This window comes from Cryptomeria japonica, chromosome 6, assembly GCF_030272615.1.
Source record: "Cryptomeria japonica chromosome 6, Sugi_1.0, whole genome shotgun sequence".
Classification (NCBI taxonomy): Eukaryota; Viridiplantae; Streptophyta; class Pinopsida; order Cupressales; family Cupressaceae; genus Cryptomeria; species Cryptomeria japonica.
In genome coordinates this window covers 138,455,276-138,599,454 of record NC_081410.1, presented here as the reverse complement: position 1 = coordinate 138,599,454, position 144,179 = coordinate 138,455,276, and the positions used below count along the sequence as shown (strand labels likewise).

Here is a 144,179-nt window from a genome sequence, read left to right as displayed (position 1 = left end):
GCATTGGAAAATCATACATTTGAGTTTCTTTAGCATAAGTGCGGGGTTATCGTCCCTCCTTCATCTGACTAGGTGCATTATGAGGGTTCATCTTTCCAGGGGAGCTTTCATGACTATTCTTTTCCTGGATTGATGTTGTGGTTGTCTCAAGAGGAGCAATGGAGTGTGTGTTGATGTTGTGGTTGCATTTAGGGTGAGTAGTGGAGTGTGTATTGGTGTTGTGGCATATTGGAATCAAATATCCAAGGAACACTGAGAGGGGGGGGGGGGGGGTGAATCAGAATTTTGCAATTTTAACTTAGTTATCCAAATCTATAAACCATTTAATGCAAATTAAGAAAAGTAAAATGCAGAAACTCAAAGCAAGGAACAACAACACCATAACAACACTATTTTTACATGGGAAATTGGTTAAGGGAAAAACCACAGTGGGATTCAAACCCACAATATTAGTATACTCTATTAGAAGTATAAAAATATTATAGAAGGGAATGCATGTGCATTTAGGCACATTGCCTAGAGCTCACTACTCAGATGTTTACAATAAGGGCTACAACCTGGAAGGCTCACTACTTTACAAAGGAGTTACAAAGGTAACATACATAAAGATGAACTATGAAATAGCATCTGCAAATGCCTGGAATAGTTTTGATTAAGCACAAAACAAATTCTTACTCAATTCTGAAACACTTCTCTGATCTGATATTCTATGTCAATCTGGAGCACAATTCTAACACCTACGCATGTGGAACTACACACAAACACTCATAAACACTTCCCACACTACCACCACACACAAAAATACCCATTACAATTGATCTTATATATATGCATCACAAATTAAGAACCATTTCATGTCGGCTTTAATAACAAGCCACAAAAGATGAAATGTGTAAATGAGTCGACTCAAATCCACCTTTAAATTATATGTGGACCAAAAAATAATGTCTACACACTTCCCAGATGACATCTCATCAATCTTGAATATGCAAATAATCACCAAAATCAATCCATAAGATTCACAAAAGTGAATCACTACAAGCTATGATTGTTATACACTATTCATACCCAAAACATGATTACCAGATCTTCTAACTTGCACGAAAATCATCACCAGAGGCCAAAATCTAGGAATTAGGCATATTACATGACCACAAACCTTCTCTAAAATCTGCATATAAAAATATACAACCACAATAATCCGCCAACCAAAATACTGTACATTCTATCAGATATCTTGCTTTGCTAACCGAACCTCACTGGACTCAAACAATCTTCACTCAATCTATCAGAATGATAAAAACATGAAGTGTGGATACCAAAACTAATCTGAGTTTCCATCAATGACAACATCACAACATACCTGTAGTGTCTCTTGCCAACAATGGCCTGTGTTGGACATTGTTGTTGCTAAGATATATTGTTGTCATTGATGTCAACATATTCGTGCTCCAATGACTACATATTGGTTTATTGGGATTATGGTTTGGTGTATGGAGTATCTTTAGTATCATGATATTCTTCTATGTTGGTTTTGGTGAACTGAGAAACCTAATTGATCATATCATATGATCCAGTTTTGCAATTTGTTTATCTGATCAGTGCTTTGCAGGGTTCAGTATTTCCTTCAATATATTATGGTGTCATCAAATCTTGAACTGATGTTTTGGGAGATTATTTGGGATGGTCTCATTTATCTTCACTGCAGATGGTTCATGATTTGGTGCTCTGCAAGTTATCTTTTCTCCATGACAGTTGTTGTTGTTTGAGTGTTCTTGAGGTTCAGATGTTGATCGATGAAGATTTGATACGTAAAGTTGTTGCAGCTATTGTTGATGATTCTAACACCCTTTCTGGTGTTTCCTATTTGTTTTGGTGATCCACATTGATCTTTGTGCGAGTTCTTGGTGATTTTGTTAAACTGGTGATATTCTTCATGTTATGCAGTTTTCCTGGTGGTGTAGTGTGTTGTGGTTGATCTTGGCATGATTTTTGGTGGTGATGCACATTTGGGTATTTGGTTTAGGACCATGTTATGTCATTTATATCATTATATTAGTCTGGTGGTCAATATTTGTGATGGTGTAATGAAAGAATAAGTATTCGATCAACTACTAAAAGGGGAGTGAATCACTAGATAGAAAAATTGATAATAACTTCACCAATCCCAAAAATCAATCTCTCAAAGTAAACTTAGAACTATCAATGTAATACCACTATCAAGATAAAAACTCATAAGATAAACCATTTGAATGTTACAAAAATTAACAGTAAACAGCTTCAAACTCATAAACATCCAAATGCTTTTTCATATGTCAACAGACTTGATTTCTCAATGCTTTTGGTTATCATAACTTATTAAAGTGGTTAAGTAAATAAGTAAATCAACCATCAGAACATAACCACAAAAACATTCACCAATTGACACAAATATTTTTGACGTGGAAACCCAAATGGGAAAAACCATGGTGAGATGAGACTCACAAGATAACTATCTGAACTCTTCTGAAGTTCACCCTATTAGGAGCCTAGCTTGTTAAAGCTTTACAAAAGTCCTGTTAAGAACCACTCGGTTAAGGGATTGACTATAATTCCTTGTTAGAAGCAATCCCTTGTAAGGAGTAACCTTGGTAGAGGATTTGAAAATCCAAGCTAATGGATCACCTTGTTAGAGGATTTGAATAATACCAAGCTTGTTAGAGTTTACCTGGTTAGGGGATTTCAATTATGCTATAATTGTTAGAAAACAATAGGAGTTTGTTGATCTGTCTGAATAGCACTACACTTGCTTGATCAAATACTTTTCATGCTCCTATTTGCCTTTACTCAAACTGCAGATACATCATCCAGTTCGGCAACCACACACTCAATTGATCTTTGTTAACTCTTTGCCAACTCTTTTACTAAACAACTTCATCGACCTTATAAACAAATCAATTAGGTTGGTAACACAACAAAAACCTAGATCTCATAGAGATTACAAACAAGTCGGTTCAAGTATGACTGTTGGATTACATAGCAATCTATGCATATCAATCAAGAAAACCTTGATCACTCCTTGATCACCACTTCATCGAACTTAGTAACTCATCACGTGCTTTGCATTATATACAATATACTTTCTCATTCCCTAGACAAAAATCGTTACAACAGTTTGCCAAAATCACTTGAAATTGTCTTCATACAATAATCATGTGTGTCATAGTCATTGTCGCTCATCGTCAGATCATAAACCAATATAACCAATTCGCCAAACTTAATCGGTTAGGGTTTATAAAAAACAACAGGTAGGGTTTACCAGTTACCGATTCAACTCTCCAATATATAGCAATATCGGTTCACTCCACAAATTCTTCCTATCGGTTACAAAAAAATATTACAACAATATCAACAATATCATTACCGATTAATTGATATCAATGACAACATAACATATCATTAATGCAATCTTCATGCAAATGCCAACAATGTCCCCCTTTGGCATTGATGGCAATACAAATATCAATACCATTGATTATTGTTGTGATTGTGAATAGGAATCCTAGTTTACATTACCAAGTATTCACCATGCTCTCCATGTCTTCATCTTGTCACTGGTTCTTCTTCCCATAATCACATAATTGTTCTCCCCCTTTAAAAGCAATGCCAAATTGAAAGAAAAACATGTAATGTCAAATTTCACTGTGCAACATCAACAACTTGATTCTCCCCCTATGGAATAAATCTACTTCTACACAAATCCTTCTATAAAATTCTGCAAGTAGCTCCGGGACTGATGTAATCTACATCATGCTTAACTGACCTCATGAAGGGGTAAAACCCCTAGCTATCATCTAAGATACTCAAAATTAGTCTTAGGCAGAGGTTTAGTAAAGATATTTGCAAGCTAGTCCTTGGTAGAAATATGCTCCAAGATCACATCTTTACTCTGTACTTTTTCCCTCAAGAAATGATACTTCAATTCAATATGCTTGGTTCATGCGTGCAAAATAGGGTTCTTGGAAATATTTATGGCACTTGTTGTTGGCAATTGAAACTCATTGGATTCATTTTGTTCTCATTGATGGAAACAAGATCTAATGGAAGTCACTGTTAGGTCCCGGGAAGGACAACTGAGAGGGGGGATGAATTAGTTGTCAACCAGTTTTCAATAAATTGTAATCCAAATGCAAGTTATTCCAATTTAAACTTAATGTCGATAAACCAAACTCAAAAGTTGGTAAAACAAATTAACAAATATAGCAGCACCGGTTTAACTTAATAGATGAAACAGAAACAAAAATAGCATCCACAACACATAACACAAAGATTTTGACGTGGAAACCCAATAAGGGAAAAACCACAGTGGGAAACCTTACCCACAATCAGATGATACTATTGCAAATAGTATGTGTATACAAATGGGGTCTGCACATGCAAAAAGGCCAACTGCCTAGAGCTCACTGCTCAATCACAAAATAGGAGTCACACTAACTACACAATTGGATGGTTAAATCCAATGATAATGTACTGCTCAAAATAGCATCTCAAATTTTGGATTCAGTACCGGTTAAGCTCTGAACATGACTATCAAAACACCTTCATAACCTTCCTTCAACCTTTGATTAATGTCTGTGTGATTCGCACAAGGATCTACTTATTTTCGCTCTTCAATATCCGAACACACTCGTACCATATCCATATTTCCAATCTTCAATAAGATCTTACAATCATTTATACAAAACCTAAGACCAAATGAATAGGTCAGTGTTGGCATTATGTTAACCGGTATAAGGACATAATGACATTGTATATTGTCATTGATGTCAATATGTTGAAGAACTTAGAACCGGTAGAACATTGTGAACTGACATTTGTGCCAAAGTGAAGTGGTGTGTTTGTTCATGATGAACTGACATATAGTTATGAGAACCAGCACATGGAAGTATTGTATGACTATCGGTTGGTAGTCTCAACTTCAGGGTTTCCAGTTTAAGTTCTTCAAGCCTGTGTGGCTCAATCGGTGACTTTGTGTGCTGAGTTAGCATGGTAACAAAGAACAAATCGTGTTGCCACATAAACCTTGTGTGCATGAAGGAGATTGTCCCTATCTACCTCAGGAATGTGAGAAGTCTATAAAATAGTGATAACGTGTGATGGGTTATCAGCCGCCATAAAATCGGTGGAAATGGACGATGGAGAATGTCTTGAGATTGAATCAAGAACTATTGCATTTAATGTAGTGTGCTCAATGGTCAAGATTGAACCATTTGAATTCCTTAACCTAACAGGTTTAGGGTTTAGGGTTTATGCTACCGACCTATCTATTTTCCTATAAGGTCGATGTTGTGTCTCTTTCTGAGGTTGTTGGAAAAAGTTGTGTGTGTGTATCCAAGAGAAGGGATACATGATTCTTGCCAGACCAAAAGGAGAGAAGTAATACCTGTAGAGTGTAAGTGTAGAAGGTGAAGAGGAGCTTGAGTGGATCTACATTGAGATTGAGTGTTGTTACTAGATCATTGTAATACCTATTGATCTCTAACCACCTCAACAGTTGGAAAAATCCTTAACAGGGTAGCCTTAACTGACTTGCTGTAAATCCTTTAACAGGGTAATTCAAAGCTATTGAGTTCTTGAAATCCTCTAAAAAGGTAACCTTTCATAGGATTTAACCCTTAACCGAGTATTATAGCCATCCCTTAACCAGGTGATCCCTAACAGGATCGGTTCCTAGCAAAACCTATTGTAATGTCTCTAACCGGACAAGGCTCCTAACAGAGCGGACTTCTAAAGAGTTAAAAAATAGCTTGTGGGTATTCATCCCCACCGTGGTTTTTCCCAGTTGGGTTTCCACGTGAAAAATATGTGTGTCATGTGTGATGCTTTTATCTTGTGATGCTTTTCTATTGTCTATCAAGCATATGATGGTTCTATTTTTTATGCCTATCAATAAAACATGTTGAACTAGCTATTATTATGATTTGATGATAGATTAACTATTTATGCATAAGGGTGAAATGGTAGTGAAGTCTTGAGTTAAGTGAAAAGCTAAGTGATTAACCAGTTAATGCTTGTCTCAGTCATTCTTAGCTTTACTGGTTGCACTCTGTTTCAATCCAGTGTCACTGTTTGCCAGTCATTTGAAGTGTCTGTTGTCAAACTAGTTTAGGACTGTATTTTTGTTTGTATTGATTCACCCCCCCCCTCTCAGTACCGGGTTAGTACTATCCATTCATCATTGAGTTATCAATTGGTATCAGAGCATCCTCCAGGTCCTCTGCGCCATAAGTTTAACCGCTTGAGGTAAAGATCTCAGTCTAATAATGAAGAGGGAAGGTCCAAAGTTTAACAAAGAAAATTTCAGTATATGGAAAGACAGAATGAAGATATACATTAGAAGCATGGGTGTTCAACACTGGAGCTATGTTGAGACTGCCTATGTTGCTCCTATCGGTACTCTCACCAATGACCAAAAGAGAGAGATGCAGGAGAATGGGCAAGTTATGGAAGCCCTAATTAGTAGTTTATCTAACATTGAGTTTATTGATGTTCAGGATAAGGTAAATCCCAAAAAGGTATGGGATACTCTTGAAAATATCTATGATGGTGATGAGCATGTAAAACAGGCTAAGGAAGAAAGCCTTAGAGGGAAGTTTGAAGATATGCGGATGGTTGAAGGTGAGACCATTCAATAGTATGGAATAAGAATCAAAACCATTTTTGGAAATATCAAGAGTGTAGGTGGTAAATAGAAGATTCCACTATGGTAAGCAAAGTCCTGAGATCCCTATTGCCGGTCTATGCAATAAGGGTTGCTACTATTCAGGAGCTAAGATCAATAGACAAGACTAAGGTATCCCTAGAATCCATCATTGCAAAGTTGACAGCCTATGAGCTAAATAGTTTCAATGGCAGTGTTCAAAAGATTGAATCAACTTTTAAAGCTTCTGTAGTACCATCCAGAAAAGGAAAAGAAGCTAGCACTAGTGGTGAACCAAGACAGGGCAGAGAAATGGATGATGAGGAGATTCTAATGGCATTTGAAGCTCTCCTTTCCAGGAAACTTCCTAAAGGAACCAACAAATACAGAGGTAAGCTACCTTTGAAATGCTTTTCTTGTAACCGGATAGGACATATTGTTTTAAACTCTCCTAATGGCAAAAACAAGGACAAACTAGAAAGGTTCAAGAAATTCAAAGGAGGAAACCAGAGAAACTATTTTGTGGCAGTTGATGAATGTGTCACAGATGAAGAATCAGAGGATGAAGAAAATGAAGATATTGTGTTTGTTGTTGTCGAGGAAGATGTGTCAAACAAGAAGGCTCTTGTCTCTTGGTTTGATAATTCCAATGAGTGGATCATTGACAGTGGCTGTTCTCACCATATGACTGGTGACTAGATCAATTTTCTATCCTTGGAGGAGTATGATGGTGGTGTGGTTCGCTTTGGCAATGATGCACCATGCATGGTCAAAGGCAGAGGGTCTATCTCCCTAAATGGAAAGAGTAGTGCGGACAATGTGTATTGGGTTGATGATCTTAGACACAACCTTCTGAGTGTTGCCCAGTTGAATGACATTGGCCTCACTCTAGAATTCAAGAATGGAGTTTGTAGAATCAAAGAAAAGAATGGTGAATTGGTGGCCATCGGCATGTAGACCAAAGGTAACCTATTTCAGCTGAATGCAAATATAAGTACATGTCTTATGGCTAAATTTGATGATAGCTAGATATGGCATAGGAGACTCTGCCATGTAAACTTTGATAACATTGTGAAGGCTAGTAAGATCAAGACAGTTAGAGGGTTGTCGGTGCTAAGAAAACTGGATAATACCATGTGCAGAGAGTGTCAATTGGGGAAAATTTCTTCCTCTGCCTTTAAAGGTAATTCTTTCACTGCTGACAACTTGCTTGACCTTGTACATACTGATTTGTGTGGTCCTATGAAAACTAGAAGTGTGCAGGGTGATATGTACTTCATGATTCTCACTAATGACTGCTCAAGAATGATGTGGGTCACATTCTTGAAAGACAAGTATGAAGCCTTTGTAAAGTTTAAAGCTTTCAAAGCATTAGTGGAGAAGGAAAGCAGTAAAAGGATCAAGTGCCTGAGAACTAATCAAGGAGGGGAATTCACTTCCGGTGAATTCAACAAGTATTGTGAATAACATGGCATCAAGAGGCAATTTTGTGCCCCCCAAACTCCATGGCAGAATGGCCTAGTAGAGAGGAATAACCGGACTATGGTTGAAGCAGCTAGAACTATGTTGATTCAAGGAAAGGTAGCTCACAACTTTTGGAGAGAAGCGGTGACCATCGCAGTCTACACAATGAACCGGGTACTCATAAAGAAAGGTAACGATAAAAATCCTTATGAGTATTGGACTGGTAAGACACTTGTGGTTAGCTACTTTAGAGTGTTTGGTAGAAAATGTTACATCAAGAGGAGTGAACACTAGAGTAAATTTGATGCAAAATGTGATGAGGGAATATTCTTAGGATATTCTGCCAAGAGCAAAGCTCTCAAGTGTTTCAACAATAGGACTCAGAGAATTATGGAAAGCATCAATGTAAGAGTTGATGAAACCTTTGAGAGAACTGAGGAAACCGGTTGCAACCTTTTGGGAACCGGTTGACAGCCAACCGAGTACCAGTAACAATGTTCCTACACCGGCAAATGTAGATGTGGATACTGATGGAGATGAGGATGAAGAAGAAAAGCAAGAGGAATCTATCAAGACCACTTCTTGGTATGTCAAGCTGAATCATGATCCTAAGCAGATCATAGGAGATAAGGATGCAGGAATCCTTACAAGAAGAAAGGTCAGAGAAAACTCATGTATGATCTCTGAATTTGAGCCTAAATCATTCAAAGAGGTGCATAAGGATAAAGACTGGATAAAGGCAATGGAAGAGGAACTTGACCAGATAGAGAAAAATGGTACATGGCCTTTGGTACCCAGACTGGAGCACAAAAATGTCATTGGTACTAAATGGGTTTTCAGAAATAAGCTGAATGAGGATGGCATAGTGATTAGGAACAAAGCCATATTAGTGTGCAAAGGATATGCTCAAGAAGAAGGAGAAGACTATGGAGAAACCTTTGCTCCCGTAGCCAGATTGGAAGGAGTTCGTATGCTTCCTGCATATGCAGCTTTTAAAGGTTTCAAAGTATATCAAATGGATGTAAAATCTGCATTTCTAAATGGTGTACTTGAAGAGGAGGTGTATATTGAGCAACCAGATGGGTTTTCCCTATCTGAAGACAATGACATGGTATGTAGGCTACATAAAACCTTATATGGACTAAAGCAGGCACCTAGAGCATGGTATGAATGCCTGCATTCCCATCTTGTGAAGATTGGATTTGAGAGAACAAGTGAAGATAGTAATATCTACTTGAAGTCTGAAGGAGATCAGATCCTAATCTGTGAGGTATTTGTTGATGACATTATCTTTGGTGGAGATGACAAGATGAGTCATGAGTTTGCAGATAAGATGAAGAAAGAGTTTGAAATGTCACTCATAGGGGAGATTAAATTCTTCATTGGATTGCAGATCTAGCAGATGAAGGATGGAATCTTTATCACTCAGTCCAAGTATGTCAAAGAGGTGTTGAAGACCTTTGGCATGGAAGATAGCAAACCAGTTGGTACTCCGATGGTTACCGGTTGTAAACTATCTAAAGAAGATAACTCAGAATTGGTTGATGAGAAGGAATACCAATCAATGATTGGTAAGTTGCATTATGTAGTGCATAGCAGACCGGATATTGCACATGTAGTTGGTATTACTGCAAGATTCTAGAAAAGCCCAAGAGAATCTCACTTGATTGCAGTCAAGCGGATTCTTAGGTATCTAAAGGGAATTGTTGACTATGGATTGTGGTATCCTTATAGCAAGGATTTCAACTTGAAAGTATACACAGATGTTGATTGGGCAGGCAATATAGATGATCGGAAAAGCACAACCGGTGGTGCATTCTTTCTTTGTGGTAGATTGGTCTCATGGATGAGTAAGAAGCAGAGTTGTATCTCTCAGTCTATAGTGGAAGCAGAGTATGTTGCAGCTTTCATGAACTGTACTCAGACAACCTAGATGAAGCATGTATTAAATGGCTTAAAAGTTCTTGTATCTGAACCGGTAAGTATATTTTGTGATAACACAAGTGCTATCAATATCTCAAAGAATCCAGCTTTACACTCTAGAACCAAGAATTTTGAACTTAAGTATCATTCCCTGAGGGAAAAGTTTCAGAACAAAGAGATTGCACTGGAACATGTTTCCAGTCAAGAGCAATTAGCAGATATATTCACCAAGCCTCTCCCAAAGGCTACATTTATGTACTTAAGAGGTGAATTAGGGGTGTTGCCCCTTCAGGAGGTAAACTAAAGATATATTCTCCACATCAGTCAGGTATTGCATAGTCAAATTTTTCTTCAGGATTGATGTGTTGAAGGATGCTACTCCTCAGAGGGAGAAGCATAATGGAATAGGGAAGCTTGTGCCTCCACTTTGGCATTATTGTCAAAGGGGGAGAAGATGTGAAGCGGAGAAGATATCTGCAGAAAATGGGGAGAAGATGTGAAGCAGAGAAAATATCTTTGTTTATTGCCATCAATGCTAAAGGGGGAGATTGTTGGCATTATGTGAACCAGTATGAGGACATCATGACATTGTATGTTGTCATTGATGTCAATATGATGAAGAAGTGAGAACCATCATATGAGAGAACTGGTAGAACACTGTGAACCAACATTTGTGCCAAAGTGAAGCGGTGTGTTTGTTCATGATGAACCGGCATATAGTTATGAGAACCGGCACATGGAAGTATTGTATGACTACCGGTTGGTAGTCTCAACTTCAAGGTTTCCAGTTTAAGTGCTTCAAGCCTGTGTGGCTCAACCGGTGACTTTGTGTGATGAGTTAGCATGGTAACAAAGAATAGATCGTGTTGTCATGTAAGCCTTGTGCGTGTGAAGGATCTTGCATGAAGGAGATTGTTCCTATCTACCTTGGAAATGTGAGAAGTTTGTAAAACGGTGATAACATGTGATGGGTTATCAGCCGCCATAAAATTGGTGGAAATGGATGATGGAGAATGTCTTGAGATTGAATCAAGAACTGCTGCATTTAATGCAGTGTGCTCAATGGTCAGGATTGAACCATTTGAATTACTTAACCTAACAGGTTTAGGGTTTAGGGTTTATGCTACCGACCTATCTATTTTCCTATAAGGTTGATGTTGTGTCTCTTTCTGAGGTTGTTGGCAAAACTTGTGTGTGTGTATCCAAGAGAAAGGATACGTGATTCTTGCCAGACCAAAAGGAGAGAAGTAATACCTGCAGAGTGTAAGTGCAGAAGGTGAAGAGGAGCTTGAGCTAATCTGTATTGGCTTTGAGTGTTATTACCAGATCATTGTAATACCTGTTGATCTCTAACCACCTCAACAGTTGGAAAATCCCTTAACAAGGTAGCCTTAACTGGCTTGTTGTAAATCCTTTAATAGGGTAATTCAAATCTATTGAGTTCGAAATCCTTTAGCTATTGAGTTCTTGAAATCCTCTAACAAGGTAACCTTTAACAGGGTTTAACCCTTAACCAGGTATTCTAGCCATCCCTTAACTGGGTGCTCCCTAACAGGATCGGTTCCTAGCAGAACCTATTGTAATGTCTCTAACCGGACAAGGCTCCTAATAGAGTGGACTTCTAAAGAGTTCAAAAACAGCTTGTGGGTATTCATCCCCACCATGGTTTTTCCCAGTTGGGTTTCCACATGAAAAATATTTGTGTCATGTGTGATGCTTTTATCTTGTGATGCTTTGCTATTGTCTGTCAAGCATATGATGGTTCTATTTTTTATGCATGTCAATAAAACATGTTGAACTAGCTGTTATTATGATCTGATGATAGATTACCTATTTATGCATAAAGGTGAAATGATAGTGTAGTCTTGAGTTAAGTGAAAAGCTAAGTGAGTAACCAGTTAATGCTTGTCTCATTCATTCTTAGCTTTACCGGTTGCACTCTGTTTCAAACCGGTGTCACTATTTGCCAGTCATTTGAAGTGTCTGCTATCAAACTTGTTTAGGACTATATTTTTGTCTGTACTGATTCGCCCCCCCTCCTCTCAATATCGGGTTAGTACTATCCATTTATCATTGAGTTATCAATCAGTTCACTAAGGATATTACATTTAAATCAATTACAAATAAGTCTTGATACGATACAACATGTCGACTCAATACATTTTACCAGTCAACAACCAATCAATAAACAATCTCTATAATGTGTGGTGCTGATCTGGAATAGATAATATGTATCGGGCCATAACCTAGACTTATCTACCAGTAAAGGCAAATCCGTCAACCCGATTAGAGTAATAAGAAAAACACCAAATCCAAACTTCCAATCCATGTCTTTGACATAACCAAATGATATCCATGTTATCATCGTTGCCGGTGAACAATATAACCTGGTTGTGAACACATACTAGTGACTGTGCATAAGCCACTAACCATACCTGTGAACATAATATAAACCTCCAAGAAGACAAGTGTTGACATCAATGACAAAACCAATGCAACACATGACAAAGTCATCCATAATACCAAGTCACAAACCGATAGTAGGAGGCATATACCGGCAGATGCCGACATTGGAAGCATTCAGGCCTACACTGGCACCAACACCGGCATCAATACTTCAAGGAAGCCGACATCAAGGAAGATTTATTTAGTAAATCATTTTAAAATTATTGTCGAGGCTAACATTGAATATCTTTTGTAAATGCATTGTAAGCCGACATAAGGCATATCATGTGCAATACATATATAAGTCAGTCTGCTAGGTCAATTTAATATGAGGGTATTGTGATGGAATAGATGATAGACATACATAGGTATAGAAGAACTGTGAGATGCAAAATATATGTATGGATATCATTTTTGTATGCGAACATTATATCATGCAATGATTTACAAATAGCTTGGAAAGCAGTCTTGGAGGAGAAGTAATACCGGTAATGGTTCAAGTTTGTGAACCAATACAGAGAAGAACTAGAACCAAAACTCTATCTATCATAGCAGATGCACTCTTGAATTCATTTTTCAGTAATTTACTTTGGCAGAAAGTTTGTAGTCAATGAGGCTCTTTAGTGATGAGCAATATACTCTAGGTAGTATGCCTTCTTGCAAGTTTAGGCCCCTGTTTTATGTAATATCTTTTCATATGACTAGTGAACTGATATTGTAGGTCACAAATCCCACCATGGTTTTTCCTCATTGAGGTTTTCCACGTATAAATTATGTGTGTTATGGTGTTCATTTATGTGGATGGTTTATTTTCTTCTTGTTATATGCTTATTTGTTTACCGGTACATACATGCATGGTTTAGAAAGTTAAAAACTGTTCATTTTGGTAGAACATTGATTCACCCCCCCTCTCAGTGTTATCAGATCCCAACGCTTGTATTATCACATAAGATCTTTATAGGTTCTGAAATCTTCATCTTAAAACCCTCCAAAATGTGCCTCATCCAAATAGCCTGAGTATAATTCATGTAAGCTACAACATACTCAACTTCAGTAGTAGATTGTGAAGTACAACTCTACTTCTTACTACTCCATGAAACAAGTCTTCCTCCAAGAAAAAATCCTCTACTGGTTGTGCTTTTTCAGTCATCAACATTTCTTGCCCAATCTGCATCTGTGTACACCTTCAAGTCAAAATTTGCTCCATATGGATACCATAATCCATAGTCAACAGTACCTTTCAAATATCTAAAAATCCTCTTGGTTGCTATCAGATGTGTTTCCTTAGGATTCTTCTGGAATCTAGCAACTATGCCAACTACATGAGCTATATTCGGTCTATTGTGAATAACAGTACAATTTTCCAATCATTGACATGTATTCCTTCTCATCAATAGATGTGGATTCATCTTCCTTAGACAACTTACAACCTATAACCATTGGTGTCCCAACTAGTTTACAGTCACTCATGCCAAATTTCTTCAAGACCTCTTTCACATACTTAGACTGTGTGATGAAAATGCCATTCTTCATTTTTTGTATTTGCAAGCCTATGAAAAATTTTATTTCTCCCATTAAAGACATTTCAAACTCATTTTTCATTTCATCTGCAAAACTATTGTTCATGTCATCATTACCTCCAAATATGATATTATCTACAAATACTTCGCTGACCAGTATTTTATCTCCTTTAGATTTAAGATATATGTTACTATTATGACTAGTTCTTAGATATCCTATCTTCATTAGATGTGTATGAAACCTTTCATACCATGCTCTCAGTGCCTGCTTTAATCCATATAAAGCCTTATGCAATCTGCATACCATGTCTTTCTCATTAGTCAAAGTATAACCATCTGGTTGCTCAATGTATACTTCTTCTTCTAGTGTCCCATTCAAAAATATTGACTTAACATCCATCTGGTATACCTTGAATTTCTTATGTGTTGTAAATGCAAATAAAGTTCTGACACCTTCCAGTCTTGCCACTGGTACAAAATTCTCACCATAATCTTCTCCTTCCTCTTGTGCATAACCTTTTCAAACCAACCTAGCTTTGTTGCGAACTACAACACCATGTTAATTCAATTTGTTCCTAAATACCCACTTAGTACCTATCATATTTTTATTTACTAGTCGGGGTACTATGATCCATGTGTTGTTCTTCTCAATTTTATCCAGATCCTCCTCCATAGCTTTAACCCAATGATCATCACCAAATGCTTCCTTAGCAGTTCTTGGTTCAATAGTGGAGATCATGCAAGAATTCTCTCTGATTCTTCTTCTGGTTAGTACTCCAGCATCCTTATCCCCAATAATCTGTTAAGGATTGTGATTCAGTCTCACATATATTGGAATAACATGATCATTATCTTCAGGTTCAACTTCTTCATTATCATCATCTTCTTCTGAATTTATCTGTTCTAGTTGAACTGGTACATCAGTATTTGCTTTGCCAGTTTCAGATTTTACAGTTTCTGGTTCCAAAAACAAAATGCAAGGATCTTCATCCTTTTTCTCCAAACTAATTTCCTCTGAGACTTCAAGATATTCTCCACTTGAACATCAACACTCTCAATAATTCTCTATGTCCGGTTGTTAAAACACTTGTAGGCCTTACTCTTGGTGGAATAGCCAAGAAATATACCTTCATCACTTTTAGCTTCAAATTTGCTAATATAATCACCTCTCTTAATAAAACATTTGCTTCCATATATCTCGAAATAACTAATATCAGGTCATCTTCCATACAAATATTCATAAGGAGTCTTGTCCTTGCCTCTTTTTACTAGAATCCGGTTCATAGTGTAAACAGATGTGCTAACAACTTTTCTCTAGAAATTTTCTGCTATACCTCCTTGTATCAACATTGTCCTAATAGCTTCAATGACTAACCGATTGTTTCTTTGTACGATACCATTCTGTTTTGGTGTCCTCGGTGTAGAAAGTTGCGGTTTGATACCCTTTTCTTCACAATATCTAGTGAATTCCTCATAAGTAAATTCACCGCCTTGATCTGTCCTCAGACACTTTATCTTTTTACCGCTCTCCTTCTCAGCTAAGGCCTTGAATGCCTTGAACTTACTAAAAGCTTCAGTCTTATCCTTCCAGAATGTGACCCACATCATCCTTGAGCAATCATCAGTGAAGATCATAAAATATCTATCACCTTGAATACTTTTTGTCCTTATTGGTCCACAAAGATCTATATGAACCAAATCTAACAAATGTTCCGCTGACAAATATTTTTTCTTGAAAGTTGAGGATTTCATCTTTCCCAACTAACATTATTTACATAGAGCATTAACTGGTTTTTCCAACTGAGGCAAACCCCTCACTGTCTTGGACTTACTCACTTTAACAATGTTATCAAAGTTTATATGACAAAATCTCCTATGCCAAAGTCAACTATCATCTATCTTTGCAATTAAACAGTTGATGATTTTAGGATTAAGTTGAAACAAGTTAACTTTAGTTTTCTTCCCGATTGCAATCAGTTCACCTTTATTGTCATAGATTTTGCAGATACCATTCTTAAACTCCAATGGGTATCCTCTGTCATTGAGTTGTGCCACACTCAAAAGATTGTGCTTTAAACCTTCAACCCATTAGACATCATTTGCACTGCTCTTTCTATTAAGAAAAATGGTTCCCTTACCTTTAACCATGCAAGGTGAGTCATTACCGAATCTTACAACTCCGCCATCAAATTCCTTTAAAGAAATAAATTTTCTCCGATCACCGATCATGTGATGTGAACAACCACTATCAATGATCCAACCATCAAAGTTATCCATCTTGGATACTAATTTCTTATGGTCTGATATCTCTTCTTTAATGGCTACAAACACAATGTATTCGTTAGCATCACCATCAGATTCTTCATCAATGATACCACCATCAACAACAATAAGACAATCTCTTTTGCCTTTACCCTTATACTTCTTGAATCTCTCTTGTTTGTGCTCATTATCACCATTAGGACAACTAGAAGCTATGTGTCCAATCTTGTTGCATGCAAAACATTTCAAAGGTAATTTACCTCTATATTTACCTATACCTCTAGGAAATCGCTTGGCCAACAATGCTTCAAGCTCAACTAAACTTTCTTCATCAACAACTTCTCTGCTAGATCTGGATTCATAACTATGAGTGGCATCTCTACTTTTTCTCACAGATGGGTTAGAAACATAAGCTCTAAATGCAGACTCAATTTTTTGTACACTACCATCATAGTCATTTAATTCAAAAGTAGTAAGCTTGCCAATGATGGAGTCAAGAGTTACCTTATTTTTGTCAATGGACTTTAGCTCCTGAATGGCTGCAACTCGGATAGCATAGACCAGTAGAAGGGTTCTCAGTACCTTATTGATCATTGTGGCATCTTCCACTTTACCTCTTGCACTCTTAATTTCACTGACTATCTCCTTCGTCCTTTGACCATACTACTGGATATTCTCACCTTCAGCCATCCACATGTCATCAAACTTTCTTCTTAGACTCTCTTCTTTAGCAATCTTAACATGTTCATAACCGCTATAAATCTCTTCAAGTTTTTTCCATACCTCATATGCAGTCTCTAGACCATGAACATCTACATACTCTGCATCAGAAAAAGAACTAATAATGGCCTCTAATGCTTGATGATTTTCTTGTTTCTCTTTCTTTTGATCATCAGTCAACATCCCAGTAGGTGCAACATATTTAGTATTGACATGTTCCCAATATTGGCTTCCCAGACTCTTGATATAAATTTTGATTCTGTCACTCCATATCCTATAGTTCTCTCTATTAAACTTCAAACCTTCCTTCTTCATCACGATCTACAAGATCTTTACCTCAAGCTGTTAGGATTAGACCTTAGAGGACCTGATATGCTCTAATACCAATTGACAGTATGATGAAAGAATAAATATCTGGTCAACTACTGAGAGGGGGGTGTGAATCAGTAGACAAAAAAACTGATAATAACTTCACCAATCTCAAAAATCAATCTCTCAAAGTAAACTTAGGACTATCAATGTAATACCATTGTTAAGATAAAAACTCATAAGATAAATCGGTTGACTGTTACAACAAATTAACAGTAAACAACTTCAAACTCATAAACATCCAAATTCTTTTTCATGTGTCAATAGACTTCATTTCTCAATGCTTCTGGTTATCATAAATTGTCAAAGTAATTAAGTAGTTAATTAAATAAACCATAAGAGCATAACCACAAAAACATTCACCACATGACACAATTTTTTTTGACGTGGAAATCCAAATGGAAAAACCCACGATGAGATGAGACTCACAAGATAACTATCTGAACTCTTCTGAAGTTCGCCCTGTTAGGAGCCTAGCTTGTTAAAGATTTACAAGAGTCCTTTTAAGAACTGATCCTGTTAGGAACCACCCAGTTAAGGGATTGACTACAATGCCTTGTTAGAAGCAATACCCTATAAGGAGTAACCTCGATAGAGGATTTAAAAATCCAAGCTAATGGATCACCTTGTTAGAGGATTTGAATAGTACCAAGCTTGTTAGAGCTTACCTGGTTAGGGGATTTCAATTCTACTGTAATTCTTACAAAACAACAAGAGTTTGTTGATCTATCTAAATAGCACTAAACTTGCTTGATCAGATCCTTTTCATGCTCCTATCTGCCTTTACTCAAACTACAGATACATCATCCGATTCGGCAACCACACACTCAACTGATCTTTTCCAACTCTTTGCCAACTCTTTTACTAAACAACTTCATCGACCTTATAAACAAATCAATTAGGTCAGTCAAACAACAAAAACCTAGTTCTCATAGAGATTACAAACAAGTCAGTTAAAATATGACCGTTGGATTACATAGCAATCTCTGCACATCAATCAAGAAAACCTTGATCGCTCCTTGATCACTGCTTCATCGAACTTAGTAACTCATCACGCACTTTGCATTATATGCAATATACTTGCTCATTCCATAGACAAAAACCATTACAACAGTTTGCCAAAATCACTTGAAATTGTCTTCATACAATAATCATACGTGTCATAGTCATTGCCGCTCATTATTAGATCATAAACCAATATAACCAATTCACCAAAATTAATCAGTTAGGTTTTATCAAAAACAATGGGTAGGGTTTACCGGTTACCAGTTCAACTCTCCAATATATAGAAATACCGATCCACTCCCCAAATTCTTCCTACCGGTTACAAAACAATATTAAAACAATATCAACAATATCATTATCGGTTAGTTGACATCAATGACAACATAACATATCATTGATTCAATCTTCATGCAAATGCCAATACTTTGTATCATGTGATGTAATTTTGTAATTGTGAGTTGAGGGTTTAGCTGACCTTGTTGTCAAGGTTGATGAATTGAATAAATAGGTGACATTATCATGTAATTCAGATATAGAGGTGATATCTATATTATCAGAGAGTGGTGTAGGTGCTAACAAGGGATTCATCTTTCAATATTCTAATTTATCAGAGATTAGTATTGCAGAGCAAACACTATGCTTAACTAGAACTGTAATCAGGCATTTGGAGATGCTATTATTTCAATTCATTCCTTTGTTGGCAATTGACACTCATCTGGTGGTTTTTGGTAGTTTCTGGTGGCTGATTATTTTCTTAGGATTGTCATTGATGGCAACTCTTCATAGAGATTCATTCCAGTGGTTGTAATTCTTCTTATCTGGAAGCAAGTGTTAATCGGTAGCCTGTTAACAAGTATTTCAAGAAGAACAGAGCATTTTTTGTCTGGAAGCTTTTTGGTGATTGCGGTGTATTGAACCATGTTTGAATGTATTGGGATGACATAGACACATCATTTTGGCAATCCGTATTTATCCTCTAGGATCTAGTCAGAGCCAACATGAGACTACATGTTACTCTAGCAAGCCAACATAGCAACTGACCCATTTTGTGGTTGTCGGTATATAAGTGTGGTGTGGATGATATTTTTGGTTAATGATGTGATTGTATGCAAGCGAGTGGTGATCCAAAATCATTTGTAGTGTAGTTTCACGTGTGTATTCTTGATCCGGTAGCTGACTAAGACCATGAATAGGGCAAAACAAAGAGGTAATCCAATTGGGTATATCTAGCACTTAACCAAAACTCATCCAATAATTGTAGATGCTATCTCAGAGTTCATTCACTTTAATTGATCATTGTAACTAATTTGTAAGGCGGTGAGCCTTCCCTGAGGGTTGTATGCTTTTGGGTTATTGTAATTGAGTAGTTAGATCTAGGTAGTGTGCTTGAATGCCTATGCATTCCCATATTGTAATATTGTTTACTACTTGCCATAGTGGAATAATATTGTAGGTTCAAATCCCACCATGGTTTTTCCCATTTGGGTTTCCATGTAAAAATACAGTGTTATGCTTTTGTGGTTGATTGTTTTATGTTTCTGCATTTCAGTTTCAAGTGTTTTCTTCTGGTGGTTTAAAGATAAGCTTGAAAATTTGATAACCGATAGATCACTGATTCATCCCCCCCCCCCCCCCCCTGTCAGTGATCCTTGAGTTCAAAAATTGGTATCAAAGCAAGGTTCCTCTAAGGAAGCTTAACCACTTGAGGAAGGTCTGAGAGATTGAGTCAATGGATTCTGATTTTCAGAGACAACTCAGTGTGGTACTTGAGGATCTTGATGTAGCTAGAAATGAGATTTGTACCTTGAAGAAGAACCTGAATGTTTGATGATTTCATTAAGGAATTGAAGGATCAAGTGAACACTTCAAGAGACAAGAGGAAAGAAATAATAGACAAGCTAAAGGAGAAAGAAGATCAGATCATGGAATATCAGGTTAAAGCTGATGAAGTTAACAAGATTGAAAGAGAGAATGTTGCCTTGAAGAATGAGATGCAATCCATTATGATGAGGCTAACTAAGGAGATTGAGGACCAGAAGAAAAATGAAGAGAATCTATCACAATCATTGAAGGAAAGAGTTGATGAATGCCTCAAGCTTACTTATGAGAATGACTAGTTGAAGCTTGAGTTGACGCAGTCAATGAATAATGGTCAAGAACTTGAAAGATGGATTGCTACCTTAAGAGATGAACTTGCTACTTCTAATGACTACAAAGACAAATTCAAAGTTAGCTCAACAAGGATTGATGAGATGTTGGAAATTCAGAGACATGGAAAGGACATGTGAGGACTTGGATTTGAGAAAGGTGAATCCTTCAGATCTGGACAAGGCAATGCAAAATCTGATCAGAAGAAGAGAAAGAATTCTCCGGTAAGACAACCTAATGCTCATAAATTCAATAGTAGATGCTTTACTTACAATAAATTCGATCATATGGCCTATCAATGTAGAAGTAGGATGAATAATGTTCCTACCTTTACCGGTTAGTGTTTCATATGCAATAATTTTGGACACAAGTCAAATATGTGTAGAGCAGCAATGAATAACTTCTAAAACAAGAGGTTCTATGCTTGTGGGATGTTTGGACATATCTCTAACCAGTGCAGGACGAGACCAAATCAAATGAAATTCAAACCTATGTAGAGGAATGTTGTTTGTCATGCATGCAACAAAATCAATCACATTGTAAAGTACTGCAGAAGCAAGAACAATGTTCCGATAGACAAGAGAAAATTAGATGAAAAGGGGAAGGTGAAGGTAGAAGAGCTTAGACACAAGCATGAGAAGATGTGGGTTAAAAAAGATGAATCTAAAGCATAAAATGGATCTACACTCAAATCCAATGCGGGATCTTCATTCGGTAACTAGGGCTTTATGCCTTAGGGGGAACTTTTCATGAAAATTATAAGAACCCCCTCTTCTATGATCTGCAATCGATTGTGGAAGGTTGCAAAAGGCTTAGATCAGATATGCAGATGCTATCCAAAAGTTTCAGAGAAGATTTGATGCTCCGGTAAGAGACTCTATGAAAATCATGGTAACCAGTTGCAACATTTATTACACTAAAGAATTAGGTTTTTGAAGGATAAAAGTGTTAGTAATCCCACAGATATTGAGAGGGGGGGTGAATCAGTATCTAACCAGTAATTAGAATTTCTTAACTTAAAACATGCAGAACATATTATAATAGAGTACCGGTATGCAAGAAATAATGCAATAAACAAAATCAAGAACATCCACATGAAAAGCACACCATAACACAAGGATTTAACAAGGAAACCCAGTCTGGGAAAAACCTCAGTGAGATTTATGACCCACAATATTCACTCACTAGCCAATAAGAGAATAATACTTACAATAGGGGCCTGCACATGCAGGAAGGCCAACTGCCTGGAGCTCACTCCTCAATGGGAAGTCTCACTGACTTACAATGTGGATTATACAAATCCAATATCTTGTACTGCTTTACAATAGCATCTACAATGCCAGATCCAGTACCAGTTGCTGCTCTGCTTCTTACATAAACCTTTTAGCCTATATTTCACATAATAGGTTTGCCTTATATTTTTCTTTTTCTTCACTTCAATTACTTACAAAATGTCTACAATGATCTCTTTTATATATAAGAGTCATTTTACAATTTGCTAAGTCGACTTACAAAGTTTTTATAATAATGAACAAAATATAACAAAATCTTGTCGGCCTTTGTGCCGGTATACTTCCTTTCTTTGTGTCGGTGCCGGTGTCCTGAGTGTCAGTGTAGAGTGTGATCTGTTGATGCCGGTGCACTATCTTGTCTGTGTAATGCCTTGCCAGTGCCATCGGATTGCAAGGTTGCCATCAATGACAAAACCTTCAATCACCTACAATGTCTCATCGGAGTGTGCATATGCCAACAATCTCCCCCTTTGGCATTGATGGCAACACTCATGAGAAATTTCAAAAGTGTATCCAAAAATTATCAAAAAATGTGAAGTCCAAAAATGTTACCAAAAATGTGTGTGCTCCCCCTAAGCATGTGATTCCTGTGATGTTGAATTTTCTCATCTCACTACTCCCCCTTTGGCATCAATGACAAAGGTTGTCAAGATGTCAGTAGAGTTTGTGGTTTCAACCTTGTACCTGGGTAGTTACAATTTGAAATAGATCCGCCAAAATCAAGTTTATACTCTCCATAAACTTTTTACTATCTCTTATTGTTGTCTCTGTTCTCTTAACTATACCGGTGAGATGCTGCAAGTGCTCTGCTGGTGTTTTTTGTCCCTGAATTAGTGCCTCAGATACTTCCTTCCGTAGTGATGCTAGATAGTCCAATCTTGGACTCAATTTTAATCTCAGATGCCTTGCCTTATTCACTATTCTTTCTTTCTCTCTTTCCAATTTAAGTAAATCTTCTTCAAAATTTGTTATCTTCTCCTCAAAAACTAATAGTGTATCAGGTGAGTTAACAAAATTATCTACAAGTTTATTGATCTCATCTTGTACCTTGCTCATCTTCTTGTCTATATCTACAGTCAAAAGGTTCGTCTTACAGGTGTCTTTGTACAGAGTTTTGTACTCTTATAATAAATTACACAATTCTGGTAGAAGTGTGTCAAAATCTTTGTTACACTTCTTTATTTGCTCATCAAAGAATTTCTTCTTTTCAATTTCTACTTTATCTTTCAATGTCTCTTCCTTTATTTTCTCAATGTTTTCTGTGATATATTTACACAAGGTATCAAGTTGCCCTAAAGAATCTTTATTGTCTATATTACAAATAGGAGCAAATACCTTCAAAATTGGTATGGTGTCATCAATTGCCTTATAAGCTTGTGAGCTGCAATCTGTTATCTTTTTAATTGAGTCTAATAGTACCTCAGTTACATTAGTTGATGTGTAGCCTGATGATGAACCAGCATTCTGAATACTGTTAGTGGAAGTAACCAAGATTGTATTGACCTCTGGTAGGTATGTTTGTGTCTGCATTTCCTTAAGCAATGGTTTTTCTACTTCTCCAGTTGCCGGTGGCACTGTTTTCTTATGAACCTGTTCCTATTTTTGTTCCTATTGTTGTTCTGGAGCCTTTTGCTCTGTTTGTTTCTCTGTTTGTTGCATTGTCTCGGTCTGGGTCTGAGTCTCTATCTTTTTCTCTTTGTCTTCAGCTAGTCTCTCCTATGAGTTGTCAGTTAGCTCAGCTACCGGAGGCTCACTAGCCATGTCAGTCTTATCAGTTGTATCTTTGTCTACCATAATGTTGATCTTTTGAGTATCAACATCCACAATATATAAGACTTCAGGATTAGGATTACCATCCTCTACATCCATACTTTCAGCTGCCGGTTGATCTTTTGTAGCTATTATTTTTACCGGTGGAGTAATCAAAGGAGGTGGGGGTAAGTTGTCTTTAACCTTGATGCTAGGTGGTCCACCAACTTTAACTTTACCCTTGTCTCTTTCTTTCTGATAAACTTTTATAGGTTTGGGGTTCCTATATTCTTCTTATTTTTCTTTTTCCACAAGGAAAATGTCCCATGCATTTTTTGTCTCCTCAGTCACCTCATTAACTCTTCCAACCATTAAAGCAATGTGCCAGTGTGCAGTAGAAAATACTGACCGGTTGGCTTGAGCAATTAAGTCATTGATTTCTTTGGGTGAATTCAGCAGATATACAGCAAGTAGCTTTTCAATCTTTATTTTCTTGTCCAGTTCTATTATTGCTTGTCTTCTTGCTTTCAGTCTCTTAAATAGTTCATCTGGAATTTCATTTACTACTTCCATCAAAAATTTCTTATATGTATCCATATGCAATATAACACTATTTTCAACTTGTTCTTTTTCATCAGTTGTTAGAGTGTCATATATTTTTCAGTTTTCCTTCCTATGTTATTTGATTCAACAGTATGTCAAGAGGGGCCAGGTCCTTATTTATCCTCTTCTTCTTTTTGGGTGTCAGTTTCTTCTTCTTTGGTGTAGCCTTTCTTACCGAAGATCTCACTGCTTGTTGTTTTTGTCTTGTCCTCCTGGATGAGGGTGTGGTTGCCGGTGAGGGATCTCTTTTCCTTACAACTCTCTTGAAAGTTGCAGGCATGTCACTTTCCGAAGAAGTACCTACCGGTGATAGGTGAGTTTGAGGTTGTGCAGCTGTTAACTCATCCTTTGTTATACTGGTTTTCTTTAACACATCTTATTTAATGGCCTTTGTTTGTCTAGAACCTTTTCTTACAACTACCTCAACCTTTTTCACTCTTTTCTTTGATTGTATTTGGCTTTCAATAGTTTCTGCACTACCAAATATTTCTTCTTTAGGCTCTCTAGGGGCTTCCAGAAGTGCTTTAGCATAAGTTTCAATTATATGATCATCTATTTCGTAGCCCATCTCTATTACCCAAATAGTCCTGGGGATGACTGCTTCCATCCAGATCTCATCCTTCTTGATTACAAAGCATATTTCACCCTTATATTTGTCAACAATCTTTTGTGATAACCTGATTCTTTTCTTCATTTTGACTTTGAGCGCTTGAAAGAAATCATGAATATTGTTTTCCTTATCTTCTCCCATATTATTGAATAGTTCGGTTAACTGTTTGTCTACCGGTATATCATATCCAAGTTCTTTGTAGCCTATACCAGGAACCTGCTTGGTTATATGTAGCATCAGACATACTAGTAGATTTCCAAACCTGAAGGTTCCTTTCTTGTCCTTCTTAATCTTTCCAAGGTTGTCAATTAATTCATCATTTAACCACTCACATACATCAATCTTTTCATTATTAGTGACCATATCATAAGCACTCTTAATTCATAAACTTGAAACTGAATTAAGTCTATTTGCACAAGTAGCTTTATACCCTAATATCATGTTGATAAATCTCACATTAATGTCTATTACATCATTTACTTAGGGACCTTTTGTTGAATGTGGTACCAGTTAGGTTTGTAACTAGGTCATTGGATACCTTCTTAGTTTTGTCTGGTCTTTTACTGGTGGTCGGTAACCCTGTGATAGCTTTCACAGCTTCCTTAGTGATTTTTTGGATTGCATCTAGCCAGAAAAATTCACCATGTACCCTACTTAAGACTATCCTAATCACATCCTTGGGAAATTTAGGAAAGCTAAGGATCTCTATAAATCCTAGGGTCTCAATGATCTTGTGTTCATCTTTTATATTGCCAGATTCATCACATATCACATTTTTAAACATGGTTTTAATCTCTTCATCTCCTAATTCCTCAATGTTGGAGTGGATGTAAATTCTGGGGTCTTCAGCATAAACAACTCCCTTAGGAATTTGAGAAAAAGCGCCTAAGGTATCATCCTTCTTTTCTACCTCGAGAAATAATTGAAATACAGGCCTAGGTCTTTTTATCACTTCGACAATAGTAGGGTTTTCTATATATTCAATTGCAGAGGTGGATGCCATGATAAAATACCTTTTACTGCCCTTGGGATAGATGATTGCTTGAAGTGTTCTTGCCTCTTGCTCGAAAATGCCTTAACTCAGAATCTTCGCACTCTTCATAGGTTTGAAATCTCGGTGAAACGAAATGGAGCCAAAACCTCAAATTTATAGTATCTTTTTGCCATCTACCACATTAAATGCATTCCGATTAAGTATTCACTTAACATTGTCTGTCGGTAACAAGTAATTTCCAACTTCTTATCTCTAGCCGAGGGAATAATAGCACATGTGTCATTAGATTGCCAAACCCTCAAGGAAAATTTCTTCAATTTGATGAAGAACTTCCTGCCAGTGGAGCATTGCTCTGTCTTGCCAGTGAAGCATCACTTTGTCCTGCCGATGAAGCATTGATTGGTTCTACTAGTGGAGGAGTATTCCCAATATTTAGATCAGCTTTTCTAATCCATTGTTTTGAGAATTCTTGCTTAACCTCTTCAACTTTTTCTTTGCCTTTCAAGCTAAAACTTTTGTTGTCTACCGGTGATCCTTTACTTCTATAGAATTTTGCAATATGCCCAATCTTGTTACATGCATAACAAGTTACATTATTCTTCTGGATAGCTTTCCCATAACCTGTGCTAGTTTGTGTTCTACACTAATTAGATAAATGTCCAAATCTTCCACAAACATAACATCTCACATTCATTCTGCAATTTTCAGAGTTGTGACCAACTTTGTTGCATTTTGAACATTGACCGGTGGGTGTGTTGATACTCTGATAATTTCTAGATCTACATTCATTTGCTCTATGACCATACTTATTACAGTTAAAGCATTTTCCATTGAATTTATAAGCATTAGGTTGTCTTACCGGTTTGTTGTGATCTTGAGTATTTGTTGTACCAGAGCTTTCACCAACTTCAAAGCCAATTCTAGAAGTGTCACCTTTAGGTTTTTGATTCTTCAGCAAGGTGCCAAGTTCCTCTGAGCTTTTCTTGAATTTTTCTTTCTGTTGATTTGCAGTTTCTAGTTCTCTTTCTAATACCTCTTTGTGTCTCATTAGTTCATTTGAGTCATTTTGAGTATGCATCAGATATGTCTTCAACATGTCATTTTCATAGCTAAGTCTCGTATTCTCATTTGCTGCATCACTTAGTCTTCTGGTTAATTCTTCTTCATTCTTCTTCCTATCCTCAATCTCTTTACAACATCTCATAGTCATATCCTGCATCTCATTCTTTGTTGTCATGTTCTCTTATTTCAGCTTGCTTATCTGATCATTAAGTGATTCATTTTTATCATTCTCATTTTGCAACTTTTCACAAAGTTCTCTTCTCTTATTTCTTGCAACAGTAAGATTCTCTTGAAGTGCCTAAATGATATCCTGAGCTACCCTTAAATCATCTTCTAGTTTGATATTTTTCAATTTCTCTGCATCATAGTCTGAAAGAGCTCCTTCCAGTTTCTTCATCAAATTTTCCATCTTTACTGGTGTCAAGATCTTCCTCAAGTTGTTAGGCTTCTGAAAATAGAGGACCAAGCTCTGATATCAATTGTTAGGAATCCCATAGATACTGAGAGGGGGGGGGGTGAATAAGTATCTAACCGGTAATTAGAATTTCTTAATTTAAAACATGCAGAACATATTATAACAAAGTACCGGTATGCAATAAATAATGCAATAAACAGAATCAAGAACATCCACATGAAAAGCACACCATAACACAAGGATTTAACAAGGAAACCCGGTGTGGGAAAAACCTTGGTGGGATTTGTGACCCACAATATTCACTCACTGGCCAATAAGAGAATAATACTTACAATAGGGGCTTGCACATGCAAGAAGGTCAACTGCCTAGAGCTCACTACTCAATGGGAAGTCTCACTGACTTACAATGTGGATTATACAAATCCAATATCTTGTATTGCTTTACAATAGCATCTATAATGCCAAATCTAGTACTGGTTGCTGCTTTGCTTCTTACATAAACCTTTTAGCCTATATTTCGCATAATAGGTCTGCCTTATATTTTTCTTTTTCTTTGCTTCAATTACTTACAAAATGTCTACAATGATCTCTTTTATATATAAGAGTCATTTTACAATTTTCTAAGTCATCTTACAAATTTTTTATAATAATGAACAAAATATAACAAAATATTGTCAGCCTCTGTGTCGGTATACTTCCTTTCTTTGTGTCGGTGTCGGTGTCCTTAGTGTCGGTGTAGAGTGTGATCTATTGATGTCGGTGCACTATCTTGTCGGTGTAATGCCTTGCCGGTGCCATAGGATTGCAAGGTTGCCATCAATGACAAAACCTTCAATCACCTACAATGTCTCATTGGAGTGTGCATATGCCAACAATAAGGGCATTTGACAGCTTTATTTGTCACAATGTGATCAAGAGAATAGCGGAGAGAAGAATAGTGAAGTGATTTGGCAACTTCCTCAGCAATTTTAGTGATCCTAAAGAAAATTCCAGTGCCCGGTTGCAAATCAAGGTATTTATCTATTCAAACTATCTATTTCTGCAAACCCTAAATTTGAAATGGCTTCAACTTCTGCTATTGCTACCCCTTTGGTTGTTGGGATTAAGGATAGAGCCAAACCTATATTCAACAAAAACCCTTTCAAGTCTATTGAAGATGATCCAGAAAGTGCATTTTCATCGATACCCTATGATGTGCTTCATAATGAAGATATTAGGGCATACATCCACTGTGATCTCAAGGGGCTTGGTAACGTAGATATGTTGGACCTATATAACAAACACTTGGCGAACAGTTTGGGAAATCTCAAACCCGAGTATGAAGTTCTTTAGGACAAGCGTTTTTCATAGTTCATCCATTTTTCATTGTTTGACAAAGCATAGTGGAACTGGTACATTCTCAGTTGAGCTCATGAGGAGTTTATCTGGCTTGATAGGCCTCACAAGATTACCAAATAGGTGATCCAAGCCGTGACATGCCTCAACAAAACCGATGATGCTCCTAACCAAAGGAAAGTGTCGAATGAAATGGTGATAGCCACCACTGGTTCCAAATTCGACAACAGAGCAATGACTCAGTGATATTCTGGAGAATGATGTGAAGTTTGCATCGATGGTAGTCAGTTACAAAGTTTACCAGTCAAACAGGTACAACTCTATTTCCGGAACTGCCATATACTCAACCCATCGAATGTTGAAATATGACAAGAGGTATGACCTGTGCACAGTTCTCCTGAATGAGTTATTAAGCAATTTGAAGAAAATTAAGCAAGATAAGAACCACACCTTCAAATATGAAACTCTTATTATTTTCTTGGCCTTATACTTCTTGAATGAGATACTAGGTGTGAAAGGAAATCTTCAATGGGCCTATGATAGATTGGTGGTGATGCAGATTAAAGAGGGATTGTGGGGAATTGGAGATTCTACAATGAGAATATCTGCTCTCTGGGGATACTTCAAAACTTTCCAAGCAACAATGAAAAGTAAATAGAGAATCCCTCAAGAAATTGTAGAGAAGTATGAGCAAACCAGTTTCTTCATGGTTGACAAAGATTAATGTCTGATGAAAGATGTGGAGCCTAGAATAGTATGGATCATTCCCATAGGGTATGAAGCTGACTCCATAACACTTGAGGCATATGCTCAACATTTATTGAGTCAACTAGTGGATCCTAAGGAAGGCATATTTGGAAAATTCAAGGAGAAGGATCTTAGTTTGCACATGCAATTCACTGCACCTACCTAACTATGGAAAGTTACAAAGATGGTTGAGGAGGTGGTAGCTCAGATGGGATTCACCTGGGAGGAGGTGAAGAAAGAAAGAGAGAGACATGCACAAAAAGAGGCCAAAGAGGAAACCAAGAAGCCTAAGGTTGATCTGGTTCCCTCCAAGGTCAAACCTAAAGAAACCAAGTCTACTCCTGCTTCAATGGAACAATCTATAGGACCTAGCCCATCCAAGAAAAGTGTATTGAAGCAGAAGGAGAAGCCCAAGAGGACTTATGTTGATGTGTCTTTGGTGGCTTCTAAAATAAAATCTGATGAGGAAGTAGGAAAGGCAAAGAAGAAAGGTGAATTTGTCAGAGTGGTGAGGAAGTCGCAACCCGATGGATCCCAGTAACACAAGAAAACTAAATAAGAACCTACCCCTATTGGTAGACCCAAAAGAGGAAGATAGGTTAGAAGCCAATTTGACAAAGACCTTGGGTCTAGTGACCTGCAAGGTAAGTACACAATTGTTCCTCCATTGTCAAAAGACCAACTGATAAATGAAATAATTGTTGATGGGAACTTGAAGAATCTTGGAGCCTATTATGAACATCTAGATGAGGGAGATCGGAGAAAGGTTGAAGAAGCTATAGTTTTATACTTGCATAACTTTAGCAAGACTTTGATTGAATTAGGGTATAGTATACCTAAGGATCTGTATAACATTATTGATGCAAGGAGGATGATAGCTAGCAAGATTGACAGAGAAATGAAAGAAAGAGAGTTAATAAATGTTTACACTTGTGTTACTCGTGATGAAGTCAAAAATTTTATTGAAGAATCCAACAAGAAAGAGTTCAGAAGCAAAAATAGGGTAAACAAATTAATGATTGGCCAAGTGGAAGAATTAAGAAAGGAGATAGAGGACATATGGAGAAAAATAATTGTAAATGATCCCTTATACAAAGATGCATTTTAGTCTTCTCAGTCACAAGAAAAGCAAGGTGTTTCTGATGGTCAGAAGGATGAAACTTGGATTGAGGAACATCCGGAAGGTCAAGGTAACACATCACTTTATGTTGAGACTAGTGATAACCCTCTGTTGATGGATAGCTCAGCAACCCCTAAGATACAAAAGGATGATACTGCACCAAGTGGCAACATCAATGCAAAAAATAAAGGGGATGAGGTAGAGAAAAAGGATGTTGAGAGTGTAGAGGCAAAGGTTGCAGAGTTCGATAAAGGGAAAGGAGTAGTTGATCCGACAATTGTCACTTCTCTGGTTACAGCGACCCCACCTTAGATCCTGATAAATCTAAATTGTAATAACCCACTCCACTCAACCCAAAAAAATTTCGTCTATTTTTTTTAAATCACTTATACTTAATAGTGTTTGATTCAATCGCATACTCAGGTACATCTATCCAAATGAGATAGGCATCCATCCAATCAGGATGAGAATCTAACCATATGGGTTAGGCATCTAACCATAGAGGTTAGATACGGGTTAGGTATCTAACCATATAGGTTAGGCATCTGTCCATATGGGACAAGAGGTTTCATCTATCCAATCTGGATAGGTATCTACCCAAACGGGGTAGGCATCTATTCATAAGAATAGGATATGTTCTGGCTAGAGACTTTAGACTCATCGGGACCATCTGGGTCCTGAGCCACTCTTTAAATACTACACTTCCCTACTAGGAGTGCACTAAGGTCATTATCCTTAGGAGTATAAAGATAATTACATAAACAAGCTTGAGTTCCACCTCGGAATTCGGCCTAAAGCCTTGGGAAGTCTAGCAAATCCATATGGGATTCCTTCTGAGTATGCATTGAATTAATTTTAACCTTTTAATTAGTATTTGCACAATTTGGTTAAAATACCAAGGAGCTTTGAGAACCAACTACCCACCCAAAACCTAATCCCCATCCCCGAACACCTGAGTAAAAGGGATAACTCTATCCCTAGACTACCTACATACCCATTTCGTTATGAGATCAAGGCATAAAGTATGTAGTTCTGGTTTCTAACTATGGTTTAATTTAAATTGTTTGGTGGGTACGCAACCCTTTCTAGGGTCAATTCCCAGACAGTTTCTCTACGGCCGCTACCCACGATGGTAGCTCTATAGCAAAAAGGCTCAAAGTGGCCTCATTCTTGTGGCCTAAAACAACCAGGTCCTATTTCCTATTAAATATGCCACCCTTAACCCATTATCATCTGCCAAAATTCATCAAGATTCTAAAATGTCACACACAACCAACCCCAATGAGTTTTTCTAAGGTCTAACTGAGTGGATGTAAGTTCTTTTAAAATTTAACCTTTAAAAATGATCATTACACTCGAAAGGTACTAAATTGCTTGAAAGAAAATTAAATGATTAAATAGAAAGACTGGGGAAAATAATTTAACATTTACTTGTTGAAGGGAAAAGCTATTTAGTTATAAGCTTGAGAATAACCACAACTAATTCTTCCATTTTAATTATTTTCTACAAATGATAACCCCACTTAAATATGAATCCTAATACTTGAAAGGAAATCAAATTATCAAATAATAATACTTTGGAAATGAATTTAATTCTTGCTTGAAGGGAAAACTAGTCAACAATAAGCTTCAAATAACCACTTTATTATTATTATTATTTTATTACTAATTTTTTGAAAAGAGATTAGGAAAGAGACTAAACACTTGCTAGTTGACCAAGAAAAATAATGAACTTTAATCAATTTATTTCTAGTTGAGCTCTTATCTATTCCTTCCTGTTAACTTTATCTTTAGGTATCTATCCTTATCGTTTTCAAATTCTTAGAATAGAGCTAATGTTTCCTCCTAAAATTTACTTCAACTAAAATTATTATTTAATTCTTTAGGTGATCATGGGATAGGTTTTCTTGAACTCATTTGCTTGATAAGGATAAGGATCCAATACTCTAGAACAACGAAATTCTACTTTATTTCACCTTCAAAACTAAGTTTCCTTACAACAAAAGATGAGTACTTGATTGAGATTTGCAAGATAAGTCAAGTCTAATAATCTTATGTAAGAATATTTCAGATTTTGTTTCGTCTCCATTTGGTAAAACACTTGAATATCAAGACGTATACACAACCTTGTGGCTAATTTCTTTTAATATTCATTATGATCACACTACACTACTACCCATCAACTCAAGGACTTACATGGACATATTTTAGTGATATGATAGGAGAGGTGGATACTATACACAACAACCAAAGATTTAACTACATACATGAATGGCACACATCTTACAAGTAGTGACAAGCTTGCTTTCATTGTCTCTCCTACAATCTTCTCATTTTATTTAATAAATTATTGGACTATATTACTATATGGTTAACTATGAAATTCACATTGCTAATGCACCATTTGTATAAATATTAAAAAGTGCTTCTTATAAGTTTCGTCACTTAATTGACTCTTAGCTTCAAGTTCACTATTTTCTTTCTTTTGCATAATCCCATCTAATAAGAATGGATAATTTGTCAATCTTTTCTAAGAAGAAAATCGAAGATGAAACAAGATGGAGTAACTCATTCTAAAATAAATATTCTTATCTCTGCACAGATATGTTTGTGAAGTGGAGCAAACATATATGAGCGTTGATCCTACTTGCACAACTTGACCCTATGAGCATGTTGGAAATACCTCATTTGCAACCAAGGTGGCTGAATTCATAGATTTAAATACAATTTACACTTGCATTATCTTAACCTTTCTTCATTAATAAAATCTAATTCCTAACACAATCCCCCACATTGATGAAGTCATAATTCACATGAAAAGTATTCATAGCTCACTTATAACATTCAACCATCACCTAACATAAGATGTTTTCATTCACTTCATACATCACAAGTAGAAGTACTATGATTTATCCTTTTAAGTATTCGTTTATTTAAGGTTAATATTGCATTTCAAAAAAAAATATATTACATTCCAAATCTTCCTTTAAGAATACAATATTGTCAACACAAAACAATCCTACATGGATAATATAGTCATACTTAAGATTTAACTATAAAACAATCTCTTTACCATCACACTCAAGTACAACATTTCATGGTAGCATTAGAGTATAAACATAGATATGCCCATTTATAGATGGGCTTCACATTTACTCACAAATTGTTGACTTCTCAAGTGAGTATATAAAATGGATTTTGTATAAATACATAGATATATTCACAACTTAAATCAACTTCTCTACTAATCATAAGTACTCTAAATGGTAGTGCTCTAATAAATATACAACCCAATGTATCATATGTAATAAAAATGCAACCGTGAGTTATATTATTTCCTAAAGGCATAGTATCGATGACAATTAAATTAAGTCATATAATGCTAGCAGTTAGTATTAAAGATGGAATGATTAGCTAATTTGAAATCAAACAATAATAGCCACGTAGGTATAAATCAATATTACACACTATCAGTTTACTTATTAAGAGCCCTATACCTCATGCTAATAAATTTTAAGAGAGATGTAACAAAAGTAGCTAAGGAAGTATCAATATGCTGCATCAATGGTAAATTTTGAAACAATCTCAATAGGCAGATTTCGCACAGTACGTCTCAGTACTACTACTAATATAAACAAGCAAATTGATGCCTAAACTATTATAAAGAAATGAGCATTTGAAGGCACTAATAGACTCTACCCCCAAAATCTAACAGGCATGTAGAAGAAGTCTCATACATATGAGAGATCATCAAAACATTTACAAGTCGCACTGAAAGGGAAGGCATAAAATAAAAAATATAGTAATTTAATTATGTAAACCCTTAAGCTATTTAAAGCCGTAGTTATAATATAGTAAGATTTTGCATTACAGTAATAGAATAGAGTGATCTTATGTTGGAAGAATATTATTTAACATAGTAACAATATAAAATCAAACTATTAAGTATTGGCTTATTTAACAAAGGAAGGATCTATTTAAACTTACACAAATAATAACAATAACTAAAATTCTGAAAAAGAAGTTAGATTCCTACATACCTGATTGATCACAAACTACTCATTACCTTGCCCTAATGGCTGCAAAAATAACTACTTGAAGCTGATTGATCATAGCCAACTCGTTGTAAAACCCTTTAACCACGAACCAAGAATTTCATTGCATGTTTGGATAATCAGTTGGGACATCAACTGTAAGCATCTTCTACCCAATGACACAACACTCCAATGCAAATGCAAAGATCAGTCTCTACCAGAAACCCTCTTCTGTCTAATGATAAGACACTCCAATGCAAATGGAGTTCCCAATCCCACTGCCAATCCCTGTGACATATCCTCCTGCCCTCATTTTATTTGCCCCTTCTTTTCCCTTCAGTTGGAGGCTTCCCAAAAAGTATGAATCTCCCAATTGCCTCTAATTATCGCTCTTTGAATGGATCCTTCCCGTAAGATGTGTGTGAATCTCCCAGCAGCTAGCCTAGTTGGCATCAACGTTCATGCTCCAAGCTCTGTGAAACGAGGCAGTTCATATTTGTGTAGGTCGGGCGTTCCATGTCGAGCAAATGGCGGCAATGTCATAGATGGCTTCATTGTCCAAAAGCATAGAGACATCAATGTGTTCCACAAGTGAGTGTGTAGAAAGTACACTATTGTAAGGCTCAACCATAGATGTGGACACCTGCGGCGAAGGATACATAGTGAAGCCTAGCTTGGATTTTTTTCCATAATCCATAGAAAGGGGCTCCAAAAGAAGTGAATCGAGTCCAGATCCAGTCCCTCCGCCCATTGCATTGAAAACCAGAGAACCCTGTAGACTTGTGCAGTTATTTGCAAGCTTCCTGATATGGTCCAGGCAAAGATCCATGATCTCTTTGCCAATGGTGTAATGGCCACGAGCAAAGTTATTAGCCGCATCTTCTTTGTCGCTGATAAGCTGCTCCGGGTGAAAGAGATGACGGTAGATGCCAGTGCGAACCTCCCCTATAACAGTGGGTTCCAGATCTACAAATACAGCCCCAGGAACATGTTTCCCCGCACCAGTCTCGCTGAAAAAATGTATTGAAAGCGTTGTCTCTGCTTCCGATGGTCTTATCGCTGGGCATCTGGCCATCAGGTTGAATGTCATGCTCCAGGCAGTAGAGCTCCCAGCATGCATTTCTGACCTGGATTCCGACATGCCCCATGTGGATCCAAATGCCCTCCCTTATAACGGCTTTGACCTATTCTATACCCCCTATCACTAGTGCCATTCTATTCCACCAACTCACCTTGTGTTAATCATTTATTCATTTTCTTTACTACTATCACCTCTACTTAATTGGTAGGCAGGTATGGTCGCTTTATTTCATTAGCTATATTTAGCTTCAAGATGGTAAATGGATTATTTCATTCAACAATAGATATTTATAATAATAATAATACTAATATTAGTAATTAATGTGTCTTATCAATATTTGGAAATGGAGGGTTATGACATAGATGGTCCACTGAACCTTGGACAAATGTCTCATGCAGAAAATCTCATGCTCACAGCTGTTGTGCAATCTTAAGCTAGTCGGGATCTGGTGAAGTCTAAATCTAAAGATAAGAAGCTCATTTTGATGTCAGTTGACGTTTTGTAGAAGGTGGCTCCAAATGTACAGTTACATTCTAATAAAAGCCCCTCCAGTAAATTGTTGCAATTGATTAACAGTGTAAATAAAATTTTGATTCTTTAGAGAAGTCTGCTACTCAGAAATTTTTGGATAAATTTAAGGATGTTAGGATGCAGGCATTTTGGCAGATGATTTTGGATGATAGAGTGAGACTAAATAAGAAACTGCATATTATTTCTGATGCATTGTTAGAAGGTGGTAAATTGTACAAGTCTTGTCTATTTTTTCCTAAATTCACCATAGATATAGACAAGTAGATAGGTGTTTGCTAGGGCAAGCTTGCTACTATTTTACAATCATTTGACCCAAATGTAGCTCCAACAAGCAGTGTTAAAGGGAAGATTATAGCTCTAAATGATCAGATCTCAAGCCTCCAAGTGGACAAGGACAAAATTTTAAGAAAAGTTGATGAACTTCGAAACTTGATTGTTCCCTGGGTGGACACCATGTTGAGTAATAAGGTAGATTGTATGAAGAAAATGGTCTGGCCTGTGCCATCTGATCTAAAGGAATTAGAATTCATTCCACTATATTTAGTGCATTTATCACAGTTTTGGATAACTTGAAGAGTGGGTGGGATACTCACCTAGGATTCTGGAAGACTATTTATGCTGACATCTTCAAGTATTTGTAAATTATTCGACAAATATCTTTGTATATGAGTTTTGGACAGCACCCCATCTTTGGCATTGTTTCCAAAGGGGAAGAGACAAGGTGAAAAATGTATAGTATAAAAAAGTGGAATTCTTTCTCTAAGGGGGAGCCTTAGAAATTATTTTGATTCTTTTGAACCAGTGTACAGTGCACAACACTTAGTCATTTTTCACGAGTGTTACCATCAATGCCAAAGAGGGAGATTGTTGGTAATTGACACTCATTTGGTGGTTTCTAGTAGTTTTTTGTGGTTGATTATTAGTTTAGGGTTGTCATTGATGGAAAATCTTCATAGAGATTCAATCTGGTGGTCATGATTCTTCTTATCCAGAAGTAAGTGTTAATCAATAGCCTATTAACTGATATTTTAGGAAGAACATACCATTTTTGGTCTGAAAGCTTTTTGGTGATTATGTTGCATTGAATCATGTTTGGATTTATTGGGCCGACATAGTCACATCATTTCAGTGATTCACATTTATCCTCTGGGATCCGATCAGAGCTGACATGAGACTATATGTTACTCTAGCAGGCCAACATAGAAAATGACCTATTTTGTGGTTGTCGGTATATAAGTTTTGTGTGGATAATATTTTTGGTGAATGATGCAATTGTATGCGAGCGAGTGGTGATTGAAAATCCTTTATAGCGTAGTTTCACATGTGCATTATTGATCCGGTAGCTGACTGAGACCATGAACAAGGTAGAATAGAGAATAACAGAGAGGTAATCTAGTCGATATACCTAGTACTTAACCGGAACTCATCCAAGAATTGTAGATGCTATCTCAGAGTTCATTCATTGTAACTAATTTTTAAGGCAATGAGCCTTCTCCGAGGGTTGTAACCTTCCAGGTTATTGTAATTGAACAATGTACCTAGATGCATGTGCATTCCCATATTGTAATATTATTTTTCTACTAGCCATAGTGGAATAATATTGTGGGTTCAAATCCCACCATGGTTTTTCCCATTTGTGTTTCCACATAAAAATCTGGTGTTATGCTTTTGTGGTTGATTGTTTAATGTTTTGGCATTTTAGTTTCAAGTGTTTGTTTCTAGTGGTTTAAATATAAGATTGAAAAAATGATAAGTGGTAGATCATTGATTCACCCCCCTCTCAATGATCCCTGATTTCAACATCCTTTTGGATTGTAGTCTGAATCTTGTTGTAAGTCAGTGGGACTTCACTGAGGGTTGTATCCTTTCAGGTCATTATCTTTTGAGCAATGATCTCTAGGCAGTGTGCCTAGATGCATGTGCATTCTCCGTTGTAATATTTTCACATACTACTGCAAAGTATCATCTTATTGTGGGTGGGTTCTCGTTGTGGTTTTTCCCTTAATCGGGTTTTCCACGTCAAAATCTTGGTGTTGTGTCTTGTGCTTTCAATTTGATTATATTAATTTTTGTTGTAATTTATCAAATCTATATTTGTGATTAAGTTTATAGATTAGTCAAAATTGATTCACCCCCCCCCATCTCAGTTTTCCTTCATTGTTGTTGCCAACAATTGGTATCAGAGCTAGATCCTCCAGAAGAATCTTAACCACTTGAGGAGATCCAGGATGGAAACTGGAAGTGGAAGTGTTATCTTTAAGAAGGAGACTCTGAGATTTGATGGTAGTAAATATGATATATGGAAGAACTGGATGGAGGTGCACTTGAGATGTCTTGGAGAAGATTACTGGAAGATTACAAAGAATGTCTATGTTGTTAGACAACTTAGATAACCGGTGAACAACTGAGAAGGGGGGTGAATCAGTTGTTAACAGATTATGGAACTTTAAGCATTAAAACCTTATTACCAAAATACATAAGCCAAATACTAGAATAGCAAATATAATAGTTAAGCACAAATATAATCCATAGAACATTTACCAGTCATCCACAAAAGATAACACCAAGATTTGTACATGGAAAAACCAGTAAAGGGAAAAACCACGGTGGGATGCCTACCCACAGTCAGATAATAATTCTACAGTAAGTATGTGATTACATAAAGAGGGTCATGCACATGTAGGAAGGCCAACCTATATCACACTGCTCATCACAAAAGGAGCCTCACTGACTGCAAAATATATCCAGATTACAATCCAAAAAGAAGAGTGAACTACAAGAATATCATTTCCTATGAGTGAATATAGTTCCAGTTAAGCTCAATACCAGAGGTCTTAAACCTCTTACACAAACCCAATTCGATCACCTTTGATCGACCAAAACCTCTACATATGATTACAACCTTATTCCCACACACATAAGCCTATATCCCAAAAACCCAAATACCATGATCTACAAAGAGATCTTACTATTAGACAGTTCAAATGACCAAAAGAAAATTGAGAGAGTGGGGGGGGTTGAATCAGTTGTCATAGATTAAAGTAACCTTTAGCAATTTAAACTTTAATACTAGAACCCAAAATATTAATACCAAAATAACAGATAAACTAATTAAGCATAAACAATTATCATAGAGTAAAAGCCATCCACATAACACCAAGATTTGTACTTGGAAAACTCGGTAAAGGGAAAAACCATGGTGGGAAGCCTACCCATAGTCAGATAATACTTATGAAATAAGTATGTGAATTACAATGAAGGGGCCTACACTTTCAAGAAGGCCAACAGCCTAGAGCGCACTTCTCATCATAAAAGGAGCCTCACTAACTACATATAAATCCAGACTACAATCTGGAGAAGTGTTGAACTACAAAAGATAGCATCTCCTATGCCTGAGTACAGTTCTGGTTAACCTCAATACTGGAGGACTAAATCCTCTTACATAAACCCAATTTGATCTCCAATGCTCAACCAACTCCTCTACCTAAATGATATTACATTATTCACACATTACATTCCTTGACCATGGCGTCTTACATTAACCATGATGATCTACAATGAGATCTTACATCTATTTATACAAAACCCTAGACCATAAACAATCAGGTTGGCCACCAGATAATAAACCGATTACATATTTACAAACCATGTTGGCCTTAGACCAAACAAATAATATCAACACATAAGACATTCTGAAAATACATCAATAGGTCCTATTCACATGTTACATTAAAGTCGCTCCATAACCTAGATCAACCGGGACCAAGTATAGGTCCATATGCTACAACAATGATCTCCAACCACCAAGTCTCAAACATGATCACCAACAACATCCTGAAACTCCATCAAAAGCTACACCAACACCACTTATGCAATTCATCAAAGATCTCCATCAAAATATCTGTCGGTGAAACCCTCGCCGGAACCAAAAGTCGATCTTTTAACCAAGCAGGATAGCATCCGATCTCCAAACCAAGACCAACTGACCAAATATGAGTATAAGTATCATGAACAAGCCAATTCCATCACCGGACTATACCAGAGCCTACCAGATCATGCGAGATCCAAGCTAATCAGAAACCACTTAACCTACCGGGACTAGAAGGGTGTTGGTAATATATCCAAACAGCTAGGGTTGGCATCAATGACAAAACATCAATGCAACACATAATCAATTCCACCAAATGGCCAACACTTATATCATATTTATACCAATCCGAGACCTAAACAATTAGGTCATCCACCTAAAAGATAATACAATAAATTCATAACATAAACCCACAATCCAATGATCAACCAAGTCGTCCTAATACTGAAACAACATAATCCAATCAATAGATCCAACCGGAAATACATCGGGAGCATCCACCAACACGTTATATAAACTAGTCCATAACCTAGCTGAATAAGATAGCATTAGGTCCAAACCCAAATCCAACACCACTGATCAACAGGAACACAAACAAGATAACCAACAACATCCTGAAAGCCATCTAGAAGTCGCGCCAACACCACTCATCACGTGCATCAAAAGATCTTCAACAAAGCTATGTTAGTAGAACCCTTATCGGTGACCAAAAGGATTACTAGAAAAAATGATAGCTCCTGAGTCATCAAATCTTGAACCAACTAATCATGATACACATTTGAATAGCATCAATGACAGATCCAAACCAAAGCATACTAGAACATACTGGATCAATATCATAATTCAATCGCTCTACCGGAAACCGGTAAACAACCAAAATAGCTGGTGTTGCCATCAATGACAAAACATCAATGCAACACATAATCAATTCCCATTGCCAACATATGTTTTTCCTCATAATGGACCAGTTACTACTGATGAGATCAAGGAAGCTGAAAATAATATTAGAGCGAAGGGAGCATTGTTGATTTCCCTGACTGGTTCAGAGATGACAAATGTAATGGGACTTTAGATCGTACATGAGATCTGGGAGAAGCTTGAGACCCTATATGAAGGCGATAAACAAGTGAAAGTTGCTAAGTTGCAGAGATTAAAAGGGAAATATGAGATGTTGAAAATGGGAGAAGATGAGAGCATAAATACCTTTATGGCTAAGGTGAATGATCTTTTCCTAGGTATCAGATGTGTTAGTGGAACCCTTGAAGAAGATAAAATTGTTGCTAAGGTGCTGAGATCTTTGCCTCCTACTTATAAACATAAGGTAGCTACTATTGATGAGATCTGGGGTGTGACTACAGTGACAAGAGATATGCTGGCTGGAAAGATTTCTACATTTGAGTGGAGAAAATTTGGTGAATCACATGGAAAGTTTGAGACAACTTTTAGAGAATCTATATTCGGAAAGAAGAAGTATGAACCTGAAGTCTGTAGAATATCCAGATATGAAAGAGATAGGAGAGAGATGGAAGAGAAAGAAAGAGAGTTGGATGAGCTTGAAGTGTTGATTTTCTGGAGATTGCTTAAAGGAGTCGGTAAGTATGATGGAAAATTACCTCTAAAATGTTTCTCTTGCAATAAGGTAGGACATTTTGCTTCTAGATTCCCAGAGAGAATGACTAAATATGATAGGCATGATAAATTTGATAAGCATGATAGATATGAGAAGCATGAGAAGTATGATGAGCCTTACAAGACTAATCAGAAGTATAAGCATGTGAATAATTGCTACTATGTTGTTGATGAAGGTGTTCCAGATAAAGAATCAGAAGGAGATGAAATTGTGTTTCTTGCCACTAAGGAAGATGGACCGATACCTGTTGATTCCACTAGTTGTATTGTTGAGGAGAAAGCTTTAGCTACTAAAGTTGAAGAGAAGGATGAATGGGTGATTGAGAGTTGTTGTTCACATCATATGACCAGTGATAAAAGAAAATTTGTGAGTATGGAAAGGTATGATGGTGGAATAGTGAGATTTGAAGATGACAAAACCTGTGTGATCCGAGGTAGAGGTTATATTTCCTTTCATGGTAAGCATAATATTGATGATGTTTTGTATGTTGAAGGTTTGAAGCATAATATTTTGAGTGTTGGATAGATGGTTGACAAAGGTTGCAATTCAAGAATGGTAAATGCAAAATCCTAAATGCCTCTGGTATGGAGATTTCATCTAGAACCAAGACTGAAGGTAATATTTTTCATTTGAATGTTGGTGAGAAAAGTTGCTTGATTGCTCAGATTCATGAAAGTTGGTTATGGCATAGAAGAATGTGTCATGTTAATTTTGATTCTATTATTAAGATCAATTCTATTCAATTTGTTAGATTGTTCCTTGCATATGCTGCTTATAAAGATTTTAAAGTGTATCAGATGGATGTCAAATCTGCCTTTTTGAATGGTGATCTTGAGGAAGAAGTCTGCAATGAGCAACCTGGTGGATTTTCATTATCAGATGATGGAGATATGGGTTGTAAACTGAAGAAATCTCTTTATGGATTAAAACAAGCCCCTAGAGCCTGGTATGCTAGATTGGATAAGTATTTGCTGAAATTGTGATTTAATAAAGGGCTTGTTGATAGTAATTTGTACTTTAAGATTGAAAATGATAACATCTTGATTTTTGAAGTCTTTGTTGATGATATTATCTTTGGCGGTGACGATAAATTGAGCATGAAATTTGTTGGTGATATGCAGAAAAAATTTGAGATGTCTATGATAGGTGAGATGAAATTTTTCTTAGGTTTGCATATTTCACAGACTGAAAAAGGTATTTTTATATCTCAAACTAAATATGTGAAGGAATTGCTGAAGAAGTTTGGGTTAGAAGACTCCAAACTGGTTGGAACTCCTATGGTGACTGGCTGCAAATTATTTAAGAATGATGATTCTCCGAAAGCTAATCAAAGCTTGTACAAGTCTATGGTTGGTGGACATCTATACTAGGTCGGACATTATGCATGTTGTGTGCAATGCTGCTAGATATCAAGCTGATCTGAAAGAGAGTCATGTCACTATTGTGAAGAGAATATTTAGATACTTGAATGGAACTATGGATTGTGGTTTGTGGTATCTGAGGAATGATGATTTTATGTTATGTGCTTACACCGATGCTGATTGGGCCGGTGATGTTGATGATCAGAAGAGTACCTCCAGTGGTGCTTTCTTTTGGGGAAGCAATTGGTTTCATGGTAATAAGAAACAAGATTCAGTGTTCTTATCTACTATTGAAGCTGAGTACATTGCTGCTACTAGTAACTACACTCAGGTAGTTTGGATGAAGCAAATGTTGAAAGATATTAGTTATCTATGATGAGCCTATTGTCATATATTGTGATAATTCTAGTGCTATTAACATGTCAAAGAATACGGTGCAGAATTCAAAGACTAAACACGTGTCAATCAAAATTACTTGAGAGAAAAATTCAGTGAAGAAGTAAAGTTAGAGTATGTATCTACAAAGAAACAAATTGTTGATATTTTTACTAAGCCTTTGCTTCCAGATACATTTGTCTATTTGAGGGACAAGTTAGGGGTATCCACCCCTCCTGATGAGAACTAGATGCATTGAGTTGCATCAATCTGGTGGATCTCAGAGCCTTATCCTTCTATCTGGACTGGTGATTCGATGATGCTCCTCTAGTGGAGCAGTCTGTACTTTAGGATGAGAGATTCCTAAGATTGATGTTTATGTTTTAAGAGAGAGAGAAAGAGTTTGGTTATTTGTATTCTATCTTTGGCATTGTTGTCAAAGGGGGAGAGATGCATGTGAAAAAAAAAATTATCTGCTTGATCTTAGGGGGAGTTTGTTGGAGATAATTTCTTTCTTTGCATTGATTGTTTTTCACATTCCTATGTTGTCATCAATGCCAAAGGGGGATATTGTTGGACATTGTTGCTGCTAGGATATGTTGTTATCATTGATGTCAATATATTCCTACTTCAGTGACTGCAGATTGGTTTATTGGGATTATGGTTCAATGTATGGCATATCTTTAGTATCATGATATTCTTTTGTGTTGGTTTTGGTGAACCAGGAAGCTTAATTTATCAAATCATATGATCAAGTTTTGCAGTTTGTTTATTTGATCAGTGCTTTGCACAGTTCAGTATTTCCTTCGGTATATTATGGTGTGATCAAATCTTGAACTGGGGTTTTAGGAGATTGTTTGAGATGGTCTTGTTTATCTTAATTTCAGATGGCTTGTGATTGGGTTCTCTGCAAATTATTTTTTATTCATGACAGTTGTTGTTGTTTGCGTGTTCTTGAGGTTCAGATGTTGATCGAAGAAGATTTGATAAGTAATGTTGTTGCAGTTGTTGCTGATGATTCTAACATACTTGTTGGTCTCTCCTAATTGTGTCCTCTTTTTTTTGGCAATCCACATTGATCGTTGTGTGATTTCTTGGTGATTTTGCTGAATCGATGATGTTCTTCATGTTATGCGGTTTTCCTGGTGGTGTGGCATGTTGCGGTTGATCTTGGCATGATTTTTGGTGGTGATGCTCTTTTGGATATTTGGTTTAGGATGATGTTATGTCATGTATATCATTATATTGGTCTGGTGGTCGATCTTTGTATCATGTGATGTAATTTTATAATTGTGATTTGAGGGTTTAGCCGACCTTGTTGTCAAGGTTGATGAATTGTATAAATAGGTGATATTGTCATGTAATTTAGATATAGAGGTGGTTTATGCATTATCAGAGAGTGGTGTATGTGTGAACAAGCGATTAATCTTTCAGCATTGTGATTGATCAGAGATTGGTGTTGTAGAGAAAACATTGTGCTTAACCGAAACTGTAATCAGGCATTTGGAGATGCTATTGTTTCAATTCATTCCTTTCAGATTGTAGTCTGAATCTTGTAGTAAATCAGTGAGACTTCCCTAAGGGTTGTAACCTTCCAGGTCATTATCTTTTAGGCAATGAGCTCTAGGAACTGTGCTTGAATGCATGTGCATTCCTCATTGTAATATTTTCACATACTACTGCAGAGTATCATCTTATTGTGGGTAGGTTCCCACCGTGGTCTTTCTCTTAACCAAGTTTTCCACATCAAAATCTTAGTATTGTGTGTTGTGCTTTCAATTTTATTATCTTTGTTTTGTTGCAGTTTGTCAAATCCGTATTTGTGATTAAGTTTGTAGATCTAATGAAAACTGATTCACATCCCCCCCCTCTCAGTTTTCCTTCATTGCTGTTGCCAACACTTTGCCTTTGATGATGAAGGGGGAGAGAAAGAGAAAGTTACTTTGGAGAGGAAGAGAGAGTTGAAGTTGTTGCTATTTCAAAATAATATATTTTGCAGATTGGTCGAGTGTTCATATTGGTCAAGTGTTGGCATCAATGACAAAGGGAGAGATTATTGGGAGTACATGTTGTTGTGATTGTCATTGATGTCAAACTTGTTATTCTGGATAGTTGTTGGCCTGAAAAGTCTGTGGTGCAAATATATCATGTTCTATTGGTCTTGCAGTTATTTTTTTTATTATTTTGAAAGTGTTAAAGTTCGAGAACTGTTGTTCTTCTTGGTTGTGTAGCCACCTTAAATTAATTAAGTTAATACTTAATCAATTTAAGCTTGTCAACATAATTAACTACTTTAATTGTGTTAATTCCCTTCTTCTTAAAATTAATTGAATCAAATTCAATCAATCTTATCACTATAGTCCAAAAAATAATTTATAAATAAATAAATTATTTCCCCTTCTTCTAAAGGCCACCTCAACCATTATTTCTTCTAAAACTCACTTAGTTAATTAATTTTAATTAATTAACCTAGCTAAAGTGATTCCTACAAAATAAATTTCTCTAACCTCCACTTAGCCTAATTAACTCTTATAGAAGCATGCTTATCATTATTTTCCCCATTTTATATTCCTCCACTCATGTCACATCAACCTTGAGACTTTCAAAGAAATTCAAATTTCTTTTATTCCCCCCATGCATCCTTTATTTTGGAATTTTTAATTTCTCTTCCCTCTCCCCAAGGAATTTATATTCCTCTTTATTCTCCCCATGCATCCTTGATCCATGTCCACTATCTTGAATCAATCTTATCCTTTCATAAGAAAATCAATTTTGGCCTCCTCCAATCTGTAAATTGGAGTCTTCTCTCCTCACAAATCATCCACTTCCATCATATCCTCATGTTATCCATTTGAGATCCAAAATCATCCATCATGCCATCATAATGTTGAAATCTTCCCTCATAACCCAATCTATCACACCCATACACATCATTCTAATCCAAATCGAAATCCTATCAAATCATCCACCAATATTGTTGTGCATTTGGAGAGCAATCCACATCCCAAAGAAGAGTACATCCAATCAAGTGGAGCAATAGGGCGCCTCTACTTCATCATTTGCTCAATCAGAGGAACAAGAGAGATTCTCTCTTGCAAGGTATAAGTAGTTAGTTTATTTATTTCATTTGGTTTTATGTGCTTATTTGTGTTTAAAGTAACCATCCACCACCTTGCAAGATTTCCATTGCTTCATTTTGGCACACCTGGTGGGACCCACATCTTTTTTCTAACCATTTTTGTGAGTTGTGGTGACTTTTAGATTGCAGATCTCCTCTTTAGCGTGCCTGCCTACAAATCGGCGCATCTGAGTCTCTGTTTCAGCGTGTGCGCACGCGCTTCAGTGCCTCCAATTTGAATTTGAATTTTTTGACCGCCAATTTTTTGCAGGTTTTGCAGATTAGCACATCTCCCCATGCATTATAGCGTGTTCGCCCACACATTAGTTCGTATGTCCTTACATTAGTACGTCCGCCTTAGTGTCTTTTGACACTCATTTTTAAGCTTAAATTTTTCAATTTTTAGTCTTGTACTAATCAAAAATCATAAACACGGTAAAGTATCATCTAAAAAGAACTTAAAAACAAATCTAGATTAGATTTTTAGCCTATTTGTATTAGCTTAAGGCTATAAGTTACATCTCGGGTTCACAAACAAATCAACGCCTTCGCATGTGCTTTGGTGCGTGCACTCTAGTTCAGTGCCTCTGTTGAACCAGCAAGCTCGACGATTTTAAAATTTGAATTTTCAAATTTGGTTAACTAATATTTTGTTGAGCAATGCTTGCGCACGTGCATCAACGCATGTGATATAGTTCAGTGCGTGCAAGATAGATAAATGTTGAATTTAAATTTTTAAATTTTGAGGTCCCCACTTGTTGTTTTGTTAGGTGCACGGATTTTCTCTAGCATGTACGCAACCGCTTCAACGCCTATGCACGCGCTTCAGTACCTCCGTCTGTGGATCAGTGCCTGCGCTGTATCCTCAAGAATTTTTTATTATTGATCAATTTTAGAGTGGTTGCAGGTACTTTCACTTGTCCAAGGCTAAATCTAAACTTCTAATCTATTTTCATGCAACACACTGGTCAATGATTATTTCTTCTCAATAGTCTAGTTTCTTTTTTCCCATTCTTAGCATAGAAAATCATGAACATGTGGGACTAAAATAAACACCATGCTTTCCATGTTTTCCTCTATTTCTCTTGTGTGTTTTTACCCTTAGCGGGTCTACCTTCCTGATTTGTCTGACAATTTGCACAGGCATTGTTGAGAGGGGAACGACCCAAGTGAGTATGGCTAAAACCCAAGCATTTCAACTCAATATAATAAATAGGCCTCTTGGGATGAAAATCTCGGAGGATGAAGCTATCTAAGGTTATAGTCATATTGAGCACTTTGTAGGAGCCTTGAGGTCTAAATCACGCTTGCGTGACTATCATTGTGCCTGGTACTTTGTACAGTTATATGCCTCAATCGTTCTTGCATGACTACAAAGGCTAGTCTTTGAACGGAAATCCTTACTAAGGACTCTGGGAATAGAAGCCACCCGGTTCACCTCTGAAAGGTGGATAATCTTTGTGCAAGGGAGATAGTAACTCCCCCAAGAGACTTTCCATATAGTGCCCCCATTAGAATTTGGAGTCAGCTAATACGACGTTGAGAATCCATTGTGTGAGCCTCAGAGGCCGTATTCTGATTAGCTATTGGGTGTCTACCTGAGTCAGCAAGCAAAATTTTTCCTCCTCAGACAATTTCCTAGGATAGCATGTTGTGCTTGATTTATTTATGTGAGTCAATGGCTAATGTTTTTGCTATGTTTGATATCTCTTGCCAAGTCAAAACAAGTCCAAGCATCCCCGTATGCAATCAAACCTCTTTCAAATTCCATCTTCCTCATTGTCAATCCCTAATCCATTTCCTTCCATCCAAACAATTATCCATTTCTATTCATCCAAATGATTGTTAATCCCCGGTCTGTTTTCACCCATCCAAATACTCATCCATCTCCAACCAATATCTTTGTCCAAATCATTCATCCAATCCCAAGTATCCTTCCCCTTCTTCCTACCATCTATCCATTCTTCCATGATCATTTTATTCTCACCTCTGAGGACTTAGCACATCAACCTAATCAAATATCCTAAAATCCCAATCAATCAATCAATATTCCTATAATCCAATCATCAATCATCAATCCTAATCCAAAGTCAACACTTTTATGAAATTTGGTTTAGAATTTTATCTTTAATCAATCATCAATTAGTTTTTGTGCTCGAGAAGGAATCTCCCCCAAGTACCTTTCCTTAATCATTTGGATCCTTTGCCATATTTTTCTTAGGCTCGTAAGGCTATCCTAAGTAGAAGAAGGCTTAATCGTTTGGATCCTTTGCCCTATTTTTCTTAGGCTCCTAAGGCTATCCTAAGTAGAAGAAGGCTTAATCATTTGGATCCTTTGTCATATTTTGCTTAGGCTCGTAAGGATATCCTAAGTAGAAGAAGGCTTAATGGTGCAGGGGCACTAGGATACATTTTTGCATCATTTGGATGTGTGTGGTTCCATGGTGATGTTTTGTGGTAGGATGTGTGTTGATCCATGGTGTTGTCCATGGTGGTCCTAAGACAATGTAATAAGCCATAAGGCTCCCAGATGTGTATGTTGGCATATGTGTAGAATATGTTGACATGATGATATTGTGTTGTCATTGATGTCAATATGCTGAAAGAATGAACCGATAATATGCTCAAGAGAGAACTGGTAATATGCTGAAAGAGTGAACCGATAATATGCTGAAGAGTGAATCGATAATATGATGAAGAGTGAACAGGTTTATTGAAGTTAAGCAACTGGAAAAGTGAACCGGTATAATGTTGAGAATCAGTATATGTGCTAAAGGTGAAGCGGTTTAATATGGTATGACTACCGGTTGGTAGTCTCAGCTTCAGGGTTTCTGGTTGAAGTGTTTTGAGCCTGTGTGATTCAACCGATGGCATTGTGTGTTGAGTTAGCATTATAATGGAGATCAGATCATGTTGCCATGTCAGTCTCATGTATGTGAAGGATCTTGCATGAAGGAGATTGATCCTATCTACCTTGGGAATGTGCAAAGTCTCTACAAACGGTGGAGAACGTGTGATGGGTTGTCGCCTCCAAGAAGCGGTGAAGAATGAATGATGGAGAATTTCTTGAGATCTGTTCAAGACCGTTGTATTCAAATACAAAGTGTTCAATGGTCAGGATTGAACCGACTGAATTGTTCAACCTAAATGTTTAGGGTTCAGGGTTTATGTTATCGACCTATCTATTTCCTATAAGGTCGATGTTGTGCTTCATGTTGAAGTTGTTGGAAAATGTTGTGTGTGTATCTAAGTGTAAAGATACATGATTCTTGCCAGACCGGATAAGAGGGTTGATACCTATAGAGTGTGTATGAAGAAGAAAGGAACTAAAGTGGGTCTGCATTGGCATTGAGTGCTATTACCAGATCATTGTAATATACCTGTTGATCTCTAGTCACTTCAACAGTTGGAAAATCCCTTAACAGGGTAGCTTTAACTAGCTTGCTATAAATCCTTTAACAGGGTGACTCAAAGCCATTGAGTTCTTAAAATCCTCTAACAAGGTTTAACCCTTAACCGGGTGGTCCCTTACAGGATCGGTTCCTAACAGAACCTGTTATAACAATCTTTAATCAGACTAGGCTCCTAACAGAGCAGAATTCTAAAGAGTTCAAAAATAGCTTGTGGGTATTCATCCCCACCGTGTTTTTTCCCAGCTAGGTTTCCACGTGAAAAAATGTGTCATATGTGATGTCTTTTTCATGTGATTCTTTGTTGTTTTCTGTCAAGCGGTGAATCATGTTGATCTAGCATGTTATTATATTTCTGATGATAGAATATATGTTTATGCACAAGGATAATATGGAAATGAGGGTGTAAGTTGTGTGGTAAGATAAGTGTTTCCAGTTTATATCTTTCACAGTCTCATTGTGCTTAACCAGTAGTAATTTGGTTTATGACCGGTGTTAGTGATTGCCAGTCAAGTTCACTATTTGTAATCAAACAGGTTCAGGAAAATTTTTTGTACCTGTGCTGATTCACCCCCCCCCCTCTCAGTACCGGCTTGGTACTCACTGTTCATCATTGTGTTATCAATTGGTATCAAAGCATCCTCTAGGTCCTCTATGTTGTAAGCTTAACCGCTTGAGGGAAAGATCCTATTGTAATGATGAAGAGGGAAGGTCCAAAGTTCAACAGAGATAACTTTAAAATATGGAAGGATAGAATGAAGATATACATCAGAAACATGGGTGCTCAACATTGGAGATATGTTGAGAATGTTTATGCTATCCCTACCGTTACTCTCACTGATGACCAAAAGAGAGAGATTCGGGAGAATGGGCAAGTCATGGAAGCCCTAATCAGTAGTTTATTTGACATTGAGTTTATTGATGTTTAGGACAAAGAGAATCCTAAAGAAGTATGGGATACTCTTGAGAACATCTATGGCGGTTGTGAGCATGTGAAACAAGCTAAGGAAGAAAGCCTTAGAGGAAAGTTTGAAGACATGCGGATGGTTGAAGGAGAGACCATTCAAAAATATGGAATAAGAATCAAAACTATTGTTGGAGATATCAAGAGTGCAAGTGGTAAAATGGATGATTCCACTCTTGTTAGCAAAGTTTTGAGATCCCTATTACCAGTCTATGCAATAAGGGTTGCTTCTATTCAGGAGTTGAGATCAATAGACAAGACTAAGGTGTCCCTAGACTCTATCATCGCAAAGTTGACAACCTATGAGCTAAATAGTTTTAATAGCAGTTTTCAGAAGACTGAATCAGCCTTTAGAGAATCTACTACACCATCTAGAAAAGGAAAAGAAGCTAGTACCAGCGGTGAACCAAGACAGAGCAGAGAAATGGATGATGAGGAGATCTTGATGGAATTTGAAGCTCTTCTTGCCAAGAGACTTCCTAAGGGAACCGGTAAATACAGAGGTAAGCTTCCTTTGAAATGCTTCTCTTGTAACCGGATAGGACACATTGTTGTAAACTGTCCTAATGGTGATAGCAAGGACAAACCGGAAAAGTTCAAGAAATTCAAAGGAGGAAACCAGAGAAACTATTTTATAGCAGTTGATGAAGGTGTCACTGATGATGAATCAGAAGATGAAGAAAATGAAGATATTGTGTTTGTAGTAGTCAAGGAAGATGTGTCAGACAAGAAGGCTCGTGTCTCCCGCTTTGATAATTCCAATGAGTGGATTATTGACAGTGGTTGTTCTCACCATATGATTGGTAACCAGAGTAAGTTTCTTTCTCTGGAAGAGTATGATGGTGGTGTGGTTCATTTTGGTAATGATGCACCATGTATGGTCAAAGGCAGAGGATCCATCTCTCTGAATGGAAAGAGCAGTGTTGACAATGTGTATTGGGTGGAAGGTCTCAGACACAACCTATTGAGTGTTGCCTAGCTGAATGATAATGGACTCACTCTGGAATTCAAAAATGGAGTGTGCAAAATCAAAGGAAAGAATGGTGAACTAATGGCCATCGGTATGCAGACCAAAGGTAACCTATTTCAGCTGAATGCAAATATAAGTACATGTCTTATGGCTAGGTTTGATGATAGCTGGATATGACATAGGAGACTCTGCCATGTAAACTTTGATAACATTGTGAAGGCCAGTAAGATAAAGGAAGTTAGAGGACTGCCAATGCTGAGCAAACCGAAAAATCCTCTGTGCAGAGAGTGTCAACTGGGGAAAATGTCTTCCTCAACCTTTAAAGGTAAATCTTTCACTATAGACAATTTACTTGATCTTGTGCATGTTGATTTGTGTGGTCCTATGAAAACTAGGAGTGTGCAAGGATATAGGTATTTTATGATTCTTACAGATGATTTCTCAAGAATGATGTGGGTCACATTCTTGAAAGATAAGTCTTAAGCCTTTGGAAAGTTCAAATCTTTCAGAGCACTGGTAGAAAAGGAAATCGGCAGAAGAATCAAATGCCTTAGAACTGATCAAGAGGAGAATTCACTTCCGGTGAATTCAACAAATATTGTGAAGAGAATGGCATCAAGAAGCAACTGTCTGCCCCCCGGACTCCACGGCAGAATGGCTTAGCAAAGAGGAACAACTGGACTGTGGTTGAAGCGGCTAGAACCATGTTAATCCAAGGAAAGGTTGCTCACACCTTTTGGAGAGAAGTGGTGAGCACTGCAGTCTACATAATGAACCGGGTACTCATCAAGAAAGGAAAGGATAAGACTCCTTATGAGTACTGAACTAGTAAGACACCAGTGGTAAGCTACTTCATAGTGTTTGGCAGTAAATGTTATATCAAGAGGAGTGAACATCAGAGCAAGTTTCATGCTAAATGTGATGAGGGAATATTCCTAGGGTATTCCACAAAGAGAAAAGCTCTCAAATGTTTCAACAATAGGACTTAGAGAATTGTTGAAAGCATCAATGTTAGGGTTGATGAAAACTCTAAGAAACCTAAGGAAACTGGCAGAGAGCATGTAGGAGATGAACCGATAGTAACCTTCTGGGAACCGGTTGCAAATCAGCCCAGTACCAGTAATTGTGCTCCTACACTGGTGGATGCTGATGTTGAAGAAGATGAGGGTGAAGAAGAAAAGAAAGAGGAATCTATTAAGAATATACCTAAGTATGTAAAACTCAATCATGATCCAAAGCAGATCATAGGAGACAAATATGCAGGAATTCTTACAAGAAGAAAGGTCAGAGAAAACTCATGTATGATCTCTGAATTTGAGCCTAAATCATTCAAAGAGGCACATAAAGATGAAGACTGGATCAAGGCAATGGAAGAGGAACTTGATCAGATAGAGAAGAATGGTACATGGTCTTTGGTACCCAGACCGGAGCATAAAAATGTCATTGGAACCAAATGGGTCTTCAGAAATAAACTGAATGAGGATGGCACAGAGGTAAGGAACAAAGCCAGACTAGTATGTAAAGGATATGCCCAAGAAGAAGAAGAATAATATGGAGAAACCTTTGCTCCAGTAGAAAGATTGGAAGGAGTTTGTATGCTTCTTGCATATGCAACTTTTAAAGGATTCAAGGTATACCAAATGGATGTAAAATCTGCATTTCTAAATGGAATATTTGAAGAGGAGGTGTATATAGAGAAACCAGATGGGTTTGCCCTATCAAAAGACAGTGACATGGTGTGTAGGTTACATAAAGCCTTGTATGATCTGAAGCAGGCACCTAGAGCATGGTATGAATGCTTGCACTCCCATCTTGTGAAGATTGAATTTGAAAGAACAAGTGAAGATAGCAATATCTACTTAAAATCAGAAAGAGATCAGATTTTGATCTGTGAAGTATTTGTTGATGGCATAATCTTTGGTGGAGATGACAAGAAGAGTCATGGCTTTGCAGATGAGATGAAAAAGGAGTTTGAGATGTCACTCATAGGGGAGATTAAGTTCTTCATTGGACTGTAGATTCAGCAAATGAAAGATGGAATCTTTATTACTCAGTCCAAGTATGTCAAAGAGGTGTTGAAGACCTTTGGCATGGAAGACAGCAAACCGGTTGGTACACCAATGGTGACCAGTTGTAAACTATCAAAAGAGGATGACTCAACATTGGTAAATGAGAAGGAATACCGATCAATGATTAGTAACTTGCATTATGTAGTGCATAGCAGACTGGACATTGCACATGCAGTGGGTATTACCACTCGGTTTCAGCAAAGCCCAAGAGAATCTCACTTGGTAGTAGTCAAGCGGATTCTTAGATATCTGAAGGGAACTATTGACTATGGATTATGGTATCCATACAATGATGATTTCAATCTGAAAGTGTTCACAGATGCTCATTGGGCTGGTAATGTGGATGACCAAAAGAGCACAACTGGAGGTGCATTATTTCTCGGTGGTAGACTTGTCTCATGGATGAGTAAAAAGAAGAGTTGTATCTCTCAGTCTACAACAAAAGCGGAGTATGTTGCAGCTTTTATGAACTGCACCCAGACTATTTGGATGAAGCATGTATTGAACGGCTTCAAAGTTCCTATATTTGAACTAGTAAGTATATTTTGTGACAATACAAGTGCAATTAACATTTCCAAGAATCCAGTTTTACATGCTAGAACCAAGCACTTTGAACTCAAGTATCATTTCTTGAGGGAAAAGGTTAAGAACAAAAAGGTGGTATTGGAACATGTTTCCAATTAGGTGCAGTTAGCAGACATATTCACCAAGCCTCTACCAAAGGCTACCTTTACCTATCTAAGAGGTGAATTAGGGGTGCTGCCCCTTCAAGAGGTAATCTAAAGGTTTGTGTTCCACATCAGTCAGATCTTATTTTGCTATATCTTTTCAGGATTGATGTGTTGAAGGATGCTACTCCTCAGAGGGAGCAACATAGTGGAATAGGGAAGCTCATGCCTCCACTTTGGCATTGTTGTCAAAGGGGGAGAAGATGTGAAGTGGAAAAGATATTTGTAGTATTAAGGAGAAGATGTGATGCAGAAAGAGCGAAATCTTTGTATATTGCCATCAATGCCAAAGGGGGAGATTGTTGGCATATGTGCAAAATATGTTGACATGATGATATTGTGTTGTCATTGATGTCAATATATTGAAAGAATGAACTGGTAATATGCTCAAGAGAGAACCGGTAATACATTGAAAGAGTGAACCAGTAATATGTTGAAGAGTGAATTAGTAATATGATGAAGAGTGAACAAATTTATTGAAGTTAAGAAACTGGCAAATTGAACCGGTATAATGTTAAGAACTGGTATATGTGTTAAAGGTGAAGCGGTTTAATATGGTATGACTACCGGTTGGTAGTCTCAACTTTAGGGTTTCCAGTTGAAGTGTTTCGAGCCTATTTGATTCAACCGATGGCATTGTGTGTTGAGTTAGCATTGTAATAGAGATCAGATCGTGTTGCCACGTCAGTCTCGTGCACGTGGATCTTGCATGAAGGAGATTGTGTTGGCATTATGTGAACCGGTATGTGGACATGATGACATTGTATGTTGTCATTGATGTCAATATGTTGAAGAGGAGAGAACCGGTATATGTGAGAACCGGTATAACACTATGAACCGGCATTTGTGCCAAAGTGAAGCGGTGTGTTTGTTTAAGGTGAACCGGCATGTAGTTATGGGAACCGACACATGGAAGCTTTTTATGACTACTGGTTGGTAGTCTCAACTTCAGGGTTTTCGGTTGAAGTGCCTCAAGCCTATGTGGCTCAACCGGTGACTTTGTGTGATGAGTTAGCATTGTAACGAAGAACAAATCATATTGCCATGTCAGCCTTGTGCGCGTGAAGGATCTTACATGAAGGAGATTGTTCCTATCAACCACGGGAATGTGTGAAGTCTGTAAACAGTGATAATGCGTGATGGGTTATCAACCGCCATCAAATCGGTGGAAAATGAATGATGGAAAACGTCTTGAGATTGGTTCAAGACTGTTGCATTTAATACAATGTGCTCAATGGTCAGGAATTGAACCGTTTGAATTGCTTAAGCTAACAGGTTTAGGGTTTAGGGTTTATGCTACCGACCTATCTATTTCCTATAAGGTCGATATTGTGTTTCTTTCTGAGGTTGTTGGCAAAATTTGTGTATGTGTATCCAAGAGAAGAGATACGTGATTCTTGCCAGACTAGAAGAGAGAAGTGATACCTGCAGAGTGTAAGTGCAGAAGGTGAAGAGGAGCTAAAGTGGATCTGCATTGGCATTGAGTGTTGTTACCAAATCATTGTAATACCTATTGATCTCTAACCACTTCAATAGTTGGAAAATCCCTTAATAGGGTAGCTTTAACCGGCTTACTATAAATCCTTTAACAGGGTGACTCAAAACCATTGAGTTCTTGAAATCCTCTAACAAGGTAACCTCTAACAGGGTTTAACCCTTAACCGGGTGATCCCTAACAGGATCGGTTCCTAACAGAACCTATTGTATTAGTCTTTAACTGGACGAGGCTCCTAACAGAGCGGACTTCTAAAGAGTTCAAAAACATCTTGTGGGTATTCATCCCCACCGTGGTTTTTCCCAATTGGGTTTCCACATGAAAAATATGTGTGTCATATGTGATGTCTTTTTCATGTGATGCTATGTTGTTTTCTGTCAAGTAGTGAATCATGTTGATCTAGTTGTTTATATATATCTTTGATGGTAGATTACATGTTCATGCACTAGGGTGAAATGGAATGAAATATTAGATTGTATGAAAAGATAAGTGTCAACCGGTTTATACTTGTCTCAGTTATTCTGGGTTTTGCCGGTTGTACTCTGTTTAAGACCGGTATTACTGTTTGTCTGCCTAAGCACAGTGTCTACTGACAAACCGGTTTAAGATTGTGTTTTTTGTCTTTACTGATTCACCCCCCCCCTCTCAGTACTGGTTTGGTACTGTCTGTTCATCATTGAGTTATCAATTGGTATCAGAGCATCCTCCAGGTCCTCTATGTTATAAGCTTAACTGCTTGAGTTTATTGATGTCCAAGATAAGGTAAATCCCAAAGAGGTATGATATACTCTTGAAAATATCTATGGTGGTGATGAGCATGTAAAACAAGCTAAGGAAAAAAGCCTTAGAGGGAAGTTTGAAGACATGCAGATGGTTGAAGGTGAGACCATTCAACAGTATGGAATAAGAATCAAAATTGTTGTTGGAGATATCAAGAGTGCAGGTGGTAAAATGGAAGATTCCACTATGGTAAGCAAAGTCCTGAGATCCTTAGTACCGGTCTATGCAATAAGGGTTGCTGCTATTTAGGAGTTGAGATCAATAGACAAGACTAAGGTATCCCTAGAGTCCATCATTGCAAAGTTAACAGCCTATGAGCTAAATAGTTTTGATGGCAGTGTTCAAAAGATTGAATCAGCTTTTAAAGATTTTGTTGTACCATCCAGAAAAGGAAAAGAAGCTAGCACTAGTGGTAAACCAAGACAAAGCAGAGAAATGTATGATGAGGAGATTCTGATGGCATTTGAAGCTCTTCTTGCCAGGAAACTCCCTAAAGGAATCGACAAATACAGAGGTAAGCTCCCTTTGAAATGCTTTTCTTGCAATCAGATAGGACATATAGTTGTAAACTGTCCTAATGGCGACAACAAGGACAAATCGGAAACGTTCAAGAAATTCAAAGGAGGAAACCAGAGAAACTGTTTTGTGGTAGTTGATGAAGGTGTCACAGATGAGGAATCAAAAGATGAATAAAATGAAGATATTGTGTTTGTTGTTGTCAAGGAAGATGTGTCAAACAAGAAGGCTCTTGTCTCCTGGTTTGATAATTACAATTAGTGGATTATTGGTAGTGGTTGTTCTCACCATATGACTGGTGACCAGAGCAAGTTTCTATCCTTGGAAGAGTATGATGGTGGTGTGGCTCGCTTTGGTAATGATGCACCATGTATGGTCAAAGGAAGAGGGTCCATCTCTCTGAATGGAAAGAGTAGTGCTGACAATGTGTATTGGGTTGATGGTCGCATACACAACCTTCTGAGTGTCGCCCAACTGAATGACAATGGTCTCACTCTAGAATTCAAGAATGGAGTGTGCAAAATCAAAGGAAAGAGTGGTGAATTGGTGGCCACCAGCATGCAGACCAAAGGTAATCTATTTCAGCTGAATGCAAATATAAGTACATGTCTTATGGCTAAATTTGATGATAGCTGGATATGGCATAGGAGACTCTGCTATGTAAACTTTGATAACATTGTGAAGGCTAGTAAGATCAAGGCAGTTAGAGGGTTGCCAGTGCTAAGCAAACTAGATAATACCTTGTGCAGAGAGTGTCAATTGGGGAAAATGTCTTCCTCAACCTTTAAAGGTAAACCTTTCACTGCTGACAATTTGCTTGATCTTATGCATACTGATTTGTATGGTCCTATGAAAACTAGGAGTGTGCAGGGTGATATGTACTTCATTATTCTCACTGATGACTACTCAACAATGATGTGGGTCACATTCTTGAAAGATAAGTCTGAAGCTTTTGTAAAGTTCAAAGCTTTCAGAGCATTAGTGGAGAAGGAAAGCAGTAAAAGGATCAAGTGCTTGAGAACTGATCAAGGAGGGGAATTCACTTTCAGTGAATTCAACAAATACTATGAAGAACATGGCATCAAGAGGCAACTATCTGCCCCCCGGACTCCACAGCAGAATGGCCTAGTAGAGAGGAATAACTAGACTGTAGTTAAAGCAGCTAGAACTATGTTAATTCAAGGAAAGGTAGCTCACACCTTTTGGAGAGAAGCAGTGAGCACTGCAGTCTACACAATGAACCAGGTACTCATTAAGAAAGGTAAGGTTAAAACTCCTTATGAGTATTGGACCGGTAAGACACCTGTGGTTAGTTACTTTAGAGTGTTTGGTAGCAAATGTTACATCAAGAGGAGCAAACACCAGAGCAAATTTGATGCAAAATGTGATGAGGGAATATTCCTAGGGTATTCCACCAAGATCAAAGCTCTCAAGTGTTTCAATAATAGGACTCAGAGAATTATGGAAAGCATCAATGTAAGAGTTGATGAAACCTCTAAGAAAATTGAGGAAACCGGCAATGAGCAAGTGGTAAATGAACCGGTTGTAACCTTCTAGGAACCGGTTGTCAGTCAACCAAGTACCAGTAACAGTGTTTCTACACGGGTAGATGTAGATGCTGATACTGATGGAGATGAGGATGAAGAAGAAAAGCAAGAGGAATCTATCAAGACCATTCCTCGGTATGTCAAGTTGAATCATGATCCTAAGCAGATCATAGGAGATAAGGATGCAAGAATTCTTACAAGAAGAAAGGTCAGAGAAAAATCATGTATGATCTCTAAATTCGAGCCTAAAACATTCAAAGAGGCACATAAAGATGAAGACTGGATCAAGGCAATGGAAGAGGAACTTGACCAAATAGATAAAAATGGTACATGGTCTTTGGTACCTAGACCGAAGCATAAAAATGTCATTTTCACCAAATGGGTTTTCAAAAATAAGTTGAATGAGGATGGCACAATGATTAGAAACAAAGCCAGACTGGTGTGCAAAGGATATGCCCAAGAAGGAGGAGAAGACTATGGAGAAACCTTTTCTCTTGTAGCCAGATTGGAAGGAGTTTGTATGTTTCTTGCATATGCAGCTTTTAAAGGATTCAAAGTATATCAAATGGATGTAAAATCTGCATTCCTAAATGATGTACTTGAAGAGGAAGTGTATAAAGAGCAACCAGATGGGTTTGCTCTATTTGAAGACAGAGACATGGTGTGTAGGCTACATAAAGCCTTATATGGTCTAAAGCAGGCACCTAGAGAATGGTATGAACGTCTGCACTCCCATCTTGTGAAGATTGGATTTGAGAGAACAAGCGAAGATAGCAATATCTACTTGAAGTTTGAAGGAGATCAGATCCTGATCTGTGAGGTATTTGTTGATGACATTATCTTTGGTGGAGATGACAAGATGAGTCATGAGTTTGTAGATGAGATGAAGAAAGAGTTTGAGATGTCACTCATAGGGGAGATTAAGTTCTTCATTGGACTACAGATCCAGCAGATGAAAGATGGAATCTTTATCACTCAATCCAAGTATGTCAAAGAGGTGTTGAAGACCTTTGGCATGGAAGATAGCAAACCGGTTGGTACACCAATGGTGACCGGTTGTAAACTATCCAAAGAGGATGACTCAACATTGGTTAATGAGAAGGAATACCGATCAATTATTGGTAAGTTGCATTATGTAGTGCATAGTAGACCAGATATTGCACATGCAATTGGCATTACTATAAGGTTTCAGAAAAGCCCAAGAGAATCCCACTTGGTTGCATTCAAGCGGATTCTTAGGTATCTGAAGGGAACTATTGATTATGGATTGTGGTATCCATATAGCAAGGATTTCAACTTGAAAGTATTCACAGATGCTGATTGGGCAGGTAATGTAGATGACCGGAAGAGCACAACCAGGGGTACATTCTTTCTCGATGGTAGACTGGTCTCATGGATGAGTAAGAAGCAGAGTTGTATCTCTCAGTCTACGGCAGAAGCAGAGTATGTTGCAACTTTCATGAACTGCACTTAGACAATTTGGATGAAGCGTGTATTGAATGGCTTCAAAGTTCCTGTATCTGAACCGGTAAGTATATTTTGCGACAATACTAGTGCAATTAACATCTCCAAGAATTTAGTTTTACATTCTAGAACCAAGCACTTTGAGCTTAAATATCATTTCTTGAGGGAAAAGGTTCAGAACAAAGAGATTGCACTGGAACATGTTTCCAGTAAGGAGCAGTTAGCAGACATATTCACCAAGCCTCTTCCAAAGGCTACATTTATGTACTTAAGAGGTGAATTAGGGGTGTTGCCCCTTCAGAGGTAAACTAAAGTTATATGCTCCACATCAGTCAGGTATTGCATAGTCAAATTCTTTTTGGATTGATGTGGTGAAGGATGCTACTCCTCAAGGGAAGCAGCATAATGGAATGGGGAAGCTTGTGCCTCCACTTTGGCATTGTTGTCAAAGGGGGAGGAGAAGAGAAGTGGAGAAGATATCTGCAAAAATTGGGGGAGAAGATGTGAAGCGGAGAGATATATTTGTATATTGTCATCAATGCCAAAGGGGGAGATTGTTGGCATTATGTGAACCGGTATGTGGACATGATGACATTGTATGTTGTCATTGATGTCAATATGTTGAAGAGGAGAGAACCAGTATAAGTGAGAATCGGTATAACACTGTGAACCGGCATTTGTGCCAAAGTGAAGCGGTGTGTTTGTTTAAGGTGAACCGATAATGGGTTATGGGAACTAGCACATGGAAGCTTTGTATGACTACCGGTTGGTAGTCTCAACTTCAGGGTTTCCAGTTGAAGTGTCTCAAGTCTGTGCAGCTCAACCAGTGACTTTGTGTGATGAGTTAGCATTGTAACAAAGAACAAATCATGTTGCCACGTCATCCTTGTGTGCGTGAAGGATCTTGCATGAAGGAGATTGTGCCTATCTACCTCGGGAATGTGTGAAGTCTGTAAACGGTGATAACATGTGATGGGTTATCAACCACCATCAAATCGATGGAAAAAAAACATTGGAGAACGTCTTGAGATTGGTTCAAGACTGTTGCATTTAATACAATGTGCTCAACGGTCAGGATTGAACCGTTTGAATTCCTTAAGCTAACAGGTTTAGGGTTTAGGGTTTATGGTACCGACCTATCTGTTTACTATAAGATCGATGTTGTGTTTCTTTCTGAGGTTGTTGGCAAAAGTTGTGTGTGTGTATCCAAGAGAAGAGATATGTGATTCTTGCCAGACCAAAAGAGAGAAGTGATACCTGTAGAGTGTAAGTGCAGAAGGTGAAGAGGAGCTAAAGCATATCTGCATTGGTATTGAGTGTTGTTACCAAATCATTGTAATACCTATTGATCTCTAACCACTTCAACAGTTGGAAAATCCCTTAACAAGGTAGATTTAACAGGCTTACTCTAAATCCTTTAACAAGGTGACTCAAAACCATTGAGTTCTTAAAATCCTCTAACAAGGTAACCTCTAACAGGGTTTAACGCTTAACCGGGTATTCTAGCCATCCCTTAACCGGGTGATCCCTAACAGGATCAGTTCCTAACAAAACCTATTGTATTAGTCTTTAACCGGACAAGGCTCCTAATAGAGCGGACTTCTAAAGAGTTCAAAAACAACTTGTGGGTATTCATCCCCACCGTGGTTTTTCCCAGTTGGGTTTCCACATGAAAAATATGTGTGTCATATGTGATGTCTTTTTCATGTGATGCTATGTTGTTTTCTGTCAAGTGGTGAATCATGTTGATCTAGCTATATATATATATCTTTGATGGTAGATTACATGTTCATGCACTAGGGTGAAATGGAATGAAGTATTAGATTGTATGAAAAGATAAGTGTCAACCGGTTTATGCTTGTCTCAGTTATTCTAGGTTTTGCCAGTTGTACTCTGTTTAAGACCGGTATTATTGTTTGTCTGCCTAAGCATAGTGTCTGCTGACAAACCGGTTTAAGATTATGTTTTTGTCTGTACTGATTCACCCCCCCCCCTCTCAGTACTGGTTTGGTACTATCCGTTCATCATTGAGTTATCATATTGATCCTATCTACCTCAGGAATATGCGAAGTCTCTGCAAACGGTGGAGAACGTGTGATGGGTTATCGCCTCCAAGAAGCGGTGAAGAACGAACGATGGAGAATGTCTTGAGACCTGTTCAAGACCGTTGTATTCAAATGCAAAGTGTTCAATGGTCAGGATTGAACCGACTGAATTTCTCAACCTAAATGTTTAGGGTTCAGGGTTTATGTTACCGACCTATCTGTTTCCTATAAGGTCGATGTTGTGCTTCGTGTTGGAGTTGTTGGCAAATGTTGTGTGTGTATCTAAGTGCAAAGATACATGATTCTTGCCAGACCAGATGAGAGGGTTGATACCTATAGAGTGTGTATGAAGAAGAAAGGAACTAAAGTGGGTCTGCATTGGCATTGAGTGCTATTACCAGATCATTGTAATACATGTTGATCTCTAATCACTTCAACAGTTGAAAAATCCCTTAACAGGATAGCTTTAACCAGCTTGTTGTAAATCCATTAACAGGGTGACTCAAATCCTTTGAGTTCATAAAATCCTCTAGCAAGGTAACCTTTAACAAAGTTTAACCCTTAACTGGGTATTCTAGCCATCCCTTAACCAGGTGATCCCTAACAGGATCGGTTCCTAACAGAACCTGTTGTAACAGTCTTTAACTGGACTAGGCTCCTAATAGAGCGGACTTCTAAAGAGTTCAAAAATAGCTTGTGGGTATTCATCCCCACCGTGGTTTTTCCCAGTTGGGTTTCCACGTGAAAAATATGTGTGTCATATGTGATGCCTTTTTCATATGATGCTTTGTTGTTTTGTGTCAAGCAGTGAATCATGTTGATCTAGCATGTTATTATATTTCTGATGATAGAATATATGTTTATGCACATGGATAATGTGGAAATGAGGGTGTAGGTTGTGTGGTAAGATAAGTATTTCCAGTTTATATCTTTCATAGTCTCATTGTGCTTAACCGGTAGTAATTTGGTTTAAGACTGGTGTTAGTGATTTCCAGTCAAGTTCACTATTTGTAGTCAAATCGGTTCAGGAAAAGTTTTTGTACCTATACTAATTCACCCCCCCCCCCCTCTCAGTACCGGCTTGGTACTCACTGTTCATCATTGTGTTATCAGTGTAAATTTGATCCAAAGACTTATATGGGAATTTTCTTTGTGTTTTTGGTGTTTAAGAGTCTTAGATATGTTGTGTGTTCATTCTTGGCCTTTTGGTGTGAAGGCAAGAGCCAAATTGTAATAATGGTCAAAAGCTGCAATGTTGTCATGAGCAACTTTGACAAGTTTTTGTATTTTTGGTTACCCAATAGTTAGTTGGTTGAATGTACACATTGGGGGTGGTTTGAGGAGTTCCTTGGCATGATATAAGTCTGAGGAACAATGCCAACAGGTTAGGAGAAGTTTGTGATGAAATTATTATTTCCAAATCAATCTAAAATTGTAATTTACTCCATTTTCCTTGTGTTTTCTGCAATTTGTATGGATGATTGGCATGAATTAAGAGTAGGAAAAGTTGAGGTTGTTAATTATCTTTCATTTAGCGTTGGAGTGAGGTATTGAAACTCTTTGTTTTGAAAGATAAAGCATTTTCTTTATCGTTGGTTTGAGAAACCCTTAAAACCGGGGTTTTGATGCAAAAGGAGTCACAAATCAACATTTCATCTTGGGAATGTCCTGAAACCTTGGGGAATGTTGAATTGTCTTGTAAATTAAATGTTCCAAGTGGTTTGGGAGGCAGGAAGTGTCATTTGCAATTTTTAAGATGATGCCCTAGGCTTGACATCTCTTATGTGGCAAGCTTGCGCAGCAGAAGAAGTGCATGAAACCCTTGGATAGCAGATTGAAAGGTGAGTGAAATTGGCATGGGAGGGACCCTTGAACATGTACAGACCTCAGACAAGCTCCCAATCTGCCTTTTAATATGACTGGTAAAGAATTTTAGTGTCAAACCTCCAATACTGGCTAGAAAGGCATAATTAGGGGTAATGTGGATGTTGGCATTCTACACTCTAATGAGAATAGTTGATCTTGTCATTGATGGAAATCAACTAGCAACCAACCGGCAATAGGTTTCTACATGCACTGGCAGACACCAGCACCGGCAAGCACTTTCACCGGCATCCAATTTACACCAGAAATGAAGTATACCAGCACTCAGGCCAACATGGGATAAAGTTTTGTTTATGTGAATTGTTTTGTAAATGTAATTAACTATTTGTAATCCAACTTGGTATATTGTATAGACTCATATATGTATGAGATCTCATAGGTCATTTTGATGTAATGTAGAATGGAAGAATGTATTTATTGCATGAGGTGATATAGTGGACAACGAAGGTTTTTGTTAAGGTATCTAACTGAGCTTAAACTGGTACTGAACTTGGCATTAGAGATGTTGTTTTGAGCAGTACATTTTATTGGATTTAATTATCCATTTTGTAGTTAGTGAGACTCTTCATTGAGTAGTGAGCTCTAGGTTGTTGGCCACCCTGCATGTGCGGGCCCCTATTGTAAGTAGTATTTATTCATTGGCCAGTGAGTAAATATTGTGGGTCACAAATCCCACCGAGGTTTTTCCCACATCGGGTTTCCTCGTTAAATATCTTGTGTTATGGTGTGTTTCTATGTTGTCTCTATTATTTTTATTTAATGCATTAATTCTTGTTTACCGATACACTGTTCTGGGTGGCAAAGTTATAAATAAGTTTAAATATAGAACTCACTGGTTAGACACTGATTCACCCCACCCCCCCCCCCCCCCTCTCAGTGTCTATGGGATTGTCATTGAATCTAACAATTGGTATGAGAGCCTAGTCCTCTGTTTGCAAAAGCCTAACAGCTTGAGGAACATTCTAAAATTGGTACAGATGGAGAACTTAAGAAAACAGTTGGAAGGAGCTCTTGAAGATTTTGATGCAGAAAAATTGAAGAATATCAAAATAGAAGATGATATGAGGATTGCATAGGAATTCATTAAAGGAATTCAGGAAAACCTGGTTATAGCGCAAAATAAGAGAAAGGAACTTCATGAGAAAATGTAGAATGATGATGATGAAAAGGAAACTCTTAGAGACATTGCAAATAAGTTGAGACAAGAAAACATTAATATGAAAAATGAAATGCAAGATATGACTATGAGGCTATGTAAGGATATTGAAGATAAGAAGAAGAATGAAGAAGACTTGACTAGGAGACTTAATGATGCAGGAAATGAAAATTTGAGACTTTGTCATGAGAATGATATGCTAAAGACATATCTGATTCACATGCAACATGATAAGGAGCTTACAAGACAAGTTGGAATTCTAGAAAATGAGTTGATCACTGCAAATGAACACAAAGACAAATTCAAGAAAAGTTCAAAAAGGCTTGATGACATGCTGAAAAGAAAGAAACCTGATGGAGATAAAATTGGACTTGGTTTTGAAATTGGAAAGAGTTTCAGTACTACAAACAATCAAGATCAGAACAAACCGGTAAGACAACCTAATTATTATAAATTTAATGGGAAATGTTTCAATTGCAACAAATATGGTCATCGAGAAAATCGGTGTAGATTTAAAAATAATCAAAATACAAACTCACCCACCGGTCAATATTCCAAATGCAACAAAGTTGGTCATAATTCAGAAAATTGCAAAATGAATGTGAAATGCTATGTTTGTGGTAGATTTGGGCATTTATCTAATCAATGTAGATCACAAAGTCATGGATATGGAAAGGCTATTTAGAGGAATAATGTAACTTGTTATGCATGTAACAAGATTAGGCATATTGCAAAATTTTGTAGAAGCAAGACTATATCGGCGAACAATAAAGGATCTAGTTTGAAGGGAAAAAAAAAGGTAGATGAAGTAAAGCAAGAATTTTCAAAACAATGGATTAAGAAGAGTGATCCAAAAGTTGATGAATCTATCTCTGCACTAGTAGAATAGAGTAACCCTCCATCGGTAGGAGATTCTTCATCTAACTGAGGAATAATCCTTAGGGGGTACTGCAACAAGTTGAAAATCATGCATTCTACCCTTAGTTGATGGGAAGAAGATACATTTCTTCTTTACTGGCAGATGTGTTAAGTTTCACTTAACCGGCAAGCATTTAATGCAGTTTTAAAGAACATTTTTGGCTATAAAGCACCAGAAAAACCCTCATTTTGACTCTCTGAGCATTCAAACAATCAGAGAGGGCAAAATTGAGCAAGGGCATTCTAAGGCGAAGCTGCGAAGTGATTTTCAAGCATTCAGAGAACTTCAGTTAAGAGGTATTTATAAAAATGGCAACATCATCTTCTGTTCCTAAGTTTATTGTAAAACCTATCATTGTTGAATACGTCAAATGCCCTAGACCCATGTTTAAGATTATCCCTGAGATTGCAAAGCAAGATGATTCTGTTGGAGCTTTTTCAAAAATTCTGAAGGGTGTCACATTTTTTGAAGACCCTAGAATCTACATACATTGCAACATAGAAAACCTAGGGACTGAGGATTTAAAGAAAATGTTTAATGAGGTCATTACCGATGAACAAGGTGTGATTAAACCTAAACGTAAGATTGTGGAAGACTTAGGTTTTGTAGAAATTTTGAACATTCCCGAATTTCCAAAGGAAGTTGTAAGACTTGTAATAAGTAGAGTCCATGGAGAGTTCATATGGTTAGAGTCAATTTGCAAGATAACCAAGGAAGCAATTAAGGCATTTATTGGTTTACCTTCAACTAGTAGTAGGCTTGATAAAACCAAGAAAATACGTAACAAGGGAGTTATGGAGTTAACTGGAGCCACATCTGATACCAGATCACTTAGAGTCAATGATGTTAAGGATATAAATGTGAGATATGTTAGTATGATGCTTGGATATAAAGCAACACATGCAGATAGACTAAATTTGGTTTCTAGCCTTTGTATTCACAATGCATATGGGATGGTGAACAATAATGCTAAGATTGATGTTTGTGAATGGCTTAAAGATTAAATGATTAACAATTTGAAGAAGATTAAGGGAGATAAGAAAGGTACTTTCCATTTTCGGAACCTACTAGTATGCTTGATGCTATATTTTACCAAAGAGATACCCGACATAGGTCACAAGGATTTTGGTTATGACATCTTGGTAGGCAAACAGATTCAGGAAGCTTTCACCAGTATGGGCTCTGACTGTGATAAAAACATTGCAGATTACTTCAAAATGTTCAAACTAAGATGAGAGCAAGGGAAAGGTTATTGCAGAGCATAATTGATAAGTATGACAAGCAAATATGCTTTGTCATTAAGCGAGATGAAACTTGGATGGAAGAAGTAAGCCCTAGAACTATTTGGGTTACTGAGATGGGTTATGAGGTAGACCTATGTGTTCTGGAGACATATGCAAAAGCTCTACTAGATGCACCAAGGGAGCCATCTAAGAAATTCTTTGGTAGTGCTGAAACCATTGAGTGTAATGTATCTATGCAGAAGAGGAGAAAAAGAAGAGAAACTTTTGTCAAAGATGCCTCTAATAAGGTCAAGGAAATCAAGGAAAATGTCATGAATATCAGTGGTATATCAGCTAGTGAGCTTGAAGGACTGCAACCTAAAGCACATGTTTCACCGGTTGTAACATCTTCTGATACTGACAGTGGCAAGGCTATTGAGTTTAAGAGAGTGGAGGGGAAGAGAAAACCCTCACTGGTACCCTCTCCTTCACCTAAGAAAACAAGAACACTAAGGAAAAAGTAGCAGGCAGTTAGGGAACTGCAGAAGAAGCTTACACCAAAGAAGAAACAGACACTGGTTACCCCTACATTGGATGATCTACTGAATGAGATTACATAAGAAGGTAATCTGGTAAATGTAAATAAATGGTATAATTCTTATAAGGATTCTGACAAACAAACTATTGAAGAAAGCATTATTCTATATTTGGATATCTACAAGAAAGTTTTGATAGAAGTAATTGATGATTTACCTAATGATCTATACATGAGATTGGAAGCTAAACTGCTATCTGTGATGGAACTAGATAAGAAGTTGAAAGATGAAGTACTTTTGGTTGTACATCCTGTAAACTCTAAGGAAGAGATAGATGAGCTTAGATCTGAAGAAAATCGGTCAGTATTTGTCAGTGGACACCAACAAGTAAGTATGATGGCTAGAAGGGTTAAGGAAATTGCAGATGAGACTGCAGATAAATGGGACATATTTTTTGTTGAGAAGGAAAAGCAAGAGGAAAGAAACACACCGAAAGTGGAAAAGACAATCAAGGTATATCAGAAAGATAAGGGAAAAGGTAAATTAGGTGGTGTACTTGTTATAAAAGTAATAGATAGCATCCCTCCACCGGCTCAGGACACTTCTCCATTAACTTCAATATCACCGTTACATATAGCTAATCTACCAGATATGGCTACTGAAGGTATAACTCATGATGATACTAACCCGGAGTCAGAAATACTTTTTACCATGAATGTGGATACACGGGATATAAACATTGTTGTGGACAAAGAGACCGTAGAGGTTAAGACAGATAATGTTAAGGACAACAAGATCTCTGAGAAACCGGCACAAACTGAGCAACCAAAGATTGAGAAACCTATAGAGGACAAGGTAACTAACATAGAGCAACTAGAATCAGAGAAACTGGCAGTTGTATAGACTGAGAAACAAATGGAGGCAGAGGTTCATGTTGAGTCTGGGAAACCGGAAGATGCAGAGGTGCTTAATCAAACTGAGAAACCATCAAAGGTAGAGGTACATACATAGCCAGATCCACCAGAAGAAAATGTAAGTAAAGTGGAAGCATCTGATGGAAATAAAGAGGATATAGTGAAGGTAATTGGTCAAACATCTATTGAGAAGAAACCCATAGCAGAACTGAGCACATCTACAAGTGAATTTAGACCTACTAACATAACAGAGGTTCTTTTGGATTCTATTAAGAGGATAACTGTTTGCAATGCCTTAGCATTTAAGGCAATTGATAACACATTACATATCCTGAAGATTATTGCACCTAATTGTCAGATAGAGCACATTAATGATTCTTTAGATAAATTGGACACATTGTCCAAATTCATTGTTGATAATGTCATAACTCTGGAAAAGGTAAATGAGGATACCATTAAGGAGAGAGTTGACAAAGAGAAAAATACATTCTTTAAGAACACTATAAAAAAATGTACCGATCACTTGGATGCACTTTTATCGGTACTTAATTCAACAATTTTGGAGTATAAGGAGTTGTATAGAGAAGCATGTAAACCTCACTGTTTGATAGGGGACATTGATGAGGAGATCAAGAAGACACAAAAAGAGATTGATGACATAGAAGACAATATGATAGGTTCATCTGAACTTACATCAGTTTTTGAGCAAGAAATGATAGTTTTTGAGGAGAAGTTGGAGAAACTTGAAAAATAGAAGGCAAGAATAAGGTCCAAATCCTGGGAACTAAAGAGTAAACTTGGTCTAAGATTAGATAGTCTGATTACTCTAAGAGTTGAACTGACTAAGGAAATAGTTCAAGGAGAGTGATCACCGGAGCAACAAATGCACTATCTCACCAGTATGATCTAGCAGACTGAGGCAACTCTAACTGACAGCAACAAGTTTATGCAGAGTTTGAATCTAGTTTTGGCAGACATCTTTCAGATAGTAACCAACCGGTTACAGACCTTGAGGTAGCATTTTTGTATTCTTTTGATTATTTATGACATCCTTTGTCATTGATGTCAAAGGGGGAGTAGTGGAGAGAAAATTGCATGTACAGAGGAGATCACTTGCTCAGGGGGAGCACATCTTTTTGGATTTCAGTTTTAGGATAGCAATTTTGTATTTTTCCCATGAGTGTTGCCATCAATGCCAAAGGGGGAGATTGTTGGCATTCTACACTCTAATGAGAATAGTTGATGTTGTCATTGATGGAAACCAACTGGCGACCAACTGGCAATAGGTTTCTACATGCACCGACAGACACCAGCACTCAAGCTGACATGGGATAAAGTTTTGTTTATGTGAATTGTTTTGTAAATGTAATTAACTATTTGTAAGCCAACTTGGTATACGAAGTGTTTTAACCACGACACTACATGTCCAAAGACATTTCAAATGTTTCCATTTGATCCATACAAACTTTAACTATTTTTTCTCCAAAATGCTTTGCAGCTTCCTGAAATTTATCGGGGATTATTTGTAAGAATCTTCAATGAAATTTTGTTGTAATTGAGTTCTAAGATCTCTATAAAACTTATTTATTCTTTGATTTTGAAAAATCAAATTTTCATTTATTTTTGAACATTTGAACAAGATCATTACTGTAAAATTGTTACATTCAATCACAAAATGACTAAAAAATACTAGCAAGAATCCCATTTCCAATTCCAAATGAATGAATGTTGCAGAAAAGCTTGTTAACAATAAAGACATTTTCCAAATTAAAATGAAACTATTATATTGTAACCAAATAAATTTTGAGAATGGATTCATCCTACAAATGTTTACCCATCATATTGGATGAAAAGCTCAATTAATTGGTATTCAATAAAGAATAAAAGCATACATGAGATGAAACCCCAACTTACTTTAAAGCATATGTGAGATTCGTTGAATATTAAGTGGAAATAAAATAATTAACAAAATCAGAAACAAAAAAATGAAGGACAAAAACAAATAGAGAAACACAACACCAGAGTTTATGTGGTTCACCAATTTGGCTAAATCCACTAGAGCAGCGAAAATCTTTGTATTAATATCACCATTTAGTTTGTACATATAGTAGCAAGCTTATTATGACTTGCAATACATGATTAAATTATCCACAAATTTTAATACAAGTCTTGAAAGAGACGAATGCCAACAATCATCTAATGAAGAGTCCAAATATCTACCTATTGGACTTCACCATCTAACAATCTCCCACTTAAAGTCTAACCACTACTGCAAGTCACAAAGGTGTTCCCCCAATTCATGCCTATTGTTACATCTTAACAATGTCAAGAGAAGCCTTGCAAGCCTCAAGCTTCTCCCTCGAAACAATCTTTGTCAATGTATTAGTCGGATTCACCTTGGTATGGATCTTTTCAACTTGCAACTTTCCCTCCTCAAGCACACTTCAAGTGAAGTGATGCTGCAAATCAATTGGCTTAGTTTGATTGTGGAATGTTGCATTCTTAGCAAAGTGAATAGTGCTATTGGTATCACAAAAGAGAGTGAAAACCTTTTTCTTGCATCCCAATTCACTCAATAATCACTGGAATCGTATCATTTTCTTCACACCTTCAATTAGAGTGATGTATTCAACCTTGGTAGTGGAGAGTGCAACCACTTGTTGCAATCTAGAGACCCAACTGGTCGCTACCCTAGCAAATGTAAAAGCGTAACCTGTACTTGATCTTCATTTATCCAAGTCACCAGCCCAACAAAACCTTGCAACTGTGCATCTCTCCCTCCAAAGAACAAAACATAATTTAAAGTGTCTTTCAAATACTGTAATATCCACTTCACTGCTTGCCAGTGAGTTTTACCCAGATTACTCATAAATCTACTCACTATTCCCACTGTATGGGAAATGTTAGGATGAGCGCACACCATGGTATACATGAGACTCCCAACAACTAATGAATATGGAATACATCTCATGTCTTCTTGGTCTTCTTGTGTTTTGGGACACATTTCAGAGGATAAACGAAAGTGATCAAGTGGTGTGCTTGCAATCTTAGCACTCTTCATGTTAAACCTATCCAAGACCTTGTCAATGTATTTCTCTTGTGACAATCCGATCTCTCTCTTCCATCTATCCCTAATTATTGTCACACCAAGAGTACTCTTCACTACCCCCAAATCCTTCATTGCAAACTTATGAGATAATTGTTGCTTCAAATCACGAACAACACGCAACACTCATTCTAGTGTCAATCACTAGCATATCATCAACATAGAGGAGCAATAAAACAAACTCACCATTACCCAAAACCTTGTAGTAAACTCAAGGATCATATTTGTAGTGTGTGAAATGATGCTCAGGAATGAAGGAATCAAACTTAAGGTACCATTATCGTGGAGCTTGTTTGAGCCCATACAAACTTCTCCTTAATCTACAAAACAAATCCTCTTGTCCTTGTTTCTCGAAACCTTCAAGTTGGTGCATATATAACTCATCTTCTATGTTGACATGGAGAAATGCAGTTTTGACATCAAGTTGCTCAAGTTTGAGGTCATACATTGTTGCCAAGCTGAAAACTGCTTGAATAGTGGTCATCTTCACAACCAGTGAAAAAATCTCATTAAATTCTATCCCCTTTCGTTGATCATACCCCTTTATTTCCAATTCGGCTCAATACAATTTATTTCCTCCCTCTTCTTCTTTCATTCTATACACCCATCGATTCTTCAATGCTCTTCAATTAGGTGGAAGCTTCACCAAATCCCAAGTATGATTTTCCATGAGTGAATCCATTTCCTCCTTCAGAAAATCCATCCATTTTTCATGGTTGATAGCTAACTTTTATTAATCAAAGATCAGCAACTAATAGTTGTCTAACTTAGCCAGAGGCCAATGCTCCAAGGTGGACCTCCTCAATGGAGGAGCTTGGCTCTCTGTATTTGTGTCTATTGGCTACAAATTTGTCCCTCCAGCATTATTATTACAAACATCACAAGTACTAACATAATCAAAATTACTCTTGTACATAGTATCACCAGAAATACCACTACATACTATTAGAATTACCCTACAACTACATATTAACATTGCCAATATTGAGCAACCATGTGTTTGAAATTGACAAGTCAAAATGTGGAATCGCCTGGAATGGCTGCATGGAACTTTGTTCACCAATAGTCTTGCAAAAGAAGATGTTCAAGGATTGTGACTCCACACTGGTTGTAGTAGGCATTGTAATTGTATACACCTAAAAATGGTCTGAAGATAATTAATTAAATAAGCAATTATTCAATTAATCCCCCTTCCCAATTTAATTGAATTCACTAAGCAATTTGATTAAATTCCCCTTTTCATCTAATTATTAATAAATCTAAGGATTTATTTAATAGGTTCATTTCAATAATCCTCTTTAATTAATTAATTCCCCCCATCAAAATCATTTCTTTTAAATCCCCTAATTAATTAAAACAAATCAAATTCATGAGTTGTTGAAATTAATTAGCCTTTTCCTATTATTTGAATTTTTAAAATTCAAATTCTCCTAACTTTTAACCACCTAACCTAGCCTCTTCTAAACCTAACCCATTCCGTTTACCCATGTCCCCTTTCATCCAACCTCTTCTAGAAGCTTTGTGACACTTGTCACTAAGTGTTCCCTCTCATCTAACCTCTTCTAGAAGCCTCTTGACACGTGTCACCATAGAGATGACAATTGTCCCCTTTCATCCAACCTCTTCTAAACCCACCTCCAATTTAACCATTGATATCTTCAAATCAAATCTCGATCGTTGATTCATGCCACATCATCCCTAGCCTTGGGAAATCCTATTAATAGACCTCATTTTGGAACACAAAGGGTCCCAATTTCATATCATTTTGATTCATCTCATTTTGCATTCAAGCATTGTTACTATAGGCATCTAGCTTCTAGTTTATCATTTCAAGCATTGTTATCATGTTCAAATCTTAGCTTAATTGCATCTTCATTCTAGCTTAATCATGCTATCATTCCTAGATCACGCATCTTCATCATTTAAATCCTCCATTTAAGTGTAGTCAAGTCAGTGGAATTTACATAACCAGATTTGAGAGCAAAATTCATGCTCGCATTTACTAGGAGGCGATAGATCGCTTAGCTATGGTTTTGTCTTTCTTTGATTTAATTCACTAACCATTGCTTGTAATTATTTATTGAGTGTATTGTGTTTGCAGGAACAGGTTCACTTCACAAAGCATGACATTTTGGCACCCACTGTGGGGCTGGAATCATCATTTTTGGCCTCTCAAGCTTCAACAAACATCCATCTTTGTCGAGACATAATCAAAATGTCGTACGAGTTGATTTTCCAACTTGTACGAACTACCTTTTAGTCTAGTACGAAACTTCATCCTGACTTGTACAAGCTCCTTTTCCTTGTCGTATTAGAGCTAAATGCATGTTGTACGAATCTCTATGTTGCAAATTCTTTATTCGTACTAGCATAATTATGTGTCATACGAGCTGGTTTTGGCTTGTGTCAGAGATCTAAATATTTGTCATTTTATCTGATAAATCATGTCGTACGAGTCTCTGTCTCTGTGATTTTTAACAGACTACATGTTAGGGTTTTCTAATTCTAATATGAAATTTTATAATTCTACCCCTGATTTGTTTGTGAGATTTTTGGCAACCTAACTCTTTTCTGCAGGACAATTGATGAAGATACGCTTGTCAAAGACATAATTCAAAAACCAATCAATAACTACTAATGGATCTATTTTGCAGGTTGCCTATGAATCCGACTAAACTTTGTGTATTCATTAAAGTTTTCTAGGCACACTTCAATTTTGCTAAAGGAAATGAACAATCATGTATTTCATGTCTTTGATGATAGGCGAGTATGTTCTCACCTTTCTTAGGTGATCAGAAAGCTAGACTCGTCTTTTGCTTTCATTAGTGCATTTCTTTAGCAGGCCTGCCCTCCCGAGGAGTAATAACTCTTAGCCATTAAGGTCGGTGAGAGGGGAATGACCTAAATGGGAACGGCTAACGCCAAGTAATCCAACCCACTATAAAATAAATGTGTTTTTGATGAAAATCAAAGCAACGGAAGTGCTTGGGAATATCTCTCCTTCGTACCTTTGGGTATATCAAACCTTGGTTTTCAAGGCTGGGAGTTTATACCCTGATGCACTGAACGGATCCCTTACTAGTGTCGATTAAAATAGAAGCTACTTGATTCACCTCCGAAAGGGTGATAATCTTTGTGCAAGAGAGATAGTAACTCTCCCAAGACACTTTCCATATCGTGCCCCCATTAGCATTTGGAGTCGGATAATACGACGTTGAGAATCCATTGTGTGAGACTCAACGGTCGTATTTTGATTAGCTATTGTTTGTGTACCTAAGTCAGCAAGCAAAGGTTTTCATTCTCAACCAACTTCCTTAGGGTTTAGCATGCTTGGACTCACTTATCATATCATGTGTTTGTTGTGTATTCATCCCTACATCGACAAATCAAACATCGAAAAAATGGAAGACATAAGCAAAACATTAAACTTTAGTTATCAAAAATTCAACCAAACAAACATTTTTTTATCTTTGTCTGGTTATCTGTCGTACGAGTTAGGTTCTCTATCATATGAACCTGTTTACATAAAATCTTTTGTCGTACTACACAGAATCTTGTGTCGTACGACACAGAATATTTTGTTGTACTACACAGAATCTTTTGTCGTACGACACATAATCTTTTGTCGTACTACATAGAATCTTTTGTAGTACTACACAGAATATTTTGTCATACTACACAATCTTTTGTAGTACTACACAAAAAATTTTGTAGTACTACACAGCATCTTGTGTAGTACTACACAAAATCTTTTGTCATACTACACAACATCTTGTGTAGTACTACACAGAATCTTTCGTCTTACTACACAACATTCTGTGTCGTACGAAATACTGCTTTTTACATGAAATCTCTGATTGGTCATATGGTCTTGTAAGTTTGGTCATTCTAAGCTGCATATCCTGTCGTACGAAACCCTACATTTGTCAGTCCAAAGTTGTGTCCTTCATGCCCGTTTCAGATTTGTCATTTCTGCCTGATCAATTTGCAGTAAACATAAACACCTGTTATTTGTTATTATGTGCTTGGATTGTCTCCTTTGTTTGCTTGGTCAAGTTATCATCCGTCAAAATCAGACTTTAGAAATTATACACCTTAATATTTTCAAGTGCTCACCCTCAACAAGTTCAAGATCTAAACATCTCAAAGTGCATTATCACCCTCTTTGGTAAACTGATCACTCAAACATAGTTTCATCAAGATCAATCATCCTTTATCATGAAACTGAAACGTTTGGTCAGGATAATCTTGTCCCACATCATAGGATATATCGTTCCTATTGGACTTGGTTCTTATCAAATCACCATCATTGCACTCCAAAACCGAAGATCAAAAAAAATTGCAAGCTTTTAAACACTTGAACTATCTTTGCATGTCCTATCATTCTATCATATCTACCTTGATAGTTGATCACTTATCAAAACAACCTTTTAGACAATCAAATCCTAGCACAATATCAAACACAATGCCCATTTTAATAAGAGCGCAGAGACATAAGATCACTGAAACATAGGGAATAGCTAAAAATCATATCAATATGACATACCAAAGCAAAACACAAGAAGAAGACATAACAAGATAACATATTAGAGCAATCAAACAAGTTCAAAATCAAAATCCAACTATGTTAAAACCTCACAGGGATTCAAATACATCTCAAAAGAAAGGTGGCTCTTTTATGCAACTCTTAAAAAGATCCCTAAAGGACTTGGCTAAAGAAGGTCAAAATCGTACAACCTATGTCTAGCAATGGCTCATCCCCCTATAAGCAAATTTATTATCCAAAGGCATCTATTTCTACACCTCTTGAAAGCTTCCAAGAACCTTCCATAGCATCCTTGCCAAACAATACATCCAAAGATAAAGTTCCCCAAGGGATATCCATAATTGCCATCAAACCTATTTCAAAGGATCCTATTCAAAGCTCATCTCCTTCACATCCAAGCATTAATTCATTGTAGCATCCCCATAACGCTCTCTTGCAAATTAAAGTCCTCATTCATAGAACACTTGTTAAACATGTCCTAATAGATGGGGGAGTTGGCTTGAACATTTGCTCTATGAATCTTGTTTGTGCTCTAGGCTATTCAGAAGATGCAGTTGATCCCCGAAAAAGGATAAAAATCAAAGCACATAATGAAGAAGAGCATTCATCTAAAGGAATGGTGATATTACCCATCACAATGGGACCTTTGTAGAAGGACACAACATGTCAAGTTCTAGACATGGACCTACCATACAACATACTTTTGGGAAGACCATGGATATAGGACATACAAACTATTACATCAACATGTCATCAATGCTTAAAATTTCCACACAATGAACATGAAATCACAATATCAGCAGACTCAAATCCATTGCAATGTTGTAATAACCTGAAATCAGCTCAAGAGGTCATTGTTTCACATAACAAAGAGGTAGTAGCTTCAAGCACACAATCCAAGGAACAATCATTTGCATCAATTTTGTCAAACATGGAAAAACAAATACAGCTAAGAGATCAAGGGACCAGAGAATATTTGCTATCATGGAAAAACAAACTAGAGCAACTTCAAATTGAGAAGGATGAAGAAGCAGATATAGTAGTCGATGTAGTTCACGCGTATGCAGGGAAAACATTACGAACTAGTTCACTTGAATTAGAATCACATTCGGCTGACATGGACTTAACCGAGGACGATCAGGATTTTCTTATATGAGGTCATTTTGATGAGAGCATCGTCTAGACATGGAAATACATATTGAAAGCTCTGACATCTCTATCATGACCCCTAATATCTTTGAAACTATTCAACCTGAAGATCATTTATCCCTAAGCTATCCTGAACCTATGGACTGGGAAAATGAAGAACATACTGATATCAATACCTTACCTAATGACCATGCCATATCCTTATATCTTGATGAAATCAAACCCACGACAACTTTCACCAGGGATTCCGCTAATGTATCTTTGAGTCAAGTGGGTGCCAAATCTCCTAGTCGCAAAATTGAAAATAAAGAAAACAATATCAAGTCTAATGTTGAAAACCATTTATTGGCAACATTAAACCGGAAAAGAGTAAAAATAAAGGACGCATCTAACGGTGAAAACATCCTTGAGGCGCTGGAAGATGGGAGATTTGACACCTTACCTAAATACTATCAAAAGAAGTTATCTATCCTAATAGAACAAGCAGAGGCAGTTATCATTGACACGACTGATCTACATCCAGCAATTTCTCTATCAAGGCAACAATATTTGAAACCATTCAAAAGATGGCAAGTCAATTTTACTTGTTCAGATACAGACATTCCAGGGTTCGATCCATACCTTACAATACATCACCCAAATATCAGACTAGGAGTAAGCATCAATAATGATACACAACATGGATAAGGGCATTCTATTTATCACACCACAAGGTCATACCATCCCAAAAGCATACAAATTAAGCTTTCCATGCACCAATAATACCGCAGAGTATGAAGCTTTGGTTACAGGTATCAAAATGGTTGTAGAATGGAACATTAAACAACTTCAGATCTTTGGAGACTCTCAGCTCGTTATCAATCAAATCAATGATGACTATCAAACAAAAGATGACAAACTCATGCCTTATAAAAAGATGGTGGAGGATATCAAGAAATACTTTCTAGAAATAACTTTCCAACAGATTCCACGAAATGACAACAAAGCAACAGACACCATGGCAACACTAGCTTCTCTATTGCAGACATAGGAAAATCAACAACATTATGAATTCCTGGTAGAAGATTTGTTTCATCCTGCCTTTAATTGTCCTGATTCCCAAACCATCTATCAACTTATTGGACATGATTCCTCCCGCTATGGCCAAACTTACAAATACCTGAAAGATAACATCTTACCTCCTGACTTATCAAAGAATCAAAAGAGAAACTTTATTCGCCAATCGTCCCATTTTACTCTTGTCGCAGATACACTATTTAAACGAAGTCTAGACGGTACTCTTTTAAGATGTCTTGAACAAGAAGAATCTAAGAAGGCCTTACATGAAGTCCATAATGACATTTGTGGCACTCATTCAAGTGGTCTTACCCTTTTGAAAAAACTCATACGCTTGGGTTATTATTGGCCAACCATGGAATGAGATTCTTTTCAGATAGCTCAAACATGCAAACAATGTCAGATCCATGGGAATTTGATCCATGCACTAGCACAAGAACTTCATGCTTTAGCAACATCTTGGCCTTTTTGTCAATGGGTTCTTGATCTAGTTGGAAAGATAAATCCTTCCCCATCTAATGGACACAAATTCATCCTTGTAGCTACAGAATATTTCACAAAATGGATTGAGGGGTTGTACCTCTCATAAATATGATAGGAAAACAAATTGTTGCATTTATCTTGAATTATATCATATGTCGCTACGGAATACCAATGACCATTATTATTGATAATGAGCGACCATTAAAAAATCAGGATGTATAAGAGCTATGTGAAAAGTTTAAGGTCCAACATAGATTCTCCACACCCTATTATCCACAGGGAAATGGGTAGGCAATAGCATCTAACAAAACTATTCTGAAAATCCTTAAGAAGACAATGAACGATGCTGGGAAAGATTGGCATATTCAACTAAACCCTGCTCTCTGGGCCTACCGCACCAGTATCCACACACCGACAGGTGCCACACCTTTCTCTCTTGTATATGGATCAGAAGCCATATTGCCAATCGAAGTAGAGATACCCTCTCTACGTGTATCACTAAAAGGTCTTATCTCAGATGAAGAACAATGAGTATCTAGACTACAAGAGTTAGAACTAATCCATGAATGAAGACAAAATGTCTTTGATCATCTAAAGGTATATCAGCAAAGAATGTGACGAATTTAAAATCACAGGGTCAAACCACGAGTCTTTCAAGTGGGAGAACTAGTGCTAAAAGAAAATCCACGCAACCAGGCAGATCGAGAAAAGAAAGGAAAGTTTGAACCAAACTGGTTAGGTCCATTTGTGATCACAACAGTATTTGGGTCAGGAGCATATCAGCTATCAACACAAGACAAAGATCAACTTGAAGAACCCATCAATAGCATGCATATAAAAAAGTTTTGTCTGAAAAAGAAGAAAAATCATAAACAGTGAAAAAGCAAAAAAATCAAAAACAACGAAAAAGCAGAAAAATCAAAAACAGTGAAAAAACAGAAAAATCAAAAACAGTGAAAAATCAAAAAAATCAAAAACAGTGAAAAATTAGAAAAAAAAAAAAAAAAAAAAATCAAATATGAGAAAAAGTGCAATAAAAACAGATGGTGAAAACCTGGCAAACAGGCGCTATCTGTCAGCTAGCTCTTCCATCTATTAGTTCATGCATTTTTTCCACTTGCATCCATTCATTTTTCCATCAACGTTGATCATCATAAAGCCTTTGTACATACGCAAGCATCCCAGGTGGCTTCTTGTCATGGTTTGGACCATTGGATATATCACAACGACTTTGTTTCTACGCTTGGGGCAAAATCCTGCACCTAGCTAGGGGCAAACTCTTGATCATTTTGAGCTAAATCAAACAGGATAACAACAGTTAGACAACTCTTATCAAGCAAAAACTGAGACACATCCAACATTGAACACGAGATCAAACTATCAACTATCAAGTTATCACAAAATCAATCTAAGCACATCACACATTTTTCAGTGGATGATATATTTTTGGATAATGATTGTAACATGATTGTTCAACTTTTCTATAATTGCTTTTCACTATCATGATTTCTGAGTGACTCCAAGATGTCTTTGGCTAGAGGAACAAGAAGAAACATAATATTTTTCTTTGTTTGTTGTCTGAAAATTAATCATTAATATGTGCAAATTTGTCTCGGGACATGATCATCAGAATATCATTGAAGACATTTCCGATTTGCGTATTGAAATGATTAATACTGCCTGTTTTACGTAAACAACACTCAGGTCATCTTGGTTCAATTATACCTCAATGCTTGTGCTAACTTGCTATATCAAAATCCAGGAAAGAAGTGCTCAGGTCATCATGGTTTAATTATACCATCGATGTTTGCACTCACTTCCCACATTTCAAAAAGCTCAATGATGACAAAAACGCAATAATCCAATGATTGGTCCGGTCATAATTTGCATATCATTACATTTTTCTTTTGCATTTTAGTTTGCATTTCATTATTGCATGGGATCCCACACGCTCATCTTATCCAAGATTAAATCTATCGTAGGAATCATCACAAGTATACACAATCAGAATGATGACTCATCCCTCTCATGATATTATCGACCTAGCTCAAATCTTATGCTATCTCCCTCAATAGAATCAACAATCAGCATATCCAAATATTTCTGCAACTTGATATCAACAAACTGTCAGTTATTTATCTAATCAACCTTATCAAATCAAACCTAATCGATTCTATCACGTCTTATACAGGATGTATCCTTCCTGAAACCAGATGATCTGATTCTGATTCATGTCTTATACAGGATGTATCCTTCCTAAAACCAGACGTTCTGATCATGTCTTATACAGGATGAATCCTTCCTGAAACCAAACGCTTTGATCATCGTTGTCTTATACAGGATGTATCCTTCCTAAAACCAGACTAAATCTCAATCAATCTAATCAATCAAGCTAACTGAAGAACTCGCATTTTCATCAAACACCATTGCAGAAATCAAATCAAATCTATCAGAATATCAATTTCGCAAAAAAAAAATCCAAAAACTCCAAAGATCAATTATCTCAATTAATCTCCTGAGGGGGCATCATCATACTAGAATTTAGCAATCAAGAGTTGGGGCATCCTATCAAACCAATACCATCATCAAAATGAGATTATTTTTTGAATCAACGCGTCATTACACCTCGCTTCAAAGAGGGGCAAAATATATACACCTAAAAATGGTCTATAGATAATTAATTAAATAAGCAATTATTTAATTAATTCTTCTTCCCAATTTAATTGAATTCACTAAGCAATTTGATTAAATTCCCCTTTTCATCTACTTATTAATAAATCTAAGGATTTATTTAATAGGTTCATTTCAATAATCCTCTTTAATTAATTAATTCCCCCCATCAAAATCATTTCTTCTAAATCCCCTAATTAATTAAAACAAATCAAATTCATGAGTTGTTGAAATTAATTAGCCTTTTTCTATTATTTGAATTTTTAAAATTCAAATTCTCCTAATTTTTAACCACCTAACCTAACCTCTTCTAAACCTAACCCATTCCATTTACCCATGTCCCCTTTCATCCAACCTCTTCTAGAAGCTTTGTGACACTTGTCACTAAGTGTTCCCTTTCATCTAACCTCTTCTAGAAGCCTCTTGACACTTGTCACCATAGAGATGACAATTGTCCCCTTTCATCCAACCTCTTCTCAACCCACCTCCAATTTAACCATTGATATCTTCAGATCAAATCTCGATCGTTGATTCATGCCACATCATCCCTAGCCTTGGGAAATCCTATAAATAGACCTCATTTTGGAGCACAAAGTGTCCCAATTTCATATCATTTTGATTCATCTCATTTTGCATTCAAGCATTGTTACTATAGGCATCTAGCTTATAGTTTATCATTTCAAGCATTGTTATCATGTTCAAATCTTAGCTTAATTGCATCTTCATTCTAGCTTATTTTCTAGAATAATCATGAAATCATGTAGCTTAATCATGCTATCATTGCTAGATCATGCATCTTCATCATTTAAATCCTCCATTTAAGTGTAGTCAAGTCAGTGGAATTTGCATAACCAGATCTGAGAGCAAAATTCATACTCGCATTTACTAGGAGGCGATAGATCGCTTAGCTATGGTTTTGTCTTTCTTTGATTTAATTCACTAACTATTACTTGTAATGATTTATTGAGTGCATTGTGTTTGCAGGAACAGGTACACTTCACAAAGCACGACAGTAATGTCACCAATTTCTTGAGCCATAAATAGATGCTACAAACAATCCAATATCCCACACAAATTGCCCATCCATGGTGCTAAATTATGACTATGAAATACTTTCATTTCCCACTATGTGAGACTTTGGATTGAACGAATCAAACAGAGGAACCCTAACCTACAGCTAGAACTTGTGACTATGGTGGCAAATTAAAGTGTTGCGTGTTTGGGAAGGACTCCAAAACTAGAGATTGAATGGGATTATATTAACAAGCAATATGCTCTGGCAATGACTATGGCATGTTAGAGATAGGTGGGAATAGGGTTGGATGATATCCCTTTATGTGTAGCAACCCATCGTAGAGATGACGCTACTGAGGGTCGTGTGAGATCAATTCCACACATAAAAGCCTATTGGTTTTTGGGAAAATCGTTCCTCTTTTGCTAAGTGTGGGTCTTCTTGAACTGGAAAATGCAAATCATTAGAGATTATGTGGAACGAAGGCTTCCCACAACCTGGGAAACAAGAGGCAAAGAGATGACCTGTGTATGAGATGCTTGAGCAGAGGGTGAGATTAGAGTTTGGAAATTGCCTATAATTGTTGGTGCCTAAGAATTCTAACCATGGTTATTAAGCATATCATTATTATTTGTAATAGATTCATTCAAAGGTATATATTCTTTAGCTTCTGTCCTTTTCTCTTGCAATCTAGGGAACGTCCTCTCATTGAAAATTACATCTTGGCTATGGACTAATTGTTTGGCCATATGATCCCACAATCTGAAACAATATTGTTCCTATCCATAGCCAACAAAGATGCAATGTTTTTATTTGGAACCCAATTTCGTTCTTTTCTCCTTGGGAACGTCAGCAAACACTTTGCAACCAAAGACATGTAGATGAGTGTAGGAAATTCGTCTTCCCAACCATCTCTCCTTCGAAATATCAAAATCTAACCGAGATGAGGGGCCTTGATTAATCAAATATACCACTATATTGACTATCTCTGCCTAAAATTCCTTGCCCAAACCTGCATTAAAGAGCATACTCTAAGTTCTCTCCAAAACTATTTGATTCAAATCCTCAGTTGCACCATTTTATTGAGGGGTGAATGGGACAATCTTGATATGTTGGGTTCCATTATTTGCACAATAACTATAAAACCCCATAGAGAAAAACTCTCCCCCATTATCTGTTTCTAAACATTTTATTTTGTTTCCGGTTTGATTCTCAACAATAGCTGGAAAACTTTAAATTTGCATTTCCTCTTTAGCATATAAACCCAAACAATGTGAGTGCAATCATCAAGAAAAGTGACAAAATAATTAGCTCCTCCAATATAGGTTACCTCCGTAGGACCAGACACATTTGAGTGCACGAACTCCAAAGGCCTTCTCTTCTTGTCATGTCTGATCCTCAAAAAACTAATCCGCCTTTGTTTTCCATAGAGACGATGTTCACACCTAGAAGTTGATCCCTTTTGAGCAAGATCTCAAGCCCCTTCTTGCTCATATTCTCAAGCGTCTTGTACCAAAGCTCTATCTCATTGTCCATAACGACCATTGCATCTCCCACTTCAATGCGACTCTCTGGCACATATAAAGTGCCCAATTTGTTGCCTCTTGCAACCAATAAGGCTCCCTTGGTCACCTTCGAAGAGTTTGAAGGAAAGGTGATGCTTCATCCTTGAGCATCAAGTTGTCCCACGAAAATTGGATTCCTTTCGAGTCTAGGAACATGTCATGCATCTTGCAATAGCCATTTACTTCCATTCTTTAATTGCAACATCACGTCACCTTTGCCAACTATATCCCATGGTTCATTGTCACTAAGATAGACTCCATATTTACCTTTTTGATAGTTTTTGAAAGCTTCCCAACATGGAGTTGCATGAAAGAAGACACTGGAGTCCAACACCCATGAATCTGTTGTAGTTTCACTTGTTGACAAGACTAAATCACCTTCATCTTGTTCATATGGTGTGTTAACTTCATTGTCCTTTCATTAGTTTGTGTTTTCTTGTATGACCAGCAATTCTTCTTAGTGTGTCATTTGCCACAAAACCAACAACCTCCATTTCTTCCTCTAGACTTGGATCTCCTTGCAAATTGTGATCTCCTCCTATTATTATTTTTGCCTCTATCTTAATGCATTCTTCTATTGCCAAAAATCAAAGCATCACTCAATGAGTTTCCTTGATTTTTCCTCCTCATGTCTTCACTAAGAAGAATGCATGTAACATCATCAAATTTGAGTATGTTTTTGTCAAAAAATGAATTGTTAATCACCATCACCACACCTTCCCAACTATTTGGTAGAGAGCACAACAACAAGATGGCTTCGATTTTATCATGCAAATTTATGTTGACAGAAATCAATCAGCTCATTAATGTATTAAACTCATTGAGACGATTGGACATGTTCCCTCCTTCATCTTCAAATTATACAATTTCATGAGGAAAACTTTGTTTGAAGCATAAATCATCTTATACATGTCAAACAATTTGTCCCATAATCTTTTTCATTGTCTTCTCCGCTGAAACATTAAATAGAACATTACTAGATAGAGAAAGAATGATGGTCGCCCTTGCCTTCTTATCCAATTTCTCCCACTCCTCATCAACTATTGAATTTGGCTTCTTGGCTTTTCCTTCCAGCACAAGTGAGAAGTCTACTTTAATCAACAATGATTCCACCTGCATCTTCCATAACCCAAAATTCTGCCTTGAGAATTTTTCAATTCTCCATTCATCCGTTTCCTTCATCTTCCCATAAATTCTTCACAAATTCCCAAACAGCTTCTTCATCGAGTACTCGTACCAATTGTTGAATATAAAGAGTGAGTAAACTGATTAATAAAACTAGAAGGAAAGAAATGAAAGACACAAACAAATAGAGACATGAAACACTAGATTTTACATGGTTCACGAATTTGCTACATCCACCGGAGCAAGGGAAATCTCCATATTAATATCACTATTTAGTTTGTACATACAAAAGCAAGCTTATTCCAACTATGTAATACATAATTACATTATCCACATTGTTTTATAGAAGCCTTGAAAGAGAGGAATGCCAACAGTCATCTAATGAAGAGTCCAATAATCTGCGTGTTGGACTTCACTAACTAACAAGATTGTGGAAAGGCTTTACTTTATATTTGAAATCCTTGTAAGATTGTGGAAAGAAACCAACATCTTCATAAGTTGTATTTGCTTCATAATTTTTAATGTTCTTCAACCTTTTTGTTTTTCAATGACCAGCAATTTTTCTTTATGTAGCCTTCTTTAGAACAATACCAACAATAAACTATTTTGCCTCTAAACTTTGAGCTTCAGCTAGACTTTGATCTTCCCTATAATTATTCCTCCCTCGTTCTTGTGACCTCCCCCTGTTGTCGGTTACCAAAGCATCTCTCAATGAAGTACCTTGATTTTTTATTATCATGTCCTCATTGAGAAGAATCTCAACATCATCAAATTTCAACACATTTCTCATCTTACCAAGTACCAATTTGCTAATAGCCATAATAACTCCTTCCCAGCTATCGGGTAGAAAACACTAGCAAAATGGCCTTGTTTTCATCATCCAAATTAATGCTTACTGAAATTAATTGACTTATCAAGGTGTTAAATTTATTCAAATGATTTATGACATCACTGCCTGCCTTCATTTTAAAATTGTACAATTTCTTCATCAAAAATATCTTGTTTGATGTAGGGGCACCCTTATACATGTTTGATAAATGATCCTGTAGTCCTTTCATTGTTTTCTCTATTGCAGCATTAAACAAGACATTGTTGGATAACGAAAGAATAACTGTTACTACTGCCTTCCAATCCAATTTCTCTCATTCTTCATTGGACATTTCAATTGGTGTTTCTTATTTTCCTTCTAGTATATTTAAATGTCTTTTTGGATTAACAGAGCTTCGAGCTGCAACTTCCAAATTCTCTTCTACGCAAGAGATTTTTGAATTTCTCTAAGGCTCTGGTACCAATTAAAAAAACAGGGCTGAACAAAGCAAAATATTTCTACAACAAATTAAACACAGGCATAATATTGCACACAAACAAAAATACAATTTACATGGCTCACCAATGTGGCTACATAAGTGGGGTCAACTTTCTCTTTTTATTAATTTGCAGCAAATACATGAAGTTTTCATCAACAGAAATATATTATCTCGCTCAATTCTTTTTATAAAACTCTTCACTGAAATGAAGAGTCAAAAAAGACATGGGAATATGAAGAATTGTGGAACTGAAAGATTATGCCCATTGGACTTCGCAGCCAATTAGATAGTTGTTTTATTTTAAAGGATATTAAATAATAGACTATTTAGGTATATTTTCTATTCTTTATTAAAAAGAAATATTTAAAAAGTAAAAACACATTTTATTAAATTATTAAAGATTTTGATTACTATTATGTCAAAATCAAGCATTTTACATTTTTTTAAAGGATGAACAACTTTTCAAATCCAAGTGTGTTGTGAAGAGCAATGCAAACACAATATTTACTTTAAAATAAATAAATAAATCTCATTTTTTTGTCCTTTTAACAGCTGGTCCAACTATGCTCACTTTTCTTTGCAATTTTGATGTTGTCGTCCATCTGACAAATGCTTGATTTTAATTTATAACAATAACTTATATTTAGATATTCATTTCCCTCTTTGTTATTGTTCCCACTATATAGGTAGTTGTTTTTCTTCTCTTCCTGTGATGTCTAAGTTCAGTATTTTGAGACACAAATCCCTAATCTGGAAAAAAATCGACTGCCCCTAAGAGTTAGAATCGACTGCCCCAGTGAATAAGTGACTATTGGAGGATTTTGAGACACAAATCCCTAATCTGGAAAAAAATCACAAACAAAATATAATCATTTTGATCATAGACATGACCCAAAAATATTCTACTGAATTCTTTGGGTAGAAATTTAGAGTTAAACCTGCCATGAGGCACCAGCAATGCTCAAAAACAAATCCATACATGTCTAATAGCTGCCAGCTTCACTTGAAGCTTTATGGGCTAGTTCAGCCTTGTACATTCCAAGCTTCCTAAGAGTTTACGAGATTAAATCTATCCCTATGAAGAAAAATTGTTCCCTTTAGAATGTAATCACAGAAAAGAATAAATTTATGCAAGATGTAAACACTAACACATTAATGATCCTCCTCAATTTACATGCATTTCAGCCCCTAAATCCAACATACAGTCACCTTGCAATATCACATACTTTACAAATTATAACTTGTTGAACAGTATCAGATCAAGTCAAAGGTAACTTCAGTGGAAAAAAAATCAATCATTAGTTTTTAAATTTACTGAAATTAATTCTTTCCTTCTAATCCATTCAAAACTGTCTCTTGTATTTAGATTGCAGCAGCTTTATGGATTTTGTGTACCATTTGCAGAGAAATTTTCAAAATAGATTAAAAACTGGCAAAATACATTCTGGCAAACTGGCAAAATAAGGCAAACTCAACTATAAATAACTTCATATTCTTCTCCAGAACAAATATCTGTAGTTTAAGAACTGATGGCATTTCTGAAACCTGATATTGACTTCTGACCACATACTCTTTCTGATCATGAGTATTTAAACTCAGCCAGACACACACAGATTAAAAATAAATATTATGACAACGTTGATTGATGCCATAATTTAACTAGCAGGTTCCCTGTGACTCCACCTCCACCTGCTGCACCTATGAGTTCCTAGGTAGCATAATTTATGCCTGCAAACATCAAATACAGAACACGATTTCTTTGAGTACAGATTTTAAGAATCAATATGTCTAATGATGATCACTCTGATTAACAACTAAATCAATTCCTAGCCCACTAATCATGTTTGAAAACTTAATCAATCACTCCTATTCCTGCCCTTTCCACAGAGTGTAAAATCAAGTCCAAAAGAAATGATCTGTCCTAAATCATCACTCACTGCTCCCAAAAGCCTTTGTTCTTTCAACTGAGATGGAAAAGCCATCATGCTCAAATTTGATTCTAACTTTGATACCACAATGAATGAATAGATGGGGCTTTATCTCCAACGATTAAATATATCAAGTTTTGTCCCATTAATTTGAATAATTTTTTTCTTTCCTCCCTATTGATTTGACTCCATGATTGGTAAGCATATCAGCAAATTTATTAAGGTTCCTAAATAGATGATCTTGTAAGTAATTTTTTAATACAATCACCTCCTCCATGTGCCCTTTAATCAACCAAAGCATAGATTTTTCTCCTTTCAGACTCTTATTATCAAGGTAGAATTCCCTTCAACCTATGTTGCCCCAAGTTTACAAGACGGGGGAATGCATTTCGGGGATGGGGTGGGAGTGAGCCATTTTTCTGGGGACGGCTGTTAAAAAAATAGAGAAAAATTCGAATATTCGTATGATAACATTGACAAGGCAATCATCATATACATCATAGAACATTAAGTTTTAAATTTTAACACAATATTCTACGTCACCCGGGGATGTGGCATCCCTGGTTTTTTTTTCAGGCATCCCCGTCTCAGGGACAGGGGACTCCTAGGGGACGTCTCCATAAATTCCGCATATTGACAGTGGATTTTGACAATAAATTCTATAAGCAATCTGACTTTGACTCTCACTTTAACACAAATTTGGCATAAGAACTCTACTATTTCTTATATGTTAAGGTTCTATAATGTATATGTGCATGCTTTATCCATGTTTTCATATGAATATTTTAAATTTCCCTATATATTTTAATTTTCCCTATTTTTATATAACTGTCCCCTTTGCCCTCCCCTAGCTATCCCCAAAATTGGCAAAAAAAATAACCATCCCGGAAACACGTACCCCCGTCACCATCTTGGAAACTCAGGGTAACATAGATAATATTAGAGTTTAATTGAGATTTTTCATTTCATAGAAAGTGACAAATAATTTGTGTTTTAACAAATTTAATTGCATTCATTGACAATGTGCATAAATAACATATAAAATTTACAACAAAATGCCCAAAGGCTGCAAGTTTCAACTGCAAAATGACAAAAATATAGAAATATGCAGCTGTTCCTAATCAGCATCTCTTAACCCTAAATCAAAATCAAATTATAAGTCGCTGCCACTATGACAGGCTGTCTCACCTTGATAAATCCAATGGAACCCCAAGCCATACAACATGTCCCTCCTCATCAAGTTATAATGTTGTTTTTAGGTTTCCCTTGTGGGCCCCCACACCCCTATATTTTCCATCACTTGTGTGTGTTTACAAGGGCCCCCATACCCTTCTATTTTTCATCACTTTTTTGTGCTTTTTTTCAAATGAAACTTTTTCTTGCTAGACCATAGGGGACGGCTAGTCATCGCTGGGACGGTTGGGGGACATTTAGACATCCCTTGTCTCTCTCCGGGATGGCAGCCGTTTCCTACAATTTCCCAAATATCCTTGAGACATTTTATATTTTTTGGTTTTTTGGGGGAGATGGAGGAGGTTTTTGTTGACCTTTTTTTGTCAACAAAGCTACAGATCCAATCTGAGAAAATTCAAAGTTTTTTTGCATAACCTGTGTGTTATGCGCACTATATTGGCAACATGCAAAGGAACCTTTTCTTTTGGGCTCCAATTCTATTTCTGAGTTGACCGGGTCGTTCAGTCAACTCACTTAAGTTCTACCGACTAGAGGGTTCCCTGTCGTTCACAGGCCAGTTCCCCTTTATTTCCTCTTACCGGCTATTGACGGTTTCCTCTCAGGCTTTGGGCCCAGCTACCCCGCAAGATTTTCTAAGGCCAGCAAATGATGTCGCGGGATAGCGGGATGGTGATCCCGGCCTATGATATCATCCACCCCGCACAGGCAAAAGAGAAGGACGAAGTTTCGCACGGGATAGCGAGGGAACAGTGAGGAAGTCTCTTCCCCGCTACCCCACGAGGAAGGATAAAGCACACAGAGGACCCTACGGGGTAAACAAGGCTAAGGGCGGATGGCTTCCCGCCATCCCGTATGCCATTTCAAGGTTTTTCGGCATAGCTTTCTAGGGCGATGAGAGGGTTACTTTGTCTGGCCGAAAGGCGATGTCTTAGCGAAATGTGGGGGGGCCTCCCCGCTATCCCGCGGCAGGTTAATAGAAATCATGGAGACCATGCGAGATAAGAACAAAGAGTAATGAAGGCTTCCCCGCCACCCCGCAGGCATTTCAATGTGTCTAAGGGCGGCTCGCGGGGTAAGCAACAAGTAAAGCAGATGGCTTCCCCGCCATCCCGCATGCAATTTCAGGATACTCAAGGGGCCTTGCGGGATCAAGAAGAAGTGATGCGGATGACTCTCCCCACCATCCCATAGGGTAAAATAAATACCCAAAAGTTGCGTGCAGGATAAGGAAAAGCAAAGTGTGGGGGTTTTCCCCCGCCATCCCGCGCCGAATAAGAATGCATAGAGATGGCCACATGGGGTGACCAAATCCTAGGCGGATTGTTGCCCCCGCCATCCCGCATGGTAAGAAGATCGTTCAGTGATCAAATAGCAGAAGGAAGCATGGGCTTGGGCCCCACGTCAATCATTGTCAACCGTCAGATCTTCATTAAAGCCCGATCGGACGGTTGCATTTTAATCCTTCGTTGGGCATTTGAGCGCGCTTACATGGCAAGATCTCGCGTGTCCATTTGTGCGCGATATCTCTTGATCGATGGTTGGTATTCAAACTCATAGTGGCCATTGAAATTTAATTCTTTGCGCATGGGCAATTGTCGACCTGATGGTCGAGGCAATTTTTGTGCTCAGTCAGCACCTGATATCTGATCCTTTTTGCATACGACCATCGGGGATTTTCGCCATTTACTCCAGAAGTGACCTTAAGGCCGATCTCAAACGCCACCCCATGTCTCTTAAATGCATTTTGAAGACTTTTTGGCTCTGTCATGCCGCCATGCTGCACTTGTGCATAGAGACGTCTCCTCTTGCGCCCCATTTTGCCTCTTTCTAGAGATGGAGGACATCTTCAAGGACGACATTCAACACACAATCCAACCCCTTTTGTTGATCAGATCAATAGACCTGATCTTCCTCCCTTTTGCAGATATTTTGTAACCTAACCCTAGGTGGGTTAGGGTTTTAGCTGTGATTCAATTTTGAGTTATGCCTCAACTATAATGGTAAAAAATTTTAATTTTCTCAGGACCTTCTTTCTTTTCTCTTGCAGAATTCTTATTTCTCTACAACTGTAAATGTTGTCTTGCTCTTGCATTAATAAAGTTAACTATCTTGCCTACTTTCAATTTTGATAATCTGTGTAATATCTTTTACCTTTTTATTGAGATGCATTCTTGTATGTTTTCTGAGTATGTGCGACTATGTTGATCCCTCTTAGAACTTCATCTGTGAGCTAGGTGCAACTCCTTTTGATTTTCATGAGAATTCCAACCTTCATTCATGCTTTGGGAAGCTAACTAGGATAGGAAGTTGTGCATATTCTTGGTTGATTTTCATTGATGTCTTGTGCAGTTACGGGCAGGAAGATCATATTCAATCTAGGTGTGAACCTTTTCCCCTCTTTCAAGCATCCCTCTTTCTCCCTTTTCCCTGTCAGACCAGTAGAATAAGTATTTCAGTGTTGGGTTAGTCCAACACTTGCATCAGATTGAAGAGGAAATCGGCCCTCTCCGGAGATTCAACCTCACTCCTGCAAGTCCCACACTTGGAGGTTGATTCAATGTTGCACAAGGTTGATGACCAGGATTGCTCATCAAACGGGTGAACTTTTGTGACAACAGTTTTTGGCATGCCCGGTGGGACCTATTGAAATATTCATGCTAGGGATTCAGTGCTTCTCCTAGCATTTCAGCCTTTGGAGGCAATCAATCAAGCACTTGGCGACTCTTAAGGTCAAATCTAGACTCTCGGTGTTGACCAACTGTAGCTTTTATGCCAAGAAGACAAACCAGATCATCTTCAAGAGGTATTTTTCAATTTACTCAACTTCCTTATTCAGGTTATAGGAGAACTACAGGTAGGCATTCTTTGTCACCTACAAGGGGAAGCCAAGCAGAAGTATCCACACCCCTAAGGTCTCAATCTACCCCTCCTATTATCAAACCTTCTCAACCTAGGGGCCCTGCCATCTATATCAATAGACCCCTATTTGCTATGGCAATGCCAAGAGCACATACATTTGTCACCTTTAATGGTGGCAGCCCCTTGGTTTTAACCCAAAGGAATGATATTGCAGTAGCATCCTTGAAGGCTATTCCATATTTCAGAGGAGAAACCTCTCTCACCCATGAGGAAAACATTCAAGATGTGTCTAGCATCTGCACCGTTTTTGATGTTATAGAAGACAACGTGACAGTGAGGCTTCTTGCCTCTTTTTTCAAAGGGAAAGCCCTTCAGTGGTATAGAGGGCTGACTACTGGTACAATCCATAACTAGGATGAATTAGGAGAGAAGTTGTGCAAGCATTTTGAGGATAAAAGTGACCATCTATCACTTATGGAGCAGCTAACTACAATCAAAAGAGCACCCCATGAATTCATGGGTGATTTTAACTATAGGTTTCAAAAGACATGGGATAGAATCCCATCATTAGTAAAGCCTTCATCAAACCATGCGTTTTTGTATTTTCTTAAGGCTTTAAACAATGAAATTGTTGTTATGATTCAATCTATGGGAGGAAACAATCTTTCAGGGGCATATGATACTGCCATAAGGGCAGAAAATTGCTTAATCCAGATAGGAAAGCTATCTCCTAGGCCTCCAATGCCCTTATTTCCAGAGGCTCCTACTCAACAGCCTGTTTTGGCTCCTATTCCAGTGGCTTCCACAAGCCATCTACTCGCACCTGCCCCACCGCCTTCAGAGTTTCAAGAATTTAAGACTTTGGTGCAGGGACTTAGCAATGAGCTAGTAACCACGAAGAGACAACAATTTCAAAGCAATAAGCCCTACTAGCAGCAAAATCAGAATTATCAGCAACAGAGATCAAATTTCCAAGGGCGGAACCAATGGAGTAATGCTAGGCCCTTAAATAGCTTGAATCCCTCAGCTGCAAGTACCTCAAAGGCACTAGTGCCAACATAGAACAATCTTGCTAGGGAACAAGATTGGTGTACTCCGTGCAATCAGCCACACAATCAGGCCGCTTGTCAAAATGGTGAGTTCTCTTAGGCCTTAGTGGCACGAAATGAGCCAACAACATTAGGGCAGCAACAGTTTGCTGATGGCTCTAGTCATCCACAGGGAGATACAACTTTTATGAATTGGCAGGAGGCTGATTTCTGTGGAATAAATCAGACAAGTGGGGACAATGTGGCCAGCAATACAAGATAAAAAAAGAGGGCCATAGACCCTAGTGCTTCTTCTACCACAACAGCTAAAACTCCATAGGCTGCCATGAAGACTACCATGCCAAAGACCCCTGATAAGGTGGCTGCTCCGAATAAAGAGCAAGATTTGACTCAAAAGGTCATGCAAGGAGAGCCACCTAAGGCTCCTATCATATCAAAACCAGACCTTGTTGCTACCAAGACCTCTACTAAGGCTGCCATCCCCTTTAATATTGTTGAACAAATGAAGAGGGAAAGCCTCAATGTATCTATGTGGGATGCTCTTGCTATCCCATCTCAAAGAGACCTACTTCAGGAAGCCCTAAAGGGGATGGATGTTGCAGAGAATACCAGTGAAGGTTGCAGCTCTTCAATTTCTACAAGCTTGGTGCAGCCTTTGGAGGTAGAAAATCCAAAGAAAATCAATAAGCCTCCCCCTTTTTAATCTATCATTTATCATAGGAGATAAACTTGTTCATAATTGTATGATAGATAGCGATGTTAGCAGTTCAGTTATGCCTAAGGGAATAGTTGATCACATAGGTATCAAATATGAGCCTATAACAAGAGGGGTGGCACAACTTGATCGCACATCATTTCAGATTGTAGGGGTCATTAAAGATTTAAATCTGACTTTGCATGCCTGCCCGGGTTGTAGTGTGTTGCAGGACATCTCAGTAATTGACCTCCCTCCTTATTTTGCCATTTGCTTATCTAGGGAATTCACTGCTAAGATAGGTGGCTACCTATCTTCTAATTGGTCTCACATGTTATTTAGGAAAAGATATGGTACCAAAATAACCATTAGGGCTGAGCCTAGTGCCATTGATCATATAGAGCCCTATAGCCCAAGTCCTATCAACACGAATTGTACTCTCCATGAGGAGAAAGAAGAGATTTCAATAAGAGAGCCTACAACTCAGTTGGAGGAGGTTCCTGATTGCCTACTTGATGAGTGGGCAAATGCATTTCAGTTTGATCCCATTGATCAAATCAAAGCCACAAGCCTAGGTACTTATTCCATCCATGAGGAGGATGCCCCTATCCCCAACCTCTCAAAAGAAGACAATGATATGCATGGACTGAGGGATATGTTCTTTGATGGCTCAAGGAACAAGAATGGTGCAGGAGCTGGTGTGCTTCTTGTTGGTTAACAGATTTTGTTCCCTTCAAAAACGTAACAATATGACTCTATGCCCACGCAAGAGAACAAACTATCAATCAATAGTTGGATAAGTTGTGATTATTTCAAGAACTTTCCTCTGAATTTTAGAGGTATAGCTCCCTCTTATGATGTGAGTTTGGTTTTTTCTGGGGTATGCTTTTAACTAGAAAGAAGTAAAGGCAAAATTCCTAACTATAACAACCATAAAAATGATAAATGAATTTTCTCATTAACTAGTCATTGCCATACAGTATTCACACAAAGATGAACATCATATAACAATGAATGAATTAGGGAAAACAAGCTTTGAAGTAGTTCATCATATGAAAACTTGAACAATTACCATTCACATAGGAAGAACACAAAGATTATCCATATCAACACAAAGTCTAAGTATAGATAAACCATTCTAAGGTTTCCATATTTAGAAATAAACTATATAATCCATTTGCATTTCAGTAAGCAACACCAAGTCTGATATTCTGAAAGTTTCCCCCCTCTCTATCTACTAATCATCCCTTTTTATATCTAATCAAAACTTTTCCGCTTCCAAGAAATGGTTTGTCTTTCCGTAACGGTCTTGAAAACGACCTTCATGAACATGATTTTCAGATAAAACAAAAACTACCAGGACAAACAAAAACCATATCCTAAACAATTGTCGGCTCTATACCTCCTCCTCAGGTACTAGGTTCTGACCAACTATCTATCTGTCGGTCATTTCCGCTTTTGTCTCCTCTTCTATAACGACCCAGAGGACTGCCGTAAATTCATCTTCATCTTCTATGAGTTCCCAGGCAAGGTCGGTTAGGTCGAGGAGAATATCATCCTACATGTTTTTGACATCCGGCTGTATGAGGGGGCCTCTTCCCTTAAGCACCATTTTCTCCAATGTCTTAAGAACTAATTATCAGGACTCCTTCCAACAGCTAACTCTTCCTGTAGGAGCCATTCGTGATTTTCAGCTTGTGCAGCAATCTTTCTCAAAAAGGCAATAGCCTTTCTATACCTGACAAAATCGGTTTGTTGTTTCCATGCAAGAGCATACAACTCTTGAACAATGTTTCCTTGCTGATTTTCCGGCCAATTCAAGTCTGGATTATCAAATGGCAACTCATCATTAGGTAAGACCATTTCGATAGGGGAAGTTCATGGTGACATACGTTACCTCAGACAGTATTTATTTCAGTTTGCAAAGAATAACAACATTAGGAATTATTACTCGTGTTGCCACCCTTGCATGCCTTTAACCATTTAATCTCATTAATAATGATGGTACTTTACAAATCCCAATCGGTTCGCCTTTTTGGAAATTGTGCATGGTGATGGATGGTTTAGAGGCGAACAGAAATAAAGTCTGAATATCCTCGATATTCCGCTATAAATTGGGAAGGGTTATCGAGTGTCGGTTAAAAACAGGAAGCAGAAAATGCAAAGTTCGTTGCTCATCACCTGATAAGTGCTAACTCTTCACTTTATCGCGATATCGGGTAAAACCGGAATTCAAGAAAGACAAACATAGTTCCGATATAAATTGGGAAGGGTTATCGGGTGTCGGTTAAAGACAGGAAGCAGGAAATGTAAAGCTCGTTGCTCATCACCCGATAAGTGCTAACTCTTCACTTTATCGCGATATCGGGTGAAACCGGAAGTCAGGAAAGACAAACATAGTTTCGAGGCAGCAAGGATTCTCCAATAGAGCAACAGCGATAAGGAAGAAAAGGTCCCCCACGGATGAGCAACTCTCGAAAAAAGGAAGGTAGGGGGTAACAACTGGCTCTGTCTGGGGACAAGGACCAAGAGGACGCAGAGAATCCAGAGTTATATGGAAAGACTGGTGCCCTGTCCATTGGGAAATGGAGTCGGAGAGAAACAAAGTGTAGGAAGAGGGGAAGAAGGGGGCAAAACTAAAAAATATGCACAACAAAAACAAGAAACTAAAATTAGCTAAAGTCTAAGGCACATCAAAACTTTATCTACAAAACATGTACAGAGACAAGATGCCTCTTTTTCTTTAAGACGACTCTAAATGAATCATGCAAAGCCATTGACAGGCTGGGAGAAGTAGATGCCCGTGTGGAACAGAGGATGGTGGCCATATGATGTGATGAAAAATGACTACCACCTGGCGATAGCTCTAAATTTCAGATTAATGGAATGCAAAAGTTTCTTGTATATGCATTCATGCCCGAACAACCACTCTTCATGATACACCTCTTGGACATAACTAGTCATACCTTCACAATCTGCTTCAAATGACTGAGAACCATCCCCTTGAAAGAACATAGATCGTATGCCTTGGTTCAAATCAGCATTCCCTTGACAGAGGTAAAAAATGCTATCTTTGTCATCAGCATTGTCCATCGTTAGATTATTACTTACTGAAGAAAAAATTTCACGCTCCTCAATAACCAATTCAACCAATTTCTCTTCTTTGAGCATCAACTCTCCATCTTCTCCTTCATTAGCTGAAAATTCATCAACCATGGTTTGGAAGCTCGATATAACAATTTCACTTTCTAGTAAGCCATCATTAACATAAACCTTCATGTACTGATTTGGAACATCGACACTGTGACTATTCTCCATTTGTTTACAATGGTCAAAAATACCAAATTCAATATCCAAGTGGTTATCCTCTCTCTACAACATGATTTCAAAACAATCATTTTTAGAACTATTCTCAAGAATATATTTTCCCATCTCATCTTTGTTAAGAGAAGAAAACAAATCTCCATCAGCTGATTGAGAATCATATAATTCAAAAAGAGGATTGATTCTAACCTTTGATTCATCATAGAATTTTGTTGGCAAGTATAGAGAATTGAGTTTGCCCCAAGTAATCTTATTCTTAGGCTCTTCCCAATTTTTCTCTATTCTCATCACCACCTCAACATTCTTTTTATACGTAGTGTTAACCTTGATTTCGTTTGGACATACAAGAGGAGCATCAGAAACCAAAGGTTCTTCCTTCAACCTGACATCTGAAACAGAATCTGTGCATTATGCTAATTGTGACCCCTGGGTGTTATATTCTAAAAGCATAGAGTCAAATTTGACAGGAACTGTTTCTTTTTCTCTTGCAAAAACAAATTCTTCATTAAGAAAGAAAGCGGGTCGAGAGTATAAACTATTTATGCCTTTAGATGGTTCAATCAAACTATTTTTACATGCATGCATTTCTTTTTCTAATATTTCCTTTTCCTCAGTCCTTTTATCAAGAGATCCTAATAATGGTACATTCATACCTCTTTCAATATTGCCAGAGTTACGAGTGAATGCATTCACATCAACTTCTATAATTTGGCCATCTTCACCCACAACTCCACACAAAAAGTCATCATTTGAACCTTTCAGGCACCAATTTGGAATAAAAACTACACTATGTCCCTCTGGTAGCACCTCTTTTTCCTGAGGAATAAATGATTGTTTGATTTCACTCATTTGCATGCAAGTCAAGCAAGATTTTGGTTCTTTAACTTCAATCTGATTCAAATTTATTTTTTTGTTGGTGATTTTCCCACGGTGTTGATAGATTACTGGTTTCAACTAATGCTTGCATAGGGTCTTGTTTACCAAGAACTGAAAAGTTATAAGAACCTTGGTCTTCATTTTCTAGTTCTTCTTTAAGCAACTTTAATCTTTCTACTATTGCCTGTAACTTATGAATCTCTTGTTCAAGGTCTTTGAGCAAGTAATATCTTTGACACAAACCTCTTACCAGCACTGCAGATTTGTAATCTTTAGATGGATTAAATTTTTCTTTTCGGCCTCAAAGATACTTTCTTTGAAAGAGTTTCAAAAAGAATGAAGTATCTTGTCATTTTTGGCAAGTATATCTTCAATTGTTGGTGTAGGTCATCTTTTGGATCTGAACTGATTTCTTCCATTTGTCTGGCGCTGAACCATCTTTCTAAGATCTTTAATTAAACAGAGTCGGCAACATCCATTCTTGGGGAAGCACTAATAGATATTTGAAGCAAGAAGGCACAGATCTTTCGTTTCCCCAGCAGAGTTGCCAAAAATCTGTTGGTTAACAAATTTTGTTCCCTTCAAAAATGTAACAATATGACTCTATGCCCATGCAAGAGAACAAACTATCAATCAATAGTTGGATAAGTCGCAATTCTTTCAGCAACTTTCCTCATAATTTTAGAGGTGCAACTCCCTCTTATGATGTGAGTTTGGGTTTTTCTGGGGTATGCTTTTAACCAGAAAGAAGGAAAGGCAAAATTCCTAACTACAACAACCATAAAAATGATAAATGAATTTTCTCATTAACTAGTCATTGCCATACAGTATTCACACAACAATAAACATCATATAACAATGAATGAATTAGGGAAAACAAGCTTTGAAGTAGTTCATCATATGAAAACTTGAACAGTAAGCATTCACATAGGAAGAACACAGAGATTATCCATATCAGCACAAAGTCTAAGTATAGATAAACCATTCTAAGGTTTCCATATTCAAAAATAAACTATATAATCCATTTGCATTTCAGTAAGCAACACCAAGTCTGATATTCTGAAATTTTCCCCCCTCTCTATCTACTAATCATCCCTTTTTATATCTAATCAAAACTTTTCCATTTCCAAGAAACGGTTTGTCTTTCCGTAACGGTCTTGAAAACGACCTTCATGAACATGATTTTCAGATAAAACAAAAATTCCTAGGACAAACAAAAACCATATCCTAAACAATTGTCGGCTCTACACCTCCTCCTCCTCAGGTACCGGGTTTTGACCAACTATCTGTCTGTCAATCATTTCCACTTTCGTCTCCTCTTCTATAAGGACCCAGAGGACTGCCGTAAATTCATTAAGGATGGAATACACTTCAAGAGCCCCTCTTCACGAGCAAAAAGCAACTTCAAGTGCTCCTTCATAAAGGCGAATTCCTCTAGATCTTCTTATCAAACCTACAAAACACATAAAATCAAGGGATATATCAAGCTAAGAAGAACTATCAAAGTTATATATTATGTATTTGATATCATGTTTGTTTTGTTTTGTAGATGGGAGAGGATGGTGATTGCAAAGAAAAAAGTACGAAAGTTGTAAGACCTACACCACCATGCAAGAGGAGAAACTTCACGACCAAGAGGAATTTTAACCTTCACCGCACCATGGAGACGTGAAGAGATCAAAGGAGCGTGAAAGAGAAGTTATACAATCACTCAAAAGAAAGAAAGCAAAGATTCAGCTACATCAATAACTCCCATCACAACTACTTTGAGCGAGCTAGATAATGTTGAGTATCAAGAGATACCTCAACATCCCTTCATCATGATGAATCAACTCAAGTCTACAAAGTGCAAGAGTGAAGTGGCATCCCAGATGGCATTCCAGTCATCATTCCTCCAGTCAATGAAGTCCACATCAATGCATCCAAGTTCAATGAAGCAAGCTCACCAGTGATGGCACAAACTCCGAGGCACCTACCCTTGATATCTATTGGTCCACACTTTCAGAATGTAATTTTCTCATTGGCTAAGGAAAAGTTTGTTGTAACAAACCCTAATTAGGGTTTTCATTGTAGAATCCTGGCCATTGATGGAGAATCAATCTTGGCCATTCATTGTAAATGAGCTCTCTATAAAAGCTCAGAGTCTTTCATTTGTAAAGGTTAATAACTAATAGTTGGTTAATAGCTAATAGTGAGTAGAATAGAATAATAGAAGAATAGCAATTAGAATAGAAGTAGATTAGGAGAGGGAAGAATTGTTGGCATGACTTGTAAATGAGATACACTTTTCATTGAAGTTATGGTGAAATTTGTTTTTTCAACAAGCCTCATGGTTCTACTTCTCAATTTATTTTCATGTAACTGATTAGATTGAATGGAAGAAGTTGTTGAATGCATTCATGTGGAATCTGCCCAATCCATACCACTAGCCTCTTGCTGCTTGTAACTACGCCTTGTGTGGTCAATTGGAATGATATGAGCTTAACTTCAAATCGTTCTACATTCATTGCTTATGCATTAACTTGAATGGTAACCGATGTTTGATGGTATTGATTCGAACATCCTTGAAACGTCCTTAGAAGATTGCACTGAGCTTGTGTCAAATTGTTCAATTTGATGGTGAGACCTCGCTTAGTAGGATTACATCTATTCATTCATCCATCTTCCTACATTCTTAAGATTAGAATAGACTCTCTCAAACCTTACCTCTTTTGCTCTTTTTTATCTTCCAATTGAGTAGATAGGACCTAAGTTCTAGCAAATCAAGCATTCAGGCATTCGAATGTAAGTCCCCTTGTGATTCCAGCATAATCACATCAAACCAATGAGCTTATCCACACGTAGTGACCCTAAATTCATGAACCTTGGAGTCATCTCGAATGATCCTTAAGCTAATTTTTAGCATCCGAGAGATTTTGTTCAAGAGAGAATAAGATACTTTTTGGTATTTTATTATGTGTTCGCATGTGCGTAAAAAACACATCAAGGGACCTAATTGAAGGTTTCGGCCTGATAACCAAGTGAATTGGCAGGTCTTTGACTCTGATCAGCAGATTGTGAGTTTCCTACAAGATGAGGCAAAGTTCTCACATCAAAAGCAAGGCATGCTGCAAGACCAGTATGGAGATCAGATTATGCAGCTGAGCTCAAACAAGCTGCCCAAGGGACTGATTACCTTGGAGAGAATCTTCAATACTGATGATCAGATGAAAGGGAGAGCAATGAACCTGGCCGCAAAGAAAGGAGACTACAAATCAGTCCCCATATCTAATGGAAGAGGTCTCAACTTGGGAAAGGTATGATCTCCAATTGATCAAGGTATTTTTGTCAATCTTTGTCAAAAGTATAATGATATTTTTTCTTTTACATATGAGGATCTAAAAGGGTTTGACACTAGTTTAGCTCAGCATACCATAGAATTAGATCATGATGCTAAGCCGGTTAGACAAAAGCAAAAACCTATAAACCCCAAAATTGAGCCTTTGAAGAGAAAGGAGCTATCCAAGCTTATTGAATCTAGCATTATTTTTCCAATCAAGCATTCTTCTTGGGTAGCTAATCTTGTTCCACTTAGGAAGAAGAATGGGGAAATCAGATTGTGTGTAGACTTCAGGGACCTCAATAGAGCCTCCCTCAAAGATCATTATCCCCTCCCTTCTATGGAACAAATTTTAGCCAAAGTTAGTGGCTCAGAAAGATTTTCATTCTTGGATGGATACTCAAGGTATAATCAGATCCTTGTCCAAGAATCAAACCAGTTTAAGACTGCATTTACTACTAAGTGGGGCACTTATGCATATTGTAAAATGCCCTTTGGACTAACAAATGCAGGTGCAACTTTTCAAAGAGCCATGGATATGGCCTTTAAGGGAGTATTAGTAGAATTTGTACTTGTATATCTTGATGATAATACTGTGTACTCCAAGCATGCAGCAGACCATTTTTCTCACCTTGAGCAAGTATTCAAAAAGTGCAGAGAATATGGTGTCTTTGAACCCCAACAAGTGTGTATTTGCCACTGATCAAGGCAAACTTCTTGAGCACATTGTATCCAAAGATGGTCTAGCCATTGACCCACAAAGAGTGGAAGCCATTGTGTCTCTTCCACTTCCACGTCACAAGAAAGGACTTCAAAGATTCCTTGGAAGAATCAACTTTGTCAGAAGGTTTATCCCAAACCTTGTAGCCTTGGTTAAGCCTCTCAAAGCCATGCTAAAGAAGGATTTGCCCTTCAAATGGACCAATGAAGGGAAGGAGGGCTTTGATCAGATCAAACAGGCTATTGCTCAGGCTCCTACCCTAGTAAATCCAAACTATGAGAAGGATTTCATCCTCTACATCTTAGGAGGAGATGCAAGTATATATCCTGTCCTAACACAGTTAAATGTGGAGGGGTTAGAGAAGCCCATAGCTTTTTTCAATGAGGGCCTAAAAGAGTATGATCTCAAGTATAGCTATGTGGAAAAGCAAGTCATCACAGTGGTAAGAGCATTAAAAAAGTTTAGGCACATGCTCTCAAACAACGGGATTCAGCTCCTAGTCCCACATGCAAGCGTTAAAGATTTCCTCCTCAACACGGACTTAGGTGAGAAGAGAGCCGGATGGATCACTAAGGTCATGGAATATGACCTTGACATCAAGATTACCAGGTTAGTAAGGGGAAGAGGACTCTGTGAGCAGTTCAGTTCATCTTTTGGAAAAGATTCAAAGGTCTCCCTCTTGTTGTAGGAAGAACACATTGAAAATCAGGAAAATGTGCAGAACAAGATTGCCTTCCTAAGGGATGGCAGCTATCCTCCTCACTTTGATAGCTAGGAGGAGACATCTCAGATTGCAATCCATCCCCTATGCTTTGGTGGATGGAGTTTTGTTCAAGAGGGACCTAAATGGTGTCCTGCTAAGGTGCATTCAGGGTGATCAGACCCTCAAGGTGCTAGAAGAATTTCACAATGGACCTGTTGTGACGTATTCACACATCGCCCCATTGCAAATGGGGACCCCTGCTTTTTGCTTTCTGGGGTTTGCTTTCTAGGTGTTTAGGGTTTGTCTATTAGCCTTTGCATTTTGAGTGTCGCCAAGGGATCAATAGGATGGTAGGCTTTGCTTGAGCCAGGGGAGTCAGCAGGTACCCCAGAATTAGGGTTTCTTTGAGAGTCTTCCTTAGGGCCTGGTTTTGCTCCCGTTGCTAATTGTGTCTTGCTTTGTGAATGGATATCATTCTTGAAGGTCCGAGCTAGGTCAAGTTGGTGAGTGGTGAAGTCTGAAATGTCATCCTGATCTTCAAATGCCCTGAAATTTGGCTAAAGTCTGGAATGTCCTGATCCTGAAATTTGACTAAGACTGGAAAACTGAAGAATCCTCCAAAAACTAGATTTTGCAATATAACTCCTGGAGGTCTGAAACCACTCTCAAACATCCTGAAAGTATATATGGAATATAACTTAACTTATACTTAAATGTTATATTCCATAAAATTATCCTAACGGAGAGTCTAAAAATGTCAAATTTCGCTCCTGACCCTTCCAGAGGGTCCAAAGCGAATTTCGCTCCTGACCCTTCCAAAGGGTCTAGAGCGAAAATCTCCATAAGACATTCTACTTTGACCCAAACTTAGAACCAACTCGTTCCTAGGCATCTTTGAGGGCAAAATACTTGTTTGGATGGAAAAATGTGAAAATGAAGTCAGGATTTTGGCCAAGATTAGGAATTTCGCTCCTGACCCTTCCAAAGGGTCCATAGCGAAAATCCTTATACACCTCAATTTATCACTTATCAAGACCAAGTTCCTAGTTTCCAAGGCACGTGTGGAGGTGTTTTTGAATGTTCTTGCCTTGAGAGGGAGTTGGATGATTTCAAAGATCAAGATTTTGCTTAAAATGAAGATTTCGCTCCTAACCCTTCCAAAGGGTCCAGAGCGAAAATCTTATTTGAGCTTATTTTTCACTAATTTTGGCTAAATTGTGATGTGCAGGGTCTCTTGGAGTGAAGATTGGACATCATTTAAAGATTTGGAAGAATGCGAAATGAAGATTTTTGGACAAAATGGTGAATTTCGCTCCTGACCCTTCCAAGGGGTCCATAGCGAAATTCCCAATAGCTCTCATGTTGCAATGAAAAAGGTCAAAGCATAGGCATGAATGGAAGAAGAATAGCTTGCTTTTGCCTCCTGAAGAAGTTTCAACTTTGAAGAATGAAGGATTTTGCTTAAAACCTAATTTTCGCTCCTGACCCTTCCAGAGGGTCCAGAGCGAAAATCTTTGAGGGGTATTTCTTGCCTTGTTTGGTCAAACTGAGAAGTCTAAGGCATCATGAAAGGAAGAATGAGCATATTCAAACCCTTAGGCATGTTTAGAAATCATTGAAAAGCGAAGGAATTGAGCCAAATGGTGAAATTCACTCCTGACCCTTCCAGAGGGTCCAGGGCGAAAATTCTAAAACATATCTTTTCTTCCAAAGTTTGGGCAAAGCTAAACTTAAGCATGGGTTTGAGGAGACTTTTGAATTGCCTTGAAGTGAAATTGGATTGTTAAAAATGAAAATCTTGAAGCCAAGAAAGAATTTCGCTCCTAACCCTTCCAGAGGGTCCAGGGCGAAATTTCCAAATCCCCTATTTTGCCTTGCAAAAACAGACCAAGTTTGGATGGAGTAAATGAGGAAAACCATTGCCTAACTTTGAGTGAGGGATTCAAGACAAAATGATGAAGGATTAAGCTTAAAATGAAAAAATCGCTCCTGACCCTTCCAGAGGGTCCAGGGCGAAATCATCAAAAAATCTATCATTCAACCTTGATTGATTAAGTCTAAGGCAAATTGCAAAATTGTGAAGACAAAGTCGTGGAAATTTGCAAAAATGTAGGTTGAGAAAATTTCAATTTGATCAAGTGAACAAGCTTGGATGGGTTCAAACAAGTCTTGAAGTGAACCTAGACCTTCATCACTATTGAATATTTCAAAGCCTAAGGAGAAAGGAAGCTCCATTAAGCCTCAATCAAACCTCCATATTCCCAAATTTTCACCAAACTTGCTAAAATTAAGACATTTGGGGAGGTTAAATTAAGTTTGCATAATTTGAGGCCTTTGTAATTAAATTTATTAATTTTCAAGCCTTAAAATAAATGTAAAAATCCACCCTTAAAGCTTTGAAATTAATTCAAAAAAAATGAAAAAATTAAGTTGAGCGCTCAATATTTGTTATTTGCCTTTATGTGCCAAGTCGGCCATCCTTCAAAAAGGGGGTTTTATTTCATTTTATTTCCTTTTTGTCAAGTCGGCCTCAACAGGAATTAGGGTGAGCGCCCTATATAAGGAAGGAGTATTGTTTCAAAATTCAAATCATTCATTCATGCCTTCTTATGCAAATTTGAGGAGCACATTAAAGGAGCGAAATCTAGTAGATTGGAGGCGAATTTCTTACAAAGCTGGAGGCTAAATCCCAGAATTTGCTAAATGTTGGAGGCTAAAGAAGGTGAAGCTTTTGAAGGCTAATTGAGGCATAATTCATCCAAAGGAAGACCACAATTCAACCCTTGTCCAGCAAAATCCGGTCTTCTTTCTTCATTTTTCCAAGGTTTTATAGTTAGGCTTTCAAAGGAGAAGGCATCAAATGGCGGCCCCGGAGTCGAAGGATCAATTACTTGGCAGACCCTCATCAAAGAAGATCAAGCCAGGACAAGGACGACCTCCTCCAATCCAACATCAACAAGGACGACCTTCTCCATCTATCTTCCATTCCAACATTTGAAGGAAAGCATCACCAAATTGAGCATCAACCAAGTGTTAGACAAGGTGGCATCCTAGTCATCACTCCTCCAATCGGGTTGGTCCACCTCAGCATGTCCAGATTCAATGTACCTGACTCATGGGAGATGGCACAAACTTCGATGTACCTACCCCGGCTATCCATTGGTCGAATATTCCAGAGAAGACATGTGTCCAAATAATGCAATTATTTCATTGGTCAGAATTAAGTTTGTTGTAACAAACCCTAATTAGGGTTTCATTGTAAAATCTTGGCCATTGATCTCAAATTGATCCAAGCCATTGAATGGTATTGAGGGCACTATATAAGCCCCGACTCTTCATTTGTAACATATAATAGAAAGCTAATAGTTAGTGAATAGGGAGTCAATAGTTAGTCAATAATAGCTAATAGTAAATAGTCAGTTGATAGAATAGCAATTAGAGTAGAATAGCAAGAGAAGGCAAAGATTGTTGCCAAGATGTTGTAAAAGACTTGTAAAACTTCATTGAAGAAATGGTGAAATCTATGGGTCGATTCAACAATTTGCATGGTCTCTATACTTCTCAGTTTTGATTTCATGTTATTAGATGAGTGGAAGAAATGTGTTTGATTGATGGTGAAATTCGTATATCCATACTACTAGCAGTTTGTTGATTGCAGACTTGCCTTGTGTAGTCAACTGGAATCATTCAGCTTAAGCTTAACTTCAATTGTCGCTTCTTCATTGATATGCATTAGCCTGATGGTGTCTATGCTTGTAGTGATGATCTGAACATCATAAAGCTTTCCTCCGAAGATCGCACTAACCTTGTGGAGATGGTCCTGGGATGTCAAAACAAGACTTAGTTAGAATTTCATCAAAGATCATTCATTGCTCCTACATTCTTAGTGTCAAAATTAGATCCTTTCCTCGACCTCGTCCTTTTTCCTTTTTTTCAAATCTAAGCAAGTAAAATCTTGTGATTCCAGCAAATCAGACGTTTAGGTCGTCAAGTGTAAGTCCCCTTGTGATTCCAGCAAAATCACATCATACCACAGAGAGCTTATCCACACATAGAGATCCTACAAAAAGAACCTTGAAGTCATCCCGATTGGTCCTTTTCGCGACATCTTCAGCATTCGGAGGCTTTATTCAAGAGAGGATAAGGTACCCTTTAGGTATTTTATTCTATGTTCGCATGTGCATAAAAAACACATCAACACGACCCTCAAGTGGCCATTTCTTAGCAAGGACCACAGCCATGAAAAACATAAGGGTGGGCTATTATTGGCCCTACCCATTTGGTGATGCTCACAAGTGGGTCAGACAGTGCAAGAAGTGGGTCAGACAGTGCAAGGAGTGTGCACTTTTTGCAGGCAAAGAGAAATTAGCAGCTTCGCCCCTTCATCCTATCCCTGCTAATCAGCCTTTTGCACAATGGGGGCTTGATTTCATTGGCCCTATTAATCTAACATCAAGTGCAAGCCACAAGTGGATTTTGGCCGCCACAGACTATTTCACAAGGTGGACAGAGGTTGTTCCTTTGAAGGATGCAACTGAGAATTCAGTGGTTGAATTCCTTAAGGGGATTGCAACCAGATTTGGAGCCCCTTCCACAAAAATATCAGACAATGCTAAGGCCTTTGTGGGATCTCAAATCAGTCTATGGGCAGTCCAGCATGATGTGTTTCTGAAAACATCATCAAATTATTATCCCCAAGTCAATGGCTTAGCTGAGTCCTCCAACAAAAATCTCATTAGAATCATCAAGAGGACTCTTGAAGACAATCAGAGGTCATGGCACCTCAAGTCAAGAATAGCCCTGTGGGCTGATAGAATCACTCCCAAAAGAGCTTTAGGCAACTCACATTTCATGCTAGCATATGGAAGGGAAGCAAGGCTTCCTTTATCCCTTGAGTTGCCATCTCTAGACCTAGCACATCACTTGGAGCTCTTGGAAAATGATGCCTTATCAGTGATGTATGCTGAGCTTACAGAGCTTGAAGAGGTTAGAGATAGTGTTATGCAGACCCTAAGTGTACATCAGGGACAGGTTAAAAGGTCTTTTGACAAGAAAGCCATTTTGAGGACCTTCCAGGTTGGAGACTTTGTCCTAAAATGGGATGCTGACTAAGCAAAAGTAGGGAGACACTCAAAATTTGATGCAATATGGAGTGGTCCCTATGTGATTACAAGTTGCAAGGAGGCTAATCCTTTCAATCTAGCCAGGCTAAATGGTGATGGCCTCCCCATTGTAGTCAATGGCATACATCTCAAAGCATGTGCTTAAAGATGACTTTACAGATCCTCTTGTAAATATTGTGAATATCTGTAATTTATGTTCTTTTGCTTTCCATAAGGGCTCATGCACAGGTCAGTCCCTTTAGATTGGCCAAATTTTGATCTTTTACGGATGCAAGGAAAGTTCGCTTTTTATGTTCTCCTTTTGTGACTCTATGCCCAATGGATACTCTTCAGACATCTGGGCTTGCCCTAAGAAGGCTTAGGGCCCCCTCTGAGTCGCCAAAATGTTGACCTTTTTTTGTCAACAAAGCAACAAATCCAATCTGAGAAAATTCAAAGTTTTTGCATAACCTGCGTGTTATGCACACCTGCATAACCTGTGTGTTATGTGCACTGTATTGGCAGCATGCAAAGGAACCTTTTCTTTCGGGCTCCAATTCTATTTTTGAGTTGATCGAGTTGATCGGTCAACTCACTTAAGTTCTACTGGTTGGAGGGTTCCCTGTCATTCACAAGCAAGTTCCCCTTTATTTCCTCTTACCGGTCATTGGCGGTTTCCTCTCAATCTTTGGGCCCCGCTACCTTGCAAGATTTTCTAAAGCTAGCAAATGATGTCGCAGGATAGTAGGATGGTGATCCCGACCTATGATATCATCCACCTCACACAGGCAAAAGAGAAGGGCGAAGTTGTGCATGGGATAGCGGGGGAATAGTGAGGAAGTCTCTTCCCTGCTAGCCCACGAGGAAGGATAAAGCACACAGAGGACCCTACGGGATAAACAAGGCTAAGGGTGGATGGCTTCCCCGCCATCTCACATGCCATTCCAAGGTTTTTCGGCATAGCTTTCCGGAGCAATGAGAGGGTTATTTTGTCTAGCCAAAAGGCAATGTCTTAGCGAAATGTGGGGGGCCTCCTCGCTATCACAGGACAAGTTAATAGAAATCACGGAGACCATGCGGGATAAGAACAGAGAGTAACGAAGGCTTCCCCGCCACCCCGCAGGCATTTCAATGTGCCTAAGGGAAGCTCGTGGGGTAAGCAACAAGTAAGGCGGATGGCTTCCCCGCCATCCCGCATGCAATTTTAGGATGCTCAAGGGACCTTGTGGGATAAAGAAGAAGTGTTGCAGATGACTCTCCCCGCCATCCCGCAGGCCACAGGGGAAAATCAATGCCCAAAAGTTGCATGCGGGATAAGGAAAAGCAAAGTGTGGGGGTTTTCCCCTGCCATTCCACGCCAAATAAGAATGCACAAAGATGGCCACACGAGGTGACCAAATCCTAGGGGGATTGTTGCCCCTGCCATCCCGCACGGTAAGAAGACCGTTCAACGATCAAATAGCAGAAGAAAGCGTGGCCCTGAGGCGCCACGTCAATCATTGTCAACCGTCAGATCTTCATTAAGGCCCGATCGGACGGTTGCGTTTTAATCCTTCGTTGGGCTTTTAAGCGCACTTACATGGCGAGGTCTCACACGTCCATCTACGCGTGAGATCTCTTGATCGATGGCTGGTATTCAAACTCAATCAACACAGGGGCAGTTGTCGACCCGATGGTCGAGGCAGTTTTTGTGCTCAGTCGGTGCCTGATATCTGATCCTTTTTGCATACAACCATCGGAGATTTTTGCCATTTACTCCAGAATTACCTTGAGGCCGATCTTAGACGCCACCCCATGCCTCTTTAATGCATTTTGAAGATTTTTTGGCTCTGTCATGCCGCCATGATGCACTTGTGCACAAAGACGTCTCCTCTTGCACCCCTTTTTGACTCTTTCAAGAGATGAAGGACATCTTCAGGGACGACATTCAACACGCAATCCGATCCCTTATGTTGATCAGATCAGTCAACCTGATCTTCCTCCCTTTTGCAAATATTTTGTAACCTAACCCTAGGTGGGTTAGGGTTTCAGCTGTGATTCAATTTTGAGTTATGCCTCAACTATAAAGGTAAAATTTTGTAATTTTCTCAGGATCTTCTTTCTTTTCTCTTTCAAAATTCTTATTTCTCTACAACTGTAAATGTTGTCTTTCTCTTGCATTAATAAAGTTAACTATCTTGCCTACTTTCAATTTTGATAATCTGTGTAATATCTTTTACCTCTTTATTGAGATGCATTCTTGTATGTTTTTTGAGTATGTGCGACTGTGTTGATCCCTCTTAGAACTTCATCTGTGAGCTAGGTGCAGCTCCTTTTGATTTTCATAAGAATTCCAACCTCCATTCATGCTTTGGGAAGCTAACTAGGATAGGAAGTTGTGCATATTCTTGGTTGATTTTCATTGATGTCTTGTGCAGTTACAAGTAGGAAGATCATATTCAATCTAGGTGTGAACCTTTTCCCCTCTTTCAAGCATCCCTCTTTCTCCCTTTTCCCTGTCAGGCCAGTAGAATAGGTATTTCAGTGTTGGGTTAGTCCAACACTTGCAACAGATTGAAGAGGAAGTCGGCCTTCTCCGGAGATTCAACCTCACTTTTGCAAGTCCCACACTTGGAGGTTGATTCAATGTCGCACAAGGTTGATGACCAAGATTGCTCATCAAGCAGGTGAACTTTTGTGACAATAGTTTCCAACCCGTCCCCACATCCTCCAAACATTTCCAAGCAAGGATGGCCCCATTTTGGCTAGGGACACGTCTCCAAGTAACATAGTCTTCAACGAAAATCTTCCAAATTTTGAGTTAAATGGAAAATCTAAGTTGCGTTAAAAGAGCCCTGCCTTCAGCCATGTTGATGGAATTTATACAAAAATTTATTTCCAAAAACCCAAACTCTATCTGCCTCATATTTCTCAATATGACTTGAGTCATTGAGATAGATATCTTCCCCTGAGTACAATTAAAGTTGAATTTTGGTTGCCTCTAGTTGAGGTAGGATCCACAGTCCTTTTGAAATTTCTTCATATTTCTAGACATCTAATCAATTTGGCTAGAATAAATTATTCTTGTCAAAAGGTTCTTTTAGATTCTACATTTATGTATTTGTCATCCTCTACTTTAGCACTTTATTCCTCTCATAATAATATCATTTACCCCACATCTTTATCGCCCCAATTCCATTTTGATTTGTTCATGATGTCATTTTGCTATGGGTACCTATTCTAAATATTGAGTTACATCCAAACACCATTATATCACTTGAGTCAAGAGGTTGTAACTTGGCTTTAATACCATTGTAGGGTGTTTGATTTTGGCAATAACTTTTGAGTGCTCAAAAAGAACATGACATTTAGTCTTGTGCAAGTGGTTTTCCAACATGAATTTCTCCATACAACTACAAAAGGATATTAGTAGTGAGCACAAAGTTCTTTGATATCAACTTGTCTAGAGAAACATGTTTCTCTTGTCTAAGGTCTTCAACATAAATATGATCTAGTAAACACCCATATGTCACCAAGGACTAATTGAATCTTTGGTAGAATTGACCATATTCCTAAGTGTGTTTGGAGGAATAAAGGTGGTCCTTATGAGGCTTCCTTTAGAATTTTTCCTATCTTAACCATCTTGCCTTGAACACATAGAAGGTTGATTTGAGGATGTTTATTGAAGAGAAAAATATTGATAAACCTATGCTAGAGAAATGCTACTAATAGGATCTTAAATGTCGTTGAAAGAAAATAATGGCACACTCACAAGTTAACAAGAGAATTCACTCTAGGAAACCCTTTTGGGAGAAAACCTAGCAAAAAGACTAATCACTTACTATATTAACTCAACCATTCACAACACAATAAGATATTCCACACTTGTTCTTAACCCTAATCCATGTGCAAGTATTTATAGGACCATCAATATAGGAAGCCACTAAGAGGTTTACAATACTATGGATATAAAACCATGGACCCAAAAAGAAACCTCTAAGGGCCCAAGAAAAAATTAGTGCAGGCTCATAATTTCTAACCCCTCATGCACCTCCCCTCCCATTTCCCCCAATTTGGTCAATACCCTGAAACCCACTATTGTAATAGGGAAAACAGACTTTAGTGTGTAAAACATGTATATACTACATCCAAAATCTTGTTGGCTCTTTAGAAAGCTTGTTTGAATGTGTAATCATTTGAAACCACTGTTTTTTGAAGAAAAATAACAGTGAGATCCAACTCGAAGACATTGGCCAATGCTAGTTATTTTGTGAATCCGACCCATCTTCATTTCTTGAACATGGACATCAAAATAAAAGGAAGCCATTGGTTTTCCTAAACATCTACTATAAAAATTTCTTGGAATGATTGTTTGGGGTGCTACAAACTTGTCAAGATGTCTATTTTCCATGCAGCCAACTACCAATTTTATCATCCAAAAATGTATAGCACTACTTTGGTTTTAGAATTTAGAGGGAAGGACTCTAACCTTTATTTCAAAATTATCCATATGTAGAGGTTTGATAGAATAGAGGAAAATGGTGATCCCATTGCATACAACACATTTGCTCATATATTTATCCACAAACACTAAAGAAATTTTTCCTTTTAAGCATAATTTTACAATTTTAGTGGTGTTCCTATCCATAATCCTCCTTATGACCTATATGGCTTTGTGAATTGAAGTCTCTATAAATGGCGACATGATATTAAAGCTTATCAATAGATCATGCTCACATAGTTAAATCTTTGATGAAGTGTGATATATTCCCCAATAGCAACTTTTGCCTTGCTAGGTGTTGTGACCATTTCACACATCGCCCCATCAGAATGGGGACCCCCTCTTTTTCTTAGGGTTTTGCTTTCCCTTAGTTAGTTTTTCTCTCTGCTTGCTTGGTTTTGAGTGAGTGAGTGGTTGCCTGGGATGGCTAGATTACGGCTACTCTCTGAAAGCTCGTTTTAGGGTTTCCTTCAAGCTGAGTCTAGCCTAGTTTTGAGAGGTCATTAGTTGTCTGCCTGGAACCTTAAGTTTGCCTTAATGAAGTATTTCCTTTCAGGAGAATCAGGATGGTGAGGTTGAAGAAGAGGGTGAATAGGTCTAAGGTTAGGGTAGGTCTAGTTTGATGGTTTTCTTGTTAGAGTCCTGTTTGCTTCCAGGTCTGAGTTGATTGAGCAGAGTCAGTGATCAGAAGGAGATCGAAGTGGTGATTTCAGAAATTGATGAGCAAATGCACCTAATGATGATTGAAGGAGTTTTGGAAGAATATGACCAAGATTGTTGACTTTTGAGGCATAATTGAGAAAGTTGATACATTTTTGCCTTGAAGGAGAGTTTTTAGGCTTTGAAATGATGAAAGCCAGTCTAGGAGGAGATTTTCGCTCCTGACCCTTCCAAAGGGTTCAGAGCGAAATCTCCCTCTCCTGCCTTCCTTTGGCCCTGAAAACCCAGTTCGACCTTACCTAGACCAAATTGGATGGAGATTTGTCTTGATTGTGAAGCAAGCGAGTTGATTTGATCAAGTTTGATGGAAAATGAAATGAACCAAGGTAAGAAACTAGCCAGGAATATGATTTTCGCTCCTAACCCTTCCAAAGGGTCCAGAGCGAAAATCCTTGTTGCTTTCATTTTCTTCTCGGTTTTGGCTATGTTTTGTTTTCTAAGGCATGTTTGAGGATGAATTGATATGTTTTTGCCTGGAGATGGAGTTGATTGATTTTGAAGAACAAGATTTTAGGCCTAAAGGAGAATTTCGCTCCTGACCCTTCCAAAGGGTCCAGAGCGAAATTCATCATAAACCTTGTTTGTTGCCTTGAATGGGTTAGAAGCCTTGTTCCTAATGTTGCAAAATGATTCAATCTTGCCTCTTGAAGTGGTTTGAAGTTTGAAAAGTGAGCAATCTAGCCTGGAATGAGATTTTCGCTCCTGACCCTTCCAAAGGGTCTGGAGCGAAAATCTTCTTGAAGCTCATTTTCTTTCCTTGTTTGACTAAATTTTGATTTGCAGGGTATCTTGGAAGGAAGGTGGGACATCCTTGTTGCCTTTGAAGGTTTGAAAGCATATGAAAATGAAGGATTTTGGACCAAAAGGGAAATTTTGCTCCTGGCCCTTCCAAAGGGTCCAGAGCGAAATTCCTAAAAAACTCATATTTTTGCATTGAAGAAGGTCAAGTTTTTGATTTGTTATGACGTAGATGGAAGGAAAATAACTTGTCTTTGCCTCTTGAGGTCGTTTTAAAAGGGAGAAATGAAGGATCTAGCCCAAGTCAAGATTTTCGCTCCTGACCCTTCCAAAGGGTCCAAAGCGAAAATCTCTCTAAGAGACATTTCTTGCCTTATTTGGCCAAAACTTGATGTCCAAGGCATGATGAGATGAAGAATGAACATGATCTAGCCTTTGAGAGTATTTGGAAGTTGTGAAAATGAAGGATTCTAGCCAGGAAAGGAAATTTCGCTCCTGACCCTTCCAAAGGGTCCAAAGTGAAATTCCTTATTAACCTACCTTTCGACCTTTCTTGGACATGAAACCTTGTTCCTACGACAATGAAGGATGAAATCCTACCTTGCAAAGAGGTTTCAAGTTGAAAAAATGATGATTTTTGGTCAAAGAATGAAAATTTCGCTCCTGACCTTCCAAAGGGTCCAAAGCGAATTTTCTCAAAACCTCTTTTTGCTATCAAATTTTTGCTAGGTCAAGTGTGGGATAAGGTAAAATCAAGAGGAAGTTGCCCCTAAGAGTGACTTTGAGTTGCTAGAAACCATGAGAGATGAAGGAATTGAGCCTAGAAGTGATTTTCGCTCCTGACCCTTCCAAAGGGCCCAGAGCGAAAATCCTTAAAATCGTCTTTTCTTCCAAATTTTGAGCAAAGCCAAGCTTGGATAAGGGGGTGAGAAGGCATTTGGATTGCCTTAGAGTGGATTTTGGTTGCCAAGAATGCAAATTTTGAAGCCTAATGAAAATTTCGCTCCTAACCCTTCCAAAGGGTCCAGAGCGAAATTTCTAAGATGCCCCTTTTTCCTTGCAAATCAAGACAAGATTTTAGTTTTTATACCCTAGAGAGGAGAGAGACAAGATGTTCTATGCCTTGGAGGGGATTTGAAGTTGAAAGGATGGCAAAATAGCCCTAAAACAAGATTTTCGCTCCTGACCCTTCCAAAGGGTCCAGAGCGAAAATCCTAAAATCTACTTATTCCTTTCAAATTTATGCTAAGCTATGCCTAGACCAAGGTAAAAGATGCCCTTGAGATTGCCTTTGAGTTGATGTTTGTCTCCAAAAGTGATGATTCTAGGCCAAAGGAGGAAAATCGCTCCTAACCCTTCCAAAGGGTCCAGGGCGAAAATCCTAAAAACTCCTATTTTGCTTTGCAAAATCAAATCAAACTTGGATTGGGTGAAAGAAGGGAACTATTTCCTAGCCTTGTGAGGTGGATTGAAGTTGGAATGATGAAAAATGAACTACAAACAAAGAAATTCGCTCCTGACCCTGAAGGGTCTAGAGTGAAAAACCCTAAAGTCACCTTTTCCTTCAAGGTTTGAGTTAAACCAGGCCTAAACAAAGGTGAAAGAGACTATTTAGAATGCCTTGAAGAAATTATGACCTTCAAAAAATGTGAATTTTGAGCTCAAGTGAGAATTTCGCTCCTGACCCTTCCAAAGGGTCCAGAGCAAAATTCTGGATAGGTCTTGTCCTGGCGAGGTTGTTGAGCGAAATTGACCTTTTTCGCCTTGTGAGGATCAAACCAATGCTAGCAAGTTGAGAAGTGGATTCAAACTGAAGGAATTTTGATGAATTGAAGAGCAAGAGATTGGAAAATTAGCCTGAAGAGTGAATTTCGCTCCTAACCCTTCCAAAGGGTCCAGAGCGGAAATTCCCAAAAATGCAGTGTTTCCTTCAAAATATTGTTGAGCCAAGTTAGTGGTTGAGATGAATAGACCCTGGAGATTGCCTTGAAAAAGGTCAATGATCAAGCAAAGGTGAACTTTGACCTAAAAAGAGAAAATCGCTCCTGACCCTTCCAAAGGGTCCAGAGCGAAATGCCTATTTTCACCCAATTTACTCATGTGAAGAGCTAAAAAATTGAAATCCAAGACTTTGTTAGGCCAAAACAAGCGTAAGCTCGCCTTCCGGAGGATTTTGAAGTGAAGAAAATATGGTATTCATGGCCTAGTCAAGGAAATCACTCCTGACCCTTCCAAAGGGTCCAGGGCGAAATCCTTGAGAACACCTATTATTCACCTTGTTTAAGCTAAGTTGAAGGCAAGTTGCAAAATTGTGAGGGCAAGAGCATGGGAGATTGCAAATCTAGGTTGTGAAGATTTTGATTCATGAAGTGAACAAGCCTAGATAAAAAATTCAATTAAGCCTTGAAATAATTTAAGCCTCCATCACTTTGAACATTTTTAATGCCTAAGGAGAATAAAAAATTCATCAAGTCTTGATCAAGCCTTAACATTCCTAAGCTAGCCCATAATTTTTCACTAAATTTGCCTATTACAGCACATTTGGGAGATTGAAACAAGTTCGCATAAATTAAGGCATTTATAATTTGATTAATTAATTTCTAAGCCTTGAAATACATGAAAAATCCACCTTTAAGCTTTGGAATTAATTTTAAAAAATAAAAAAAATTATGCTTGAGCACTCAATATTTCATTATTTTGCCTTTACAAACAAGTCGGCCATCCTTTAAGAGGGGTTTTATTTTATTTTATTCCCTATTTGCCAAGTCGGCCTTGAGGGAAATCAAGGTGAGCGCCCTATATAAGGGAGGTGTAGTTGACAAATTCAAATCATTCTTTCATTATCTCTCATGCGAACTTGAAGAGCAGATTTGGAGGTGCGAAATTGAGCAAGTTTGAAGGCGAATTTCCAGATTTTGAGAAGCTAGTTGAAGGCGAAATTCTTTTTGAAGGCTGATTGAAGCTTAATTCATCCAAAGGAGGACCTGAAATTCAGATCAAACGTCCTTGTCCAGCAAATTCTCATCTCCCTTCATTCATTTTTCAAGGTTGATAGCTAAAATTCAAGGAAGAGGTATGAAGAATCAGATTTTTGAAATTTTTATTCAAGATTTAGTTTGATTTTCCATAGTAATCCTTCGAAAAATCTAAGTCTTGTACAATATGATTTTAATTTAATTTGAAAATTCATAATTCTTAGATTTACCATTATTTTCAAATTAATATTTAATTATTTCCTTGAAAGGTCTCAAATCTCCTATAATGAAGATATTATGCTCAAACCCTAACTTTAAGCTTTTGTGTAGGTGTCAAATGACGACCCCCAAGGCTGGAGGATCCACTACTCGACAGGCTCTCATCAAGGAGGATCAGAGGAATGATGAATTGGAGACCAGGATCGTGTCCAAGTGGAGCAATATTGGAGACACCAATCTAGGAAACTTCAATGTGAAGAAGTTTCGAGAAGCGCCCTACATCGGCAAGCCGTCACCTGTTGCAAAGAAGATAATTGAGAGTGGCATCATCAAGGCTGCCAGTTTCCCTCCCACAGTCAAGTGTCATGAGTTGATGATTGAGTGTGCCCGGCACTATGATTCACACTCAAGGACGATCGTAGCCAAGGATGGAACTATCTTAGCCTATCTTTCGGAGGAAGCTATAAGTGAAGTTTTTCATCTCCCAGAACATAGAGACATGATCTATAAAAGTCTAGAAGGAGCTAGGTCTATCTATGAGGATGATCCCGATCCCTGCTTGAACTTCATTAACAAGAATCGGCTACTCAAGAGAAGACCTCGCCTAAACAAGATTCCCAATACACCACACAGAATCGATTTCCAAGAAGAATTCAAAGATTTGATAACCTTGCTCAATCGGGTCACGGGTGCCTCTCAAGCTTTCTTCTTCAACAAATGGATGTTCTTCTTCATACAACTAATTGTCCAAGGAAAGGGAATGCTCAATTGGGCTAGAATCATTAGCAACAGCTTGGACGTACAGTTGAGAAGACTAAGGCCTACCAAGTCATTTCACATGAGTTCATATGTTATATATCCCTTGATCAAAGGTTTTGAGTATGCAGGACTACCTCACAGAGGAGTTGTTGGAAGAGGACCCGGAGAAATGAGAGTTTGTGATTCTTATGTTCAACTACATCATCCGCCAAGAAGTGACTACAAGCTAGTCAATGACACCTTCACGATGAATATTACCAGGATATTGCAAGGTGGGATTCACAATCGACTGTCTCTGGATGGACAGAAGCTCGTGAAGAAGCATGGTGCATGGTTCATTCAGTTTCCAAAATTCACATACATCAGAGTTCATGGGTGTCCTTCACCTCCCTACATGTTGCCAAGATATCCTACAGATAGGACAGTACTACTAGAGGTGACTAGACAGTTGGCAGCTTATGCGAAGGCATCAAGACACAAGCATGGAAATGGAATTCCCGTACCCATCATACTAGGGAACTCAGTTGAAGTATGTCCTAATACTCAAGCCACAGAAGATGCAGAGAAGGAATTATCTCTATACTCATTCACATCCTTTGCCTCAAGGGAGAATTTTGATCCTCATGGTCATATAGAAGAGACAATAGGGAAGAAGTACAAACATGAGTTTCAAGTGGAAGACTTTTGGATGAATGTCCAAGAAGATGTAGAGGTCAAAAGAAAGATGCATTCCAAGTTAACCTTGGATCTCATCAGGAAATGCAAAATTTATAGAGTAGCCGATCAAGCCCAGGATAGTGGTAGATACCTCCAGTCATCCTATGAGAAGGAAGATAAAGAAGTGAAGATAGATTGGAATGAGCCCAAGGTTTTAGACCTAAGAGCTTTGATGGCTCCCGTTTTATCTTGCACTCGCAGATGGGTGGATATACAGCATCAAAAGTTGAAGGAGCAGAATGTATCTATGACATTCACCTTGGAAGCAAGACCAGAAGAAGGAGAGGCAAGTGTGAGTGAGAATACTTCTCATTCCAAAGGCTCAAAGAGGAAAGAAGGACCTGAGAAGAGAGAACCTTCCAAGAAGAAGCAGAAAATAAATCCTGATCGCCCACCAAGCACATCTTCTAGGCATGAAAAGGAAGCAAGTCAAGGAGAAGATCAGAGGCAGATAGTGTATGAGATTGATGAGTCTATGGAATCCATGGTACAAAATGATAAACAAGGAAAAGGATAGACGCCTCAGCATTCATCAAGTCAATCTCCCCAAGTTGGTGCTAATGAGCAACAAGAAGAAAAGAATGATGATGAAGCAACATCTCCTTTCCGGGAAGATAGACCTCTACCTAAAGAAATACAAGTGAGGGAAACGAGATCTGCCATTCCGGATTGGCTGAAAGAGAGGCTGACAAGGGTAGTTGTGGTTGAAGAGGAAGAACATGTATTTGACTTGGAAAGCCTTATAGGAAATTCTCATGAAGTAATAGAGAAGAAGAAGGCCACAAAGATGTCGAAGGTAATTAGAGATGAGACAGGATCCAGAAAAGTGCAAATAGCTACACCAGTGGTAGACAAATATGAGGATGAGATTCTAGCAGAAGAATATGATCTAGAAACATTTGATCTTGGTCCACTTACCACCGAGCAGGCTATGGAAGAAGCAACTGATTCAGTGAAAGCACTCAAAGACAAACTCAAAGAGGAAGTGGAAAAGAATAAGAAGCTTGAAAAGGAGGTCAGTGCTTGGAGGAATTATTTTAGCCATCTTAACCAGCCTTTGAGACGACAAGATCCAGCAATATCTCCTTTACATGCACTTCCTCTTGAATCAATAAGTGAGGCAGAGAGGGTGAAGAGCCTAGTTCAACTCATGAGTTCTTGGATTGATGAATCTTACAAGGTAGCCATTGAATTTGCAACAAGAATGATGAAGACAGTTCATCGAGCTATCCAGGTCCTTGAGATTATCCATAATCTAATGATAACTGTGGCTGCATTCACTCACACTAGAGATGTTATCATCCCAGTCTTACAAGTGATAAGAGAAACACCAAGACGGATTCTAGCACAAGAAAATATAATGGATGGAGGAACCCATAGCCTCCTGCAGTGGTCAGCTCTGCTCTAGATGAAGGAAGTTCTTTTTGAAGACGTCAACACCAGATGCAACCGAGTTGAAGGCACCATCCATCCAGTTCAAGACAAGGTGTTTGAGGTGTTGTGTACCATCCTTGACAGGCGGATTGAGATCGAGATAGATGTGGACATCCAGGAGTTGGAGGACAGAATCAAGGTCATCTTTTGCAAGGAAGAGAACATCGTCACAGAAAGGCAACGAGATCAAATGTATGCTACTATGTTCCTGATTGAGAAGACCAAAGAACTTGAGCCTGGGTGCGAGACGACTCTTCTCACTGCTTTTGATCAAGTCCTTCACTTGGAAGAACGAATGAAGAATCTTCTTGAGATTCCCATTGCTGAGATTGAGGGAATTGTGTCCAAATTCATTGAATATGCTAGAAAAGAGCATAGGAAAGGGAACAAAGTTCTAGATGAAAAGTTGTTATAAGATGATATGGCAGCTTAATTCCTATTGGTCTATGTCTCCTCGTTATTTGTGCCAATTTTTATTGGCTATGGATTAATAATGTTTATCTAAATGGGGACTTTTTTGTAACAAACCCTAATTAGGGTTTAGGTGTCAAAATCTCAGCCATTGATCTTCTTTTGATCCGGGCCGTTCATTGTATTTGAGGATGCTATATAAGCCCTCACTCATTTCATTTTGAGGAGTTAGAGAGAAAGGTTAAAAAAGTTAGAAAGTTGGAGAGAAATAAGTTTAATTTTGTTAGTAGCAAAATTGAGTAGTGAAGAGAGAAAGTTGAACAATTGTTGTTTATTTGGCTATGAGATCAATGAAATATTGAAGTTATGGTGTTTTGTTGCAATCCTTGTGGCTACTTTCATGGTTGTTTATCTTCTTGAATCACTCCTAGTAGAGATAGCATTTAAATTTTAAGTTTGAAGGACGAATGTTGTGCCTGATCTTCGATAAGACTCACAATCCAGACCACTAGCTTCTTACTGATTGTAAGAACGCCTTGTGTGCTCAACTGGAAACATTAAGATTGGTTAAGAGTTCAATCATCATTAGAAGTATTGATATGTATCTCCCTGATAGTATCTATCTCCTTGGTGATTTGAAAATCGTTGAGTACCCTTAGAAGGTCACACCAATTCCAGTGGAGTTGTAATCCTTTGGCAATACTGAAATTGGTAGAATCTTATCAAGACTAGTCTTCATTAAGTCATTCTTAGGATTAGTTTAAGTATCTCTTCCTCGAAACCCTTATCTTTTGATCTTTTTTGAAAATCTGTTAGTATTAGGAAAATCATGTTTCCTCATTTGGAAAGATAGTAGCACAGACAAGCTTTCTTTGAAAGTACGTAAGGCCCCTTGAAGAAACAGCAAACACAACAACCACTGGTGCTTATTCGCGAGTAGAGATCCTACAAAGCAGAACCTTGAAGTCCTTCCGATTGATCCTTTTTGCGATATCTTCAGCATTCGGAGACTTTACTCGAGAGGATAAGATACTCTGGGTATTTTATTCTGTGTTTGGTCGTGTACAAAATACACATCAACACTAGGCTAAGAAGCTTACAAAAGCCTACAAGGGTGAGCCTACCATATTGACAATGTTGGAGCCTCTACCAATTTCTTATTTATGTCCATGGTTAAAACTTTGATCCAATTTGTGTCCCTTTTGGTGTCATAATTTGCATAAGCCAAATTAAGAGAAAAAATGTTATTTACATGTTGAGATGGTCTATATCTAGTGCCCTAAGCCTATAAATTGTTATGTGCTAAGAAAATCCCTTAAAATAGTCTAGAATAGTTTAAACTTTCAAATAGCCAATGTTCCATGGAGTTTCTTGACACGGGGACGTGGGGATGGGGGGAGGGGTGGACCAAGGGCCTAAGTTTGCAGACAGCGAGGGGACAATGGCAGGGGAGCGATGGGGGGTGGCGCAGCCGCGCATGTACATATAGTACTTAAAAAAATAGTTATAAAAAGATGTTTAAGGAATAAGTATAAGAACTATAAAACTTTGCCACACTATGTGAAGTTTACACTAATAAACATTAAAAACATGAGAATGATTGGATTGAAACTTGAACATTAACAATGATGGGCAGAATTTTGGAACTTTGGGAGTGAACCAAGAATAAGTATAAGAATCGCAAATGGAACTTTGACATACTAAGATAAGTCTAAACTTAAAGGTAAACTAATAAACATAAAAAACATGGCAATGATTGCATGAACAATTAGAATGGTTAGTGAAGGTTTGGGGTCAAAGGGTAGTGCCCCTTGTGGGGGTTTTGGACAAAGCCCCCAACGAGGTCAAGGAGCAGGGGTTTTGGACAAAGCCCCGAACGAGGTCAACGGGCAATGCCCCTTGTGAGGGTCTAGGAGTGGATCCCCAAGTGAGGTCAAGGGGTAGTTTGCCTCGCGGGGTCCAAGGCTCACAATACAAGGTAGGGTCAAGGAGCAGAGCCCTCGCAAGCAAGCACAAATAAGACCCCCAAAACCTCACAAACCTCTATTACAAATGTCATTTTCACAAATTTTTCGCTAGATGTTTTGACGTCTTTGGCTTCTCTAAGACATCTTCGGAGTCCCAATGATGGTGGAGGTACAGCAGCAAGATGTCCCCACCCCGTCCCCATGTCCCAAAGACGTCCCCATCCCCGAAATGCAGGGTTTTTTTTGTTTTTTAAGGGGGGGCCATGTTTCATTGGTTTTAAAGGCAAATGGCACTCGATATGTATGTATGAGCTTTCTCAATCTCTTACCAATGATGGGATTGAAGCCATTGTTATAGATTCAACATCTTTCTGAGTGTATATTGTGAAGAAAGACAAGATGGAAAAATTAATTATTGAATATACACAAAAACCCTAACCAAAACTTGCTATGAGAATGCATGTTCAAGCATCCAAATCTATGGATAAAAACCCATAGATTTATAGGTCAAAGGACGAAAACCCTTTGGATCACACACATTAGAGGATGAAACCCTTTTGGCCAAGAGGAATGATCTCACTCAAAGTTTGTGTTTTTTTGTTTTTTAGGGGGGGGGAAGTTTCATTGGTTTTAAAGGCAAATGGCACTTGATATGTATGCATAAGCTTTCTCAATCTCGTACCAGTGATGGGATTGAAGCCATTGTTATAGATTCGATATCTTTTTGGGTGTATAATGTGAAGAAAGACAAGATGGAAAAATTAATTATTGAATATACACAAAAACCCTAACCAAAACTTGCTATGAGAATGCATGTTCAAGCATCCAAATCTATGGATGAAAACCCATAGATTTATAGGTTAAAGGACGAAAACCCTTTGGATCACACACATTAGAGGATGAAACCCTTCTGGCTAAGAGGAATGATCTCACTCAAAGTTTGTGTTTGCATATGGTGGTACATATCAAGGATATCACACTTGCACAACATTGCATTTGTTTTGGGTTTTAGTATTGTATTTCCAACAACCATTTTTTTTTATTATTAGTGTATACCATTGTATTCCCAGTTGTGTTACTACCATAGAAGCATTTTGTTATGGGTTTTAGACTTATTTAATATATATGAAAAAGGGGTCTCGCAACTTATTGCTATCTATGAACCCGATTTGATATTTGGGTTGTTAATGTTTTGTGTAAATGTAAAAGAAATCTGATATCTATCTAATGGTTTACTCATATAAAGATGTAAATCCTAAGAAATCTAGGTTTACTAGATTCAAGTAGAATAGACTAGGGTTCATTATTTTAAAGTAAAATAATAGTTTAAAGTATAGTTTTGAATCATTAATGTAGCTACTAAACCTTTATGTAATTTAGGGTTTATAAGGTTCTAAGTGAACATTTTTTAATATGTTAATAATATTTGCATAAATATTAGTCCAAGACAATACACATTCCCCAAGGGAGCCATTCCCTAGTGATTTTCCAACCAACATCCTTGTTATTGAAGAAGAATTCAGGCCAATATATCTATTTATTTAGGGCAGCTACCTTTGTATGAGGTCTCTACTATAAAATCCAAACTAATTTATTTTCGGGTTATGGAATGATTTCCTTATGCAATTGTGAGTGGATACAAGGTCTTTAGAGACTACAATTGGGAATGGAATAGAATGCAAGGTCCTACGGCTACCAAATGTGAAGATCAACGAGGATCTAAAATGAGAATCACATATGAATTCTTGAATCTAGATTATCATAAAACTCCACCATAGCAAGTACTAATATATTGTGGATGAGAGGGGATCGCATCCATAACCACTTATGGGGAGTCAAAGGGCAGGGGAGAACTGGTTCACTCAATGACAAGCCAAGCCAAAAACCCACAACTTCTACCATTTCAGCAATTTTCATCAAAGACACAATTTTTGTAGGGTTTGGATGATTTATTGCAAGCTTTATTGGAAAAAAGTGCTGCAATTTTTAGTAAAAACTGGTCACAAGTTTTACCCATAATTACTCATAGCCTACATTTTTTTGTGAATACTTGTTAGGTTTTTGAACTATGGTGTAATTGATGCCTTCCACAAAATGTTGACTCTATGCAATATGTTGGACAAGGTGATCATAGAAGTAGAAGTGTGGAATGTCATTCAAGTTGTAACCAACAATGTAGCAACGTATGTAACCCTACCATGATTTGGAGCCTATGTTTCCCATTGCATGATCTTGTACTTGACGATAAAGGTAAACTTGGATAGGTGAAAATCATGGTGGATGAAGTGAGAAACGTAACCAAATACATCCACAACCACCCTTGGGTGTTTAAACCATAGCTTGCATACTCAGACTCAGCAAACCAAGAAATTTCTAACTCAACAAAAGTCAGCAAATACTCAACATCAAAAAATACTTGTGCAAAAAATGGGAGTTTTCCAATCTGCAATCCCATTTTAGGACACATTTTTCAATATACAAGTGTTTAGGGCACATTTTTTGGTTTACAACTTTACAGCTATGTGTTTTTAGGCTATAATTGCTTTCTATATACTAACTATTGATATTTTTTGCCATGCCTTAGCAAAAAAATAGTCACTAGGATAGTCTTTGGAGAGTTCTATTAAGTTAATTATTTTTGTGTCTAAGCCTCCAAAAATATTAGGCACCAAAGGGAAAAGAAAAAGATAGAAATCTTGACTATGTTTCAATGCCAAGAAGAAGAAGAGGCTAAGTTTTGTTTTCCCTCGAAAGATCTCAGCTGTGTTAAATGAAGAAATGTAGGGTTTTGCTGTTATTATTGAAGAAGTCTACATCCTTTTGAGGCATGGAATTTGCCTTGCTACCAGGTTAAAGGGCACATTGACAGTATGAAGGACATCTGTTGTTTTCATGCCTGATATTTTGTACGAGTCCATGAAGAGTGAGGCTCCATATTGAGGAGTAAAAAGAGAACTCGGCATCATGCATGAAGGCTAGAGGGCTTCTACGAATTTTGCTATAAATCATACCCACCTTGCAGATTTTACATGGTTCTTTTCCATATTTTGCCAGGTATGCTTTATAGTGCTGGAGCTTTAAGTCTTGCAGCATTTTAAAAGGTTTTTTGTATAAAGTTGTGAGATCCTAAATTCTTCTTTCATTCCAGAGTGTAAGAGGACACCCGAGCAATATGAAGTCTTTTGAACAGAGGGTTATCATGGAAATTTCTGTCATCATACAGGATTTTGAAAGGCATACATATGAGTGAGTGTTACAGGTATTTTCTTGAAGTTCTGATTGTCAGGCATGCAAGTTTTTTGGCCCGATGAATAACAATCTAAATGATATTCTTAATGAGGGAGTACAAACAATTAGTGTAGCTTTTTCAATAAAATGTATAAGTTGAAAGCATATTTCTTGGCATGGTTAGCTTCATCTGTTGCCAAGCATTTGTAGATATTGGTAATATAATTAGTGTTTTGAACACAGAGGTGCCTTTTCATTTCTTCCATTAAATTTTCATACAAAAGAAGCTTCATCTAATGGTGGTTTAACTAACAGTGCAATGGTTGAGTTAGGTTCAAACAATGACTGTTCAAAAGGCTACCAGATAACATGAAAGGAAATTCCCCATGCGATGCTCCTTTTATTGGTAATCTAGGTGAAATTACATTTACTGAGTGAAGGGTTTTTAGCATACAACTTCAACAGCATCACAGTGACACCCCGAACCCCATGGTTACAGTCCACATTACTGCAGCCCCTTGCTTGAAGCTTAAAGCCTCTTACCATTGGAATTTCACAGTTTGCTAGTTTCCTCACCATGACACCATATTAAAGCTAATGACAACACCACCAAAAGGAATGTATTCTCCTGTTTGATGCTGTAATATCCCCTGTCCTACAATGACTGAGAAACAAGGAATATTTGCTGCCAAGACTGCGTGTTATGCCGTTCTAAAAACTGTGTGTTATGCTGACAGGATTTTCAGTCTTGTCTAGGATCATAGAATGACCAACAAATGACTCTAATTGAAAGAACAATCATCTAGAATGATAATGCAACAAATCCATGACATTATTACATCACTTTGAATACATAAACATGAACCTACAGCTAGCTGTCATTTCAACAAACAGTTGGCATGTAGTCTTCAGACAATCATTCACCTGATAAGCAACCTTATATTTCCTTTATTGCAAAAGATAATGATCAGATAACTCATACAAGTAACTTCAACAATGACTGGACACTCATCAACAAATACTCAGAATTTCTGAGGTTACATGGCAGCCAACATGAAATTACAAAGAGTATAATGCCAAAGAAACCTGATATAGTTGCCATGCCTTGTGCTAGAAGTAGAAAGCAATGTTCTGATTTTTAGAGCCTCTTATTTGTCAAATTGAACTGACTCTCAAAATCGCCCCTGCTGCTGACATGGGGTCTGATCATGATGGATTCCCAGCTCCAAACGTCTTCTTTAGTCACTAAAAATATTCGCGGACTTATCTCAACCAAATCGCTGTTACCAAATGATGAGTTTGACGCCAAGATGGAAGACTAATGAGCAATTTCGCAGGGAGTAAAGGTCTGATATGAAAACTTATATATCACTGAATCTTCACAAAATCTTCCTCAGATTGCCTTCAAAAGAGATGCCTTTCTTCACACAAAATGTCGCTGTCTTCAAAGTCTTAAAATGGTGCGTCCACAATGACCTAAGAGCAGAATCGTGGGTATGGGAGGTCTGAGTCGGACTGCTTCAGATCTGAGAATGTCACCAGCAATCACCTTGTTTCTCCTTCAAAGTGCTCCTAGATGAATCGCCCTTGTCCCCAGATAATAACGCTGTCCTCCAATGCAAACTAGGATGTTTCAATGCTGATATAGAAATAAAATCGTGGGTTTGGATGGTAAACCCCTGATCTGAAACTAACCTGCAATTCTGATCTGCACTCTCCAAATTTAGTCTCCAAATGATCTCCAACCAAATCGCCTTTCTCCTCCCATGAAAACCATAGTAATTAGAGCCTCCAATATGATAGTCTGAAAATACTATGAATTCCAACCTCCATGGCAATGTAGCAATCTCGAATATGTTCAAGTGAAAGGACTGATTTGTCCTTCCCAACCACCATAAACTCGTTATGCACAATGTGGAAAACTGAGTATCTCCCACTCCCAAGAAGAAGAAACTGGGGTTTCGTCCAGCCCTTCTATCAATCTGCTGAAGGTTTGCGTCCTCAGAGATTCAACTAATGCAAAGCATCAGCCAGTTCATCAAATCCAAATCCATTCTCCAATAATTATACAATGAGGCTCAACCTCTATTTATCTTTTTTCTCCATACGTCTCACAAACTTCTAGAGGATTCTAGACATAATATTATTTCATTCTAGTGACTTTATAATTAATTATTTTATTTTAAGTCACTAATTAATTAAATATAAAGTCACCCCTTTTAATTTTTAATTTATTTCATGACTTTATAAGAAATTAATTAATTAATTTCTACTTATTTCTCCACTTAACCAAAAGGCTAAAACTTCATAAGAGGCTAGAAAAATGGGGACATTACAGATGCTCCTTTTGAAGCATGCAATTTAGAAATCAATGGCAACCTCAGCATCATGTTGGCATATTAAATTGCATCATTGTTTGTTATCACTGATGTTGTGGTCATCAGCATTTCTCCCTTTTCTTTGCATTTGATCATATTAGAATCATTTGTGCCATATCATCTATGATAGGTAGCATAATGTATTGCATCTAATAGCGAAAAATGTGGAGACTTGCATTGGTATCAAGCATGAAGAAAGGCCAAGGGATTGCCTAATATTAAGTGGCAAAGGGAGGTGCATCAGAACTATATGTGGGCAGATTGTGTTTCCTCATTTTACATGTAGCACATTTCAAGTTGTCCATATTGACATTGGCCTGATATGGATCCTTGTAGGAATATATAAATGCACAGTTCAATCAAGGCAGCAGGTTATAAGACTGTCATAACAGTCCTTTTATGACAGAGAAAATCAGAGTCATGGTCGCCACTGTCATTAAGAGGGGTAGATAATAGTGTCTAAAGCTATGTAACCCGGGGACGCGTCCCCGGCCTGAAAACCCCCGTCCCAGTCCCAAGAACATTTCAGGGACTTGGGGATGGCCAGGGGAAGTTTCCCCCCATCCCCAAATTGCCAAGAATTTAGAGGGGACGTCCCCGAAACGGGGGGACGTCTGCCCTAGCTGGGGGGGACATCCGTACGTCCCGGGGACGGTTGGGGACGGCTGGGATGTCCCCAATCCGTCCCGGGACGACGAGACGTCCTCCACATCTAAGACTATTTAAAATATTAAAAAAATAAAAAAATGTCCTATTTTCAATTTTTATTTTTTTTTCTAATATGGGCCCCTATTAATTCAAATTTTTATTAAAAAAATTAAAAGGCAACATTAATTAAATTTTAAATTTATTAAAATTCAATTCATATCAAATGTTTAAAATTAATTCATATTATAAATAGAAAATATTAAATTGTTAAATTAATTGGTAAACATTTAAAAATTCAAAATTAATAAATAATAAATTATAAATAGGAAATCAAAATAATAAAATATTAATTCATTAGTACTATTTTGATTTTCATATCGTAATTGACAAAGAAACTATATGGCAGCAATGTAGCCTTTGGGCATTTTGACATTTTGTATTTTATTTCTTTAATATCTATTATGATATACATATTGACAATATGAATGAATTAAAATTCTGAATTATGAATGCATAATTGCATATCGAGTATTGACAATGTTGTATGTTCAGAATTTACATTCTAAAATGTTTTCATAGTATCATACACATGCTATATCCATGTTTTCATATGAATATAATGTATATAATATATATGCATGCTTTATACATATTTTCATATGAATATTTAAAATTTTCCTATATATTTTAAATTTTCGTCCCCTTTGCCGTCCCTCGCCGTCCCCAAATTTGGCAAAAAAAATTGCCGTCCCAGAAACGCATCCCGTCGTCCCCTGCCTTCCTCATCCCGGAAACTCGGGGTAACATAGGTCTAAAGAGAAATAATAATAAGGGTTACAATGTGTGGAACTGTTTTTTCGGGAAAAACAAGCTTCCTATCTTGCATTCTAGGGGAAATACAACAAAATGATATCAGGTGTTGTCAAGTTAAGTAGCACCAAGGCATATGTTAGTCAGCCTCCATGATATCGAGTGGAGAATCAAAGACAATATTCTCTTTGGTAAAGAATGGGAGAAAATCGGGTATGAGAGTGTACTACAGGCTCGTGCATTTAAAAGATCTTGAATTTTCCCTTATGGGGACCAAACAGAAATTGAAGAAAAGAGAATAAATATGAGTGGAGCAGCAAAATCCAAAGGCTTTGAATGATCTATTCCCTCTTGCTTTTGAAATAATGGGCTGGTCTAGTGGGCTAACATCAGCAAAAGGCTCTATTCTTAACAATCAAGGGTTCAATTTAGCAATAGTGAAAAAGAAGAGAAGAAGCAGCACATGGATCGAATGAGGGTTGATGCTTATGAATGTTGTAAAGATTTCACACATCGCCCCATTGCAAATGGGGACCACCCACTTTTTTGTTTTCTAGGTTAGCTGTCTTTGCTTAGTCGTCTAGTGGTGTCTTTATCTATTAACCTTTTACTTGTAGGAGGTGTGATGCCCTGGGTTTTCACGAAGTAATCAAGTGGAATTGAGTTAGTTAGCTCTCAAGGCTTGGGAAATGAATGATTTGTGATGATCATTTCATTTGATCATCACCATGTGCCTTCAAGGTCAGGGGTGAAATGTTGAGTGCAAGTGTGGAGGTCAGTCACAAGAATTGAAATGTTTGATGAATGCCAATTAGGGTGAAGGCATAAGCAACTATGAAGAGACTTTATTGATGCTGAAAGAGCCTTAGAATGAGTGAGGTAAGTGCCCTAACCCATCAAATTGAACAAGTGAGGTCACTTCCTATGCCCCTCAAAACCCTGGTCAGTTGCTTGAGGTCTCTTCCAGTGACCCCCCAAAAGTCGGACCACCTTGGGAGAGCATTTCCTATGACCCATCAAAAGTCCAATCAAGGTGGGAAAGTCTCTATACTTGGTAAAATGAACTTTGATTGAGGCAAATACTTAATGATTTGAAGGATAATATTGTTTGAAGTTGATAAAGTTTGCTAGGGGGGAATGGAAATGCATTGAAGAGTTCATTGAGTGAGTTGTATTGATATCTTGAGACCACTGTCAGTGAGGGGTCAAATCCACGACTTGCCGAGGTGCACTGTCAGTGCCCCCTCAAAACCCCGACCACTATCAATGCCCCTCCAAACCCACGACCAGCTGAGCTCACTTCCAATGAATGCTCAAATCTACAACTTGCCCTTGTTATTTCCACTTGTTGCTCAAAAAAACTAACCTAAAGACATGAAGATATGATTGTGCCATTAGAAATGAGAGTGATTTCAGTGTTTAAGTAACCATGTGATCGAGAAAGATGAATGGATACTAATGATTAAAGAGGGGAGATGTCACTATCAGTACCACCCCAAATCTTCCACCTCCTTATGGCCACTATCAATGACCTCCCAAAACCCCGACCTGCTTGTCAACCCTACCACTTGGCCATGAAAAGTCCGAACTTCTTGAGGATGACTGCCAGTTGGTGACCAAATCTCCGACTTGTTGGTAGTCACTTCCAATGCATGTCCAAATCTCTGACCTGATCTTGCAGACTTCCAATCAGCACTCAAGCCCTGCCCAAAGACATGAAGACATGTTTTCTGTTAAGTGGTGAATGATTTCAATGAAAACAAGTAATCAGACTAGTAAAAGGATGTGAACGAGTAAAAAGCAAACAGCATTTGCAGTTGGAGGTCAAAACCACCACCTCATTTGCTTCACTTCCAATACCTTATGAAATTCGCGACCTTCTTGATGACTACGACAAGTTAGGGGCAAAATCAACAAACTTGATTGTGAGCACTTCCAGTTGGAAGTAAAATCTCTGACCTATATGAGATGACTTCCACTTCATGGTAGAAAGCATGACCCTCATGCAACAACTTCCACTTGGGGTCAAGAACAACGAACTTGATTGACTTCCAGTTTGGTCCTAAATCTCCGATCACACCAATAGTGCTTCTAGTGGACATTCAAATCCCTGCCTAAAAGCATCAAGAGTGATGTTTATGATGATGAGAAGTCATCGAAATTCAATGTAACATAAAACAGAAGGAATGATCAAATGATTGATCAATGATGTTTGAGAACTTGTGCAAGGCAAGATTGGAAGCCTTCACTTCCACCGAAGGGATATAATCATGAATAAGGCATTGTTGATGCCTGTCTAAAAGCCCGACCTTCCTAGTGTCACTGCAAGTGAAGGGTGAAAAGCCCGATCACTCATGAGCATAGCAAGTTACCCCCAAAAAGCACAAACTTCCACTTGGAAGCAAAAGGTCTGACCACTTCCTATGCCTCCCTAAATCAGCGAACTTCCAATCAAGGGTGAAAATCGTGACCTTGAAAGGGCACTTCCAGTGCCACCTCAAATCCACGAACTTCCAATTAGGGGCAAGATCTCCAACCTGTCTTCACATCAGCTGCCAGTGGTATTTCAAATCCCCAATCAGTCTTTAGGCACTTCCAGTTGATGCCTAAATCCACAGCTAAGAGCAGAACAGTGAAAAATCAGACTTGCAAAATGAAATCAGATCTTGAAGCAAGTTCAAATCAGAAACTCAAATTAGAAACAGACTTAAAAATATTACAAAATCAGACCTGAAAAGTGAAGGCTTAGACTGAAAGTATGACAAATCAGACTTCAGAACATCAGTGAATCAGACCTTGAAATGTGAAAATTAGAGATTAAACAAAGGGTGTTCATTTCCAGAATGAAGTTGTTATCTTCTATATCTTGATCAGGGTATGTTTTCTTTTCTGGTTATGGAAGCAAGGGAGATGGAACTTCACCACATAGAGAGAGAGATTCAACAATACAAGTTCATCAATACATTCAAGGAAGCTGCTCAAAGGAAAGAATTTTGCAAGATCACACAAGGAAGGATCAAGCATAAAACATCACAAGGTCTACATCAAATGCAACACTAAGGTGGAATTCCCAAGCAAGAAGATGAAGGGTGAAATGATCAAAAAGAGATATGCCCCAATCACCTACAACTTGTGATAAGTTACACAAGCAAGTGTCTAAGATGGCACCCAATCATTGCCAACTCACCCTACACATCATTCCAAGTTGAGGCATCCAAGTTCAATGTACCTGACTCATCCAACGAGGCGGATAACTACCACATGAAGGCACAAAGTTCGACGTACCTACCCTCGTCATTCATTGGTCAAATATTCAAAGGACATGTGTCCTATTTATTGTAATTTTATCATTGGTCAAGCATTAAACCCTATGTAATGGGTGTAACAAACCCTAATTAGTGTTTTCATCTTGTAATCTTGGCCATTGATTGTGAATCAATCTGAGCCACTCATTGTATGAAAGCACTATAAAAGGCTCCACTTCTTCATTTGTAAAGGTTAATAGTTGATAGTTAGTAGAAAGCATTAGATAGAAAGCAGATAGTTAGAGTAGAGTAGGAAGAGAAGGCAGAAATTGTTGCCAAGCTTGTAAATAAACATCCTTTTCATTGAAGATATAGTAGAATGTTTTGTTTATTCTACATAATTGCATGGTTTCTTGTTGAATGCTCATGTTAGATGAAGTTCTTTAATTGTGATGGAGTAATGTATGGATGTTGATAATTCCTTGTTCATACTATTTGTGGTTGTAAGACTTTCAATTGCAGTGTATAGTTAGCTTGAACATTAAAATGTGCTAAGTTCAATTACGGATATATTTATTCAAGTTGCGCCAGTGTATTGGGTATTTGGGTAAATGATTGTAATGTCCCCAATTTTCAGAAAAGCTTTAGAAGTTGACATTTTGGGTTTACGTCGGCTTGCTCAGATAAGTAATCTGATGTTTCCGATAAGCTCAGTTGGTTTAGTGGAGTTATACGCCACTTTCTGAAGTGATTTCTAGCCTCTGGATTGGTCTCCAAGAATCTTGGAGAAGTCGTCTTGTTGTGACCTTTTCACACATCACCCCATTGCAAATGGGGACCCTCCTTGTTTCCTGCTTTCTAGGGTTTTTGTTAGAGCCTCGCAACCCTCTCAGCACCAATTTTGTCAGTTTTGAACGGTCTGAGTTTTGGAAGTCATAAGTCAGTCTGTGCAAGCCATGGTCATAACAGAGTCTAAACGTCATCAACGTGCTTAGAAAGTCCAAAGGACGAAGATTGCAATTAATTTGGGTCAATTTGGACAACTTTCAATTATTGGAAAGTTTTGCTTTTCCCTATTTTTTAGGAAGTTTCATTTTTGGCACTTTAAGCACGATCCTCAAAATGGCTATTTTTAGAAAGATTTTCCTATTTTTAAGGGATGTTTGCTTTTTCTATTTTTGGAAAGGGGATCTAGGGTTTGCACTGTTGGCTCTAAATTACACTGAAAATAATCGACAAATTCCTTCAAAATTCAAGTTTTGTCCAAAAAAGCCAAGTTCCTAGATTGAAGTATAAGGTGCACATGTTTCATCGTCTGCCTATAAGGTGCATAAGTTTGGTGAACCCTGCGCAAGGCAAAGAAGTGCACAAGGCAGGGAAAGTCTGCCTAAGGATATGTGAGCATGGTCAAGGCATCAAACAATTCCGCCCTCACCTTGGTGAAAAGAAGTCATGAAGTCCGCCTTCATGATGCATAAGATGAAAAACTCCACCCTTGGTCATGGGATGAAGGAAGTCTGCCTAGGACTAACTTGCATTGGGGAGTAACATTGATGAAGTCCGCTTTCCTACTTGGAGTGCACAACCTTGATAAAGTCCGCCCCATGATATCATATGTAGTGCACAGATCTGATAAAGTCCGCCCTAGGAAGGAGATAGAAGGTGCATGAAATTGATGAAGTCCGCCTAAAACATGAGGAAAGGTGCACAACTCAAGTGAAGCCCGCCCTTCATTACTTGTAAGTAGAAACACTTCAATGAAGTCCACCTAAGTAAAAGAGAATCAGATTCATCAAGTTCGCCTCATGTAAAACTTGCTAATTTTGGAATGAAAAAATATTCCCACACGCTGTCAGCAAGGTATCTTGATCAAGTTCGAACTAAAGGCCAATTTAGAAAGTTTCTAAAAGAGGAATATTGAAGATTGAGTTCGAATCATGGACTGAAAACTAAATTAGAAACTTTCATTTAAGACTGAGATTCACAATTCGAACTTGGCAAGGAGATGACAGCTCAACAAAGATTCAATTTAGAAACTTTCTCTTACAACTCGAAAGACTAAAGAGTGAATAGAAACAAATTTTAAGAGATTTCTGTGTTTCTAATTGAGAATTTGAACTTCATTACAAATACAATTCATTCTTTCATTTTCTCATATGAAGTTTGAACTTTGGAGAGCAAGTAGACAGAGTTTTTGAGAGAAGTTTTCTGCAGGTTGAAGAGATTTTGAAGGAGACTTTGTGCAGGTTTGAGGATTTTCAACAATATTTCAGAGGTTCATACACAGTTTGGAGAAGAATTTTTTACTGCTTTGAAGAGCAAATTCACAAATTTTTGGAGATCAACCTCTGATTTTCCATCTTAAATGGCATTTCATCTCTCCTTTCTCGTTCTTTTGAGGGTGAATCTGGTTTTATGGGCAGGATATCAGGTTTCCTAACCTGATTTTTCGAAAGTTTTCAAAGAAAGAACAAATACAATGAATTTTCCTTCTCTTCTTTCTTATCTTTTTTTGCTCCATAAGACAGTATTAGCATGGACTTAAACAAATTTATTGGACTTAGTTTATTCTCAATCTTGATTTTGATCAAAATCAGACATGCAAGTACCCAAGCTTGGTCATATTCAAGGGTTTTTCCTGAGATTTTCAAGAATATCTAAGTATTAAAAAAAACCCTTTTCAAAACTAAGTGTTGGAAAAAGTGAAAAATCGAAATACACTTAGCCGCTAAACTCCAAATCCCCACTTGAAATACAGATCCTAACTTAATTTTGTTTAAATCTTGCAGATTTGGATGACCTCGGGAATTGGACCATCTCGCAAAGTCCAGATGAAGTTCCAAGTCGATAAGGATTCCCCTCCGAAATCAGAGATGAATTCCAAATGGAAGCAAGTGGGAGACACAAACCTCGGGCACATAAACCTTCGAGAATTCAAGAAGAGGATGCACGGCATGGATACCTAGTTACCCATGGCAATTGCACGAAGAATGATGCGGAATGGGATAGTGCAGGCCGTTCGTTTCCTTCCAGTAGCTCAATGTACTAAATTGATCGTAGAATGTTTCAAACATTATAACCCAGAGAACAGAGAGATAGTTGCTCCTGATGGAAGGATACTTGCAAATATTGGTGAAGTAGCAATCAGAGAGGCCTTCCACATCCCTGAATACCACAACCCGGTTTATATGACCAGGGATGAAGCAACCCAATTATATCAAGATAATATGGAAGAGTATGAGGCTAACATCAACCATTCATGGTTGGAGAAGCCTAGAAAAAGTATTTCGAAGATGCCTAAGACCCTCATCAGGCCTTATTTCAAAGAGGACTATGGAGACCTCATAGTCTTGTTAAACAAAGTTATGGGCAGCCAGCAAGGTGCACCTTTTGAGCCATGGATGTACTATTTTATCCATGAGGTGACTGCTGGAGTTATAATGATTAACTGGGCAAAGATCATAACTCATAAGTGACAATTTAGATGATCAGTTGAGAAATCTGGAAAAGAATAGAACATTTTATATGATTTTTTATTTGATCTATTCTTTAGCCCGAACATACAGATACAGAGGCCTTGTTGTTGGCGGCAATATTGTACACGGAAATAAAACTAGTTAATTAAGTTGTAATTGTGTTGGTTAGTTGGCAGCCGAGGGGTGGTAGTTGCGGTGCGACGGTTGGCGCTCGCACCCCCTCGGCATCTTTATATACTTCGGAATGTAACTTGTAAAGGAACAATTATGAAGAGAATAACATCTGATATATTGCATCTGATATCTATGGCATTATTATTCTGCATTACGTGTTTTACCTGTGTGCTTTAAGTTATTCACCCGAGAGGGTAAACATTTGGCTTCGTTGCCTAGACGTACTTGGGAACAAAAGACGCGGATGGTGCACGGACGCGATGGGCCTACCCGTCGGTGAGATGAACCCAGAGGCCGACGACGCGCAAATGGAACAATTGTCGTGGGACGCAGAGCGTGATGGCAAGAGGCGAAGGGGAAATTGAACCCTGTAATAATCCCGACACAATGTTGAGATAAATTGTGGCCGAAAGGAAAAATAATAAAAGTTATTTTTTGTGTACATGGCGTGTGCTTGCTATGTACGGAAGTGATTTATGCCCAATGTATTAAATAAAGAAAGAAAAAAAAAAAAAGAGTAGAAACTGACGAGTGGGAGGTCGCGCAGAGGGCCTTGATTCTGGAGCAGCAAGTAGAACGAAGGCATAGGCTAAGGCAGCTTGCCGAGGGACGACCGGCCGAGGGGTTGCTCGAAGGGAACCCAGGAGGTGTCACGGAGGTTGCGGAGGCAGAGATAGACGGAGAGAAGTACACTCTCTACACTGTCATAGGGTTGCCCGAAGGGAACCTAGGAGTCACGGAGGGTGCCGAAGGCAAACTCTACTGTTCGCCTGAATACCACCACCGTAGGGTAAGAAGTCGCAAAGAGTTGGTGGAACAAACAAGGCGAAATCTAAACTTGATCGACGCTACCAGAGACCTACTAAAGAATTTGTCCATTTCGGAGGACAACCGGAGGGAGACGACCGAAGGTGACAGTACGGCCGATGGTGTCGAGGGAGCACAAGGGTACCGTACGGGAGGTAATTTGTTCGGTTCGGGGTCAACAACCTTCTCCGGAGGACCCACGAGTGGACGGTCAGGTGTAGGAGGTGGAGGCGGAGGATCACCAGGTACAAGCACACAAAGCACCAGAGGAGCGAGACCGAGCGATGGGATGGCCAATAAACAGAAACTGCCGAAGTTCAATGGCGACGGGAAGGAAGATCTCGTCCACCATTGTCGAACGTGCGAAACCATATGGTCAGCAAACGGTGTTACCGACCAAAACGAATGGGTAACACAATTCCCAGCAACTTTAAGGGGAGTGGCCATAGACTGGTACTCAGACATGGATAAGGCCAAAGTCGGGACATGGCCTAACCTGAAGAAGGAGTTTGGGATAGAGTTCTGCCTCCTGAGAGATGACAACGAAATAGTCACTGAGATCTATGGAACGAAGCAGAACAAGAACGAGACTGTCCAAGCCTATAGTCGGCGGCTGAAGGAACTATTGGGAAAAATGGAGAGTCAACCAGCAGATGGGTTGAAAAAGCGATGGTTCGTGGAGGGACTAGAGCATTCCCTCCGAAAGAAGATGAAAATCGTTCCACCTACATCGTACGAAGACGCATACAATAGAGCGATGGATCTCGAGAGCGAGACTAAGACATCGAAGAAAAAGAAGAAGAAGGATAGCTCGTTCGAGGAGGATGACTCGTCACAGGAAAGCAGCAGCGACAGCGAGGCTGGCAAACAGGTGCAAGCACTCTAGAAAGACATGGAGCGAATGAGGAGGGAATTCAAAACAATGAGAAGCACCAGTCGGAACAAAGGGGACATATGGTGCACTGGGTGCAAAGAGGAGGGGCACACAAAGGGTACTTGCCCGAAGAAGGCATTCTGCGAGATTTGCCAAGTGATGGGACACTCCACCAAGGAGTGCCCATACAACATGAAAACCCAAAGTACGCAAATGAGCCAAGTGTTGTTCACGGAGCAGGCCACAACATCCGCACCAGTGGGTACGGCCCAGCAAACCAACACAACGGCATCATCTGGAGGTTACCGGGACAACAAACGCGGCGGCGGAAGGAATAGCAACAATAACAATAACGGAAGCCATATCCAGTATGACGCCAAGGTCCAACCAATTATCCAATGTAGGGCATGTAATCAGTGGGGGCACTTCGCCCGTGATTGCACGAAGGAAGCCACCCCTCAGCACCTCTGCCGATGGTGTGGGCCAGGCGACCATGAGGATGCAAATTGCCCACAGGCAGGGGTTAATCTCCTCAACATTGAGAAGGCTGAGAAGACTAGTGAGAAAGAAGTACTAACGATCACCCACGCCCAGACGAAAAAAACCACTTATCCCGACCCCCGTACAGAGGAGAGATTACGGGAGGCAAAGGCCAATATTGAACGTGAGATGACGGCCGAACGACGGGACAACGAGGTGGCGAGTACATCATCCCGTACGGAAGCGGAAAATAACATCATTGGGCAAGTACTGCAGATGGAAGTACCTATAAGGGTAAAGGACCTTCTAGAAACAATGCCACAGTTAAGAACCGCCATTTTTAGTTCCATACAAACCACTGCGCAGGCACCTTTGCGTGCCACACGGGCGGAAGTTCCGGTCAGCCCCTCGGCTGACCCAATGTTGTTGGCCTTAAATAGTGGTCAGCATCCTACTGTAGTAGAGATGGGAATTCTCGGGGCTATCCTCAAAGACACCATCGTGGACGGAGGTTCGGGGGTGAATGTACTGCCAGAGGATACGTGGAAGAAGCTGGGGAAGCCAAAACTATGGCCACCCACGTTCAACTTGGTAGGTGCAGACCAACACGGCATCAAGCCACTCAGCACCCTGATGGCCCAGCCGGTCACCATCGGCACGCAACCTTTCATACTAGATTTTGTGGTAATCCCACTCAAGAAGAAGGGGTACGACGCCATCTTAGGCAGAGGGTGGCTGGTTACAGCAAAGGTGAACCACAACTAGAAAAAGAACACCCTTTCTATGGAGAAAGGGGGGCAGAAGTACACCATTGATCTGAGGACCCAGGTTGTTGACGAGGAGCTGGCATCATCTTCGGAATCGGAGGATGAAGGAAAAGGTGACCCGAGGGATGAAGGACGGGGCTGCAGGGAGCCCAACGACGAAGGGATTCTCAAACTAGGAGAGTGCTCCGAGGATGAGACAGGATCATTGAACGGGCTCTTCCATTGGTAGATGGAGGATTATGAAATGTTCCAGAGCTACAGGCTCGAAGTAGAGGAACCAAAGCAAGTAACAGAGGAGGTGTACCTGCCAGAATACATAGAATATTGTAAGGGAGACACCCCAAACCTCGGTGACGTAGATAATCCGAAGATCAGTTGTGTCGGCAACGATTGGAACCCTGTGTGGAAGGCCGCAGCCTTCAAAATCTTTATTATTCTTCTTCTTCTTATGTATGGGAAGGAGGTCGTGGTCCCTGTAGAATTTGTGGTTCCAGGTCTTCGGATGCCCATTGAAAATAGACTTGCCACCAACGGGTCCAAATTGAAACCCTACCACGCGAAATGCGCAGGGGACCCGAGAGGCCGGCCGGACACTCGAGAGCCCAGATGGGGACCCGAGAGGATGGAAGGGGACTCGAGAGGCCGGGCAGGCGACTCAAGAGGCACAGGACCACAGCAGGAGACTCTCAGGCGAGGAAAACCGAGAAGGATGAAGGGCGATCCCAGAGGCATGGGACCCGAGCCGAAGACTCTCGACAATTAGATTATATAAAAACAAATTAAAAAAACAAAAGAAGCACAAAAAAAAAACACCGTACGGCTAAAAAAAAAGGGCAAAGTGCACCATACGGTGGGGCCACGCATCCACCGTGCGGTGGCACCGCGAGGTCACCGTGCGGTGGCACCGCGGGTCCACCGTACGGTGGCACCATGTGTCCACCGCGCGGTGGCACCGCGGGGTCACCGTGCGGTGGCTATTTTAACCCGCACAATCGAAGAGGCGAATAGAGGAAAATAAATAAAGGAGGAAAACAATGCGGAGGAAGGAGATTGCACACACCCGCACGCCAGGTACACCGCACAAACAAACACAGCCGTACGGTGGAGGGATATTGACCGCACGGGAAGTGTCCATATGCTGGAGGTGTGTCCATACGCTGGAGGTGTGTCCGTACGGGAAGGAGGTTGTTGACCATACGGGGTGCCATCGGGGACATTACAGAGGAAACCAAAAAAAAAAAATAAACGACGACGACAACTAGATTGAAAAATTATTCGATGACATCTAGAGCCTAGACACTAAAAATATTGGAGTGTAGAAGAAGGGTTTTGACATCATAAAATATCACAGAAATGATGTGCGCCATGGACTTTCGTATGGTTTTGAAGGTTGTAAATTGGTCTTGGCGCTGCCCCCAGACCCCGCGAGGGGCGCTGCCCCTCAACCCCGCTGGGGCGCTACCCCAGACCCCAGTTTATTTTTGAGCTACAATACACTTGTTGGAGTTGGACGGAGGGCATCAGAGAAGGCACGGTAAGTGTTGGGTTGTCCCGTACTGTGAGAAAGAAGCCTACAGCTAAGCATTGGCGGGGAAGCCATAAGTTGTAGAGGGAGACAGATTTGGAGGTTGGGAACAAACAGAGTTTGAGGGAAGGCATTGCAGGTCTGCGCAGTTGTATGACACCAAGGAGTTATTCAGTTCAGTTGTTAGCCTTTGGGGAGTGTGATGGAGGATTTGAGATGTCTCCTAGCCTTTGTGCCAGCGGGTTGTGGCCACCTCCAGGCAGGAATGGTACGCTTTGAGGAACTTGGAGTATGTCTCGGCTGGACGTGAGGTTGCCTTGGTGGATGCAGAGAGGGCTCGGGAGGAGCTGACCATCAGGTTGGAGGCAGTCCTAGCGTGAGACTTAGCTCAGCGTACCCAAGCGTTGGATGCCGAGAAGGCAACGCCGGTGGCTATCGAGGACAAATTGGCTAGGGAGACAATATCATTTGAGTAGCAGTTAGTGGAGGCTAAGACTAAAAAGCGTGTTTTGCAGACAAGTTTGGTTTAGGCACAGGAGAACTGTGATGCCAAAGAGGCACTTGAGCATCGGATGGTAGCAGCCAAGGGTTTTCAGGCGAGGACACAGCAGGTGTATGGGTTCCAGGCTCGACTGGCGTCAGCAGTTCTGTTTAATGTCATTTCTATTTTGTATTAAGTCGTCCGGAGACGACTTCTTTTCTTTTGGGGGGGATGATGTTGGCAGCAATATTGTACATGGAAATAAAACTAGTTAATTAAGTTGTAATTGTGTTGGTTAGTTGGCAATCGAGGGGTGGTAGTTACGGTGCGACGGTTGGCGCTCGCACCCCCTCGGCATCTTTATATACTTCGGAATGTAACTTGTAAAGGAACAATTATGAAGGGAATAACATCTGATATATTGCATCTGATATCTATGGCATTATTATTCTGCATTACGTGTTTTATCTGTGTGCTTTAAGTTATTCACCCGAGAGGGTAAACACTTGTGTGTAGAGGAACTGTTGGAAATAAAGAAAACTAGTCCGTTGTCTATGATTGCTATCCACAATTGCACCTGGAGGAGAAATTTCATTTGAAAAGGGTCAATGATGCATTCCTTATGCATATCACAAGAACTCTTCAGGGAGGTCTTCATCAACGATTATCTCAAGAGTCAAAAGATTTGATCAGCAGGTTCGGGTATTGGTATATCCAATATCCCAGGTTCACCTACTTGAGAATCCAAGGATTCTCTAGACAGTCGTACAAACTACCCATGTTCCCTACAAACAGAATGATACTACTTGAGGTAGTAAGACAATTGGAAAATTTTATAATTGTACAAAGAGGAAAACAAAAGGCAGGAGCGTCTTTTCCTCTCACTATCGGAAATGGATTGGAGACCTGTCCATCAGCCACACATGTTGACAAGGAGATTGAATGGTACCCATTCTTTCAATATCAAGCAAGGAGTCATTTTGATCCTTTTCATCGGATGGGAAAGGTGAATGAAGTAAAGTTTGAGCACAGGCCGGACCTCCAAGACTATTGGGCTAACGCTGCTGATAACTTTGATGTGAGAAGGAGACTGTGGTTCAGAAATCCATTGAGTCTGATCAGGGCATCCAAGGTATTCCGAGTGGCTGACCAAATTGAAGAAGAGAATGAATTCGAGCAACCACATTATGCTACCCTGAAGAATGAACCTCTTGCTCTAGTTGATTGGACAGATTCTAAAAGATCTGACCTAGGTGATCTTATGAGACCTGTGATCGAATACTCCAAATGGTGGGCAGCTTAGAGAACAAAGGAGCTCAAAGCAAGGAGCATTGTCTTCACCTATGATCTCATGGGGACTGATGAGTCCATGTCTTCGAATCACTATGTGACATCTAGCAATCCAAGGAATCCAGAAAGTGTTGGATCGAGGAAGAGGAAGGATCCCACTGAGAACTCAATAAGAGCAAAAGGAAAGGAGGTTACTGGAGAAGTAGATGTAAGTAGACGACATAAGTCAAGTGAAGGTCATTCAGCTATAAGTGCTTCATCCACCGCTCCAATTAGAGTTTCAATTGAAGAGCAAGAGTTGGACAGTGAAATGGGAGGCAATGAGATGAGGAATCCTTCTCCCATAATTGAAGAAATCATGGAGGAACAAGTTCAGGAACCCATTATCACCAAGGTTGTAAAGGTTGAGAACCCTGAACCTGAGACAGAATTCCTAGATGGCATAGTCACTACGCCGAAAGAAGTTGAAGATGATTTTGATGAATGTGGTATGGAACAATCAACCATCCCTGATTGGTTGAAAGAGAGGATGAAAGCCAAAGTTCCTGAGAAAGTTCACCAAGTAGATAACACAACGGCACTCTTGGATGAATTAGATGAATCAAGTAAAGCGAGACCACCCAAGTCGGCCAAGAAGTTTTCATAATTCAAAGGAACAATGCAGGATTCAAATCAGTTCAGGTAGCAGTGCCAAGAGTAGATAAAGCT

At 38.3% G+C, this 144,179-nt stretch overlaps 1 pseudogene; it reads right to left on the bottom strand.

The window, feature by feature from the left end:
* Positions 1-34,948: 34,948 nt before the first annotated feature.
* Positions 34,949-92,037, bottom strand: LOC131876539 (tubulin alpha-2 chain-like; annotated as a pseudogene).
* Positions 92,038-144,179: the final 52,142 nt, after the last annotated feature.